A 144,179-nucleotide genomic window follows, 5' to 3' on the forward strand; every position below is an offset into this window, starting at 1 on the left:
TTTGTTTCAAGTGTTTTATTTACAACTTATTTTTTATACTCATTATATTAAGTGAATCTTGAGATTCAGTAAATTATAATTTTAAAAAAATTCTTTTCATTTGATGCTTATGTATACTTAAGTTTGTCTTCCTCTTGTATTCAATCAGGATCAGGGTTCGCTCGAGAACCAACAACGGTTCATGAATGTTGACCATGTTCAGGGTCTATGATCTGGTCTTGAAAAACATGGTATCCTAGCACAGAGCTTATGTGTCTTAGGTTGTGTATGAGTCCATGTTAAGTGAGATCTTGATTATGATTATGAGGGCCCCAATTCTATAAATAGATCATTACAAACATTTAGGAAAAGTTTCCCTTTTATCATAATCGACATCGCACACTAGAACTATGTCATAAGGAATTTCCTAAACCTTGTTTGAATTGAGACACCTATTGGGAAGTGTGTTTTAAAGCATGGGTAGTAATTTCACCTGGAATATAGTATGACTTACAATGTTATAAGTAGTTATAGTTGAAGGTCAAGAGTTAGAAGAATGAAGGAGAGGTATAATAATAAAAGAAAGGAAGATTGTTATGAGGTAAATTATGTTGTTACAATCATGCACTAGCAAAGTCTTAATGTAGAGTTTTCTCTTATAGGTAGACTGAGAAGTGATGAGTTTGTGAAGATTTCATGATAAGGGGTAAAGTAAGATTTTCTAGTTATGATGAGTTAGAGTATACATAAACTACGATAGTTTTTATCAATGTAACATTGTGTTATTAAAGGCGCAATGCAGGTGTTTAAAAAAAAAGCAGAGGATTAATGAGGTGAATGACATAAGCTAGGCTTATGATTTTTTAGATCAAAGCTAGGGTTATGATATTTTTTGGAGATCCCATGATATTGAGAGGACTATAGAACTAGTTATCCAAGGATGTGTAGTTAGTGGGTAAATATTACTTATGTTCTGCAAGGAGTGTTACGATGACTCATAAGTATGAAGACGGGAAGATAAATATTCACCACCTATCATGATGTTTTAGTGGATGAGTGTTTCTTAACTTATATATATTATTTTTAAGTTAATATCGTAAGCGATAAATTATATTGATATTCAGGTATAGTAATACACATTAAGTGTGTATTTGAGCTAAGCGTCTTCATCAAAGGAATGATAACATGAGGATGATGGTGTTAGTCTTGAGATATGATCTTGTTGCTTGGCATTTTGTCAAAGAAAAATATAGATGCTAGGTGCAATGAGTTAAGTGGCGTAAGATACCCTAAGTTATAAGATAAGGTGGTGAAATGTGTCTAAGTTATACGAGTAACAAGAGCGTTAAGAGGTGTACTATGATTGTATGTAGTCAAAAGAGATTCTAATTAAGTTAATGATTTTCCATGTGTTGTAGTATATTTGAGTTGTCAATGTAGAATAGGCTGATGTAAGTATTATTTTTTTCTTAAGAGTTAAATGAATTAGCCTTATAAGCCAACGAGAAGAGGTTAATAGAAGCATCTTTGTCACAGTCTGGTCATAGACCCTAGATGAGACCGGCTTCGTTGACCTCTCAAAGGTTGTATACAAGTATCTTCTTAGCTTTCATCACAATCATACAGGAAGTGTACTTATACTTCATATAATTATTGCATAAGAGTGATATACTAAAAGCTCAAAATAAACAACCATCTATTAACAGATTGAAAAATTGAAATGAAGAATTCATAATATCATTAATAGTTTCCAAACAGGCCTTAATACAAATACTTGAACAAATGTTTGGAAGGAAATTCTAGGGACATCATCATCTAGCTATGACTAATCTACTAAAGCTAGAGAATAAAGCGTAGGCATCCTCGAACTCAAGAGGACCAACCAAAGTTTGGAGGTACTAGCCCAAATGGCTTCAACTCATCCTCAATCTTTTTCAAGGACCTGCACCTATAAAAATAGTAATTTTATGTGGTTTATTACACACTTGTACTGAGTATGGGCTTACGCACATAAACAAATAAGGACTATGCATGATCAAGCAAAACTCTTCCTATAGCAACATGACATTTTTTGAAATTGAAGTCACTTCACTTTCTTGATTCGTTCTTTGTGAATCATATTATGAATATGACATAATTTCATGCATTTAGAACACACAACTCATTTTCTATATGAACATAATACCTTCGAATCATGAACGTAATTTTAGAACAACTCAAGCAAAATTTAATACTTTTGCTCCCCTTAGGCAGAGAGATCCTTCTCCCGGACTTAGTTTATTTTTCTGTCTTTTCTTCTATTTGTTGTGTAGTTAAATAAAATACTTTTATCCTACGTTTTACTTACGAGTGCAATGATTTCATTTTAGTCCAATTACTACAATGAATCAAGAAAGTAATCCAAAATACCAAGGAAATGATATCATTACCATACTCACAAGTGATTCTTTCCATTCTTGTTAAATTGAGAATGAACTCTTTATAAGCCAATATTTATAGGCTACGCCCATTATTTGATCATTTGCATAACAGAAAGATGTCGGGGCATATACTAATACTCCAATTGGTTAGTCATTATGTTTTGCTTCCTTTATTGGCATAAGTCAATAACTGGTAAAACTTTATTCTTATCAAACATTGATGATTTAATATACTTATGTTTTTTCTTACTTAGTTCACTATTAACTTACATTTCTTCTTCTTTGATCTCATGTTTACTTTGAACATGCTAGTTTGACTTAGGACATTCTTTTAAGATTTCCATTGGAATCTTTCTGTGCAATAACTAAGAATGACTTACATTATTACTTAGTCTAACCCTACTGTTTGGTCATCCTATCCAAGCACCCCTCATCTTCCTAGTTCTTTCTTTCCTTGTTTCTTACTTTCTTATAGAAATCTTTAGTATTTAACCGACATAGATCATGTGAGATAACATGAAATCCAGTGTCTTCTCAACACTAAAAAAGAGGTGGTTCACCAGCCAATGTCAAACTATATACTTCCTAGCTTTCTTAGGTTGATCTAGTAGCTAGTAACCTATGTTGGCGACATAGTTCAAAGACTAGGAGAATCTGGAGAACCTTATCCATCTTTGTCGTAGTCTCATCTCATAAGGCTTACATGTGCTTGCACAAGCTCATTACTACTCTATCGGTGCTTAACTCAATTTATCATACTTTACAACTTTTAGAGTTGACTCATACACTATGGAAGCTTGCTTCTAGTATGAGGTATGCTTAGCTCAATGGATGACTCTATACTTGATAAATGTGAAATTAAATCTTAGATTCTCATTACGGTGTGAATGACACTTGTCTCACGGTTTCTAACACCCTATTATGTGAGTATCATTAATATTATTGTTTAGCTGCAAATGAGACTTATGTCAATTCCTTTAAAACCCCATTCTAGATCAATTTCATAACTCATATGCTTTTAGTTATGTCATTACTCACCTTATCTTAGGCAATTTTATTTGGTAGTCTTGTACCAATGTTTATGAAAAGTTATAAGGATTTATTCGATGTGCTACTATGTTCACAAGTTCATTTGGATAGGGTATGTTGGGACTTCTAAAGTCAATCCTTAACATGTATTTGGCCATACAAGAAACATCATAATTTACATTGGACATATAAGATTAGCATGACTTAGTCATTGGCCAATTCTATTACATATTTTGGAAATAATACTGTAGCCTATTTAATGGCATAAACAAAACTTTCACTAAATATTTGTCATGATATTATCACTAGCCAAGTCAATTAACTTCGTGTATATACTATAGTAATCTCATCATTTTAATCAAGACAATTTTTAACAATTGATTAGCTTATAAGAATAATTCATTGCTTAGTTTGGCCAAGCTATAAAGTTGATTTGGCAGTGAAGATTCATTAACTAGCTTTGATTCTCATTCTTAGTTCTTCCTGGAAACATTGTATTCCAAACATTAACAAACATATCTACTGTAAACACACATAGTAATCGAAGCCTTCATTCTTTTCAACAGTAAACTGAATTTCATAAACAACTTATAACAATTTCATCTTCTCGAACACAATTAGGCATTACAATATTTGTTATCTCATGTAAATGATATACTATAATCATACGGATCTAACCTGTAGGTTTCATTCGACATTATCAAATCACTGAAAGCTACACATAATGATCAGTTAACACCACATACAAACAACATGCTCGAGATTTGCATTATACATACTACTATAATCGGATACAGGGAGAACTAGGGAGATGAACATTCAACAATTTCATTGGGAACAACCCTAGTCTCGGTTTTCTTAAATTCAAAACGTTTGAAAAGACTTATGGGGAAGGAATCCAAGAGAGAAAACCCATACCTTGCTATAGAATTAACTCTACGAAGATCACCTTATACTTAACACGAAAATCTTGAAGAATTTCCTTGAAATCGTTTAAGGAAAACCGAGAGTAATTTTCTATTTTTCTTACATTTGTTCATGGTTTTTCAGTGGTGGGTTTCTACTTGATAAACGTGAATATAATTCTTAGGAACTGAAAATTGACTAATTCAACTTAGGCCAATCAACTTCTTTAAATAAATCAATTATCTATTTACCAAAATGCCCCTCCTAAATTGACTAAAAATAGGAGACCATTTGACTTAGCCAAATTCTGAAAATTTACTAAAAAGTCTCGGGTTTGACCATGTATGTAAATTAATAAATTAAATTGCTAGTTTATTTCATTAAATGACCTAGGTTAATTACTAAAGTACTCTTAAGTCACTAGGATTATTACCAACCTCTTTGGACCATCCTAAATTAGGTACTAGGATGTTTCTTTAGTTAGCTACTCGGCTAGTGTCACCCAGTTAGGTCTTAGGATTTCGGGCACACTAGATAGTTTATTTTAGTTAGTCTTAGGTTAGTTAGATAGTTAGGTAAGTTAGTTAGCGACTTGGATTGGTTAGGAATCTAAGCCCCACATGGCTTGACCCTATGGTGTCGGCCCTCTTACCGCCCTATCCGAATCGGTTGGGCTTGGTCGCTTGGTCTCTCTACCAGTAGCACATGTGCTTGCACATGGGTTTCCATGCACTTTCTTAACCGTGCACTCTTTATTTGTACTTGGAAAGTTCACTTCTTGTCCTAAGGTTCATCACAATTTCCTTGGGATTGCTTAATCTACATGATCATTTTAAATGATAATATGCTATGGTACGTAGGATTGACACATGGATGTCTCGCACCTAATGTGTGTAAACTAAGAAATCACAAATTTTATCTTAGGGTCTTCATTGCAGGTACAATTCCTAAACAAGCTATGATTGGAGCATTTGAGCATCAAAGTGTATCTTAAGTTACTTGTTAATTCATAGAAATTGTCTAACACCCTTAAGTCAATATTCTCTTACATGCCCAATATTACTCAATATTGGGCATTGGGATGCATATGTACCCCAATGTATATTCTAATAACCTGATAGACTCTTCACTAGACAAGTACATTTTATAGAATGTTACAGTATTCCCCCTTAGGAACATTCATCCCCGAATGACAGTACACATCAACTTGAATCAAAGAGGGTATTTTCAAAAAACACATCAACATACTGGAAACTATACTCTTTGTGAATATCTGATTCGCAACTTACTCTGGATGACGAACATTACTTAAAGCTTATCTGAAACTTAATATCTGAGATTGAGGAACTTCCTTCTCAATGTCACTTTAACTTAATGCATATCACAACTCATGCAACACAAAAATCATGTCAACGCTATACAAAAACAGCTACATGAATGCATGCATGAACTCATATTAACTCATAAAGCGCAAGTATAAAACACACAGTTATGGACTTAAAACACCAAAACCAACTAATGCACTAAAATTTAGAGTTTCGTAAGAAAAATCAGACTTAGCAAAAGTATATCTAATCTAAAGAACTTAAAAAGTGAGGGTAACGGGATCACATGTCGGCCTCGGCCTCCCATGTTTGTCCTTCAACAAGGTGGTTCCTCCATAACAACTTTACGGTGGCAATCTTTTTGTTCCTCAACTGCTTCACTTGGTGATCTAAAATTTCAACTGGAACCTTTTCATAAGAAAGTTTCTCATCGATTCCTAACCCCTCAACAAGCTAAATGGATGTTGGATCACTTAGAAACTTCTTAAGCATCGAAACATGAATTACTAGATGAACATAAGCAAAGCCATTTGGTAACTTCAGTTCATAGGCCACATTCCCTACTTGCTATAAGACCTCATAAGGACCTATATACCTTGTACTCAACTTTCCTTCCTTACAAAACCTCCACACCCCTTTCATGGGTGATATCTTCAAGTACATTTGATCACCTACCTCGAATTCAAGAGCCCTCTTCCTGTTATCAGAATAGGATTTTTGACGACTGTAAGCAGTAGCCAATCTATTCCTGATCATTCTCAAATTTTCCATAGCCTCACGTATTATCTCAGGGCCAAGGATGGAAGACTCTCCTACCTCAAACCACCCAACATGGGACATACATGTCCTGCTATACAGTTCTTCAAAAGGTGTCATCCCAATACTGGAATGGAAGATATTATTATAAGAGAAATCAATAAGTGGGAAGTGATCATCTCAAATCCCCTTGAAGTCAATAACACATGCTCTGAACATGTCTACAAGGGTCTGAATGGAATGCTCTCCTTGTCCATCCGTTGCAGCATGAATGTAGTACTGAGCTTCATCTGTGTACGCAAGATCTTTTGGAAAGATCTCCAAAACTGAGACGTTAACTGGTCTCCCCTATCCGAAATGATAAATAAAGGGATCCCATGCCACCTCACTATCTCATCAATATACATCTTGGCATAATCTTCAGCCCTATAAGTAGACTTTATAGGAATTAAGTGAGCAGACTTAATTATCCTGTCAAGATGACCTAAATGGAATCATGCAGTATCCAGGTCGTGGGCAGACCAACCAAAAAGTCCATATTGAAGAATTTACTGTCAGTAAATACATACACATGTAAACCGCATAAGTAATGTCTCCAAAGTTCAAATGCAAATAACGCAGCAGCTAACTAAGGATCATGGGTAGGATAATTCTACTCATACATTTTTAACTTTCTATATGCATATGCAATCACCTTGCCATCCTGCATAAGAACACATCCCAAACCTACTCAGGAGTATCATAGAATACCACAATACCCTTCACCACTCCTCGATAATGGGAGAGCTGGGGCTGAAGTGAGTTGGTCTTTGAGATCTTGGGAGCTCTTTTCACAAGTTTCAGAGCACTCAAGCTTTTCCTTCTTCTTTTTTAAAGCTGTCAATGGAGCAACAATAGCGGAAAAACCCTCAATAAACATGTGATAGTAATTAGCCAAACCTAAGAAACTCCGGATGTCTGTATGACTGAGGGGTCTCGTCTAGTTCTTTACTGACTTAAACTTCATATCAACCTCTACACCCTGATCGGACATAACATGACCAAGGAAGGTCATTAGTCTCAACCAAAACTCACATTTGCTTAACTCTGCATAAAACTGATCTTCCCTGAGTACTTGCAATGTCATTCTCAAATGTTGTTCATGATCTTCTCTGGTCTTTGAGTATATCAGGATGTCATTTTTTATTACTATGACAAAAGAATCAAGGTATTCACGGAAGACTCTATTCATAAGGTCCATAAACGCCACTGGTGCATTTGTGAGACCAAATGACATGACAAGAAACTCATATGACCATAACAAGTATGGAAGGCAGTCTTAGGAATGTCTTCTTCTCTCACTCTAAGATGGTGATACCTTGATCGGAGATCTATTTAGAAAAGAAATTTGAACCTTGGAGCTGATCAAATAGATTATCAATTCTGGGAAGAGGGTATTTCTTATTTATAGTGACTTTGTTTAGTTGATGATAATCGATACACATTATAAGGGTTCCATCCTCTTTCTTAATGAACAACACTGGAACACCCTATAAAGATATGCTCGGCTGGATGAAGCCCTTATAGAGTAGATCTTTTAAGTGCAACATCAAAACTTTGAGTTCAGCTTGAGCCATTCTATAGGGAGGAATGGAAATTTGTTTGGTGTTGGGATTGAAGTCAACACCAAAATCAAGTTTTTGTTCGTGAGGGATTCCTGGTAAATCCTCTGAAAAGACATCTTGAAAATTATTCTCTATGGACACAGATTCGATGGAAGGAACTTTATGTTCATTGACTCAAACTAAGTGACATAAATACCCCTGAGATAACATCTTATTTGCTTTAAGATGGGAAACTTTTTAGCCTATTGGATTTTAACTACACCCTCGCATTCCATCTCTAACTCATTAGGAATCTCAAACCTTACTACCCTGTTTTGATAGTCTATGGTAGCATAGTATTTATGGAGCCAATCCATACCAAAAATTATATCAAAGCAAAGAATGGTTAATTCTAGTAGGGCATCATGGATAACTCTATCAAGAATAGTTATTGGGCAATCTCTATATACTCTTTCAGCTATAATGTTTTCTCCTATGGGAGTACTAACTAGAAAAGGTTCATGTAAGATCTCAAGAAGAAGGTCAAATTTACTAGATACTAAAGGAGTGACAAAAGAAAAAGTGGATCCTTGATATAACAATGCATACTCAGGAAAAGAAAAGACATTCAAGGTACCAGTGACCGCATGATCTGACTTCTCTTGCTCCTCTCTACTTTTGTAAGCATATTTAATGTTCCTCTTGGAAGGCTCAGTTGCAACAGTAAGATTAGATTGATGCTGAATATCTACCTTGTCCTAATTCTTCATATGTAGGCAGTCCTTGATTATATGCCCACTCTTCCCGCACCCATAGCAGGCATTAGAACCTACCATGCAATCACCTCCATGCAAATGGCTACACATATCACATGACTTTCTGTCACGCTGGGTATTTCTATCATATTCCCTTCTTGGGGATAGACTTACCCTTTTAGCATTAGTGTTCCTGGAAGGAGTAGGATTACCTGAGTGATGGTGCCCCTTCATGAACTTGGGCCTTTCCTAGACTTCAAACGAATGCCTCGCAATGCTAGAACCTGCCTAATTCGAGGGCATAGTCTTCTTTATTTCTCGGTCTCTCTTCCTCTAAAGAACCTCCTCCACCTGTTTTGCATGTACCATCAACCTTGAAAGGTCCATGTTATCATACCACATGACTGCCCGACTTTCCTCCTTCATATCCTCTGATACACCAGTCACAAACCTACTCATCTCATCCCTGCTACTGAACACCAGGGAAGAAGCATAGTTGTAAAGTTTAACAAACTTTAAGGAGTATTCGTTGACTTACATACCTCCCTGACTGAGGCTGATGAACTCCTTAACCTTATCCTCTCTCTGATATCTAGAAAAGAACCTCTCCGACAATACAGTCATCAGAATGTCCCAACTGATGGGGACTTCTCCTGGTGCTCGGGCATATACCTACATCTTGTAGCATTCTTGAGCCACATCCTTGAGCTGGTATGCAACCAACTCATCCTTTCCCTCTTCATTAACACCCATAGCATAGAGAATCCTTTAGACCTCGTCCATAAACACCTGGGGATCCTCATTTGTTCTGAACCCGAAGTAGAATGGAGGTTTCATCCTGGTGAAATATCTCAATCTCCTAGCCATGGTGCTAGCATGTGGGTTTCTCCCTGGGAGCACCCTCTCTAGTGTCCTGGGCTATGATAGCCTGTGCCTGAGCAGTGATGTCTTGGGCCATCTGAACCAGTGCTGCTCTCAATTATCCATCCGTCAACGCGGCTAGGTTGACAGTCACTTGCACTCCGACAACTAGGGCTTGAAGAAGAACATTGTTTTTCCCGCAACTGCTTCTCCAACTCTCTTGTCTGCATTTCTTCTTATTTTCATTTTTATACAAGCATACACACGAAGAAAGTTAGTTGATAGAGTGACACAAAATGTGAATACTCTACACAACACTATAAAGAGTAGAACAAGGGAAGATTCTTAGAATCACTAAGTCTCTAAGTCATAGTTGTAGTATACTTCCCATCCATAAACCAGAAACTACGCAACATGGTTTTTTTGAGACTTAGTACCTTGGTAATTTAACATCATGATATGATACCATGTTTGTCACACCCTAGTCCTAGACACTAGATCAGACCGGTGTGGTTAACCTCTCAGAGTTTGCAGACAAGCCTCTTCTTAGCTCTCATCAGAATCATACAGTTAAATTTAGCGGACAATTTATAACTTTCTAAATTTACAAAAGTGTACATAGACTTCATATAATCATTGCTAAGAGTGATATACTAAAAGCTCAAAATAAACAACCATCTATTAAACAATTGAACAATTGAAATGAAGAATTCATAATATCATTAATTGTTGCCAAAACAGCCTTAATACAAAAGCCTGAATAAATGCTTGGAAGAAAACTCTAGGGACAACATCAACTAGCTATGTATAATCTACCAAGCTAGAAAATAAAGCGTAGGTATCCTCGAACTCAAGAGGACCAACCAATGTCTGCAGGTACTAATCCAAACGGCTTCAACTAATCTTCAATCATTTTCAAGGACCTGCACCTATAAAAATAGTAATGTATATGGGTTAGTATACACTTGTACTAAGTATGGGTGTATGCACATAAACACATAAGGACTACGCATGATCAAGGAAAGTTCTTCCTATAGTAACTCGCCATTTTTTGAAAGTAAAGTCACTTCACTTTCCTAATTCGTTATTTATAAATCATGCTATGAATATGGCATATTTTCATGCATTAAAAGCACACAAATCATTTTCTATATGAACATAATATCGTGGAATCATGAACATAATTTTAGAACAACTCAAGCAACATTTAATATTTTTTCTCCCCTTAGGCCGAGAGATCCCTCTCACAGACTTAGTTTATTTTTCAGTCTTTTCTTCTATTTATTATGTAGTTCAAAGATCTATTGATCCTATGTTTTACTTATGAGTGCAATGATTAATTGTAGTCCCATTACTACAATGAATCAAGAAAGTAATCCAAAAGACTAAGGAAATTATTTGATTACCCTACTCAAAAGTTATTCTTTTCATTCTTGTCAAATTGGGCATGAAGTCTTTATAAGACGTTGATCATTTGCATAATCAAAAAATGTTGGGGCATATATTCATACTCCAATTGATGAGTCATGATGTTTTGCTCCCTATATTGGCATAAGCCAATCAGTGTTAAAACTTCATTCTTACCAAACACTGATGATTTGATATACTTATGCTTTTGCTTACTTAGTTTACTTTGAACTTACATTTCTTCTTGTTTGAACTCATGTTCACTCTGAACATGCTAGGTTGAATTGGGATATTCTTTTAAGACTTCCACTGACATATTTATGTGCAATGACTAAGAATGACTTACATCATTGCTTAGTCTAAACTCACCCTTTCGTAAACCTATCCAAATACCTCTCATATTCCTACATCTTTCTTTCTTTCTTTCTTAATTAAAGAAATCTTTAGCATTTTACTGACATAGATCATGTGAGCTAACATGAAATACAGTGTCTTCCCCATATTGAAAAGAGATGGTTCACCGCCTAAAGGGAAACTGAATACTTCCTACCTTTCTTAGGTTGTTCCACTAGCTACTAACCTAATTGGTGACATAGTTCAAAGACTAGGCGAATTTGGAGATCCTTATCCACCTTGGTTGTAGTCTCATCTCATAAGGCTTACATGTGCTTGCACAAGCTCATTACTAGTCTATCGGTTCTTAGCTTAATTTATCATACTTTACAGCTTTTAGAGTTGACTCATACAATATGGAAGCTTGAACTAGTATGAGGTATGCTTAGATCAATGGATGACTTGTCATCACTTTCTATACTTGATTAATATGGACTTTAATATTACATTATTATTATGGTGTGAATGAGACTTGTCTCACGATTTCTAACACTCTCTTATGTGAGTATCTTTAACATAAATGTTTAGGTGCAAGTGAGATTTTTCTCACATCCTTTAACGCCCCATTCTAGATCAATTTCATAACTCATAAGCTTTTAGATATTTCATTACTCAGTAGTGTTTTACCATTCCTTATGAAAGTTATAAGGACTTATTCAATGTGCTACTATGTTCACAAGTTCATTTGGATAGGGTATGTTGGGACTTGTCTCATTCATTGGCATACCCTAGGTTACGAGATCATTCAGTAACATCTTGTCAAGTCAATCTTTAACATGTATTTGGCCTCACAAGAAACATCATAATTTACATTGGGAATATAAGATTTGTATGACTTAGACATTGTCCAATTCTATTACATATTTTGGACATAATATTGCAGGCCATTTTATTGGCATAAATTAAACTTTCACTAAACACTTGTCATGAAATTATTACTAGCCAAGTCATTTAACTTTATGTATAATATAGTAATCTCAACATTTTAACCAAGCCAATATTAAAAATTTGATTAGATTATAAGAACAATTCATTGCTTAGTTTGGCCAAGCAATAAAGCTGATTTAATATTGAAGATTTATTAACTAGCTTTGATTCTTATTCTTATTTCTTCATGGAAACGTTGCATTCCAAACACTTACAAACATATCTATTGTAAACACATACAGTAATCGAAACCTTCATTTCATTCAACAGTAAACTGAATTTCATAAATGACTTATAGTAATTTCATCTTCTAGCAGACAATTAGGCAGTAGAATATTTCTTATCTCATGTAAATGATACTGTAATCATACGAATCTAGCCTATATGTCTTATTCGACATTATCAAATCACAGAAACCTACACATAATGATCAGTTAGCACCACATACCAAAAACATGCTCGAGATTTGCATTTTACATAATACTATAATCGGGAAACGGTGGTACTAGGGAGATGAACATTTGACAATTTCATTGGTAACAACCCTAGTTTTGGTTTTATTGTATTCAAAACATTTGAAAAGCCTCTTGGGGAAAGGAATCCAAGAGATAAAACCTATACCTTTCTATAGAATTGAATCTACGAAGATCACCATGTACTTTGCACGAAAATCATGAAGAATTGCCTTGAAATCGTCTAAGGATGCCGAGAGTATTTTTCTATTTTCCTTATGTTTGTTCACTGATTTTCAGTCATGGGTTTCTAAAGGATAAACATGAGTCTAAATATTAGGAACTTAATATTGACTAATTAATCTTAAGCTAATTAACTTAATTAAATAAATCAATTATCTAATTACCAAAATGCCCCTCCTAAATTGACTAAAACTAGGAGAGCATTTGACTTAGCCAAGTACTGAAAATTTGCTAAGGGTCTCAGGTTTGACCATGCATTTAAATTAATTTCTTAAGTTGCTAATTTAGTTAATTAAGTGACCTAGGGTAATTACTAAGGTAACCCTAAGTCACTATGACCATAACTAACCCCTTCGGACCATCCTAGTTCAGGTACTAGGATGTTTCTTTAGTTAGCTACTCGGCTAGTGTCACCCGGTTAGGTCTTAGGATTTTGGGAAGACTAGTTAGTTAATTTTAGTTAGTACTAGGTTAGTTAGATAGTTAGGTAAGTTTGTTAGATCCTAGTATTGGTTTGGAAGCTCGGCCCCACGTAGCTTGACTCAACGCGTGTCTGTCCCATAACTTCCCTAACTGAATCGGTTGGGCTTGGTCGCTTGGTCTCTCAAACAGTAGCACATGTGCTTGAATGTGTGCTTGAACATGGGTTGCCGTGCACTTTCCTCACCGTGCACTCTTTAGTTTCACTTGGAAAGTTCACTTCTTGTCCCAAGGATCCTTACTATGTCTTTTGGCATTGCTTTATCCACATGATCATTTTAAATGATCATGTGCTATGGTACCTAGGCTTGACACTTGGATGCCTCGAACCTAATGTGTGTAAACTAAGAAATCAAAAATTTTAGCTTAGGGTCTTTATTGCAGGTACAATTCCTAAACAACGTTGGATTGGAGCATTTGAGCATCAAAGTGTATCTTAAGTTACTTGTTAATACATAGAAATTAGCTAACACTCTTAAGACAATATTCTCTAACATGCCCAATATTACTCAATATTGCATATTAGGATGCCTATGTATGCCAATACATATTCATAAAACCTAAATTAGACTCTTCACTAGACAAGTAAATATTTTGGAATATTAGAATCTTAGAGAGATTTCTTCGAAGGAGTAACCTTCTTACGCGAGTTCAGTAACCATGCGATAAGTCTTTCTTCATTGTTAGAGTAACGAAAATGTAGACCTGTGTGGAGAGTGAAATCTTCTCAAGGATTTTCAGAGGTATATCAACCCTTTCATAATATCTAATCCTCAAGACTTATTAGAACGTCTTGTTGATATTCCTAATATCATAATTGTGTCTATAACATATGCTCATACACTTTATAGAGATTCAAATCTAAGCTCAATGTCCACAATGGTGGGAAAAATATTTATCCCATTTGTCCAAATCTTACTCCATAATGTTGTACATATCAGCTTCACGATATAAACTTATTCATATAAGAATTCATGTCTTATTGTATGTACAGTCTCACAAAAGTTAATGAGTTTCTCTAAATGGATGGAAACATAATGTTATGCCATGCACATTTGTATATTAAATATCTTGAATCAATCATTCTAATGATCTTTCTCCCTAAATATCTCTCAATAATCCTTTTAGTTGATAGTGGTGGTGTTGTCACATCCGAGGAGAACACCCTAGAAGTAACCGGTGTCGTCGTCCTCATACAAGTCTAAGACTAACCTCATAGCATTCATCATTACATTTCATAGATTAAAATGCAGAAAATTTTGAACTTTTCATATAAATCTATTATATAAGGTTTACATAGACCTGACCCTTACACATAATATATAGATAAGGAGTTTCTATAGTCTCCTCGCATAGGAAGCAATGCATAAGATTCTACTTTTATTTCACATAAATAATATACAAAGATATTCTAATAGGAAACTTCTCAAATTTAAACCATCTATATCTAGTACAACATTTGGGCATATCACATACTTCATTACAACAAAAGCCACATAATTCAAATGAAAGGGAAAGAACTAAAATTGTCCTCGAGACGAAAACAACATCAATAGTTAGATAGCGGCATCATCCTCGAAAGGTGAGACCTACCAAACATGGAGAATGAGATTTCAAGTTATCTTCAAATGACCCTTCTAGAAGCTCAACGTCCGGAACCTACATAATTGTAGAAACATAGAAATATGGGTTAGTACACAACTAGTACTAAGTATGGAAACATGAAGATAAAACATTGGAAATCATGCTAAAGGGGACATTTGTTCAAAACTATGCTAGTTTACTTTGAAAAGCCTTAAGGACAACCAAGTAAACTTATAACACAATAATCACATATTCCTTGAGACAAGATCATATACAACACAAGACAAACATCATCAAGTATAAACAAGTCAATATGTATCTTAGCGTATTAGATTACATAACCTAACAAACTTCAACATCATAATATAATAACAAAGCATTTATAAGATATTCATAACATTATAACATATACAAGAGCCTTACTCATAACCCATATAACATATACAAGAGCCTTACTCATAACCCACCATCAAGTCCAGAAATGCAATGACTAAGTAAATCCCCATAACGTTACTCAACCAAATAAATCGAACAAAGATCATAAGAAATGCCTAACTTCACAAAACATAGCATTAAGAGTATACAACATCATATTTAGCAACTTACACCAAAAGCATGCTCATACATGAAACTAACATTATATAAGATCATCAACATGTAAAGTCAACATATCCATAACATTTACTATATTACACATAAGAACAACCTTCTAAGACTTCCCTCAAGGCCAGCTAGTGCAATGTAAAGGTAAAGTTCCATATCCCTACCTAGACTAAGTCAAACCCCTTAGGTCACCTCATTTAGTATTCACTTTATTACTTCTTTTTACTTTCGGGAACACTTGCCTTAACCGACATATACCACATGAGCTAAATGTGGGATCAAGTGTCATGTAACCCTACGAAAGAAGGTGGACTACTTGCAAAGGTAGTACCAAACCATGAACGTAGCATTCTAGGTGGTTCTACTAACTAGTATTCCTTTGGGGAAAACATAGTTCAAAAACTAGGAGATATACATGGGACCCTCGTTATGAAGATAGCATTATAGTCTCCAGTCTCATGAGTACAATAGTGAACCTACTTTCCCACATTGGTAAGGGACACTCCTCACTACTAGTTCACTTGGTGCTAAGCCAGAGTCCCTTTTTGAAATGACTTTAAGTCATCTCTTGACAATCATAATTAAGTTAGGTCATAAAAGAATAATCCCTTGTTTATTACAAATCATTATCTCATTAGTAATTACATGATAATTTCTTTTCAATACAACCCTCATATGTGAGATCAACACATTATCATCATAATGTCATAATAAGGCACATATGCAATTCATAACCAACCTTATATTATTTCATATTAAGCATAATCTTACATATTCACATAATAAATTCATTTCATTTGCATAATCATACCAAAACCTACCTAATACAATCATAAGGCATAATTCAATTGAAATTAATCACCAAGTATAAGCTATCACAATTGAAGTAAAGATTCAAGATCACAAAGTCTTACCAATTCTCCTTCAACAAGCCATCATCATTGGTTTTAACCTCCTCAATTAATACAATTTAATACATCAGTGGCTGTAATAACATCATTAAATAGTAATTAACACAAATACTAAATCAATTGCATCAATGCTAATCAATTCAGCATGAGTTTATAACCTAGGGTTAGGGAATTCGGGTCAATTCATGATCTATTGCATAAACTAGGTTAAATAATTAGGAAATAGCATAATTTAAAAATAATACATCATAATCATAAAAAGAAACCATAAAAAATACAATTTAGGAGATCAATTTTGAATTAAAAAAAAAACCCTTTTGAAATCATCTTTTTGAAAACCAATTTTGGATTACTAATAAATAAAATCAATCTCATGTCATTAATTAGTTTTGAATGTGGTTTTTTTAAAAATATAGAATTCATGCCTATAAAGTAGGAATCATATCTATGTTTGTTGATATAATTGTCACAAGAACTAGTTTTATTTTATATATCATTTGGGTGTAGAATTCATACCTATAGGTTTTGATACGATTTTTCAGCATGCTCACTTAGATGTCCTGCCTAAAGGGTTTATGTAATTTCTTGTGAATTTTTGGTTGTAGTGTTTATGTGTTAAAACTCAAATTTAACTTCGGCTTGTTCATTTAAAAACCATGCTTATAGAATAGTTGGAAGTTGGTTTAGAAATCATGTTCCTAGGCATTCTAATAAATCCCAGAATGTTATAATTAATTAAAATCAACTAACGTGACTATTTTTTTCATAGTTAAGAGAAAAAAATCAGCATGTTAATACCTCCTAAACTTAATCTGAATCTTCTAAAATTTGTCCAATTAAGTTATGTCTGAATGATAATTTTTTGCATTCAGGTAATGGCATTGCCGCTGTTTTTTACGACTTAAAATAAATAAGCCTATATATTGTTAAATTTAAAATCATCCCTGTTGAAATTAATTACTTATTTAAACTAACTGATGCCTTAAATATATTTCTGCCCTTTTTGTGCCTAGTTAAACTGATCATCTTGATTAATCATTGCTAAAAAAAATAAAAAAATTATGCATTGTACATAACTTTTGCCACTTAATATCAACCTTGTTTGCTCATAACTTTCAGCCCTGCCCTAATTATTATATTTATTGGTGTGTTGCTTGTTTAAATGTTGACACACTTAAAAAATGAGACCTTTCACTAATTATTTGTGTTTGTCAGCATGTCTAATTAAAATTTAGAGGCCAGCATGAGACTTTATGTGCCAAATGTTATCCAATATTTTTTTTTTGCTTGGTGTCTAGAAGGGTCTTATATTTCATTTTAGTCTAAATCACTCTACTAGTAGTCCAATGTCTCTTGGATATTAAGTGGGGATGTTAGGCACCTTTTAGGACTAGATGCATGGCTGGTGGGGTAAGGGTAGTTGGCCCTACAGAGATGATGTCATCGACTCAGGCTTTAAAAGACAAACTTTGATTTTGTATGTCCCGTCGTGGAAGACTATCTGAAGAATAAAAAGAAAAGTAGACTGCTGATCCAAAAAGTCTCTTAGATTCTCCTTTCCCTTTTGTTCCTTTACTTGTTTTAGTTATAATTATTTGGGGTAGCTTAAATAAAATAAAAAATTGTTTGTTTATCTATTTGTCTATTTTCTATCTTCTTAACTTATCTCAAAATCAGTTATGTATAATATTATTATCACCTAGTCTCGCATGGTTAAATAATTATTTAAATAATAATGTGTTCTTTATAACATGTTACCGCTAGTCTCGCATGCTTAAATAATTAATTAAGATGATAATATGATCTTTCTTGTTTAGTACTATGTTATCATCTAGCCTTGCATACTAGTTAAAATAATAAAGTTACTCTAATTGTTTAATATTCTTATCACCTAGTCTCGCATGCTTATAATTAATTAAAATAAAAATATGAGTTAATTGTTGAATCTTAATTGTTTAATATTCTTATCACCTAGTCTCGCATGCTTATTAATTGATTAAAATAATAACATGAGCTAATTATTTAATCTTTGTTGTTATATCACATAGACTTGCATGCTTAACAAATAAGATGATTTTAATTATTTAATATTTGTATCACCTAGTAAGCATGATTAATTAACTAACTAAATAATGAAGTGACCTTATTTGCTACTGGTAACCCCACATAAATTGCATGAGATACGATCGAGACCCACATTTGTGGATCTCGTGGGATGTCTAACATCTTCCACTCAAGGTAATTTGAACCTTACCCTGATCTCTGGCTCGTTGACCTTGGTTAGACTTAGTTAGGTTAGATAGGTGTCCTAACGCGCCTTAATTTGTTAGGTGGAGACTCTTCAATTTCTAAATCTCAAAAGAGTTGTTAGGTCGTGCATCAAGACCCGTTTTTTGATTTAAAAAATGGGGCACGACAATCACTATAGCCCAATTAGAACTTAAACTTAATGTCTTACCCATATAAAGTCATCTTTGGTCATAAATCAATTGGACTTGAACCAAAATTCTTATCATCATGGTGCACCGAGACTTTAAGTCGAGGTGAAACATGATTTCACCGTCTTACCCTCAACCAATGTCTTAATAAACCAAATGTAATGCCAAAAACAAATATTGAATACCATAAATATAATATGAATTTGACTTAAAATTAAATAAAAATAAACAAAACTAATTAATTAGAATAACATGTTGGAACCATAAATCCCAAGTAAAATAAATTAAAACATTGTACCTCACAATATTGTTATGAATATTATCATAATTTACTAATCATTTTAAATAACTATAAAACAAGTTTTGTTAGTACAAATAATATATAGGATATGAAGTATACCTTGCAGTTGATAAATAACTAAGATAATTTATAAAAATTAAGAAATATCTACCATTGATTCTAAACGGAGAATGAACAACTTGTGTTGATAACGTATTGTAAAAATAAAGTAAAACAAGACAAGAAATATAAAATATGATAGCAACAGAAATAGGGAGATAAGAGATAAGAGCTTTTTTATTCAAGTATTCATCAAACCTTCAAGTGTACATTATGAACTCTGATGCCTCTATTTATAGTGTAACATAAAGACATACAAAGGTTAGTCATATACATGACATTAATATGAATAGAATTGGTAGGTTATGGAAGTGAAAGGTTACAAGAAAAATAATTATTAAAGTGGAGATTATGGTTACCTTCATAATAAAGAAAAGTAATGGAGATAATGAGTAAGAGTAATTTCTTGGTGTAATGGACATCCACACCATAGTATTTTATAACATCTAAGTCATTATTTTAACTCCAACTCAAAATTGAATCATATTAGTATAATCTATAATTTAGAATTAAATATCAACCTTTCTAGATACACTTGCTTTAATTATAGTTATTGAAAAAATTAAATATCATTTTATCTTAAGTTTCTGTGGATACGACATCTGGATCTTGAAAATGGCTACTCTATTACTTACACGACCGCGTACTCTTCCGTGTACATTTGACGCAACAACCACTTTATTTGAACTCGACTATTCAAACTTTAATCCAGTCTAAATAATTTTTCAAAAATCATTGACCTAAAGAATTATTTTCAGATCTTGTTTCTTCAATATTTTTCTTAAATTATTAAATAGTTTTTTCATTTCTAATCTTACCAGAATATCATCAATTATAAGTAACCATAGGTGTCTTGGAGTCATAAAATAAATATCCAATAAGCTTAAGGATCGATTGTTGAAAGATCAACAATTAAAGACCTAACGACAAAAGAACTGACAACTGAAAGACTGAAGGCTGGAGATTCTGATACAGGTTTATTATGACGCCATTTTAATCGGACCCCATTTTGTCTATCGTTGTCTTGTGAAGCTTCACTATTATTTTCAGTATTATTTGAACTGTATCAGCAACATCACAATCATCTTTGGAAGAATCATTTATTCATTCAAATTCTTCTTCTTCTTTAAACTACTCCTAAACCTTATCCAATTGTCTATGGCTTGATGTTGCCTCACTTTCAGCAGTGGCATGCTCAACAAGATTTATCAATTGTGTTTCATTAATGTCTTTATTTTGTTGTTCTTTAGCTTCTCTTTGTATACTAGTTAGCTTTCTTTTTGAAGTTCTAGTATGAATATCATTTCTAGTATTTTTTTAAATTTTAGTTCGAGTCATTTAATCTATACACCAAAGACAACATAGAAATACTCTCTTAATTTAATCAATCATTATAAATATAGAGGAAAATGAAGCCATTGTTGACGTTGATAAAGGCACTGCTGCAAAAAATGTTGAAATTTCTATTTAAAAAACCTCTAACAGTTGAACCATAGACTTAAGTAGTTGTTGTACATATTTAACTAATTTAGCAAATTTGTTATAGCAACTTCAGCAACTACTTCATATATCTACAACAAGTTATAAGATTTTTACAACATATACATACTTTTCAGAATTCTAACCAAACACCGACACCAACACGAGTACACCAACACCAACACCATTCAAAGAAAATAAAATCTCACAAAGAGTACAACAACAGTGAGAAACAACGTATTTAAGAACACATCACTAAATGAATAACCCAAGAAAATATGCAGATTTTTCAAGCTTAACATCAAAATATCAACCAAACACCAACACCAATCAAAAGATCATGTTTTTTTTTATATTATTACAAAGAGTACAACAATTATCAAGAACAACATATTAAGAACACATCACTAAATCAATAATCCAAGAAAATCTTCAATTGTTGTAGAAACTTTAGCATTTGATTCATTCAATTGTTTCAAAAAGTTTAGCAGTTGTTGTTAGTATTTCAAGAGTTGTTGTAAGTACTTAACAAATACTTTATTTATTTACAGTAAGATTTGATGATTTTACCATCAATATCAATGCACCATTAATTACAAGAACACATTTTTTCTCACCAAGAATAAAACATCTTCAATAACAACATTTTTTCAAGAAGAGTATAACGACAACAACCAAATAACAACATCTTTAAAAGCACATCACAACCAGAACAATCCAAAAATATATTTATTAGGACATGCAATATACACACACACACACATATATATATATATATAAATATATATATATTCTTTAACCTAAATCACCATTTATTGAAACCCTAACTATGAGAGAAAGAAAAGGAACTTTACTTTTGAAAAATGTTGAAATTATCCTAACAGTGAGAGGAGTAAGACAATAGGGAAGAAAAGTAGGAGGACGACACGAGTAGAAAAAATATGGAGAAGAAGATGAAGAAAAGCCAAAAAAATTAACTTTCTAAGAAGACCAAATAAAATAATTTTGAACCCTTGGCGAAGGAGTGAATTGTTGTGTATTTATTAAAGTTTTAAGGGTTCGTTTCTTAGAATGCATTAGAAAAAGTAATACATGCATTAAAATTTGCATATTATTAGTATCTTGTTAAGATTCTTTGTTTTTTTTATCTATGTATAATTAATGCTTAAATCATATGCGGCCCCTTAAAATTGTCCGCATAATTCATTTAAACACTTCAATTAAGGTTTGTACCTGTTGAACACCTATATCCCTTAAAATTGAAACCTATTTAGCATTTTTTTTAACAATCAGCCAAAATATGAGATTTGTGTGCTACACTTGCTCTGGCATGACAAATTGATGAATTAAATGATGACATGTGTCATTTGAGTCCAAAAATTTATTTTAAAAATGAATTTCTAATTATTCTTTTTGCTATTTTAGGGCCCGTTTGGATGGGCTTAATAAAAGCTACTTTAAAAAAGTACTTTTGAAAGTGCTGAAACTTATTTTTAAAATAAGCAGTTATGCGTTTGGATAAAAGAGCTGAAGTTGTTATGCCAAACGTGAAAAGGGAAAAATAGAAGAAAGAGATGTTAGGGTTATATGGATAATTTGGATATTGTATAAAAATATTAAGGGAAAAAATAAAAATATGGCTTAAAACAGCTTATAAGCTAAAAAAAAAAAGCACCCCTACCCCAGCTTTTAACTTTTGGCTTAAAATAAGTTTTTTTTAACTTAAAATAAGCTGTTTTGAGTATTGCCAAACAGTTAAATAAGTCAAAAACCAACTTTTAAGCTGAGCTAAACAGACTCTTAGTATATTTAATTATCTAAAAGAAATTATAAAGAATATTTTTAATAAAACGTTTCACCCACCCATGACAACCATTCATCTTTCTCTTCTGTTAGATCCAAACGGAGAAATCATAACCTCCCCGACACACAGTCCCTCCCACAATCTATTTTTTTTAATTATAATATTCTTCTCTTCATCCAGTTATGGTACAAGTAATATGAATAATGTTTCATCATATAATTATGAATTTCTATCACTATGACCAAAAAAATCGTGTCATCAGAATTTTTTTTCTGAATTTCGTAACTAATAATTTTTGGATTTGAAGAACTCTTTGTTTCTTTTAACTATCAATTTTAATTAATTGATGTGATTGTTTATTGTTGAATTACGCTGACATAAGTTTATGTCGGGAACAAACCTCGTTGGAAATAAAATTTAATCAGAAATTAAAGTTCTTAAATTTGATTCATTGATTTTGATATCTGCATAATCGATTTTAATATATGATGATGAGTTGTGGTAAAATTAAGAAAGAAGAGAAAAAGTAAAAAAAACATATATCAAAAAATTATAATAAAAAATATTGATTGTTATCGTGTTTAGATGAAATTGATGATGGTAAGGGGAAGGAAGAGATGACTAATGAAAAGAGAGAGAAGGAAAGGGTGGATGGCAATAGCCACTTCACGGGCTTCTATTTATGTGTATTGCACTCTCTTTGTCATATCAGCGAAAAGTGTTCAATAGATACTTATTTTGAATAATAAAAGTGTTCAATAGGTATAAGCTTTAGTTGAGGTGTTTAAATGAACTATGCGAACAACTTTAAGGGTCGGTAGATGACTTAAGTCTATAATTAATGTTAGTATTAGTTATACATTCTATTGTGTATTATATTGTGCATTACTAACACCATGAATTTTTAGGTATTAGTAATGCAATATTTTAATGCATGCATTAACTCAATAAAAAACTCAATTACCCCTCAAATCCTTTTATTTTTTACATCTTTTTCACCATACTTGTGGAACGTGTCTATGTAAATAATTTTTTATGCAATAAATATTATTTTTATGCATCACATTAAATAATGCATAGAAATAATTTATGTATAATTAACACAAGCATAACTAAGACATTCTATTTAATATTATTTTATACACTCTACCAAACGATCCCTAAAAAATTTTAAAGTACATTTTACCCCTACTTAATTTGTATTTAGTACTCTCTTTGTCTCAAAATATTTGCCTAATTTTCTTTTTTACTCGTCTCTTTTTACTTTTCTATTTTGACAATTCAAGATAAGACAATTTTTTTACTTGTTATACCTCCAATTAGTTACTTTGAAAAAGATAGAGCTTCTTAAAAATTTAAAATTTTTAATTTATCAAATTTATAATTAATAGAGATAAAATGATAAACTTAATATGTTATTCATTATTTTCTTAATTATGATGTCAATTCAATAGTATACATACACATAATTAGAGACGGGAGTAGAAACTTTGATTTTGACTAGTTAAAGTTATCACATTTTTAATTCATGTCTTTAAAAAATCATTTCTTTAATTTCAAAACACTTGTTAGACACCCTCTACTCATTTTTCACTACTTACTATATTTACTTTTTTTTTTTAAATTAAAAAAAGAAAGATTTCAGATTGCATCAGACTAACCCAGAACCCTCTAGTGAAAACAACAAAAACCCTCAAGCTCGACGCCAATGGCGAGGGTTCCAAGCAATCACTCTCGCGATCAATTTCAGGTATTTTGCTACCTTTTTCTTTTTCTCTTAACTTTCTTAAAATGTTTGAAGCGTACCCTGTCAGTAATTTCAACGATTCCTTTGCTTGATATTCTATGGTTTGCTTGTTTTACTGGCATTTTTTGGCTGAACAGGATATGCAGGGGCTCTTTAATAACTTGCAAGATTGGGAATTAGCATTGAAAGGTAAAGACAAAAAGATGAAATCTCAGGCTGGTGGCAAAGAGACGTTGGTAATCACTTATTTTATAACATACATCTTCATATCTACTGTGCTAAATGATGCTTTAGTTAATTAGAATTGTGAACTGGCGAAACCTGAGGAGCTATGCCGATTATTTTTTATATATGTATAGCAGATGCGTTTATATTTTTGTACTTTGTATAGCCTTAGTGAAATTTCTGGCTTGATCATTGAATTTGGAAATTCACTTTTCTTTGAGTGTCATTTTGCTTTACCCTATGTTCTGAGACAACTTTCATATGTTTGTGTGGCACTTCTAAGGAATTTTGAGTGATACCTGGAATGCCTTAGAGAAAAGACCTTTTATTTGTGATGATTCTGATATTTGCTGTTGTTAGCTTAACTTTGTTTAGGATTTTTTTTAAAATTATTTTTTTATTTTATAGATTTTATGTCAATAACTGAATAATTGCAGACATTGCGTTGATTTTAGTGTCTCTAGCTGTATAAATTATAGCTGCTACCTTTATTTTTTCTTGATTATTGAAGAGGTTACATCCCACATACTCAGCCATGTTGATTGGTGCTGGTGGTTATTTGTAAATGATTTTGTCTGTGTCGACTTGACAGTGTTAAATCGTTTATCATTTCTACTAATAACCTTGCGCAGAAAGAAGACTGGAGCCGTACTAGTGAACCTCTTACTAGTCCTCAAGCTAATGGGACACAACAAGTTGGCAAATCTACCTCGATCAGAAATGCAGCTGGTCCATATAGTTATTCTAAAAATTACAATCCAATTAGCCATCTATCAAGTGAACTGATATCGGAAGAGAGCAACATCAACGCCAATTCGGAGAAAGAGCTGGTACATTAAATCCTTCAAATTAATTGTGATTATTTTAAAAATGCAAATTTTGGTCATTATAGCTGGTAATCTGCTTTTTATGCTTTGTTTTCTAGGGTAATGAGTGCTTTAAGCAGAAAAAGTTCAATGAAGCCATTGATTGCTATTCTCGAAGCATTGCACTTTCACCAACTGCAGTCTCTTATGCCAATAGAGCGATGGCTTATCTTAAAATCAAAAGGCAAGTTTAATGCACTTCATTGTTCTTTTAGGTTAAGTATAGTATGGCTTGAAAATTGGGAGCCGTCTTACCTCTTTGTATTTCTCCGCATGTATTTAGGTTTCAAGAGGCAGAGAACGACTGCACAGAGGCCTTGAATCTGGATGATCGTTACATTAAAGCTTATTCTCGCCGTTCAACTTCTAGGAAAGAACTTGGGAAATTGAAAGAATCAATTGAAGGTATAGTTTAATCTTAAAATGTAAGCATACGGAAAACCGTTATATTCAGGTTTCCTGTCTAATGCGACTGTAGCAGCACAGATGCTGAATTTGCGTTGTGGTTGGAACCACGGAACCCAGAGATCAAGAAGCAGTATGGAGAAGTTAAGGCTCTGTATGAGAAGGTGATCACTCTAATTAGTTTAGATGCAATCTCTTTTTTGTGTTCCTTAAAAAGAGTTTGCACTATAATAATCTGCAATGATTCTTTATTGGAGATACATTGGCATGACTTCTAGGTCTGTGAGATGGTACTAGTCCTTTGAAGTGTCTTGCACAATATTTCCCGTGATGAATTAAGGAAAAGCACTGGTGATACTATTGAAATAACAACTATACCACACTTCTGCTAGCAATTCACCTATTGAAATTCCTGTTTTACAAGCCCAAATATCTTCTGCTCCATGTAGGCATATCATGATAATTGGCTAATGAGAATGGAGTTGTTGGTGCATATATGTTGTGGGAGGAAGGAACTTATGTAATTAACTGATAAAGTTCTTTTTGCATGCACTGAAGATCTATGTTAGTGTTCCTTGATTGCACCATGATACATTTCTGTATCTTCTGGAGCTTCATCTCTTGGTCCCTTTTAGGGGCTGTTCAAAATTTGTCATTTTTTATGTTTTTCTATGCATTGATCACAAATTATTTAGTTCTCAATTTAATCAACATTGTAGGAGATTCTTAAAAGAGTATCAGGAGCAACAGATGTTTCTGCACAAGGGCCTCAAAAATCTGGAAAGACAATTAAAATTGGCCCTGTAATCCAATCTGTATCAAGTAGTTCTCAAAAGGTGGCTGAAGTTCGGACGATTCCTGCCAAGGTTGTCACTTCAAACTGTTGGAAAGTATTGCAACATTTAATTATCTTAATGCTACGAATGGACCAATTTACTGAAATCTTGTCATAATTCGTTATAAATGATTGATTCTACCAGTTATTTTAATAATATTCAAGTACTCTCTTTAATAAGCGAAATTTGTATTCAAAGCACTTAGCATCTAAAAGTTAAACTGGTATGAGGGATGCAACAGATAAAGAGGATTGTAATGAATTTTTATATGATGACCAAGAGTGTGGCCTAGTGGTCAATGAAGTGGGTTCAAAATCATGAGATCTCAGGTTCATATCCCATCCTACCAGAGACAAAGCTTAGTGATTTCTTTCCATCTATTCTAACATTGGTGGATAGAGTTACCTGGTACTCGATGCTGGTAGAGGGTGATAGGTTTCTGTGAAATTAGTCGAGGTGCACATTCTATTTGACAGAGCTCTCTCAGGACTACATTTCAATGTGCTAAAATGGGTTATATACTGTGTCAACCATGTGTCTATCATAGAGGAACTTGCAAGTATTACGGGTTGTTGCATTGAGATTTTTCCTCCCACTTACTTAGGCTTACCTTTAGGTGTATACAAGAATTGTGAGGTGTTTAATGGTATCATAGAGAAATTTGAATAGACTAGCTTCCTGGTAATCGCGATATCTGTATGTGTTGAAGTCTGACTCTCATTAACAGTGTTCTTGACCTGCTCCCTATCCCCAACAAGGTTCTAAAGCAGCTAGACAAAATCAAGAGGCAATTTCTTTGAGAAAGGAACAACAACACTCACAAATTTCACTTGATTAAATGGGATAGTCACACTACCAAAATTCTAGGGAGGTTTAGAAGTTCGAGATTTAGTCTCTCACACAAACAAGAACTTCCTAATAAAATTCAAGGGAGGTTCAAATTGAACCCTCTACCTCCCACTTAGATCCGCCCTTGCTTTTGAGGTATAGTGCGGTAATACCGTCCAGCGTCCTTAAAAAATCTTCATTAGTTAGTATTTTCTCTCATATTCCACAAGTTAAGAGGGACTAGTTAGACAACAAAGATGAATCTGGAGTATTCATTGGTTACAGTACAATCTCTAAAGCTTACAGAACTTTTCAGCTTCATATTGGAAAAATTATGGTAAGCAAAGATGTACTTTGGACAATGAGCAGCGGGACTGGGAGGAAGTTTGCCAGAAGCAGATTATAAACAATTTACCGGATTATGATGAGATAATTGATGCTTAATCTGTGAGAGGAAGAAGGTTGCTCTTTGACATATAATGTTGCCATTTTAAAGCCTTCTGGATTTGAAGAAGCCATTTTAGATACCAAGTGGCAAGCTCAATGGAGGAGCTTGCAATGATCGACAAGAACAAGACCTGACAACTAGTGGAAAAGCCTCAAGATGGGAAGATCATTGGTGTGAAGTGGGTTTACTTCAAAAAATTGAATGTTGATGGTCCCGTTAACAAGCTCAAGGCAAGACTTGTTGTAAAAGGTTATTCACAAAATTTTGGAGTTGATTATTCAGAAATATTTGCTCCAGTTGCTGGACTTGATACTATAAGACTGTTGTTAGCTGTTGCTTCTCAAAAAGGTTGGAAAATCTTTCGTTAGATGTCAAGTCAGCTTTTTAAAATGGTTTTCTACATGAGAGAATTTATGTGGAGCAACCTCAAGGTTTTTTATGTGAAGGGACTAGAAGATAAAGTCTTATCTACTGAAGAAAGCCCTTTATGGTTTAAAACAGGCTCCAAGGGTTTGTTACATGCAAGGATATGTTGTAAACGGTTATTCACAAAATTATGGAGTTGATTATTAAGAAATATTTGCTCCAGTAGCTCGACTTGATACTATAAGACTGCTGTTAGTCGTTGCTTCTCAAAAAGGTTGGAAAATCTTTCATTAGATGTCAAGTTCGCTTTTTAAAAATGGTTTTCTACATGAGAAAATTTATTTGGAGCAACCTCAAGGTTTTTATGTAAAGGGAGTAGAAGAAGTCTTATCTATTGAAAAAAGCCCTTTATGGTTTAAAACAGGCTCGAAGGGCTTGTTACACGCATTTGCAACATTTAGGATTTAAGATCAACCTAAGTGAATCAACTCTGTTAATTGAAATAGAAGATTCTGGTATTGTGGTTCTGTCACTTTATGTTGATGATCTTCTTGTAACAAGGAACAACCTTCAATTGATAGAGGAATTCAAGGAAGGAATGAAAAAAACATTCGAGATGAAAGACTTGGGAGAAATGTCTTTTTTTCTTGTAATGCAGATTCATCAAACTCAAAATGAAGTCTTCGTGTCCAAAAGAAGTATGCAAGGGAGATAATTAAGAAGTTCAAATGAAAGACTGCAAATCTATGAACACCTTCAACGAATCAAAAAGAGAAGTTGGTTAAGGATGATGGCAGTTTCAAGGTTGATAAGGCAAGTTATAGAAGTGTGATTGGTCATTGGACGTCTCATTATCCCACTTCCACAAGCCCTATCATTCTGTAAGCATTAAGTGTCTTGTCCAGATGTTTGAATTGTGCAAGTGAAATGCACATGAAAGGCTCCCAAAGAGTGATAAGGTATGTCAAAGGACTTTGGACTATGGTGTTAAGTTCTGTAAAAGTCAGAATTTCAAAGGTGAGGTTATTCTGATAGTGATTGGGGAGGGTCAGTTCATGACATGAAAAACACTTCAGGTTATTGTTTTAGCCTTGGAGCAGGATATTTTTCATGGTGCTCAAAGAAGCAAGATTTTGTGTCACAGTCAACTGCAGTTGGTGAATTTATAGCTGCAACAGCAGTTGTAAATCAATCTCGTTGGCTAAGGAAGATCTTGATTTAGAACAAGAAGAAAGCATAGAAGTGTTTGTGGTAATTAGACAGCGATAGCCATTTCTCATGATCTATTTTTCATGGGAAAACCAAGCAAAAATCTGATTAACTTTACTAGGGAAGTGCAATAAGCAGGTTAAAAGATCAAATTGCTGATCTGTTTACAAAGTTGTTTCATGTTAAGAAGTTGAGTTTTTCAGAAGTAAATTGGAGTCTTCAATTCTCGAGGACACACAAATGTTACCTGATTTGTTTTGCAGATAGTTTAGACTCTATTTTTATTTTTGAAATTTTGTTAGCTATCTTTAAGTTCAGTTCCTTTATTTTAGTTAGCGATACTCTTTTAATAGATTTTTAGCAACAATCAGTCCTCTTCGTTTCCGTCGGTCTTTTTCTGAGCCATCAGAATAGGGATGGTTCCAAGAAAGGCAATTTAATCTATATCTGTATAACGAACAAATCAAAGATATTCAAATAAAGAATTTGTGAGGGAATGATTATTCATATATTGAATTTTCATCCAGTCTGGAAAAAGTCTATGGAAAGATGTTGTACATGTCGCAGCCTTTTTAAACAATGTGTACGAAGGCCCAAGGGTTTTTATCCATCAGACATGAATGAAAGGTGATGATACCACTCTAATGATTGGAGAAATCCTTAATATCACAAAGGAAAGGTCTTTTTCTTAAAAGCATCAGTAATAGTAAAAGCAGCCTATCTGGAATGGCCTACTCCTTACTCAAGCAAAGTTGTACGCAACCGCATAGAGGAAGTTAAGACAATCCCTTTATTTTCATCTTGAAAGATTCAGAAAAATAGACATGCTATACCCCTTCCTTCTATTGCTTTCATTTTGGCTCGATTAGGCTTCATCTTCTTATCGGGATAGCCCTTTAGCTTGCTTTCTGGGACTAGCCTTGGATACTAGCCATTTTCTCTTTGTATCAAAAGGGATTTAAGAGAGAGTGCTCCAACACTCTATAATGGAGTGCTGGTGGAATGACCAATCCAGTTCCCTCAGTTTAGCTTTCTCCAAGGGAAGTTTTGTCCTGTCCCTTAGGACTGAGCTATTTGTTTCACTAACGCACACCTTTCAATGCTTGTTCCCTCATTTATTTCGTTCGTTCGGGAATTTTTACTCTTATTTTGTTTAGAAGGTGATCTTTCCTAGAAGATCAAGTGTGCGATAACTATACTAGCTTGGTGGCGTCTTTCATTAAAGAAATGACTTTTTACTATGTTCAACTCCTTCAGTGTCGGTTTTAAAGATAGATAGCAAGGCATTGAAGTTTTTTGTTATGCTTATGCTATTATAGGATATAGGAGAGTGACTGTAAATACACAACCTCCACCCTCTTAGCAGTAGTTTGAGCTTGTATATGTGAGAAATTTACAAAAAAAACGAGATTCTAAAAAGTATTCAAATCAACAATTTTTCGGCACAAAACAGGGAAAGAGAATAAACTAGAAAGAAGTGGGTTTTTTCATTAATAGTTGTTACATGGGAATACATCAAATAGGAAGCTTACACACACATAGACCAGCCACACAACTAAACACAACATTACAAAGTGAACAACGGAAGCATTGAAAACTACTAGTGAAACATGCAAACATAGTAAAGACACTTAACATAGGAGTTGATCTCCACTAAATATAGAAAAAGAAGAAACACACTACTTTGCATCTGCAGACACTAATTTAAACCTTCTTAAACTCCAAAGAGTTGACTAATTCTTAGTTGTTCTCGTCGCGAATGCGGAAGGCCATCCTAACAATAAGGTCTTCCCTGTCTTGGGATAGGGTCATCCCCTCTTCTCCCGGGGTTTGAATTTGGTTAAGGAGCTATTGAATGCGTTTTTCCACTAGCTTCGGAAAAACAGTAGGCACATGCTTTAAAAAATCATGAAGCATTTGTTGAGGTTCGCACCTTTCATTTTCAACATTTATAATTCTTTGATTAATTTGAGAAAGTCTTTTTGTGGTAACTGTATCCATATCTCCCTTTGCTTCGCCAAATAGAGAGAGAAACTTCTATTTATAGGCATTGGAGACCCTTAATCCTTTCTTATTTTTAGTAAGATAGGTTGTCTTGGTTTTGTAACATGGTTCAAACCTGGTTTTTCATGAATATGGAACCCCATTCACTAGATTTAAGTACGAATAATTGTCCTTTCCTCGTACGCATTTGAATCTGAAGTGGGCTCTTGGCTTAGTTTCACACTTTTGTCTTTCCTCGAAAAGTCGTTTAAAATCTTCTGTGCGTCCCTACTTATGGTAGGTAAATGACCTTCGCTATTGCGATTATCATCCTTAATCAAAAAAAGTTTTTTCTTGTGCGGGTTTACCCAATTGAACATAGCTCTGTCCTATTCCACTATCATGCTTTTATTGAATTCTGCTTTCGGCAGCCATCCTCCCTGATGTGGCTCTTCTTGGAAGTGAGAACACTGCTGCCTGACCAATGAAATAAGAAGATTGAAAGGGTTATGAATTCCTTTGAGTTAGCCCTAGTTGATTGAATCAGCCAGCCTCTTCTGTTCCGCCTGCGACCTCTTATTCTTCTGTCAAAAGTAGGGAAAAGCAAGTGTCTGATCACATCAATCAAGCATTGGGTGCAGAGACTTTACTTCGCTAGGACAAAGTTGCTGTCGATTGAGGATAGGCAGAGGGCCCTCTTTTCTTTTATAAGGGAAGAGATTGTAGCTGGGTACAAATAGGCCGGTGAAAGACGAGTAGGCAAGCACGTGGGTTGTATAGGTCATCTTTGAGCTGTCGCAATTGGCCAAGGGGACTTCCATAATGTAGCAGGGTACAAATAAGCCTGTTAAAGACGAGTAGGTTGGGCATTAGGCTAGTGCCAGTGGGGTACATCAACGAGGACAGATCACATGGTTTTGCACTGGTTAGTTTTGAGTTGTCGAGTTACCATTGTTCCATCTCTTAAGGATGGATGCGGGCGGCCTATCTTATAATAAAAGACCTCTCTTCTATGATGTGCGCTATATTATTGTGTCGTATTCCTTAAGGAGTGATTCGGGATTAAGCCATGTGGCAATACCCGCCAAAAGAAAGGGGGCCTTGAGTACTCAAATGCGTACGAGGAAAGGACAATTATTCAACGCACTTAAATCTAGTGAATGGGGTTTCATATTCACTAAAAACCAAGTTTGAACCATGTTACAAAACCAAGACAACCTATCTTACTAATAATAAGAAAGGGTTAAGTTTTTCTAACGCATATAATAGTAGCTTCTTTCTCTATTTGGCAAAGCAAAGGGGGATATGGATCCTGCTACCACTAAAAGACTTTCTCAAATTAATTAAAGAATTCTAAATGTTAAAAATGGAAGGCACAAACGATGCAAACGCTTCATGCTTATTTAGAGCATGTGCCTTCTGTTTCTTCGAAGCTGGTGGAACAACGCATTTGACAGCTCCTTAACCAAATTTTAACCTGGGAAGAAGAGGGGAGGACCCTTTCTCGATACTAGGAAGACCTTATTGCTAGGATAGCCTTCTGCATCCGCAGTGAAAACAACTAAGAATTAGTCAACTCTTCAAAGTTTAAGAAGGTTTAAACAAGTGTCTCCAGACGCAAAATAGTGTGTTTCTTCTTTTTCTTTGTTTAGTGGAGATCTACTCCTATGCTAAGTGTTTTTGTTGTGTTTGCATGTATTACTAGTGCTCAAAGAAGCAAGATTTGGCAACAATCAGTTATTGGCTTTCTTGATTAATAAAAACGACGACTTTCCAAGTTAAATTAACTTGCTTCTGTTTCTGTAATACGTACAATCTTTATAATGTAATTTGAATTTAAAATGATGCAAACGGTAGATATCATTTATTGGTAACTAATATATTTTTTAAGGTGGTGAAAATTGTCCAATACTGGGGTTCACCAATCCATAATGCCTTGAACATTCAAATTCTGTGGCAGGAAAACAATAGAGATGTTCTTGGGACTGCTAAAGTTGAAGATACTCATATGCAGATTAGCAACAAAGATTCAGATGCTTCTCCAACCGTTCCTACCCTAAATCTTGCCTTTGGGACTGCAAAGGTTTTACTCCTGGATTTAGTTATTCCTGCTACTCCTTCTGTGTTGTTTTGAAACTTATCATATTGAATATCCCCCCCAAAAAAAAAACCCTATCCATTTCCCTTTGCAAGAAAGGCAATCGGAAGTTTCCCGTTCATACAAGTATACATAATGTTTTGTCAAAAACTTTATTAAGCAAATGTAATATTATGTGTGAAAAACTGTCTCTGGTCTCATATCCTTTTTGACAGCGGTATTCATAATCCATGTTTGATGAGGACAAACACTTAACCGATATCATTCTTGTTTGGATGAACAATTCAAGTCATTATTAATTACGATCACTAACATAGGGTTAGATCATGCACTTGTTTGCTCTTGAATATCTTCCACACGATGAACAAATTTAGAGCAAGCATACAATAGGCAAAGACTAAACCAATGTCATTTCTGGTTTTTCGATGAAAAATTAAGTCATTATCAATTATGATCACCAACATAGAGTTAATTTGTAGTCAGATGCTTGATTAGCTTGTTTTACCACACATAAAGCTATCTTTCTTTGCTCGCTTATGCACTTAATTTGCTCTAGAAACATCTATCACATGATGAACACATGCAGAGCAAGCCATCCACGTAGTAAACTTGAACTAAGTAATGCACAATAGTCACACTCGTCATAAGGACCTTGTTGGTAACATTTGGTTGGGTTAAGATCATATTAGGGATCATCTCGCATATATATTGTAAGAAATAAAAGAAAAATATGTTGCATTGAGACACTATTTACAGTCACCATTTACAATTCTTTTTCAAGTAGAATTCTATATACTATTCTCGTTCTTATTCTTGTTCTAACACTCGCTCTCAAATATGTACTGAGCTTGTGACAGAAGTAATTCATACGAGGATTGGTACTTGGTGAAGATATTTTCAAGTTAATCAATCGACTTCACAAATTTTGTAACAATATCTCCCAATAGTATCTTTTTATTGACAAAATAACAGTCAATTTCGATGTGCTTAGTCCTCGCATGAAAATACTAGATTTTACGTGGTAAGAAGGATTGCTTGATTATCACAGTCAAGTTTCATCAGGATTGCTTGATTATCACAGTCAAGTTTCATCAGGATTGCTTGATTATCACAGTCAAGTTTCATCAAGCCAATTTCTCTAAATTTTAGTTCTCTCAACAACTGTTTGATCCAAACTAGCTAATAATTTGCTACAACCATTTCTTGATATTTTGCTTCTACACTAGATCGAGCAACCACACTCTATTTCTTAGTCTTCTAAGACACCAAATTACCTCCTAGTAAAACACAATATTCAGATGTAGAACGTGTATCAGAGAATAACCCTGCACAATTAGTGTTTGTATGTCAATGCTATGCTCATGGCCTTGATTCTTAAAGATTAGTCCTTTACCTAGAGTTGACTTAATATATCACCAAATATGAACAATTGCATTCCAAGAATTATCACATGGGAGTCATAAACTGAATTACAACACTCACAACAAGATTAAAAAGACAACTAGGGACATGAAGAATGAAGTTTGGAGTGACCGGGATTGGGATTTGTCTTTTCAAACTCCTTTTGGTTTTTGTTTGGCCATTGACTAAAATAATTGTAGGAAGAGATTGTGAATAAACAATTTCAAACAAAGTGATTGTTTACCAAAAATATGATCAAAAGCGTTTGAGTCAACGACCCATTATCCAAGAAACCTAGAAACACAAGCAAAGGAATCACCAGCAACTGAGGTTACTTGTGGAGACGTCTGTTTACTTGCTCGATATTGAAGGAACTATCATATTCTATCTAAGTAATATGATATTATTGGATGGTTATTCAGGTTGCCAACAGAGGCTTGGTGTTGAGATATCTGTTTACTTGGTCGACAATGAAAGGACTCATTATATTCCTTTTGAGTTGTATGAACATTATTGGGTGGTCAACCATGCAGAGTAACATATGTCACGAGTGTGTCCAAGCATATCTCATTAACTATACTCGTTGAGATATTTCAAAATTACCTCATCTTCCTCCTTGATTCTCCGTAGATTGATTTTTGATTATCTATGATTTGAGATGCGAGAAAAGAGGAGTCAACGGTGAGTAATGAAACTACTTTGTGACTGGGAGGGGCGGCAAGGCAAAGTAAATGAGAGAATAATTCATCAATTGTAGAAATTGTAGTACTAGCTAAAATTTGATCACACACATTGAATCATGGTTAGTAGGAACTAGGAAGTCCTACAAGTATAAGAATTCGAAACAACATTTTTTTTTATGAAAAGGGAAACCCGCAGTCGTTACCCTTTTGGGTGCGCACAGGGTAAAATCCCCGCTCCTACGCAATAGCTCGCAAATCATATGATAAGGTAACCCACAAACCTAGTGTGACGAGCTCGACCAGAGCTAGAAACAACATTCGTCTTGTGCTCTTGTTGGTTTTCCACATTTATAGTGATTGACATCAACATTTCAATTCTTTCGTGACTGCATGTAATGTCCCAAGTAAGTAAACATTAGTTTCTTGATTCATTAGGTTGGTCATTTGAGATATCACTTATCACATAATACAAACGAGATGTCTGTGTATAAAGGAAGACTTTTCCCTAACTTCATAACATGTCTGGAACTGACGAAATTATCCAACTTAGAATCAATAGATTGCCTTGGGAGACTACATAATTGAAAGTCAACCTTCTCCTATTGTGCATTGGCTTTTGCATCTCCCTCATTAGCTTTTACCTTTTCATTTACCACACTAGCATTGTTTGTTAAGTGGTCTTGGACAGCTTGATCTTGCACCACAACTCATTTGAGGAAGCTCAAGCTAAATATATCAACTCCGAAAGACATCTTGTGAAACCAGAATTATAGCCTAAAATCTAAAAAAAAATTTAAACCGTTGCTGGAATCTAAAAATGAATTGTTTCAATGCCGGAAAATCAGTACGACACTTGGAAGTGAATGGGTAGTCTTGGAAACAAGAGACAAGTAGATCTTGAACAAGAACGTTGCTGTAAAATTGGCCAAAACAGGATCAAGCCCTGACACATGATCAGTTCTGGTCGGAAGTGATGAAGCTTCTGGTATGCGAGGTCGGCTACAGGAGTGGTTGACTGAGGTTTGGTCGGCGGAAGGTAGGGGACCCTGTGGTGGTGTTGGTTTTCACGTAACATCAACAGAAGAAGGAAATGATGAAAAATAGTCGCCAAAAAATTGAGGCAAGAGTGTGTGTGATTTTTTCTTTCCCCAATATCTCTCACCAAAGCTCTAATACCTTGTAAGAAATAAAGGAGAAAAATATTATTGAATTGTGTATGTACATTATTGCACTTTACTCTATTTATAGACACTATTACAATTCCCTCAAAGTAGGGTTCTATAGATTATTTCTGTTCGCATTTCTATCCTAAACATATATTCTAAAAGCTGCTTTAGTGTTTAATGTTAATGCATATCCATTACTGAAGTTTCATATTTGGTGAAACCTTGAATGTTAGTACCTCCAAGTGGATGAATTTATTTATGATGACTATTTTAGTGAACAATTGTATTTATATTTCATTTACATGCGATACCATACTGGTATTTTGTCATTTCTGTCATGCTAATATAATTCTACACACACATGATGCCCTACTTAATATTTTTGCAGAAAACTCACAAAATAAGCAAGCAAGAACTCGAGGAATCTGTCCAAGAGCTTGCTGCTCGAGCAGCTGGTCTTGCAAAGACTGAAGCTGCAAAAAATATTGCAGCACCAAATTCAGCCTATCAGTTTGAGGTTTCTTGGCGGGGACTTTCTGGTGATCGTAATCTGCAAACTCAATTATTGAAGGTCTTAAGCTTTTCTTGTCATCTTGTTTTTTTTTCTTTTTATTTAGAGATAAGTGTCAAAAACACACCTAAACTATTTTTTTGAGTTTCATACCTAAATATTAAAAGTATGAGTTTCATACCTAAACTATCACTTTTTAGTTTGAGAAACACACCCTAGTGGTGTGTGTAGTGCACTCTTTTTTTTTATATGAAAAAACTTTGACACATGGCATTCCACATAGATAAAATATTTTATCTAGATAAAAATTGTATAATAAAAAATAAATATTAATTAAAAATTAAAGATTACTATCCATATAAAAATTAAATTATTTTTCTTATCTCACTCCACCTCCTCCACGTAACCCCGCGACCCAATCCTTTTTAAAAAAAAAAAATCATTTATAAAATATTTTTAGAAGTTTCATATTTCATCCTCCCCCCCCCCCCCCCCCCCTCCTCCCGATAGAAATTGATATTATTTTATTTAAAAAAATTTACCCCATTCTATTTAATTTTTCGCTCCTAATTTTTATTTTTTTTACGTTTTTCTTATTTTGTGTTAGATATGCACGTACATATATTTTTAGAAAAAAATTCTACTAGTGTGCTGAATATAACATAAACAACTAAAAAATATAAAGTCTTGTGGCTGCAAGTAAAAAATATTTTCGATATGTATATCTAAACATTGGGGAAAAAAATTGAAAGCGGAGCGTTAAATGGGATGTGTAAAATTATATTTTTAAGAAAATAAAATAATATTAAATTAGTATTTGATGAGGGGGAGGAGATGAAGTACAAAATAAAAGAACTTTAAAAAATGGTGTGAGGTAAGTAAAATATTTTACATTTTATTTTATAAAGAAAATATTATTTTTTTAAATAGTTTTTTAATTTTTAATTTTAACTAATACAAATAATTTATTTATTTTTTGTCAAGGTTGAATATTTTGTCTATATGGAGTGTGGTGTGGAAATTCTTTAAAATAAAAAAGAAAGAGTGTATTACACATACCATGATGAGAGTGGTATAAAAGAGAGAAGTGTGTTTCTCATACTAAAAAGTGATATTTAAGTATGAAACATAAAAAAAAAGATATAGTTTCGGTGTGTTTTTGACACTTATCTCTTTTATTTATTGGTCAAACCTATGTTAAAACAGTTAAGTCGTCAAAAAAAAAAAATCTATGTTAAAACAGTTAAGAGACTACTTTTTTTTCATTTCTGCACCTGTTTCAGTAATCTAGACCTGCTTTGTTCAGGTCACTTCACCTGCAATGTTACCCCGAATATTTAAAAATGCATTATCTGCTCCGATGCTCATGGACATTGTAAGATGTATTGCCACATTTTTCATGTAAGTATGGGGTACATTTAGGAGGGATCTTCAAGTAGAGTTTGCAGATAGTTAATCTTGACATGATTTTTTACTGCTATTCACCAGTGAAGATATGAATTTGGCAATTAGATACCTGGAAGATCTGACGAAGGTACCAAGGTTCGACATGATCATCATGTGCCTTTCATCCGCTGATAAATCTGGTATATTTTATTTGTATCTGTGTTTCATGTAATTACATGTTTTTACTATGTACTAATGTAAGCAATAAAGCTTTGCATAATAATGATCCACATCATTCCACTACATAAGTGAAGAGATTTAAGAGTAGCAGTGTGACACACATGCTATGAGAACATCATTTTCATGTACTAATCTTCAAGATGACCTCTTTAAATATTATTTGCTTAGATAAGGGTACCCTATGCATTAAATTTAAGTTGCATATCACAGTTCAGTTTTTACTGATTTGAGTATGTGAAACAGAACTTCTCAAGATATGGGAAGAGATCTTCTGTAAGGTAGCTGAGGAGCACTCTGCTACACTTGGTGCACTTCGCGTCTCATATGGCCTAAAACAATGATGTAGCTTTTCTGGTCCAGTTAACGCGGGAAGCTGACATTCTTGTATTATTATCAGATTTTTGTTATTCTACAAAGCAAACATGCATGTGGATATAGTTTGATATTGAAATGGGAATTTTCTTGTTGAAATTCTGTACCGATATCTTCAAGATGTTTGACGACTCCTGATAGGAAAATTTTGATATTTCCATGAGTGTTACGTTGCCATTTTTCTTTGGTACTGACATCATTTTTCTGGAGCTAAGATGGTTACTCTTTGTCTTCCATTAAGATGGAAAGGTTGCACAAACTTGTCACGGTGTTTACTGAGATGTTGCTTTTAATTCTCTAGCAAGTTTGTTGATTCATGGTGTAAGTTGTGATTTCTGGTTGGTCATAGCTACAAGCATGATTTTACGGAATTTCACCAAGTGTTTGGAGCTTCCAAAACCCTTTTGAACCAGACTTTCAACAGCATTATTGAAGATACTATTTTGTGTTAAGTAGTTCTTTAATACATGTATTAAAATCAAATGGCAATGAAAATCCTAACCATCTCTTCAAAGAATAGTATAGGCGGAATGTAATGACCTACCTTCTTGTTATGCCTGTTTAGGGCTATAGAACACTAGTATAGGTCCTCGTGGGCTGAGGATTGACAAAAATCTGAAAAATAGAACTAAGTGAAAATTTCTACGAGTCTAAAGGAAACTAAAGACTGTAAATGATAGACGGAGACCAAAGGCGATACAAAAAATAGGATTTTGCCGCAACACCAAAAGAGAAGAAAGTGCTAGATTCAATCAACCACTACTAGTATCACCCTAATTAGTATCTGCATCGAAAGGGTAGCAAACCAGTTGGATATAAGTAACTAATCAAACTTAAATAATAAATTATGAAACACTTTCACTTGCATGCAGAAAAGTCTCACTCTGACATTGGTGTCACCAAATAATGTAAAAAAGGTGTGAATAAAGTAAACACATACAAATAAGTCATATAACACAATAAAGTCGACCAATGCAATGTAATGAATAATAATACGATGAGGTGGAACCAAGGTTGTCGAACATCCTATCATATACACCTTGCCGAGCTTTAGCGGCCAGACGACCATGGGAGACTTATAATTCGTACATCAATTTCATAATCTCAATATCTCATCAACTTGTCACGTAATATATAGTCAAGGATATAAGTAAGGTGTTACATAAGATAGTAGCTCTGACTTTCTCATATTTTAATAAACAATGATATATGTTGCATGAGGATGAATGTAACACAATACATAGAACAGAAAAGCATAATTAGTTCATCAAGAATTTTGAATAGTATCAAGTTCCAAAACTCAACCAGGCATGAACATACCTCAAGTGTTAGGGGTAGTGGAGGAATCCATTTAAAATCACTCTTTACCACTTAGAAAAACATTATTTTCATTTCAAGATAATTTTAAAAAAATCAACTCAAGCCCCTAACTCGGGTATCTCAATATCAAATGTAAAGATAGGTCACACAATCCTCACTTGAGAAATTACTCAAATATCGCAGGTTTTCAACAACATTTCAGGATATCATACGAGTCTCAGACTCAACAACAATTTTTCAGCACCGTGAAGGACAGTCAAGAAGGCTTGCACAGCTCTTCTAACTTCAGTCCAACCAAACGTCCAAAGAATCTAAAGCAAGAGTCCACAAGCAAAGCCACAAAACAGAAAATAAAGGCAAGAATGCAAACAAGAAAGGCAACCAAGTTTTGGAGGCAGCAAGGTCAATTTTCCAATATTTTCCAAGAGAGAGCTTCCAAGAGCTTTTACAAAGTAAGAGGGAGAATTTTTTCTAACTATCTGCTGAAAATGCAACTCCTACACTATATCAAAGGCTCCAAAAATGAGCCAAAAACGTTTTGGACAAACATTCAAAATAAGAGCTACAAGTGGCAGATTCTGTGTGGCTGGAACAGAGGCAGCTTTGTCTTCACAGCTTTTCTGCCACATGGCAGATTGCTTGCACAGAATTTTGTCCTTCACCCTTTGGCTGGCCTGGTGAGCATGACCTGTTTTCCCCATGTTGGCAAGCAACCTCCAGCATTTGGGGAGGCAGTTTGACAAGGCATTTTGGACCCTCCAAGCTTTGAGGAATAGCTGCTGCGTTTTTGGAATTGACGGAATTTAATGTTCCGCCTTGCGGGGCGGGACACGCTCCCCCGCCTGAACTGGCGACGACCCCGACGCCACATAGCTGCATGTACCGATGGACCTTGTCGCGGAACTGCCACAAGTCTTCGTACTTCTCCCAAGTTGCCTCTTCCGGTGCCGTTCCCTTCGAGTGACAAGGAATTGTGAACTTGAATTGTTCCAGCCTTTCCCACGAACCAGCTAGTGATCAATGATCGCCTCAATCTGTTTGTCTACAGTAGGCAGCGTTATGAAAATTCTGGCCCTCTCAGACTGCCCCCGATCCTTATCCTCTTTGTCTTCAAAGTAGGGCTTTAATTGGTTTGCGTGGAAGACCGGATGAATCTTCAGATGGTGCGGCATGTCTACCCGATAGGAGATTTTGCCAGCCTTGGCAACAATCTCAAATGGCCCCTCGTACTTGCGAATCAAATTCTGATTCACGCCTCGCAGTGACTTGAATTATCGGGGATTCAGTTTCACCATCACTTTATCTCCAATCTGATAATTCACCGGACGTCGCCTACGATCAAAATTTTTTTTCATTTTTCGGGCAGCCTTGTCGAGGTACGACCGTGCAAGGTCGACCTGTTCTTCCCAGGCCTTGGCCATTTGATAGGCACCTGGACTTTTGAAACCAACATCAACAAGCAAGGACTGGGGTGTTGTTGGCTGCTGCCCCGTCGCTAACTCGAACGGACTCTTCCCCGTTGCCTCACTGCGCTGTAGATTATATGAGAACTGGGCAGTGTCTAGCAGCCTTGCCCAGTCCCTTTGATTAGCACTAACATAGTGCCTCAGATAGCACTCCAATAGTGCATTGATTCTCTCCGTCTGCCCGTCCGTCTGAGGGTGGAAACTGGTCGAGAAATGCAACTCTGACCCTAGAAAGCTAAACAGCTCCCTCCAAAATGAACCTGTAAACCGGGGATCACGATCGTTGATGATGTGTTTAGGAATGCCCCAGTATTTGACAACATCACGTAGGAAGACCCTGGCTGCTTCCTTGGCTTTGCAGTTAGCCGTGGTGGCGGTGAACGTCGCATACTTAGAGAAACGATCCACCACGACCATAATTGTTCCGAAGCCCTCCGAGTTTGGCAAACATGTTATGAAATCCATAGTGACGCTGTCCCAAGGCTTTTCAGCAATGGGCAGCGGCTCCAGCAGTCCGCCCGGTACCTTTGTCTCAACTTTGTCATGTTGGCAGACAAGGCACGTTCGCACATACGCCTCGACGTCATCCCGCATCCGAGGCCAGTAGTATGAAGCTTCCAGTAGTTCCAAGGTCCTCTTCTGCCCTGGGTGATCAGCCCAAGCAGAATCGTGGCCTTCTCTCATCAAAGTACGCCGAAGACTTGCCCACTTCGGGACGTACACACGCCTGCCCGTGGTATATAGCAGGCCGTCTTCCGCCCAAAACTTCTTCGTCTTGCCTTGCTGGGACAAGGCGAAGAGCTGTTTGGCAATGGGATCATGTTGCAACCCCTTCTTAATGTCGTCAACAATTGAGCTGCTGGTTGAGCTCACAATAGTTGCCAATGAAGTCCTGCGGCTAAGGGCATCAGCCACCACGTTCGCTTTCCCCGGCTTGTACTCCAGAGTAAAGTTGAACTCTGCTAGGTAGTCTTGCCATCGAGCCTGCTTGGCGGACAACTTCTTTTGGGACTGAAAATATATCGTCGCGACGTTGTCCATCTTGACGACAAAGTGAGCCCCCAGCAGGTAGTGGCGCCACGTTCTCAGGCAGTGCACCACGGCAGTCTTTTCCTTCTCATGTGCTGAGTACCGCTGCTCCGCTTCATTCAGTTTCCGGCTCTCATAGGCTATCGGGTGGCCCTCTTGCATTAGGACGCCACCGATAGCGAAGTCCGATGCATGCGTGTTGACTTCGAATGGCTTGGAGAAATCTGGCAAGGCCAACACAGGCTCTTGCGTCACAGCCAACTTCAGCCTCACAAAGGCAGCTTGGCAAGTTGCCGACCAATTCCAGGCACGGTCCTTTTTCAGCAAGTCTGTGAGAGGCGCTGCAATTGCGGAATAATTGAAGATGAAGCACCGATAGTAATTAGCCAGGACAAGGAAGGACCTCAATTCTGGTACCTTCGTTGGTGCTTCCCAATTGTTGATAGCAGCTATCTTGTCGCTATCCATTTGAATCTTGCCATGGCTGATAGTGTGCCCAAAGAAACGGACAATTGGTTGTGCGAAACTGCACTTCTCACGCTTCACATACAGCTCGTTGTTGCGCAGAATCTCAAACACTTTGCACAAGTGTTTTACATGGTCTTCCATGTTGTCGCTGTAGACGACGATATCATCCAGGTAAACCACAACAAACTGATCCAAGTAGGAGTGGAACAGTCTGTTCATTAGTGTGCAGAACGTCGCCGGTGCGTTTGTCAACCCGAATGGCATCACCAGCCAATCGAACGCCCCATAACGCGTTACACAAGCAGTCTTCGGCTCGTCACCATCGGCAATCCTGACTTGGTGATAGCCTCTTCTCAAATCCATTTTGGTAAACACCTTCGCCTGTCCCAACCGGTCGAACAAATCTGCAATCAAAGGCACGGGGTATTTGTTCTTTACCGTGACCTTGTTGAGGGCCCGATAGTCGATGCACAATCGCAGTGTCCCGTCCTTCTTCTTCAGGAACAGTACAGGCGCACCAAACGGCGCCTTGGACGGCCTGATGTGCCCAGCATCCAGCAACTCCTTGAGCTGCTTCCTTAGCTCCTCCAGCTCCGGGGGCGCCATGCGATAAGGCGTCATGGCAGGCGGCTTTGCCCCTGGAACTAGCTCAATTTGATGATCAACTTCCCTCCGAGGTGGCAGCCGTTGGGGAAGTTCTGCTGGCATAACGTCCTTGTTGCTGTTAAGGACGTGTTCGATGCAGGGCAGCAATGGAACTGCCTCATTGCAGCTCCCAGCGTCTTCAATCAGAGTGGCTATAAATGTCGGCTCGCCTCTTTTGAACCCCTTTATGATCTGCATTGCTGACAAATGCATTCCAGTTTGTGGTACCCGAATAAGGGGTACCACGCAAGACCCTCCAACGTCGCTAATATGTAGCTGGTTATGACGCGGTGAGATGAAGGCATTGACTTCATACCAAAAGTCAAGTCCTAAAATGATGTCAAAAACATCCATTGGCGCAATTGTAAAATCAGTCTGCCCGGCCCATTCTCCTAACTCAATTGGAACTGCAGCCGCAAAACCATTCACAGTAGTAGGAGTGGCGTTGACGGTCTTCAACTTGGTATTACTGGCAACATTATTTAGGCCCAACTCCTTGGCCTTTTGCTCAGTCACAAAGTTGTGGGTTGCCCCTGTGTCTACCATGATTCGCACGTCGTTGCCGTTCAGCTTGGCGTCGACGAACAATGACTCACGAGGCCTGACTCCAGCTGGTTTGGCAGCCAAGGCAGCAATGGAGATGTGGCTGATCAGCGCCATATGGTTGAACATCCCTACGGCCAACACTTAACAACCTCTAAATTACATACTACAACTCATTTCATAATTGATTCCCTAGGAAAGATCACTTACTCATCTATGTGTAAAAGAGGAATAGCAAAACCTACCTCGAAGGCTAAAATTTCACTCGAACAACTCCTACAAAGAACTTCATCAACCACACGATTCCCAACAATCAAGAATGGATAGAGTTTATCAAAAGGAGCCCGATGATCTCAATATTGATAGGATTAGAAACCGGGGTAAAATAGTTCAAAAATCGATTCGAAAATCAAAAAGCTAAAAATCAAATTCTTTTTAATTAAAAACATGTTTTACAAGTCAAGAGGGATTCGTGGTTGAAAAATCCATTAAAAGTGATCAAGAAACAAGCTCCATATTAAGAAAATACCAATTTTTCAACTTAAGGAAAACCCCCTAAAATCCACATTAAAATTAAAATTTAAAGAATTTTCGGAAGATAAAACTTGAAGGAATTGATAAAGTATGATTAAAGGCTCTTACCCAAACGAATTTCACTAAGACAAACTTTCATGAATAGCCTCTCCTAAGCTCAAATCAAGTGAAAATAGTGGAAATGAGAAAAATTTCGAATTTAGGCCCTGTCAAGGTGAAAAGATGACCATCACGATTGCGAAGGACACAACGTTTATATCACGATACCGAGACTTCCTATCCGCGATTGCGATCTCTAAGGAAACATATTCATCAAGATAATGACCTATGGATCGCAATCGCGAAGGTTGACTTTCACTAGAAAGTGAAAAACTAGCAACTCGTCACTCGGTAAAGGGAATTCAAATGAACCCTAAGAAATTGTTCGGAGTCCGATTAAAATAAAAATGACATGCTATCCTATTAAATTCGATATTTGCGACTCCATAGAAACATCAGATTTTTAAAAAGTGATTAAATGAAAGAATTACCGTTTCGGATATCTGTTAAGGCTTAAAACTCAAGTTCTTGCCGAAACTCCCAAAACTCAAACCAAGGCCTTGAAAACATGACCAACCATCTACTATATCAAACTCGACGTTTCAGACGCGATGAAACTGACAAAATTTCCACTTATCGCTCAAAACTCAATATATTGACCAAAGTCAACCCTATCAAGAATTTTCAACTCAAAAGGGTCAAATTACCAAAAACACCAGTCACATCGACGACCACACCAACTATTCTCGCAATAGGGGTGGGCATAAATACAACAAAACTTAACCAAACCGTTTGGTTCATCGATTTGAGCTCTTCAGTTTTTCAATTTGGTGCTATTTTTTTGAAAGTTTGATTCTTCAATTCGGTGTAAGGGTCTGAGAACTTAGTGTACCGAATTTATATATATATATATATATATATATATATATATATATATTGTTCCATGGCGAGACACATCATTTGTTAATGTACTTTTAACTTTTTCTTATACTTTTATTTATCCTCATTTATTTTTGAGTTAATATCTCAGATGGTCACTCAACTTTGATTACTTTACTTAGAAAATCACTCAATTTTGTTTTATCACTAAAAAGTCACTCAACTATTGATATTCTTCTTAGAAAGTCACTCAACTAATTATATTTTACTTAAAAAGTCATTCAATTAATTTAATAATTTTTTTTTAAATTTTGCTGAAATGTAATTTCATTTTTAAGTAATTTAAAAAAAATGTGCAATTTAACTATTAATTATTATAAATACATTGAACTAATGGATTATCCATTGGATATTCATAAATTACTTGTATTCGTGTATGTATATTTCCAAGGTGATATGAACCTTGGTGGATAACTATGTATCTACTAATTGCGCATTTATCATGGTGGCCTTTGGGGTAATATCTCTAATCTATAAATAGGGATATCATTCACCTTTTGTAGAACACACTTGAATAAGAAGAAAGTCTTATCTTCCATCTTCTCTTATGTTCATCTCTTTATATTTATATTGTCATAAGCTTGATTTTATAACACGTTATTAGTACGAATATGCTCTAAAAATTGTAGCACTTCCCAAAAGTGTTGTAGTTGAAACACTTGTGAGCAGGAACAAGTTCTATTTTGTTTTTTCTTGTTATACATTTATATTTTTAAAAGTTCCTCTTATACTAATAACTTATTTTAGCATATATGTATTATATGAAAACGTAGAACATATTGATTTGTTTTACTTTAACAATTTTATACATTGGTTTATGATTATACTAACAGTTCTTCGTTTCAGAAAAGAATTGAAGGATAAAGAAGTAAATTTCCATGTTGATTTTCTTGGTGTTAATTATGAGGAGCTTATTAATATTTATAATTGCTAGAGGTGAGAAAACCCTCAATATTATTTTGACTAAATTTTCTTCTATAATTCTTGATTTCATTTAAAGGCTCATGGTTGAGTTCTATTGGTATTGACTTATATGACACTGATTGAAGGGTAAGACGATGGTTTCGAGTCCCATCGCACCAAAAGGAAGACATGATTAAAATTCGGATGACATAATGAAAAATATTTGAGGGTAGATTCATGTTCTACCACACCAAGAGGGTAAGACATCAATTCGAGTTTTGATGCACCATAATGATAATGTATTGGGTTCAAGTCCCATAGAATTATGGCCTAATGTGTCTTGTATGGATAAGACATTGAGTTTTAGTCTCAATGCACCATACTGATGATAAAATGATGACTGGGGCAAAATAATATATTTTTGTTGAAAAGTCCTGAAATTCATCATATTGAATTTGCTCCATTCCTTGAAAAGAATATGGAAGCAACATGTGATAACTTTGAAATCCGCCTGTTGACTTGCTCCATTCAATCATATGAATGTGGTAGCAGCAAATAATTCGTCTGAAAGATGAAAAATAATTAATGATATGAATAAGGGCGTGAAGGGACGAAATTATAATAGTAATCATTGTGGTAATTATAAAAGGAAGAGTACTACGGGTTCTCCAAATAGTCCTTCAATATGTGAAGGCAATTTTTATTATAAAATGGTATGAAAGGTCATTGAACTTGTGAATGTTGTCGACCCAATTTGACAACATTATAAATCCTCCATCAAAAGACAAGAAGATAAAGTGATGATACACTTGATCTTTCAAAGTGATGTTGAGGTGTGTCATGGAAATATGATGAATTTTAAAAATCATGACAATGTTCTTATAATACAAATTTATGAAGTACATATAAATGATTAGTCAATTCCTTGAAGAGAACGTGACTTGTGATGAGTATTTTGAATGCTCGACCATTCTATAAGAAAATGGGTCAAGATGTGATAAAATCATTATGGGTTGAATATATGCCACAACTCACCTCTGTGGGAGGTTTGAGAAAAAAATGAGATATGCCAAAACTCACCTCTTCGGGAGGTTTGAGAGAAAATAAATTTTATTTGGAAGAAACGACTAATTGTATTGTACGTTTAAACGTCACTATGATATGTTTATTGTGAACTATCGAAAGGTCAAAAGAAAGAAATAGTTCTTGCCTATAAAGGTTATGGTCATTATTGTGTGACAATACAAATTTGTCATTGGTTGTGTACCTATTGTACAACAAAGTGAAGCAAGAAACATGTCTTGCTCATAATGATTTTGACCATGACAATAATAATATAATTTCCTCCTTGAAGGAGATGTTCATCATAAGGATGGTATCATGCAATATGTAATAGTACACAAAATTAGTTGCAATCTCTAACGAGTTATGCTATTATCAGAGGAATAATATTGGGGTTGTAGTAAGTCTCAAAAGAAACTTTTTAAGTTTCGGATGAATCGAAAATAAATATTGAGACTATAAATCACTATAATCGAAGAGGGTTATAAATATTTATGTAAAAGATTACCCCACTTTTTCTCGTGTTTGTTGTAGACAAACATGAACATGTTGATGAAGTCACATGCAAAAGTAAATTATACGTGTACTGAAATAAATATCAGTTGGCATGACCTGTTGACCATCATGGTTTCGATGTAATGCAAATATAATTGAGAATTTATGTGGCTTATATGATGAATAAATAATATATTCTTTAAGAATTCTCTTGTGTTGCTTGTTTTCATTGTACCAACTAAGCTTGGGATTGTAATCCCCTTAAGTTTTTGGAACATATAAAAAGGTGAATATGGGCTCATTCATCTGTCATGTGGATCATTTGCAACTATATGATAGATGCATCTATGCGATGATCACATATGCTTTATTGTCAACTTACAAAGTAGTGTTTGTAAGGTTGTTTGCTCGAATTGTTAAATTAAGAGCACAATTTCAAATTATGAAATTATATTGATAATGCTGGTTGATTTAGAAAAAATTGTATGCCTCCAATAATAGCTAAATCATGGTTATGAGAACAGAACTCCCAAATTAAATTTGGTATGAGATAAATTTATTTAACATGTAGCAACACATGTATGCATCAAGCCAACAAGGTTTTTCCATTAAAATTTGTTCAGGGTCAGGATCCATATAATTTTCATCTAAAATTTTAAATGTGCGGTTATAATTTTAACTGCTCCACCACGCACAAAGATGAATTCTCAAATAAGGTTGGGATAAATGTTAGATTTTCTAACATTAGGGGGAGAGATGATTGACAACTGAAAATTATGTATGAGGTTAATTCTGAATTATGTAGATCCTCGTCAAATATGTGAACTTATAGTTCAAGAGGTAATTCATTTGCATAATGTTGCAAATTAATTGCCAAATGAATGTACTGACTCTATGAAATAATTCAACTGCAAATGCTCCAATGTGAAGTCCTTGAAGGACAGAGTCTATTATACGCCGGAAGCGTAATAGACCAATCGGTTCCAAATATAAAATTTCTTAAAGAAGGAGAGGAGTAAATGATCAATATGGTCATAATAATGAGAAACGTTCTATAAGAGAGCACAACGACATAACACTTCTTAGAACCTTGGAAAAGGTTCAGGTACCTGAAAAAATGAAGAGATCTCGATAAGTCATGTCTTATTGGAATCGATATCAAATAACCGTCGATGGTATCTTTGATATGAGGTAGCGTTCAATGATATAAATTGTGACGAGGATCTTGAATTCAAATTTGTCATAGAATGTGGACAGATAAATGGTTGGCCAAGTAAAATGCATAATTCAAGTATATTATTTCACTTAGAAAAGTGACATTTTGGACTGCTTGTCCATAAATCAAGGTACAATGTCGGTGGAATACAAATAACTTATTATGCGATAGTATAACCGTAAGATATCAAATACAACTTGTGCCTTGGGGCATAAAGGTTTGTCACAAGAATCCTGACATTATTGGAGATGTTTTCTCCTATGGTGGATGCAATGAAGTTTGTTTTGATCTGGCAACATATGAAAAACTTGAATGCATATAATGAATAATTGTCATGTCTAGCTAGACAATGAATATTATATGAAAATTCTTGAAACAATCGAGGTGTGTGTAACGACCTGTTTAGTCGTTTTGAGCAGCAGATTTTATTTCTGAAAAAAAACAGGCTGGGACGACGGAACCCACGACGGACCGTCATGAGCACGACGGACCGTCGAGGGGTCTCGTTTCAAAACACTTAGAAATTCTGAAATTGGGTACTGAAAATCGACTCTCTGAACTTTGTAACGGAATGGCAGGACGGACCGTCACGGGCGTGACGGACCGTCACAGACTCTTTGGTGGAAATTGAGTCTCTGAACCTTGCGACGACCTGTAGGACGGACCGTCGCAGACACGACGGGCCGTCACAGACTGCGTAATTTCAGTCTGGATCGGATTTCCTTATACGTTTTAAGGGGCGTTTTTGACTATTCCTGCTTTAATTATAAAGTTAGTGGGTTAATGTTAATAAGTCTAATTACTTGGGGGTTAAAAGAGGTAACCTTAAGTTAATTAGTGGGTTATTATTGCCATCTTTTATTCTTAATTATATAAACTAATTAGGGTAAAAGAAAGAGGGTTTGAATAAAGAAAACAGAAAGAACAAGAGAAAGAGAGAGAAAATCGAACGAGAGGAAAAAACACAAAGCTTGGGAAATCACTTGCTTGATCACGAAATCTTCGGTGGAGGTAGGTTATGGTTTCTCTTACGATATTCGTAGTAAACTCTTAATAGCGAAAGATATGTATTGATAATATTGTAAACCCTGCTATGTGCTTAATTGTATGCTTGCATGAACGTAATTATATAATTGTGATTATATAAGAATGATGAAGTTATTGAATCCCAAATCTTGAAAAATCCTAATCTCTTTGTTAATAATGAGGCCTTGGTATAAAAGAAGGCGTGATGAACTAAAATAATGGGATTGATGATGCCTTGGTAAGAAAGAAGGCTTGATGAATTGATAAAAGGAGAATTAGTGGATCGGGTGTCACGAACCGACACGTAGAATTAGGGGATCGGGTGTCACGAACCGACACGTAGAATTAGGGGATCGGGTGTCACGAACCGACACGTAGAATTAGGGGATCGGGTGTCACGAACCGACACGTAGATTTAGGGGATCGGGTGTCACGAACCGACACATAGATTTAGGGGATCGGGTGTCACGAACCGACACGTAGATTTAGGGGATCGGGTGTCACGAATCGACACGTAGATTTAGGAGATCGGAGTGTCACGTACCGACACAAGAGTATTAATGAATATTGAGGGAGCGGAGTGTCACGTACCGACACAAGAGAAATAAAGATAATGAATCTTGAAAGAAAAATAAAGATAATGGGTGGGGTGTGCGCGTATGTGTAAGAAAAATGATAGAAAATGGTGGAATAATAAATGCAGGGATGGGGAAGAAGATGACTGCTCTTTTATTTTATGATTTTGTAACGACCTGTTTAGTCGTTTTGAGCAGCAGATTTTATTTCTGGAAAAACAGGCTGAGACGACGGAACCCACGACGGATCGTCACGGGCACGACGGACCGTCGAGGGGTCTCGTTTCAAAACACTTAGAAATTCTGAAATTTGGGTATTGAAATCGACTCTCTGAAGTTCGTGACGAAAGTGCAGGACGGACCATCACAGGCGTGACGGACCGTCACAGGCGTGACGGACCGTCACAGGCGTGACGGACCGTCACAGACTCTTCAGAGAATTTCAGTCTCTGAACTCTGTGACGGAGCAGCAGGACGGACCGTCGCAGGCACGACGGCCCGTCACAGGTTGCGTAATCCCAGTCGGAGTCGGATTTCTGATTAAGTTTTAAAGAGGCGTTTTGGACTATTTCTTGATATAATTATATATTTCGTGGGTTTATATTAATAACTCAATTAATTGGGGGTTAAAAGAGGTAACCTTAAGTTAATTAGTGGGTTATTATTGTCATCCTTTATTCTTAATTATATACTAATTAGGGTAAAAGAAAGAGGGTTTGAATAAAGAAAATAGAAAGAACAAGAGAAAGAGAGAGAAAGTTGAACGAGGAAGAGAGTAAACGAAGAACAAAGCTTGGGGAAATTGCTTGCTTGATCACTAATCTTCGGTGGAGGTAGGTTATGGTTTCTCTTACGATATTCGTAGTAAACTCTTAATAGTGAATGATATGTATTGATAATATCGTAAACCCTCCTGTGTGCTTAATTGTATGTTTGCATGAATGTAATTATATAATTGTGATTATATAAACATGATGAAGTTATTGAATCCCAAATCTTGCAAAATCCTAATCTCTTTGTTAATAATGAGGCCTTGGTATAAAAGAAGGCGTGATGAACTAAAATAATGGGATTGATGATGCCTTGGTAAGAAAGAAGGCTTGATGAATTGATAGAAGGAGAATTAGTGGATCGGGTGTCACGAACCGACACGCAGAATTAGGGGATCGGGTGTCACGAATCGACATGTAGTATTAGGGGATCGGGTGTCACGAACTGACACGTAGAATTAGGGGATCCCGTGTCACGAACGGACACATAGAATTAGGGGATCGGGTGTCACGAACCGACACGTAGAATTAGGGGATCGGGTGTCACGAATCGACACATAGAATTAGGGGATCGGGTGTCACGAACCGACACGTAGAATTAGGGGATCGGGTGTCACGAACCGACACATAGAATTAGGGGATCGGGTGTCACGAACCGACACATAGTATTACGGGATCGGGTGTCACGAATCAACACGTAGATTTAGGGGATCGGAGTGTCACGTACCAACACAAGAGGATTAATGAATATGAGGGAGCGGAGTGTCACGTACCGATACAAGAGAAATAAAGATAATGAATCTTGAAAGATGTTAATATACTCAATCTAATGAACATAATTCCCAAATGAGTAGGGCATTGAGGCTTGAGTCCTCATGTGTGAACTTGACGGTAATTGTTAATGATATAGTACTTGCTGTTGCTACATGTTGAGTATCATAGTTGATTTATGATATTACTTGATATATATTGATTTCTATTTTGAGTTGGCCGATGATATCTACTCAGTACCCGTGTTTTGTACTGACCCCTACTTTTATGTTTTCTTCTTGTTTAATTGTGGAGTGCAGCAAACGTGCCGTCATCTTCGACTCAACAGTAACTCTAGCCAGTCTTCACTACATCGGATCTTCAGGGTGAGCTAATGCTTCTAGCTTGGACTGGATCTTCCTCTTCATGTCTTGATGCCTTGAAGTTCCGGCACGGACTAGCTTTTATGTATTTTTAGCTTCTTAGAAACTCTTAGATTTAGTAATTTGAAGTAGATGTTCTTGTGATGATGACTTCCAGATTTTGGGAAATAATAGTTATTGAATTGGTTTTTATTAATGAGTTTAAGTCTTCAGCATTACTTATTTTGATAGTGCATTGAAATGTTAAGGTTTAGATTTGGTTGGTTCGCTCACACAGGAGGGTAAGTGTGGGTGCCAGTCGCGGCCCGATTTGGGTCGTGACAGTGTGTGAAGTATATAAGAGTTTGAAAGAAACTTTTTCAATAAAACTTCAAGAATCCTTATATAAATTGAAATAGTCAAGGAAGGAAAGAGTACAAAAGAATGACCTTAATTGTCTTTGTATTTTATGAAAAGGTCATGGTAAGACAGAATTTTGTCTTGACCTACAGATTTATAATTTGACAAACAAAATATTTGTCTATCAGTGCGCATACACAAATATGTTTTGATGCATTTTTATATGGATAAATCGCATTCATTGAGAGTTTCTTGGTGATGAAACTCCATATCTTGGTGCAATCAGGGCACTAGTGCATCCTACTAACAATATTTGACGAAATATTTGTTTTTCAGTAAATTTACTGGTAAGATTCAGTTTCTTCCCGATAAAAGGACATTGAAATGGTGTTATGTATACACTTGAATATCTTTGAAGGACCATAAGTATGAGTTCAGTCTATTCTGAAGAATTCAAGTCAGAGCTGATTGGTTAAGCAGATGCAGAATATTTATCTGATCCGCATAAAGCACGATCTCAAACACACTATTTGTTTGTATATGGAGGCACAATAATATCCTGACAATCAATGAAACAAATGTTGCTATGCAGAAATTAAAGTCCGCCATGAAGCATGTCGCGAGTGCGTTTGGTTGAGATAAATGACACACCATATTCAGAAAACATGTGGATTTTCTTTGAAAAAGAATATATCAACCACAATGTACGAAGATTGGAGACATCATCGCAAGAAATTAAGTGATGTTTTAATCAGGAGGAGTATAATACGCGTTGTACTCTTTTTTCCTTGACCGAGGCTTTGTCCCACTGGGTTTTCCTGGCAAGGTTTTTAATGAGGCAACAAATAATGTGTATCAAAAGATATGTGTACTCTTTTTTTTTCACGAGGTTTTTTCTAGTAAGGTTTTAACGAAGCATACTATCTATGGACATCCAAGGGGGAGTGTTATAAATCCATTGAACTAATTAAGTGGATTGTCCATTGAATATTCATAAATTACTTGTATTCATGTATGTATATTTCCAAGGTGATATGAACCTTGGTGGATAACTATGTCTCTATTAATTGAGCATTTATCATGGTGGCCTTAGGGGTGATATCTCTAATATATAAATAGAGATATCATTCCCCTTTTGTAGAACACAGTTGAATAAGAAGAAAGTCTTATCTTCCATCTTACTTCTCTTGTCTTCATCTCTTTATATTTTTATCATCATGACTTGATTTTGCAACATTTATTGAATTTTAATTATTGAAATATATATATTTTTTAAAAATAATAAAAGATTGCTACTGTGCACAGTGCAATTGAAAAATTAAAATTAAAATTAAAATTTACAGAAGCATTGCTTATAATTTAATAAGAAATAATAAATGATTGTTACTTTTAAATGTACAATATCAATTAAGAGTAAAATTGGTTTTCTATTATCGCAATTGTTTTACTAGGTTTTCTAGAATTAAAAACATGCTAAAAAAATATTGTTGTTCGTTTAAAAAAAATTGTAATTCAATAATCGAAGAAGGTCAATAAATAAGAAAACAAAAATAAGTATCTTATAAATTCTTAGAAAATAATTTTAAATAAACGTTAGATTTTACATGCCATGCGTTTTTTTCTAATTGTTGGGTGACTTTCTAAGTGAAATATCAACAGTTCAGTGACTTTCTAAGTAAAACACTAATCGTTGAGTGACTTTTGAGTTATAAAATAAAATTGAGTGACTTTCTAAGTAAACAACTCAAAATTGAGTGACTTTATAAGTGAAGTATGTAAAGTTAAGTGACCATCTGAGATATTATTTTATTTTTCATTTGCAACGCAAAATCGATTCAGAAAAATACTGAACTAAATCAGATCAAAGTAGAAAAAATTGACCGAAACCAAATAATTTGGTTTGATATACAGTGCAGACTTTTCTAAAATCCAAAACTAAAAAAATGAATTGGAATTTGATAAAATCGAACTGAGGAACCAAACACCCACCCTTATCCCGCAACACAAACTAAACATGAAAACTCTGGGGGGGGGGGATGATCATTTCATTTAAATCAAATTCACAAGAAAGGAGACATTACACTATCCACCATTAAAACACACATATGTTTTCGAATGAAAAGCAAAATAAAATACCTGCTAAACTTCCTCAATGATAGGAATAATTCATGAATAGAAGTCTATTAAGTTAATAAAGCACTAACTTATCAAGAAGATAAGTCACTTTCGTAAATTTCTTACTTTATTGCTCTAGTTTTTCACTTATAATAATTGAAATAGGATAAAGTAAATAAGAAATAACTTGAAACTTTATGTAAGAACACTTTCATTCACTGGTTTCGAGAAAACAATTTGGATGAGTGCAATATCTATTAGGATTCTTGGAAATTACTATATTGAGCACCCTTTCATGCTTATAAGAAGGGTAATATAGAGATTAATACATCAAATATTGAATTTCTTAATAAGTCGAATTAATAATCTCAAAATTCTATAAATTCTTGAAATATTAATTATAAAGAGATTAATGCATCAAATATTGTCTTTGTCAAATCAGTAACCGACGTTCCTAGTGAGAAAATTTATCAAGGAGGTTTAACTCATTCAACATTCGAGAAGTACTCTACTAGCGGTTCTCAAATTACCGAGTGAATTAAAAAAGAATTAAGGTAAAAAATAGTTGTAGTCATAAATATTTATCAACAAATCATTGTTTGATCATATTATTTATGATTATAGTTTATTTTTCATTACTGTAAAATTTATTCTAAATAAAGAAAAGACATAAAGTTACCATTGAAGTTGTATCGAATTTTTTAAAAGATACCTTAACTTTGTGTGTATCCTATTACCCCACGAAACTATCTAAATCCACAATAAACATACCCTTTTGACTAATTTTAACACCACTCGTGTTGTCACGAAATTTGGGCGCATGAAGGACTGTTCATACAACTTCAGACCAACGTAAAATTGTCATGTGGCATTCCCAATTTGACTTATTTTGAAAAAAAATATAAAAACCCATGTATTGATTTTTTAAAGATTTATTATGGATAGTTTTTACTTTGAGAAAAGATATAAAGTCACTACTGAAGTTGTTTCGAATTTTCAAAAAGACGCCTTAACTTTGCGGGTGTCCTATTACCCCACGCAACTATTTAAATTCACAATAAATATACCTTTTTGACTAATTTTAACACCACTCGTGTTGTCACAAAATTTAGGCGCGTGATGTACTGTTCATACTACTTCAGACCAACGTAAAATTGTCCTGTGGCACTTGCAATTTGACTTATTTTTAAAAAAAAAATACAAACACCCATGTATTAATTTTTTAAAAGCTTTATTAGGAATAATTTTTAATTTTCAATCTTTTTTCTCATCTTCCCTATCATCATTAGCTTACTCATGTTTCTTGGGCATCTATGTCTTCCTTCATTTTTTTCTAAACTATATTATTGTGTTCATTCTTATTCTTTTTTATTTTGAAAAAAAAATTAGTAGTGATTTTTTTCCTCCTACAAATCAAGTTTGAAATTAAGGAAAAGTGAAACTATGGAAAACTCGATTTGGGAGTAAGAAGTTGGAGAAGGAGATGATCTAAATGTCAGATTTTGACTTGGTTATATTTTTTGAATATTTAAATTTTGATTATTTGACGATATTTATTTTCATAAATAAATTAATAGGTGATAGTTTGACAAATAATTGATAGTGTTGCCAAAAATTTTCGTTCTCAACAATGGATATGGCGACTGTTCTTCTGGAAGAAGGAATGACAAAAGCTACAGGAGTGAGGCAAAGAAGAAGAAAGAGAACCAGAAAAAAGAAGAAAAAAAGGAAAAAGAAAAAGAAAAGCAAAGAAATTAAATAAGATAATTTAAAATTACTTTTAATACGTGTTAAGTGATTATTAGTGCGTGACTTACAAATATTTTTGTACAAGTGGTATTGTGAAATTGATTAATGGGGTAATAGGACACTCGCAAAGTTAAGGTGTCTTTTTAAAAATTCAGAATAACTTCAGTGGTGATTTTATGTCTTTTCTCTTTTACTTTTCAAATCTTTTTTCTCATCTTCCCTACCATGATTAGTTTACCCACATTTCTTGGACATTTATGTCTTCCTCCATTTGTTTTAAAAACAAATGTTATTGTGTTCATTCTTATTCTTTTTTTAAAAAAAAAACAAATTAACTTAGTGATTTTATTCCTCCTACAAATAAGATTTTAGATTTAGGAATAGCGAAACTATAAAAAAACTCGATTTGGGAGTATGAAGTTGAAGAAGGAAGTTATTTAATTGTCATATTTTGACTTGATGATATTTTGAGTATTTAGATTTTGATTATTTACCAATATTTATTTTCATAAATAAACTAATTGGTGGTAGTTTGACAAATAATTAATAATGTTATGAAAAATTTTGTCCCGCCACAACAGGTTTAGCGGCTGTTCTACACAACGAAAGGAACGACAAAATTTAAGAACAGAGAATGAGGGTGAAGAAGAAAGAGAAACAGGAAAAAAGAAAAAAACAGAAAAAGAAAGTTAAAAAAAAACAAAGAAATCAAATAAAAATAATGTAAAATTACTTTTAACACGTGTCAAGTGACTATTCGTGCGTGACTTGCAAATATTTTTGTATAAGTGGTATTAGGCGAAAAATGAGTTATAAATACTATTGTGAAGTTGTTTAATAGGGTAATAGGATACCCGCAAAGTTAAGGTGTCTTTTTGAATATTCGAGACAACTTCAATAGTGATTTTATGTCTTTTCTCTTGCAAATAATTACATATCTTTAATTTAATATCTTAAAATTTGAAAGTACAACAACAACAACAACATTTATTTTAAATTTTAAGATATTAAATGAAACAAATGTAATATTTGCTCCAACACCACCGTCACCATCAACAACAATAAAAAAAAATATTTTTTAAGTATATAAATTTTAAAAACTATTGTGATTCTTTAACTTATTGTAAAATGAATGTCTACATACATATATCTTATGATAACATATATGTACACACTGTACACTATGTGTAAGAGGAATATATACACCCAACAATCAAAGTGTTGTAACTAACCATCCATATGATATACTTGGTGCTGAAAGTGTATACATGACAAGAAGATATTCATGTATCACACTTGGTGCCCATGTATATATAACAATATATACCCCTCTTGTTGTAACAAAGTAAAAAACATAAGGAAAGAGTAAGTGAAACAAAAACATTCCATACTATTACTACATGTGAAGTCATCAAAATATGATAAGATGAAAAAAATGGAAACAACATTTTATTGGCCTGTTTGGCCATGCGATATGGTATGAATATATGAAATCATGATATGGAATCATGAGATGCAATTGAAGTTTTGTTTGGACATGCGAATAGGAATTTTTGTGTTGTATTTTTTCTCATAAACATAAAAAATCTCATAAGTTGTAGAACTATTTAAATAACACTGAATTGCTTATTCCATCTTACCAAATAAATAAAAAGTTATAAAATTGTATAATAAACTATTACAAAGTTATTTGTTCTCCACTTAAGTAACTGTTTCATCTAATTTTAATTTAACAAAAAAAAATCAAACAAAAATTATAGTATACTAGTCTTTAATATTATTCTTTTTACATAGTACATACTATTTCCTCATGTTGAACTTGCATTTCTCGATCATGTGACCGAGATGACGAGATAATATTGTTAATTTGAGCCTTTTGTTGGTCAATATCACCCACAACTATATTTTCATGCTCAAAGACCATAAATATTTCATCTCTTCAATAATCAGTTGGTGTGAATTAAAGTGACTATATGTTGGTGAGAATAATAAATTTTATGTCGGTGAGATTAATAAATTTTAAAAAGTAATGATATGATTATAAATTTTATTTAGATTTGAAATAAATGATTAGTAAATATAAATATGAGGTTATTTTTAACAAAATATGAACTTGTAGATCAATTTTTATATTAAAATATCTCAAATCATGATATGAAATTTCCATATAATCCCATATCATGGATTTTGGAGAATATGAAATCACATCTCATGATATGAAATTTTGAAATGAAATCAATGTAAAATTGCATGTCTAAACGCTGAATCCATCTCACGATACCATATCGCATGGCCAAACGCCTATTTAAAGTCTGTTTGGATTAACTTATAAAAAATTAAGTAGCTTTTAAGTAAAAATAAAAATTAAAAAAGTCACACTTGAATATTTTTTAACCAAAAAAAATAAATAGAGGAGATATATTTTTTACTTTTAATTTATTTTTAACTTTATCAAATAGTTTGATAACTTATTTTAAATCACATTTATATTTATCTTTGAATCCAAACGAACACCGTGTTAAAAACTGTGCGCCCGTAAACTCTTTTTATTGTTGTATGAAAATGTGTAAACCCACATGACTATTGAGTGAGTGCCGTAACTGTGACGTTTGTTCCGCAAAGCAAAAAGCAAAATAGAAATTAGCACAAGTTTGAAAAACAGAGGTCCAGAGAAGTCCAACACAAGTCCAAGCGTATATTATATTTGTGATTGAGCTAACAGATCCCACCATACCATTGTTGATTGCTTGCGAGTAGAGTAATTGTTTGTTGAAGGAGAAATGGCAAGGAGAGCAGACGAAGAGTACGATTACTTGTTCAAAATTGTGTTAATCGGAGATTCTGGAGTTGGAAAATCCAATTTACTCTCCAGATTCACTAGAAATGAGTTCTGTTTGGAGTCTAAATCTACTATCGGCGTTGAATTTGCTACTCGTACTCTCAAGGTTCTCTTCTCTTCTCTTCACCCTTTTCTATTTCCGATCATCATCAACTTATTATTAACAATGATGCATCAGTGAGCTTCAGAAACATGTCATCGCTATTTATACCACTTACAATTACCTGCATGCCTACTTAAGATCTGGATTTTTACACCCATTTGATGTGATTATTTACATAATCTGGACAATGTGCGACGGCAAGAGCTATAGCAGCTTAAGTTGCAGTTGATTCGAAAACATACCCTAGGGTGGTTGGATGGGGAGTCAGATCAGGCCAATGATGATATTACTGAGAAACATCTTTATCAGAATATTTTTGCTTCTCACTTCGGCGATTATAAGAAAGATCCTTTTCAAGTTTGAATTTGTTCATTTGAAATTAGGTTCTTCTGCTTCATATTTATTTGATACGATTATTTTCCCTCTTTTTTATATCATTCCTTTAGTCCCATAGGTTTGATAATTTGACCAATTTTCTCACGGGGTTTTGTGAACCAACGGGTTGCTCTTCTAGTTGAATGAGTTGCACCACGTCTCACCACCCCGAAGCATATAGATCTACCCGATCGATGAACACTCAAAATTTGGAATAGACTCATCTCTAGGCTTCGCATCTTTTGAGGACAATGTGTAACGGCAAGAGCTGTTGTGCTGGGGCTCAAAAGATTAGAAATAGGTTTTAGGATTTTGATTTAATAAGCTTGAATCATATTTCTAATCGTTTGAGCTCCAGCACAACAGCCTTCTTTCTAGATCTATGAAACCCAGCAGAGCTACAGTCCTTACTTTTCGTCTATGTAAGTTGTTAAATAGGAGTTTTAACAATAATACAATTAAGTTGAAGTTGAAAAAACAAAAGAAAGAAGAAGCAAGGAATTCAGAAGTTGAAATTTTGATGGGAGCTATACTTGGACAAAAGAACTCTTACTCTTGAACATTTGTGAGTTATTCACCTTAGATACTGAAGCTGATCAGTTTTTTCCAAATGTCAAACTAATATTTGCAAGTACTAGTGTTTATGCCGAAACAGGCTCTAACAAGCTACTCGGACTCTGCCACTAATTGGTTCAAATCATTTTAGGCAATATTAGATCTTCGATTTGAAGAAATAGAAACAAGGAAAAGTAAGAGTGTAGGATTAAGAAAATAGTTAGTTATGCAGAAAAGGAAAGAACATTGGCCACTCTACTGGTGCATGGTTTAATAACTAGCTTCCAAAATTGGCACATCTATTTTACAGTTGTTAACTATTAGTAATAAAGTCCAAACACCCTTGATCAATTATGTTGGTCTTTCTACCTGTGATATTACAAATTTACTCCTTTTGCTTGAATTTAAGGAATCTATATTCAAAGTGAACATTAACAACTTTTTTGTGAAGATACTTTCCGTCTATAAATAAGTGTAGCAACAACTTAGACTATATATTGGAACTTGGAAGTGAAGAAATTACTAAGCTAAAAACATAAACATGCATTAAGAATGACATAGCTTCCATAACAAGGTTGATACCACTAATATGATTTGTATTTTTGTTCGTCTTAAGTAGGTTCATTTGACATTATATATTTTTGGTTAATTCAAATGTACTAAATTCAGGTTATATTGACCTTTTTAGTATCGTCTTAGAAGTCCATTATGGGTGTCTTAGGTTGAAGAAAAGCGAAAAGGGAGTGATACTTTCCTTTAGTCAAAATAACTTTTAGGGCAAGACAGGAGAGATGGAGAGATAGAAAGAGACAGAGAGAGGGGAGTGGGTTGGGGTAAAATCATCATTAATAATTTATGTTCCATACTTTATTTTTGTCCAAGCTGAGTAATGGAAGGAAAATAAATCTCTTTCGATGAATGTCCTTATATTGCCTAAAATATCTTTGCTTATAGAATAAATAATAGGCCTAATACTTGCTTTACCCCCTCAACTTGAACACAAATCTATATGACACACTTCAATTCATACTCAACCTTTTACACACTAAATCATTTGCTAAATATGTCTAAGACTTCCCGCTCTTAAGTGCCACTCGGGTGTTCTACGCACAAAAGCAGCGAGTGAGTATCAAAATTTTACATGTCTAAAGCCCTATAGGGGTGCCATATGTCCAACACTCCAACTTTGTCATATTCTTATTTTTTCAATCATCTTTCTTTTTCCAACCTATCTATCTCTTCTAACAAAAACCTATCAATTTTCCCCACCCAAACCCATTCCTTCAATAGCTTCAACTGGCATCACCCATGACAATTACCTAAAAACTTCAACTTCAACAATAATCTGGCCACCTGCTTTGACCGACAGCAGAGAGTAGAGACTAACACCTTGATTCCCCATCACTCTAAACTTTCCGGAAGTCGAAAATACATTTCCTGATGGACATAGTTGATTATCCCCAATCAATGTCTCGCGTGTTGTAGTATTACATAGATGGTATAAATTGAAATAATCGCCTAAACTTGATGTTTCTGTAGATCAACTTTTCTACTTCTTTAGATGTAGTATTGCAAACCAGATTCTCTTGCAGGCTCTGGCATACGGCATACCTTTCCAAATTATTTAATTGTTTCTTTTTGAAGCATGTGCATACAAATGTTTGTTTTTGAGAATTTTGGGTAGTATTAAATGGAGCATCAATTGACATGGTAGTACAGTCATGGGGGTGGTAGCATGGTAGGGGAAGATGAAGAAGATGGAAGTGTACATTTAATTTTAGTGTTTTTTGAAAAAGCTAATGACACATGTCACATACACTTGTTCAGAAAAAGTGGTCAAACACAGAAGTGGTGTGTCTTAGATACGTGTGAGAAATGTTTTTTTTGTATAAGGTTGCGTGTGAGATTGGAGTGTGTTAAGAGATTTGCGTATAAGCTTGGAGAAAAGTATGTATTAAGCCAAATAAATACTTCATTTAGAGTGTCAATGTCATTGATGGCATGACACAGTGCTTTTTTTTATCCTGGTCAACTCATAAATACAGGTTTGCTCCGCTCTACATCACTTGTTCTCACATACACATACATCGAGACAAATACAGAATGCGCACTCAGGAAGAAACAACACAACTATTCCACCAATGATCATCTACTTATCATCAAACACCACCACCTTCATCATCTCGCCACCTCTTGCTTATTCCTAACCACCATAAGCTCCACAAGTTCACTCCTTAAAAGGACAAAGATCAATTAGATCTAAAAAAAATCAGATTTACTGAAGTCTACATCAAGCACCTCACTATTTTCCATCACAACTGTACCTGGTAATGTGTTAGCACACTTTTAGTCTACCAATAGTTTTATGCACGGAAAGTTTAATCCGAAAGTTGATTAAATCAACAACTATTATATATGTTTTTTAGTTCTCTGTAGGTTTCTGTAAAAGGTGTTTTCCCTGCAGCAGTTGTTTTTCTCTGTAGTAGTTATTAGCAGTAAGGAGGTTATTCCTCCACTTTCTCATTTCAGTTGTAGTAGGAAGTTATTTCCTTGTTATTAGGTGGGTGGTTTAACCACCAATGTTGTATTTAAGTTATTTTATTTCAATGGAAAGGAAAGCAGTCGTGTTTTTGAGTACTTCAAACTCAAGAGATCGCAGGTTCTCTCTTAACAAACCAGGATCATAGGTAGAAAAAAGAAAACTTAACAAACCAGCATCATAGGTAGAAAAAAGAAAACTTTAGATTTTATCTTGCAGGGTCCATAACTAGATCCATAACAGGGGACATAACATAATGTTTGGTTCAAAGCCTTTGGAAGTCTGTAAGAACTACAATTAAATAATTTGGAATTTGAAGAAGAGGGATTAGTTGATGCTGGATCCTTCAATTGGCCGAGTGGTGGCAGTGTCGCCACTGGTTATTGCTTTGATTTCTTTTTTTGTTGAACGTTCTTCCGTTGAAGGTGGAATGGTGGATGGGGATTGACTTGGGGTGTTGGGGGGGGGGATGTGATTTGAAAGATCCAGGAAGAGGATGTTGTGGTGGTGGGACGACAGTTTTGGGATATGTAAGGTTATGGTTATACTGAACACTGGTTGATTATTGGGATTCACATGTGGCTTTAATGGTTGTTTGTTGGTGGGTCTAAGGTGGTGAAAGGATGAAAAGGAAGAATGGAAAAAGGTTTGCTTATTTTGAGTTGAATGCCAGATTATATAGTGACGTTGAGAAGCATAGTGGCATTAATGGTTTTTCTGGGGCAAGATGCTATTTTTTTTTGGTGGGAGAGGAAGGTGGTGTAAGGTTGTAATGTAGGTGAAAAGAGGGGGGGTGGGGTGGGGGGGGTTGACTAGAGTCATGTCATTTAATTGGACAAAACGGGCTAATTAGAGACATAGGTGACCCCAAGCTAGTTCAATTAGTGTATAACGACATTATTGAGCCAATTTGGTTGATAGCATAGGTGACCCCAACTATTAATGGTGGGAGAAATTGTGGCATTTTGTATAGTTAAAGGGGTAAATTTGACACTTTGCGCCTTAATAAATTATCACTTGCTTGAGTTTGGTTCCAAATATGTTTTCTGATAAATTATCACTTGCTTGAGTTTGGTTCCAAATATGTTTTCAACTTTTGCTCTTAAGAATCCTAGATTCATGATACAGAGGGCTCTTATTAAAAGAAAATTGCTCAGTGAAAAAAAGTTCCTCTCTTGTCCAAACACCTACCTTCTATTATTAGCATGCAAATTTAAGTAAAAAACTTTATGTTAATACTTTCTATATAACTATAGTCTTGTCCTATGTTCTTACTTTTTGGTGGAGTTTGCACTTAAGTAGCAAAAATATAAAGGGGCATTTCTAATGAAAAAATTTTTGCAAATTGAATGTGTGATGCATAGAACAGTCATCTTCACTGGAAAACTAGAAAAATAACCAGGATTACCTGAGCTAAGAGTGAGGTTAAGTGTATTGTTCCACGTTCTAGGAGGTCAAACATGATTGCCACAAAATTATTCAAATGAACTCTACCTTTGTGTGGATGCCATGATATTTTGCATAGATTTTAATATTCAACAGTGCTTCTTACATGCTGTAAGCAAGTTTCACATCACTTTTCTTTTTGTTTGTTGAATGAGCAAATGTAAATTGTAATTCTTTACGTGTTTCTACTTGTCTTTACTTAACTGTATTTTGAAAAACAAATATAGTTTCTGCTGAACTGATGATATATCATATATGCATAGGTAGAGGGAAGGACCATTAAGTCTCAGATCTGGGACACGGCTGGACAGGAGAGATATAGAGCCATTACGAGTGCATACTATAGGGGTGCTCTTGGTGCTCTTCTGGTATATGATGTTACAAAACCTATTTCCTTTGAAAATGTGAGCCGGTGGTTAAAGGAACTGAGGGATCATGCAGACTCCAATATTGTAATTATGCTGATTGGAAACAAGACAGATCTGAAGCATCTGCGAGCAGTTGCTACAGAGGATGCTCAAAGCTATGCTGAAAGAGAAGGGCTTTCTTTCATAGAAACATCAGCGTTGGAGGCAACAAATGTTGAGAAGGCTTTCCAGATGAATCTTTCAGAAATTTATCGGATAATCAGTAAGAAATCACTCTCTTCAGGAAATCCTGCACCTGCTAACATTAAAGAAGGGAAGACTCTTGTTGTTGGTGCAGAGGAGATAAACACCAAGAAAGCTTGTTGCTCTGCATCTTAATGATTCCTCGCTTGCTGTTTGATTCCTTATTTTCAATCGATTGCTTTTATTATTCTATTAATTTTGAACTTATTTGTTTTATATTTCTATCAATTGTCTTGATCCTTCTGTTATAATTATTGTAATTAAATTTAGACTTGTTCTTGATTTATTCTATGTGTTTCAGGTTATCCTTCCCGTATAATTTTGCACACTTATTCTATACTCCCTATAGTCTATTTGAATTCTTGAGCATTCTTTCAATGTCCAAAATAAGTTAATTGTTCAAGTAGGTTGTTGAATAACTCATTACATTTTCAAGGTGATAAAGTTCAAAATACACTACAACAAAAATAAATTTATCGACATTAAATATTGACATAAATAAAGAGTGCTAAAATTTTTACCAGTATTAGTTAAGTGACATTAGAACCAATGTCACCAAAAGTTTTAGGGACATATACAAAGAGGTCAATTACAGTTAAAAATACATATTTAACGGCAATTAAAAATTAATTTTCGCTAATAATTATTTTTATCGTAGTTAGATTTAATTTATTTTGAATTATTTATTTTGCTCTTTATTTTTACTGTTGTACTGTGGAGTCTTTTTTTTTTTTTTTTGGGGGGGGGGGTCCTTGTTTGCTAAGAAAAAAAATTCAGATTTGTGTATCAATTTTTGCTAAGCTTGGATCTCACCTTTGGCTATCAATTTTTGGTTGAAATTGACTATTTCTATTTGGGTATATCTTCTATTTCTTAATTCATGTAGCTAAATTTGTAGCTAGAGATGTGTGTTGGATGTAAGTTTAAAACTCAATGGATATTTGATTATTAGTTCTAAAATTGGTTGTTAAGCATAGATCTATTGCTATCTTGAAGTTTTAATTTTAAAATCAGTAATTGCAAATATTGATTGAATTTTAATTTTAAAATCAGTAATTGCAAATATTGATTGAATTTTAATTTTAAAATCAGTAATTGCAAACATTGATTGAACTCTTAACAAATGTTTTGACTTGAAAAAGCAAAATAGAGTTGGGTAAGGCTTCATTAGTGAGGATTTGACGAAATGAGTCATTAAAACTAGAGATAGAATTATTGACTAATTTCTAATTTAAGGATATGAGATTGGAAATATCTACCCTTTCAAGCAATTTGTTTTCTTGTTAAGAGTCTTGGAGTTTATGAGAATCCAAGGATATACTTTTTATTTACCAAAAAATTGAACATGACAGAACATTTGACTCTGTTTTCTATTCTATTTACTTTATGCTTTGTCTTTCCCTTATTTCAGACAATATTTCATTGTAGACAATTTATGTATTCTTTGATTCTCCTCTATACTTGACATCGAGTCTTAGTAATTGTATTTTATTACTTTTTTATCTTCGTAAGTATGTTCGTTAGAGGTTTATCTATCCTATTGAAAAAAGTGTAAGACTTAATTTGTTTTCATTAAGATTAAGTCGTTTGAATCTAAATGTACATTGAATATTAATCTATGCATTAAGATCTACATGTTTAAATCTGAATACACATATGAATATTAAGATGTACTAAATAGTTAAGAATGTTTGTTTTCTCAATATCTAAATGTATAAAATTTATGTCTGTTTAAAGAATAACAATTATAAAGTTCAAATAAAATACTAAATTGATCTAATATTATATCAATAAAATATTTTAATTTTTTAATATGATAATTGGTAATGGTGTTGGCTGATAGTAATGGTTGTAGGTAGTATCTAATTGTATATTGGTTGACAATGATAATAATTAACCGTGGTTGTTGTTTGTGTCGACTGATAATTACTAGTGGAATGATAGTAATAACTAATAATAATGGTGAATGATGATGACAATTAATGATACATAATATTGACTAATGAGGGTAATTATCGATAGTGATTAGTGAATGTATTAAAAATTGAAGGTGATGATTGCAAATAATGGCTCATAGTAATGACAATTGATTTTGGTGATTAATGGTAGTAGTGATTAGATTGAGGATGCTATTAATGGATGAGAGGTGGTGATGATTAACGGTGGTTGGAGGTGATAGTTTTGGTTGAAACGGTGGTTGTGGGTGGTTGCTGAATGTACATTTAGGTAATTGTAATAATGACAATTATAACTAAGTGTCTAATGTTGAAAATAAAACAGAAAAACAATTAAAACCTTATATTATATGTACAAGTAAAATAATTAAATATAAAAAATAATGGTAGATAAATTTTAGGAAAAACTACATAAAATGGCAAACTATATTTTATATTAAAATAATATAGCTATACTTCCTTAAATTTTTATTTTATGACTACATTTAATTAATAAATAGCAAATAAATATTAAATTATCCTAAAAAATATTGTATATGCCCCTAATTTCACGTTTATATTCCTTCCATAATAATTGTGCATGCACGCGTCACGTTTCTCTCTCTATAATCTACTCCTATATTAATTATGTTTCTATTTTAACGTTTCTCTTCCTTCCATAATAATTGTGCACAGATATTATGGATGTTTCTTTCTCTATTATCTACAGCACGCCTATTGGAATTAAAGAAGCCTATTTTCACGTTAATTCCAAGAAATCCATTTTTCAGCTTCAAACTTATCTTCCAAAATCCTTCCAAAATCTGATTTGACGTTCAGTCATTTTCCAAGAAATCCATTTTACAGCTTCAAACTTGTCTCCCAAATCCTCCCAAAATCAGATTTACCATAAAATTCTTAATCAATTAAATCTCTATCAAGCTCCCACGAAATTAGGTTTGTATTTTTTCAAATCAAATACGCAACATTGCTTGATTTTCGGAGATATTTATGTTGTTTAGATCATGCAGGTTTCTTCAATTTTTATTAGGTTAAATTCTTTAATATTTATTTGTTCATAAATTTTAGGATCTGGATTGTTGAATATAATGTCTAAACGAAATACCATAAGGATAATCACAAGAGATACAAAATATACCAAAAATTTCATGGTTGAAATACCATCTTTTGATCTAGGTATAACTCAGATTAAAACATAAAATTCAGGATATACTGCTACGATGGAATTACATAAGAAGCCGAAAGATGAAATAGCAAGGTCTCCTTCAAAAAGAAAAGTAGGGTCAACGGTGAAAGCGATTGAAAAAAATTGTTACAAGAGGAGGAAAGTAAAAAATGTAGTTTCTGGCATGATTGGAGAAAATGCAGTTAATGAAGAACAAGACGAAGTCAATGAAGAATTAAAGGTATGTATGTACATTTTTAATTTTTTGAATTTTTTCAAATAATTTTTGCGTATGTACATGCAGTGTACTTTAATTCTATTAAGAAAGATCATGTGGAGTATATATCTTTTGATTTGTATAATTTACTTAAATGAATATAGATTTTGATTATGATATAGTATTAATGTTGTTGAATGGTGGTAACTGTAGTTTAGATATATATGCATTTAGTTTTGCAAAAAGTACATAAGTGAATACATTTTGTATGAGAGATTTTTGTGTGAATGTAGGCAGTAATGTAATGTATGCATGTTGCATGTAAAAATTAGTGTATATTGTAAGAAATATCAAGATAACGTATAATAAGTCAAAAAAAGAACATTAAAGCTTTTTGTACATGTGTTATAATGTAATGTAAGTCGAACAACAAAGGTTACGTTGAGTATATACCAAGAAAGTTTATTAGTAGTTTTTCCTTTTTTGAATGTGTTATCTTTTATAATTACAGGGTATCAGATTTCATGTATTGGCTCGCCCAATTAAACCCCCACGCATGCAGGTTTATGTGAACCGTAACATAGTCACAGATTTGAAGGGGAAGCTTACATCGATCCAATTCAATCGATTTAAAGATACATGTTTTGGAGCATATAAAAAAATGCACGTGTGTGGAGCGCAATCACAAATGTTTAGGTGTTTCATGGTATGTGAATGATGAATCGTTGTTTCATATAAATCATACCACGCTCTGTTTTGGTATCAAAGAATTTGCTATCATTACTGGGTTGAATTGCTTTGGTAATAAAGATGACTTTTTGTTTGATACAAGTAAGCCAAACAAATTAATTAATCAGTATTTTGAGGGTAAAAGTATTGTTACAAAAGTGGATTTGATCAGCAAGTATAAAAAAAAGGTTTGGGGTGGTGGCAATGATGATGATGTTGTTAAATTCGCTATTTTGTATTTTATTTGTACGTTCATATATTCCGGCGAGAAGAAGAGCTCATCAATTTCAAGGATACATTTTGATCTAGTTGAGAGCGGCCGGTACCATGAATACCCCTGGGGAAATATGTTTTCTACAAATTGCTCAAAAGCGTAACAAAAAAAATGGATGAGAAGAAAGAGTATTATAGAATTGATGGTATGCCTCTAGTCATGGAAATTTGGATATATGAACGTTGTTCTGCGGTTGATTCGAATATTGCTGTAAAGAAAAGCAATCGTATTTCCAGAATCGTCAATTGGATGACCAGAAACAACAAAATACATTATGAATTCCTCATGGAAGGAATGTTCAGTGATAACCGCAATCCGGTAATTTAACATATTTTAATCATTCAATTAGTATAGATTTTGTTGTATTTCAATATATTTTTTTAATTATAATTATTTTGTGCGCAGTTAAAATTCAAAAACATCGAACCTTCACTTAAGGAGATTGCATTTTATCAGCTTGAATCAAAAAGTGATGCAATCACAGAGATTACCTTTCAAGATGTTGGTGACAAAGATGACGACGAAGATGATTATTTCACTTCAAAGCCTCCAAATCATAAGCCACACAGTAAAAAAAAAGGGAAATTGAAGGCATATGTTTTAAGATCCACATTGATCAAAACGTCCAATTTGTATGCAGGTTCAAGGTTGAAAGATAAACGCCCACCAGTATTGAATGATAGTCGTAAGGCAAAGAGTACAACTTTAAATTCTGATTCAAATCTATTGGAGGATAATGTATCAGTACAGGAGTTGCATAACTGTCCTGATGATTTTGCTAACCGTACACCACCGAGGAGTTCGAAAGAACCTCAAGATAACCACATCGCATACAACGTGACGTATGTGGAGGATATACCTCAACAAGGATCAGATTTTTTTGTAAGTATAAAACAAGTATCTTCATTCAATTTTCCTAAAAAGTATCAGATTTTAAAAATTCATGTATATTTTTAGGGATTGCGGGATATACTTGCTAGCATTTGCCGAGTACCTAAGTGAGGGTGAAGGTATTCCAGTTCAATACCTTGATTCTAAATTACACCGCATCAGATACGGTGCACTCTTGTGGAAATATGCAATGAAAAAGATGAAAGACGGGGATGATAGAGATAATGAGGCACCGCCAAGAAGAATGAGGATACCCGCAAGGATCGATAATAGTCAACTTGTTCTATTGATTAGTATTTTGTACTAGTTCTATTTTTTGAACTTATGGTTAAAACTAAATTTGTTTTTTTGTCAAACATTATCAACTTTTCTTTATATTCATATATGATCACATTAGTTGTTTTAAATTTATTTCTGTGTTATTTTATAATTAATGAGATAATCATGACTTGCCATGATTTGGCTTTGGCATCGGAAAATTATTCAATGGCTTATCAACTGCAACACGAGGGGATAAACAATATTTTTGACCATGTAAAACAATTTCCTGCAAAAGAAGTATAACATATTTTCGTATCACAACTTCTTTTCAAATTAAAAGTAAAAAATTAAGTGACCCCATTTTTACATGTATAAACATGGCATTCATGCACATAATGATGCGAGCCCACAAACAGTTTTAACAGTTTACATATTGAGACTTAATGTCAAAATACATATACACTTATACCAAAGAATTTGATTGCAAAATTTGTATCATGTTTACGATTTACATAATATTCAATTATATCTTATTTAACAAATATTTCAAAATATTCAAAAGGCAAATAAGTCATCATTCCTTTATTCAAAATAACAAAACTTAACTACAAGAACAATTTAATAGTGTCATGTAACAATTTGTATGCATTTCTTGTTGCAGTTCGACATGAACGCCTATTATGACCTTGTTGTCCACATGTACTACAAGAATTAGTACCCTTCCTTTTGCTCAGCTCGCTAAATGACTTTTCGCATTGCTTTTTTGGCCTTCCTGGCCTTCCTGGAGGTCGCTTGAATTTTGGTGGCAATACAACTTCGGTAGCAATGTGTCAGGTATGTTCCATTCACTTTTGTCAGGGAGAGGATATACAGGGACTTCATATGTTTTCAATATTGTTCCTCGCTTATAAAAATCTAAAAAATATTCTTCCGGAAGCATGCGATTTTTATTCAACACACTCCATGCATGTGAGCACAGTATACCGTCAACTTGAAACATGTTGCAACTGCAAGTCTTTTTTTTCAAGCATACAATATAACTCTCCCCTTCATCACTTACGGAATAAACGTAATTAGTTGACGGGGCAACTATAATCAATACAGAAATTCAATTATACACCTTAGTATTAAAGCAAATATCTTTGATTACTAAAATAAATGAATACATAATCCATTGAACAAATTTTTTTTTTCAATATACATACCATCATACGCCCAGATTTTGATTCATTAAGCAAAAACATCTCTTGAAACTTTCCAAGCAGTGTGAATGTGAATGATGCATTTTTTCGATTTGTGTAATTCCATCTAGCTAACATCAATCGCACTTGTTCAAGAAAATCAAATATTGGTAATTCTCTTGCTGCTACTATGGTCGAATTGATACACTCTGCAATATTCGATGTCATAACCCAACCACGAGGAACTGGTGCATACAACCTTGCCCACTTCTCATATCCAACCATCTCCAAGTAATTCTTAACCCTCACATCAAACTGCTCAACCCTTTTCATTAGCTTATCAAAATCACTTTGAGTATATGCCTTTTCCATAGTGTAGAATACTTCACTCAATCGATCATTTGCTTTTCAAAAATTCTTATATACATTAGCCCACAAGTGCCATATGCAGGTGTAATGTTGGACATTGTTGTATACAATATATACAACCTTAATTATGCTATTATGTCGGTAAGATACTACACACATATTCTCTCTTTCTCCATATGCTTCTTTGAATTGTTCAAAGAACCATGTCCAAGAAGCATCATTTTTCGAATCTATAACTCCGTATGCCAAAGGTAATATATTCCCTATTATAATATACAAAAATAGAGGAATAACAAAAAAAAAAAAAATTAAAATGTATGTATGTATCCAAATGCCTGCTCCATCCATAGTGCGAGCTGATACGAATGCATCAGTGTATGATGGCGTCTACAACAACAATTGACCTGCAATGATCAAATCCCTTTATAAAAGCATCCAGCGCTATAAAAACATACAAAATTCGTCATTAGGTGTTTTCTTCATTCGTATATGTGAACCAGAATACGTCTTATCCAACGTATACAAGTATCCTGGTAGCTTCCGTAAGACGCAGCTGGTTGCCCCATGATAGATTCTAATGCCTTCTCCTTTGATCGCCATGCCAACATGTAATTAATATCAATACCCAAGTCCAACTTAATGTCATCCTTAATATCATTTGGACTGTACTTCCTCTTATGATTCCTCAATTTAGGTGCTATTATTCCTCCAATCAACGAACTTGTTGCACGACAATCTGAATGCACCCCATCCTTTAAAGGACATGTATGTTCAGAGTTAAAAACTGTAATTCTGAACATTTTTGACTTGTTAATACTTGACACTTTCATTGACCACGTGCATTCTTTAGATTGGCATACAATAGTATAGTTGCGAATACCATTTATAGTTTGATTTTAGTTTTGAGTTACCTCTTCAAACATATATAAATAAACGTAATATGGATAAATTTAAACACAATTTACCTAATAGAGTTTGACCTTTCCACCAAGAATTTAAACCTTTTTTCGGTTGAATATTTTTTCATCACATCTTTCAATGTCGACTTATCCATGTATATCTGATCCACCATTTTCTCCTTTTGCGATCTGTTCGTGATTATTAAATCATTTTCAACATCAAATGCATCTACCATTTGATCGCCAAATGCTGGTACGATTGCTAATGGATCATCCTCACTATTTAATTCTTTATTGTATTCAAGTTGCAACACATCACTTTCAATGGAAGTTTCTCCAGAATCAGAATATACAATATCAATATCGTAAATACTAACAGACAGGGGATATACTCCAATTTGAGTATTCATTTTTTTCAACTGAACATATAGGCGCACACCCATGTCGTTACGTATTTCCATAGACATGTCGTCACCTTCGATAGTGTATTTAATCTTCATACACTTCTTTGTAAGATCAATGTTTAATTGTACGGAAATCACATTAACTAAATCAGAATATGAAGCATATTCCTTCAAAACAATCTCGTCAATGTTGTATTCCATATAACAATTCTCATCGCTCCATTTTCCGGAATGACGAATCAAAACGCAGATTGTTGCCATTTTTTTCCGATAGTACAATGTATAAGAACAGATTGCATATTTTCAATTTTTTATATGTTGATAAGAATCCTATTAAGGAAAGGTCAGTTACAATTTGAAAGTGCCAGATTAGTGAGCTAGAAAATAGGATTTTCAGTTACATTTAAATTTCAATGTATTTATTTTTTAAAATTTAGCCATTTTTTAAAACAAACTGTAGCTATTTTTTTTAAATATGATAAATATAACCATCTCAATCTAATAACCCTCAAACTATAACTATTTATGTAAGTTATACTAAATTTTATGATAAAATTATAAATGAACTTTGTTATTAAGTCTCCAAAGAAATTTCACTTCAAAATTAAGAATAAATATGATACAAATTTCAATTAAAGATAAAAATTATGGTGAAAAATGAATTAAAATATCATAATAAAAAAATGGATGTACAAAGAAGGGTACAACTGTAAAATAGACGTTGCTTGGTAAAGAGAAAAAAAAAACGATAATTCTACAAGACCACATTATTTTTTAAGTTATTTATTTTACTATATCTTTATAATAGTGATATTTGAGCTTGTTTGCAATTAAGAATTTTTAAAGTGGACCTAGTCAATAATCTTGCGAAAATAATGGTAACTGAACCATTTAATTACGCGCAATAAATAACTACTTGATCCGAAAATGCAGATATTTTCTCTTTTATCTGTTTCTCTCAAGTTTGCATCATTTCTATTCTCTTTTGATTAGTATTTCTAGAGTAAGGTATTTTTTTTCCATTTCCATATTCTTTACGCACTTCAAGTCTATGGCATGCAATATCTTTTTATTTGTTACTTATAAGCATGCATATATATGCTAGATTCACATGCGTTGATATTTTCTTATATTAAATTTGGATTGCTTATTTTTGGGTGATTTTCTTCTTTTTCTGAGACCTCTGATTAAGGGTGGAGGAATGAATATATTATTTATATAGGGGATAATATTAGGGATTGAGAGGTTTGAAGTTTATGCATTTCTATATAATGATGTAAAAAGTAATATATAATAATAATAATTGAATATTTAATAAATTATATGATACATGTACAAGGCATAGAAAAAAAGTTAGCTTAACCCCTTCATTGTTTCCATGATGGATCTGAGTAGTAAAACGTCGTTTTTTTTTTCTCTCCGTTTTTAGAGTTTTTATGGGGTCTCATTCGTTGGTGAAATAATTTTCAAGTAGTTGGCATTAGGGCTTGATGACATTTTGGGTATTTTAGAGAATTCGTGTTTGATACTGAGAAGAATATTTTTCATGAAAAATATTTTCTTGAATTTTTTTTAAATATTTGGTATGTAAGCAAGAAATTGTTATATCAAAAGCATTTATATGTAATCAAGCAAAACACTATAGGAGGGGACCTCGGGCATGGCAAGGGATGGAATGGTCATGGTACAGGGTTGGGGGCATTAGATGGATAGAGACAGAGGTAGAGGTAGAGGTGAACCCATATTTTGAAGGTTTTTGATGCATCAATATTACGTTAACTCAAATATGACTCTAAGAATAGTGAAATAGACACTCTGGCTAGATTAGAATCCAGGCTTCGCAGGTTGATCCTTTAGCTTGTACAAGTAGCACAATGACACTCCTTTGCTTTTCATAGGTGCAATGTTAATTATATTCTACTTTCCGTCAAATTCTCAAGATAGATATGAGAACCTGTTTTCGTTATTTTGATTGAACTTGTGTGTTATGTTTTAATGGTATAGAATTGGAAAATGGGAAGAATTCAACACATCCAGCTGGGAGGTCCAATGCTTATCAAAGAAATAGTAGTTGCATCTGTGTTGGCATTTGCAGCAGGTGGTGCTTTTAAGATGTGGCATTGGGATATGCAGAAAAGAACTAAGAATTTCTATTATCAACTTGATAGAGGTGAAACCACTGTTGTTGCACAAGACTATTAGCCCATCACACTAACCTTATCAATAATCATCACCTATATCCTTACTTTCTTCTTCTTTTTTTTCTTTATTAGTATTTGTATTCGATCATGCGTATTCTGTTCTTAATTCAAATAAGTTTTCATGCAAAGGGAGATCAATTTCTACTAGATATTTTATTATTTACCACACTCAAGTTGGATACCTCGAATTAAGAATGGACCGATTTTATCTATATATTCCATCATCTCTTGATTTGTTAGATATTAATGCATCTTGTTTTCAACGATTTCACATATATATAGTTATCCTTGTTTAGTCACTAATCCTACACGGCTACACCTATTAAGATAGATGAGTATAACGAAAATGACGTTGCATAATCCTTCAGTTGATTTTTCTTTTTTCTTTTTTTTCTTCAAAAAATTAAAATAAGCCATCACCATCACAATTTAGAGCTATTAGGTGTGGAGGGTTTGGCTTGATCCCTCCTATGTTTATAATTTTTTCTCATAGAAGTTACACAGAATAGGAGGGTGGGGGATGGGGCATGTATCTAACTGCTGACAATCAATAGATATTATTAGGAATAAAAAATGGAAAATGCTATAAATTTATAATCTTTCATTCTGTAAAAAGAATATAAGATTCAACTAACGAAAACAATGACATTTGTCATTTCTTTTTCTGCTAGGTAGTTGTCACTGTCTATCTAGTTGAAAGAGTCCTTTCACTCCTTTCTTTCGGCAGTTGTTGATAAGAGAAGTAGAATAGATACCATAGAAGTCAGCCACTTAGTTGGCTTCTTTATATCAATATGAGTGTCACTATCCAAATATAAGTCACGATGACATCTACTATTAATCTACTAATAGGTAAGTTAATCTTTTTACGTATGAAACTAACTAAAACAGGCCTAGGGAGTAGAAGAAATAGACGAGCATTGTAAAAAAAAGAAAACTTTCATAAATAGCCACTATAATTAAATTTACCTAAAGTTTCATAATAACAAACAGTAGTCAGTAGCTACAGCTGTAATAGCTTATAAAAAAGGAATTCAATTTTTAAATGAAATGACGATAATCTCGAAAGGCATAAATAACTTAATTCACGCTCGTTATAAATCATACCTGTTATATCTTCCTCTTGCAACAGAATTGAGTATCTCCGATCGAAAATCGCCGCTGGCAACTCACTTTTCTTGCCAGATCATCAAATCGGCGTCAATTTCATCGTTGATTATACAACATGTACATATACAATGAAGAGATTTAGTTTAGGTATATAGTTTCATCTCTTTTCTGTTTGATGCTCTGAAAATTCCGTCGAATCAATTGATATTTTGGTCGAAACAAGTGCATCTATTGTATAAACTGTTTAATCGAAATTCAAATCGTAATCGATAATCGAAGCTTTCATTGAATGTATGTTTCAATTGTTTCCTGTGGAGTTATTTTTTTTGAAGTGATTTAGATTTGTAAAATTATATAAATTAGTTTTAGTTGAATTGCGATTTGAATATGTATAATTCATTGATAGTTGTAGTTTATGCATAGTTAGTGACTGTATAAGTTAGTGTTCGTATAAATGTAAAATTTTATATATGTAGATGTATAACTGAGTTGTTTTAATGATTAATTGTATAAAGTTAATTTTTGTAAAATTTAGTTTGTATAAAGTGATTTAGAATTGTAAAATTGTATAAATTAGTTTTAGTTGAATTGCTATATGAATATGTACAATTCATTGATAGTTGTAGTTTATGTGTAGTTAGTGTCTGTTTAAGTTAGTGTTCGTATAAGTGTAGACTTTTATATATGTAGATGTATAACTAAGCTGTTTCAGTGATTAATTGTATAAATTCAATTTTTTGTATAATTTAGTTTGTATAAAAGTGATTTAGATTTGTAAAATTGTATAAATTAGTTTTAGTTGAATTGCGATCTGGATATGTATAATTCATTGATAGTTGTAGTTTATGTGTAGTTAGTGTCTGTATAAGTTAGTTTTCGTATAAATATAGACTTTTATATATATGTAGATGTATAACTGGGTTATTTCAGTGATTAATTGTATAACTTTAATTTTGTATAATATAGTTTGGATAAAGCGATTTAGATTTGTGAAATTGTATAAATTAGTTTTAGTTGAATTGCGATTTGAATATGTATAATTCATAAATAGTTGTAGTTTATGTGGAGTTAGTGTTTGTATGAGGTAGTGTTCGTATAAATGCAAACTTTTATATCTGCAGTTGTATACACTACAAAAAAACTGTATTTAGCAACAAACAAAATCAGTTGCTAAATAGCTTATTCCGTTGCTGTTTTCGTTTAGCGACGGAATAACGACGAAATATTGTTCATCGCTATATTGCACATATCTAACCATTTAGGGACGAAACAATTGAATCTGTCATAAACTTAGCGACGAATTTGCGACGAAAGTTACCCATCGACAAGATTAGCAACGGAAACATCTATCACTATTTTTATAATTTATGTTGTTGTTCTTGTAACTTATTTCGTCGTCTCAATAAAATGGCAACTAAATTATTGTAGCTAATTTTGTCACCAATCTCTTTAGCGACAAAAAAAATTATTTCTCGTTTTATATATTATTTTGTTGTTTTATCATCTAGGGCGACCAAAAATTTTATAGCTTTCTCCATTTATTTAGCGACGAAAATAATTTATCACAAATCTATCAATATTTATTTATTTGTGGAATTAAATACATATTTTTAAACACATATTATATAATCATAAATCAATTTTATACACATAAATTAATAATCAACAAGATCCAAAGTACATATCTTAGTGAAAATTATATTACCAAGTTCAAAATATCCCCAATGATAAATTTCAAGCAAAATATATAGTTGAAAACATTTTCAATAGAATCTAGCCAAAACTAATTAACTAAAGAGACTAGAGACCCATAATCATTCCTCAAAACTGACGCATGGTACTCATTGATATTTGTTGCAGTTCGAGCAGGAGTTACAAGTGCAACAGGTTATGGATAGTTGGTAGGAGTGTTTGGATGAGATGAGACTAGAGAAATCAAACCACGTACCTGCTCTATAAGTATAGGAAGCAAGTGATTAGTTAGTTAAGGAATCATTCGGACCACTAACTCATCCATATTTTCTATTGGTATTGTTTGAGCATGTGGACGTTGTACTGAACCAGAAGCATCAGACATAGAAGCGACATAAAAATTTGGTCCATAAAATAATATTGCTTGAGCTCCAAGACCATATATCCTTCTTTTCTTTTCTCCTCCCGTTGCTTGATAATATGTTGTCATTGATCAACATCAGATTGAGTTTGTGTTTGGTTAATATTTCATGATTTTATCCTGCAAAAGAGTGGAAATTAGTGAAATTCTTTATTGATATCAACAACAGACATATCCAGACTACACTACCAGCAATGAGTTCTCATGTATTTTTAAAAAATCTACATTTAAAAAAGGTCTAAGAATAAAAATAGACATACTGCGCAAAACAACAGATAATGTCTTTGACCTAGTAAACTTCAATAGTTTTGCTATTGTTTAATCATAAGTCCCCACCTTTGAAAACAACAGTATATTGACAGTTAACAACATTGATTTTCCTTCATTCACATTAATAGTCGTCAGTTGAATGAGTTAGCGAATTAAATATGCATATACTGTAAAGCAATTGTAAATACTGTTTGTTTTGATGATAGACATTTTCAGAGGATCTGTTTTCTATTTTTTGTTCTCAATTCACATCCTAAGATGACTAAGTGTTGACGTGGGAATTAATTTTCATATGTTGAGCAATGGTCTCCATTGCTGAAGAAGTTCTCTATGTTGCAGGAAGACTTACATGGATTTTCTGTTATGGACCTAGCAGCAATGACACTAGACATAGGCCACGATTGGTGGCGTTGGCAGATTTTGTTACTGGCTGAGTCCACGATTGGATTGGAAGGTGGAAAGCGAGATTTCTATGAAAGGAGAAGCTTTGATTGCAAAATATGCTTCTAGTTTAAATGATGAGACAGAGGCTTATCTTCAACAATGAACCTAGTATATTATCTTTTTCCATGAAATACAAAAATATGAACTAAAAATAAATACAATAGAAAGGGATTTGAGCAATCAAACAACATGAATTGCCATTAATGAATAGTTGGAAAGCATAAAAAACATAAATGAGCTTAGGAAAAAAGTCAAAGAAGCTAAGGTTCAAATGGTGAACTGAAAATAAAACAAACAATTATTTCTCTCAACCTATCTTGTGTTGTTCTTCATTCATGTATAGACACATCTATGTGAATTTTGTCAATAGAAGGAAGATTTAGCGGTGATTGCTGACACACTTTTAGAATTTCAGAAAATAATCGCATCCCTTGAGAAATAACTACAACGTCTAGGTACTCCGAAATTGTGTTCCAATCAAAATCAAAATCAAAATAAAAAATAACAGAAGCTAGAAAGGAAATAAAGGGGAAGCACTTGCAATTTATTCCAATAAAAATCAATAGCGACAATAAAAATGAAGCTTGAAAATGGGAAATATTTTCTAGATCGAGATAAAGCATTTTATCTAGATTTGTATAAAATAAACACAACAACAATATAAAATTAAAAAATTGAGCCCTTTTATCAATGTTAAATATGGACTGATAATATATTTATCCGTTTGTATTTAGCCCATTTTATACTCCAACACCCAACCAAACATCTCCCACAAAAAATGCCTTCTGATCTTTTTATACAATTTGTGTCATTAGTTATTCTTCCTTACATATTTTTGTGTTTGGTTGGTTGCATAATTGATGATTTAACAAAGCAAGGAGATGATATAATAATACATCATGTAAAAAGGTTAGTTAACTCATCTACTCTATTGAAAAAAATGAAAAAAAATATTTTCTCATCTTTGGTAGTAAGTTCAATCTAGTTCTTGAGTTGAATTTTGTTTATGACAAATGAAGATCTTTAGGAGTTGAATAAATAATAATACCTTGTGAAATTCAGATATATATGTATTGCTTCCCAATCAGTAAGCTAAATCTTGTTTATTGCTACAACTTTATAAGAGTATTTCCCTTCTTAGATCGACATAGATACTTGCTAAGTGCCTATACACTATAGGATATGTCTGGTTTGGTTATGATTACATATTCATATTTATCTGTGGTTAATATGATTTTTTATTCAATGGTGTGGCTATTGACTTTGCAACACTCAGAAATTAACTCTTAAGACATTGTTAGTTTTTTTTGGCAAATTGAATAACTAAGAATTTGTTCTCCTAAGTCCTTCATTTTGAAGGCTTGCTGTCCCAATTTCTTCAAACAGTTGGAAACTTCTACTCGTGATGAGCATGTCATACATACATATATAAATAAAAATAAATTTACCTTACTTTAAAGACTTTACCGAAACATATCTTCAAGGCTTTATCTATTTTTTTTTGAGATTCAACCAAATCTACAAATAAAATACCAAATTTGTAATGAAAATTGAAAATGTAGTAAAAGAAAGCCTTCTGATTTACAAATAAATATGAGGTTTCAGAATTAAAATTACCTTTTGGTAAACCAACAAGGAATAAGCAACACCCAAGCAGTAGCGACAAATTTTCAGCAACAATTAAGTAGCCTCAAAGAAGCAGCGAAAAGTTTCCAACAATGATGCAACAACACTTGATTTCAAGCAATCATGAAATAACTTCCAAGCAACAACACTTGATTTTTCAGCAACGATGAATTAATCATTTTGTTGATACAAGAAAAAAATGTTGATATTCACTTTTAATGACTAAATTGGAGAAAACACCAAAATCATTGTTACAATCAGAATATAGAGCATATGAGAGAGTGAATCATAATGTTACAAACAGAAAAAAAATCGAGCTTATTGAAAAATTGTTGTTCTACAAGCTAAAGAGAAACAAAATATAACTGAAATAGAGAGAACACTTACCTATATTTCTGAAATTTCGTTCTTACACATCACCAAACTCAACTTCTCCCAAAATCTACTAACTTTCACTTCACATAGAGTTTTCTCACTGAGTGGGTGGATAAGGGTGGGTGGGTCGGCGAGTGAGTAAGGAGCGTTGAGAGGTTCCTCCGTGTGAGAGACGTTTCTCACTCTCAGATTTTTGCTTTTCACGGCGAGTGGGTGGGGACAGATGAGAGGTCTTGTCTATGAAAAATTGGTGAAAGAGTTAAGTTGGGAGGGTAATATTGGAACCCTAGAATTTTTGGCTAAAAATTACCAACGATTTTAGCGATAGATTTGCGTTCTGTCGCTATGTATTTTTACATATTTTAATAGAAATTAGCCAACGATGAAACTTTTTGTAGCGAAAAATAAAATAACACTAGTGACAGAAATTTCTGTCATTATTTTTGTCGCTAACAAATTATATAATTTTTTATTTATACGTCTCTATTTTCGTAGGAAAATTAAGGCGTCAAATTTTAGCGCCCAATTTTACATACACATTTCAATTTTCGCCGCTAATCCGTCACTGTTTAAGATTTCAATATTTCCTTTGATATTTTAGCAACAAAATTAGTTTTTTGTAGCTAATCCATTGTTATTTGTGACAAAATATTATTTGTCGCTGAAATTCATCGTTAAATATTATTTTTTTGTAGAGATAATTGAGTTGTTTTAGTGATTAATTGTATAAAGAATTCGGAAGAACTGATTTGTGTTAATTATTGTATAAATTAGTTGTTATAAAGTGAATTTGATTGTAAAATTTTATTAATTAGTGTATGTATAAATGGATTAATAACAATTGATTTATATTGATATTGGATGGGAAAAGGGTCAAAATTACCCTCCAACTTTAGTTTATTAGTTGATTATACTCCTGCCGCTAAAACAAAGTTATTTATACCCTCACCGTTACTAATTTCACCATCTATACCCCTCAATTTACGAAAACCCCTAAAGCGACTCTAATTAACCTGAATTTAAAAAAAGACCCATTTTCCATTTAACTCAATGCCTCGACTTTCTTTACCTTTTAATCGATATTACCCATTTTCCTTTTACTCACCAACTGTAGGTCTTATTCATCCATATAATTCCTCCATTAATGGAAAAAAAGCTCCATTCCCTTCTGTTTTGTTCTAATTTTCAAAGTTGCAAACTTTTTCTTCCTTGTACCTAAAAGAAAACTCACTTTTTTATTTATACATAATAATCAACTGCGTTAATCTCTCTATGTCGCTCTGTTAATCTCACGTCCATTTTCGTATTAAAATATTCATTTGTTTATGACTACATTTTGTACTGACCTTTCTTTTTTTCCCTGTTCCAATGGAAAAGTTGAGGTCTTTCAAATCTCGGTTTCCATTTCATCATGTTCATCGTGCTAACCCTCCTTCACACCCAATATAAGAACGTCAAAATTAATTGAAATAAACCCCAATACCAGTGTTTCTAATATGGGTTCTCAAGCTATGAATGCAACTGATTGTACAGAAGTTGTCATCAAAACGAATATCATAGAAAGCCCCAAAAATCTATAAAGAAATTGAGCTCTCTTCTTCGAAAACCTAGTTGAGTAGCACTACTAATGCAGATGAGAGTATACATAATAAGGCGTATATAGATTCCAGTTGTCATATCTCACGATTCAGCAATGAAACGCATGAGGAAAACAACAAAGATTTCAATTTCGTAACGAAATCACCATTTTCACAGTCGTCTCCATTATCTTGGGTGGAAGAAAGCCCCAACCATGGCGTCCTTACGCTGAGAGAAGTTTGAGTTTATTTTGATGAGAACCTCGTCGGTAACTGATGGTGAAGGGGAATGGATAATACAAGTTAAAAGATAGAGGGTTCGGGGCATCGGATAAAATAGGAAATGTTTCTTCTAATTCGGGTCAATTTGAGTTGATTTGGGGCTTTCCATCAGTTGAGGGGTATAAATGGTGAAATAGTAACGACCATGGTATAAATAACTTTATTTTTCGGCAGAGGTATAATCAACTAATAAACTAAAGTTGGAGGGAAATTTTGACCCTTTTCCCAAGAATGTCTTCCATAGCTATCTTGGTAATGCATTATGGAAAATGGGATGATTGATACGTTCAAATTTACTTCTTGAAACAAAGTAAAAGCGGTTTTATCAAGTAAAAAACCCCACTAGTGAAGTTGGGATCGTTCCCACGAGGAAAATGGTTCAAACTTAACTTTATTCTATTATTACTTTTAATTAGTCAATTATTTCTCGAAAACAAATAACAAAAAGGGGGATTTTGTTTTATGAAATCAATTAGCTAAATTAAAGTAAACAACTAACAGGTTCAAGTATTGGAGTTTAATCAAGTAATGAGAGTAACTAGGGCATAAGTGTTCCCCACAGGCTCCTAACTCGATAATTCTAGCTATAACAATCCTTTCCTAGTATCTTGCATGTAAAGTGATAAGTTAGGTATCTCTAAATCCTTGGTCCGGCATCTAGAGAATTTCACTCCGCACCTTGGTCTGGCTACCTGTGTTGCTTTACTATACCTTATCGTTACCTTATATTAAGCATCATATTCGATTTTTGACTAAGTTGTTACTTCGTACCAACCGACACTAGCCGATTAGATAGTATACACTAAATCTATTTTGATAAGCCTTTTCCTATTATCTACCTCATTGGTCTAACAAGTAGAAATAAGGCGAGTTCTAACGTTGGCCTCAGTTAAAAAGACTTCTAAGCAAAGGAATTATCAATACATGCAAGGCACTATTCTAGAATTGTTATTTTAGCTAGGTTTTACCTTGTTATTTACCTATGGTTTCCACAAGCCTAGTTATGGAGTTTAGTTACCCATGCTAATAATCACACAATTCATAATAATAATAATGTAAGAATTCATGAACTTACTTTGATGAGAATGAAAAAATCTAGAAATTTACTTGAATAAATCAGAAAACACCAATAATCGATTCTGGAAAAGTAATATCAAATCCCAAAATCGAAAGTTCAATACTAGGACAATAAAATTGAAAATTATTTAAGAGTCTAACACCAAAAATGAGTTTTTTTGAACTATTTATAATAAACAAAACCTAATAAAAAAGGAAATCTATTTAAGGAAAAATTATCCCAAAACGCGTCAAAGTCGACGACCCTTGTGACGGACCGCCGTGGACACAATGGACCGTTGTGGCTTTCGTCGTTCCATACTTAGCATAAATCTCTACTGCTTTCTTCATCAACTATTGTTACCCTGGTATGATAGACCGTTGCGAGCATGACGATCCGTTGAGGGGTTCCATTCCACGATACTTAGAATCTTCTGAAGTTGGGTATTGGGACTACTCTCTGTTAGCATTGAAGAATGTGCAGGACGGACCATCGTGTCTATGATGGTCCGTTGTGAGCTTCCATAGTCCCACACGTTGTCAGAATTCCCCAACTTTCTTTATAAGCCATTATCTTATCACGATGGTTGACCCCTACGGACCGTCACGGTCACGACGGACCGTCGTGGGGTCTGTAGGTGGTCACTTCTGCAATTTCAGCTCAAAATCTCCGCGTTCTCCTTTGGACAGATTTCCTGGAAATAAATAGAAAACTACATCAAAAATCAATACAAAAAGGCTTTTAGACACACACTAAACTTAAGGAAAAGGCATTGAAAGTACCGTGAAACCACGATACCTCAACACCCTCAACTTTAATTCATTTTTTATTCTCAAGCGACACACTATGACTCACTACAAAATCTTTGTACAAGAGTATCCGTATTTTAGCTTTGACAATCTTTCAACTTTTATTTTGTTCTTTCTCTCTCTTTGTTCTTTCAACCCAACTTTCTGGAGCATTCCTCATAATAGCCACCCTCAACTCATGGCTTTGCCATGAGTCAAAGTACACAATACCCAAAGTTGGGTCAGGGCCACGACAAGGTTATTTTCTGTATTAGCCACCCTCAACTTATGCTTTTGGCATAATCTGAGATGCACATGTCCAAGAAGGGACCAGGGCCAACACATTGTTCCCAGAAAAGATCAGTTGGGGTGAAAAAGAAAGGTCTATTTTAAGCTCCAATCATTTGGATCAAGAAGGGATTAATTTAATTCGGTTATCTGTTATTTAGGCTAAAGATTGACTATATTGAATAAGAGCCTATGATCCTTTTCTAATTGTCTATTACAACTTACTTTTAGGAGGAATAACCAGGCAAGTTCTAGATCAGTACCAATGGTGGAATATTCAAATTTTCCTAACTCTTATTTGACATCTCATTACTCTACCAAATTATCATACACCTAGTTCGAATCTTAGATTTAGGGTCATGCCGTGATGTATCTCTATGTCTTGCTTAGAGCAACACATTTATCAGCTACTACGCCTAGTCATGCATCATTTTCATTACATCGAGATATCATTTCTGTTATAGCCATCATGCTTCAGAGTTATACTATGTACACAAGATATAGACATGCCGATTCAACAATAAAAATAATCAGTCTCTTGGGGAAAAAGAACATAGGCAAGAAAATCCCAAAAGAGGATTGTGAGTTGGGATACTCAGACTTCATCTTAGAACTCACTTTTCATTTAACCAACCCCCAACAAAAAGATATGCCATTGTCCCCAATGCATAGAAGAATCTAAAATAATACAGTGGTAGGTGAAGCAAACCTGAGGCGCAACCAGCGATCAACAAGCTGGTTATTTCGGTTTTTTGAACCCACTCCCTTTGTAGTCTAGACACCCTCAGTAGTGTTCCCAGCATTAACAATACCCTCAGTAGTGCCTCTCTCAACAATCACAACACCATCAGTAGTGCTCCTCTCCGCCTCAACGAATCCGGAGATAACGCCCCAGCAGCCAACTTAATATCCCTCAATTGGCAGGCCTCCTCATCAACAATTGAGGCTCTCCTTGTAGCCTCCAACTCTTGGTGCTCCCCCTTCTGCGCCCTAGCCTCAACCTCATCTCGACCTCTACGCCTCTTGGCATGCTCTTGTGGTGGAGGTGGTGGCACTGCAGCAGTGGAGAATAAGGCCGCCAAACAGTATCCTCAGCGGGCTCTGCACAAGGGGTCTCAGACTTGGGCACCCTACCCTCTAGAATCGTGTCCAGGTCTGGTCTCACACTTTCTACAGCAGCCTGAAGGGTCAACACGTCCACTGAGGGGCTGGTCGGTCTAGCACACGCAACTCAAAAGCGTCCAGGCGCTGATGAACCTCCATGATCTTCCTCTCTGTGTGCTGGGCATCTTTCGCTTCATGCACTCCTCCGCCTAAACAATAGACCTCTGCATCCAAGGCTGGATACGATGCAAAAGATTGGCCATTTGGGCCTCAAGTTTCTAGACCCTAGAAAGTGGGACCAGATTGGTGGAGTCGAGCGAGAGGAGCTTGGAGTGGTGATACCACTCGGGATAGACTCAACCTGGGTGGTGTCTGTAGGCTCAGATTTAGCCTTGGTTGCCGCTTGGTCTTGATCTATAGTATCCGCCAGGTTCTCACCAAGCAGAGGTACCTCCGGGCGGGCCCTCTGTGTGGAGACAACTCATTGGCCTCATCCCTAATGAGGCCTATATCAACATTGCCTTGTGGGGTCTTGATCTGATCTATGTGCCAAACGGGCACACCTGTGGACCTGCACAAGCAAACATTATGTACTAAAATGGGTAAGTAGTAGTGACCTTGAAGGCCATCTCGTGCATGACCACCTGAAGAAGCCAAGCGAAGTCCACCTCAAACTTTTCTATCATCGCTGCCATCAGAACTGCGCGATCCCATGTAACAATATTGTCTGCAGCAGTGGGGAAAGGCAATGGCGGACTATCAACCACAAAAACTTAGCCATGAAGATCAGGTTAGACTTGTTGATGGCTCCCTTCGCCTCACGTACCCAGTTAGCAGCCTCTCTATCAATGGAAAAGTACTAGGCAATCCATCTCTTGGTGGTCTCTCTCAACTCTAGATCAAGCAGAAACTATCCATCTTTAACCAGTTTTCACCATTGGTCTAACTCGGCGGTGAGAGGAGTCCGGGTGGCATCAACATTCTTGCCGTATAGATACCGGTGAATGGCTTGCAAGGAGATGTCTACCCACTTGCTGCAAACTTGGATGTGATCTAGCAGAGCATGTTTCGCGGGGGCAGCCCGCCTATCAATCTGGGATCAGAGAGTTGCCACATAGGAGGCGTATACTCTTTGACCAACTCCTCACTGTATCAGCCCAAATCACGAGCCATCCATTCTAGTCGATGCCTGGTGAAGAGCGCATGAATTACCGGCATGGTGGGGAGAATCCCCTAACGAACCGCCTCTCCATTGTAAGGGTTCGGGTCATAACCCCCTTATCATTCTGTAGCTTTGCATTTCAGTTGACCTGAAGCTGCCCCTCAACACACCACCGGTTGGGTTGGTTGGCAACCGGGGCGGGGACTCCAGTCAATGGTGCTGGAGTGGAATCAACACTATCGACCTTATTAGACGAGGTGGACTGTGATGTAGTGGCTGGAGCAGAAGCCTCCTTAAACCCGGAGACTTCTTCAGAACCCGATACTTTCTCAGAACCAGAAGCATCCTTGGATTGTGTAGTAGACCCAGAAGGCGTGCCGATCAGTATGCGCTCCTCCTTAGACTAGGAGGAAGTGATTACACCCGGCAGCACATCGTGGGGGTGGCTCTGGTGGTGCGTGCAGCCCGTGCATGAGTGACAGTGCCTGGGGGCATGTATTTTGGTGTCACTCTCATCGTCAGAGCCAATGACCAATCGGGCAGATGGGGCGATGGACTTTGAACGCCCACGTGAGTATACTCGATCGTGATTTGGTGCCATGAGTGTCAGTACCTGAACATAACAAATATTGGTACCGTTATAATAAAAAAATACATGCATTGAAGAAAACCACAACGTAAAACCAAAATTGGATTGGCAGTACTGCAGTTGCAGTACTCCATGACAAAGTATTGACAGTTCGTTGGAAGCATGATGGACCGTCATGGGGGTCCGTCATGAAACACTTAGGAAAAAAAATTTGAGACTTTCAGGAAAAAAGTCTCTGACAACCGTGACGGTTGTGCAAGACAGACCGTCGTAGGCATGACGGTCCATCGCAGAGGTCCATCGAGGGACATTTAAGAAAAATATGGAGACTCTTAGAAAGAAAGTCTTTGACAACCGTGACGGTTGTGCAGTACGCACCGTCGAGGGTATGACGACCTGTCATAAGTGTCCATAGGGGGACACTTAAGAAATTATTTTGAGACCTTAATAAACAGGGTCTTTGACAACCTTGACGGTTGTGCAAGACGGAACGTCTAGGGTATGACGGTCCGTCATAAGTGTCCGTAAACTTGGGGGAAATGAAAACTTGGGCTTGGTGTGACGAACCCCACGATGGTCCGTCGTGGTCACGATGGTCCATCGTCGGGGTCTCGTTCTGTCTTACAATGACACAAAGTAGAATGCATAATTGTCCCCTAAATTTGCTAATATGAACTAAACTTATCGACCACAATTCCTAACCAATTTACCCATCTATCTAGCATTCCTATGGAAATAATTTCTCGAGTTTTAGCATGCAATTTCGGAGAACTATCAACCTAGATTAGAAATAAATATCAGAAACAGACACCCCCAATTTGATTTTGTTAACACAACAACCCTATTCTTTTTACAATAATAATGGTCTAAAGGCACTTAGGATTGTTGGAGTGAGGTCTTAGCATGCACTAGGGTCAAATTTCATGCACCTAAACATACAAAAACATGTATTTTAGCATGGAACAACAAGAATGAAATGTCGATAAGTGATAGAGCTAAAGCACATACCTGATAATGAAGTGAATGGAGGAGAAATGCAACACCACAAAGCGATGAGTAGCGCACTAAACCAAGACTCCGACCGACAAATAACGGGAAAGTACTTTAGGAGTTGGGAGAAGAAGGATTTTGGGGAATGTGGGTAAAGAAAGAAAACCAGAAGATAAAGAAAAGAAGAGTGTTTGGGGAGAAGAAGAGGGAGAAAATGAGGGAAAGAAACGGTTAGAATGAAGTGGTAGGAAGTCAAAACGTTTTAATCGGTCGGGTCAGATCGGGTTTATGGGTTTTGACGGATGAGTCCCTGTAGACGGTCCGTCGCAAGATCGACGGTCTGTCGTAGGGGTCTGTAATGCGTGCCCTAACTTAGAAAATTTTTAAAAACATACCTGGGCACGACGGATGCTTGCGATGGTCCGTCCAAGCGTGACGGTCCGTGGAAGGGTCCGTCAAAGGGTGTTGCAGACCAAATTTCTACAGATTTTATGGTGGTGTGATACCTGTAAATTTAACACCCATTAAGCTATTCTTTTTGTATTTTCTGGACATTTTTTTGACACGGACCCTAAGCACGTACCATTTAAGGAAATAAAAGCAAAGAAACATGCAACTATAACTAGAAAATCACGAAAGCCCTATAGTTGGCTAGAGGATATATATTGAGTTTCTTCCAAACCAACGCTTGATTTAACGTCGCAACACGACGAATGACACTTCATTACTCAGACTTTATCATAATGGTATGCCTTGATCACTTCATTCATCGTTTCAGCGTGCCCCAGATAGATTTTGATTCGCTATCCGTTCACCTTAAACCGCACACCCTCCTTGTTCTCCAACTCAACCGATCTGTGAGGGAATAGTTGGGTGATCAAGTAAGGACCAGTCCATTTGGACTTGAGTTTGCTCGGAAACAAACGCAACCTAGAATTGAATAAAAGCACAAAATCCCCAACCATGAAATTGCATTTTTCAATCTTTTGGTTATGGTACTTTGATATACCGTGGTTTCACGGTATTATTAATACTTTTTCCTTAAGTTTAGTGTGTCCAAAAACCTTTTTGTGCTAATTTTCATATAATTTTCTCTTTGTTTTGCAGGAAATCTGTACAAAGATGAATGCAGAGATTTTGAGCGAAGAAATGCAGAAGAGACCACCTACGGATCTTATGACGGTCTGTCGTGCTTGTGACGGTCTGTAGGTGGCAGCGTAGTGCAGCTGCTGAAGGAAGATGGGGAAGTCTGACCAAGTGTGGGGTTACGAAGCTTGTGACGGTCCGTCGTGTCTGTGACGGTCCGTCGTGTCTATGACGGTCCGTCCTGCAGGTTCATCATGAAGTTCAGAGAAGTAATCCCAGTACCCATATTCCAAGAGTTGAAGTGTTTTGCAACGAAGACCCTCGATGGACCGTTGTGCCTATGACGGTCTGTCATACCTGCCGTCGAGGGTAATGAAGAGAGCAGCAGAAGAAATTTCATAAGTATGGGATGACGGAGTCCATGACGGTCCATCGTGACCATGACGATCCTTCGCGAGGTCCGTCAACCCAGCCGCGTTTTGGCAGATTTCCAGCAAATAGAGTCCTTGTTTAATTAGGTTTTTATTTTCTATAAATAGTTTGAAAAACCTCGTTTTTGAGGTTAGACTCTTAGATTGTTAGACACCATATTAGTAAACATTGTATTGTTAGACTTTTGATTATCATTAGACTTTTTGTGAGATTATTGATTACTTTGAGATTCTTGCAAGTTATTTTTGGTGATTAATCAAGCAAACTTTCAGATTTTACTCTTTCTCATTGAAGTAAGTACATGAATTCTTATTTAATATATTTGAATATTGTGTATATGACTATGAGTAACTAAACTCCATAACTAGGGTTGTGGGAACCATAGGCAAATAATGAGATAAAACCTAACTAAAATAACAATTCTAGAATGGTGTCTTGCATGTATTAATAATTCTTTCGCTTAGAAGTCTTTTTAACGGATGACCAACGTTAGAACTCGCCTTAATGCTACTTGCCGGACCAAGGAGGTAGATAATAGAAAAAGAATTATCAACATAGATTTAGTGTATACTATTTAATAGGCTAGTATTGATTGGTACGAGGTAATAACTTAGTCAAATATCGAATACGATGCTTAATATGAGGTAAAGATAAGGGTTAGGATAGCAACACATGTAGACGGACCAAGGTGCAGAGTGAGAATTTCTAGATGCCGGACCAAGGATTTAGAAATACATAACTTATCACTTTGCATGAAAGATACTAGGAAAAAATTGTTATAGTTAGAATTATCAAGTTATGAACCTGTGGGGAACGATCCCAACCTCACTAGTTGGATTATTTACTTGACACGACCACTTTACTTCTTATTTGAGAAGTAAGTTTGAGCGTATCATACTTCTTCATCTTTTCTTTGTAGAGGGCTGAACTTTCGTGAGCTTTTAGTCTAAATTCATCAAGCTCATTAAACCCATTTAACCTCTATTCAATAGCTTTATTCCAATCCATTTTCAACTTTTTCATTGCCCCAAAGGCTTTATGCTCTAATTCAACTAGTAAGTGACAAGCTTTCCATATACAAGTTGGTATAGGGACAGACCTATGGGAGTCTTGTATGCTGTCTGGTAGGCCCAAAGAGCATCATCAAGCCTCCTTGACAATCCTTCTACTAGCATTCACCGTTTTTGACAAAATATTCTTAATCTCCCTATTTGACACCTCAACTTTCCCACTAGTTTAAGGATGGTAAGGAGTGGACACATTATGGCGAACCCCATATTTCTCCAATAACCCCTTAAACAATTTGCTGCAAAAGTGGGATCCTCTATAACTAATAATAGACCTTGGGGTGCCAAATCAGGAAAATATATTCTTTTTCAAGAATACTGTGACACTCTTCCGTTCATTATTTGAGAGTGCAATAGCTTCAACCCATTTAGACACATAATCGACCGCTACTAGAATGTACTTCATCCCATGAGAACTCACAAAAGGTCCCATAAAGTCAATACCCCACAAATCAAATAGCTCAATAACAAGAATGGGATTTAAAGGGAGCTCTTGCTTTCTTGATATGCCACCTTCTCTTTGGTATCTATTATATGCCTTAGCGAACTCATGAGCATCTTGTTGGATAGTTGGCCAATAGTAGCCATATTGCAAGATCTTGTGAGCGGTCTGGATACCACTATGATGTCCACATACGGGTGAAGAATGGCATGCCTCCAAAAACTCAACATCTCAACTTCTGGCACACAACGTCGAATAAGCCCATCGGCACAACTCCTATACAAGTATGGATCATCCCAAAAGAACTTTTTCACATCATACATGAACTTTTTCCTTTGATGAAAGGACAAGTCCGGTGGGTCGATATCGCTAGCCAGATTATTGGTAAAATCTGTGAACCATAGAATCAAGTCTTGAGAGGCGGCCAATACATGCTCATCGGGGAAAGTATCATCAATTTCAGTCCTATCCCCAAACTCTCTCATTTCTATATCTTCTAAATGGGACAAGTGATTAGCGACTTGATTTTCGGTCTCTTTTCTATCAATCACCTCAAAGTCAAATTCTTGCAATAGTAATACCCAACGAATCAACCTCGATTTCACATCCTTCTTTGCCATCAAATATCTCAAAGAAAAATGATCAGTGTGCACTATAACCCTAGCTCCAAGCAAATAGGAGAGAAATTTCTCAAAAGCAAAGAGTACTGCAAGGAGCTGTAAATGATCAGTATGCACTATAACCCTAGCTTCATTTAGGGCTTTACTAGCATTGTAAATGGGGTGAAGGATTTTGTTCCTTCCTTGCCCCAATACTACACCCAGAGCAACCCCACTAGCATCATACATTACCTCAAATGACTTGCTCGAATAATGATAGGTGCAGACACAAACTTTTCTTTCAACTCACCAAATGCCTTAAGACATGATTCATCAAAGTAAAATTTACACTCTTTCTCAAGCAACTTGCATAGAGGATGCACAATTTTTGAAAAATCTTTGATGAACCTCTGGTAAAAACCTGCATGCCCAAGAGATCTTCTCACACCTTTTACAAAAATAGGTAGGGAAAGTCACTCTATTACCTCAACTTTAGCTCGATCAACCTCTATACCCTTCTCTGAAATGCGATGACCCAATACAATACTCTCTTTCACTATGAAGTGACATTTTTCCCAATTTAGTACTAGATTGCAGTCTCCACGCCTCTTAAAAATCTCAAACAAATGACTTAAACATCACTCAAAGAAGACACCAACCACAGAAAAATCATCCATAAACACCTCAATAGTGTCCTCCATCATATCGGAGAATATCGACATCATATATCTCTGAAATATGGCGGGTCCATTGCACAACCCAAACGACATTCTCTTGAACGCAAAGGTCCCATATGGACAAGTAAAGGTGATTTTCTCTTGATCTTCCGGTGCAATAGAAATCTGATTATATCATGAATAACCATTAAGAAAACAGTACCACCCTTTCCGACAAGTCTATCCAACATCTGATCCATGAAGGGCATAGGAAAATGATCTTTTTCGATCCATGCATTTAATTTCTGGTAATCCATACACACCCTCCAACCAGTAACCGGTCTCATTGGAACAAGCTCATTTTTATCATTGGGGACCACAATCATTCCCCCTTTCTTAGGTATACACTGAACATGGGATACCCAACTATTAACAGCGATTGGATATATCACTTCGGCATCCAACCACTTAACAAATTTCCTTCTTCACTACCTCTTGCATAGGTGGATTTAGACGTCTCTAATGCTCAATACCTGACTTATGATCGGGCATGAGTTGGATTTTATGAGAACAAATACTAGGAGGGATTACAATAATATCTACAATAGTCCACTCAATATCTCTTTTGAGCCTTTTTAACACATTCACCAAACTCTCAACTTGATGCTCATTTAAATCTGATGCAAAAATAACCGGCAAAGTGTGATATTTTCCCAAGAATACATACCTCAGATGAGGTGGTAGAGGCTTAAGTTCTAATTTTGGAGCCTCATCAATAGACTGTTTCACGGGTGGAGACTCGTGATGTTGCACATCTAACTCAAATTTCTTTGGTTTAAAACAAACATTAACTTGATCAAGTGCCGCGACCAATGACCCATACTCGTCAATGTCATTACTATCAAAATTCATGATCACTGCCTCTAATGCTTTTACACCCAGACACTCTGCAATTTGTACCTCAGATGATTCTTCAACTCTGTAGGATATAACAGATATCGATTGAATCCCACTACTCTGCCTTATGGACCTACAAATGTTGAAGGTCACTTCTTCATTGTTCAACCAGAATTTTATCTGCCCCTTTTCCATATCAACCCAAGCTTTACCCATAGCAAGGAATGACCTCCCGAGAATAATAGGTACCTTAAAATCGACCTCACAATCAAGAATCACAAAATTGGCTGAAAATATGAACAATTCCACTTTTACTAGCACATCATGAAATATACCAATGGGCCTTTTTACCATTCGATCGGTCATCATTAGCCGCATTGAAGTGGGCTCTGGGTCACCCAAACCTAACTTCTTATAAATCGAGAGGGGCATGAGATTTATGCTTGCCCTAAGATCACATAATGCTTTCACTAAATGTAATAACCCGATTGTACAAGGACTAGTGAATGTACCCTGATCTTCTATCTTTTGCACTAGAGATCTTGTAGCAATAGCACTATAGTGCTGCATTCTATCATCATCCTAGAAAGTAACTTATCTTTTCTTCGTAACCAAATCTTTCATGAACTTGGCATAACTGAGAATTTGTTCAAGAGTTTCTACCAAAGGGACATTGATAGAAAGTTGTTTCAACATCGTTATAAAATGCTGGTATTTACCATCCTCGGTCGTTTTTACTAACCTTTGTGGGAAAGGAGGTGGTGTTCTAGGCATGGGGGTCACCTTTTGGGGAACCTCAACATCTTTTACCGTCTTATCTTCTAACTCACCACTAACTTCCACCACTGTATCATTATCTCTTATCACCTTTTCTACACCAGACGGCATAGGTGGGTCGATGGTTCTCTTACCACCCTGAGTGGTGATTGCCATACAATGCCCATCATTTGGGGTTGGTGGTTTAGACAAGTAGTTCACCGCATTAACCTTTTCCGCACCCCCAACCACATGTTTCACTATCAACCCAAGCTCAGTTCTCATTTGAGCAATCTTCTCACGAAGATCATCTGCCACTGAGTTGTGTTCAGATTGGACTGGAAAAATATTTCTCCCAGTATCTCACTTTCTAGTACTCCAAGCTTTATTATTTCAGTAGATTATCTCTAACTTTTCAGCAATCTCAGCATAAGGACACTCCCCATAAGAACCACACACTATCGTATCCAACACCGCTTTATTATTATCATCTTGTCCCCGATAGAAATACTCTTTCAGAGACTCATCATCTATGCGGTGATTTGGGACACTTCGCAAGAATGAAGTGAACTTATCCCTAGAACTGCTAAATGACTCTCCTGGTAGTACCACAAAGTTGTTCACTCTGTCTTTGTGGTTTAGTTTCTTAGACACCGGGTAGTAGTGTGATAAGAAAGCATCCCTGCGTTGATTCCAAGTAAAGATTGAGTTATAGGGGAGCTCAGTAAACCAGATAGCACCCTCTCCCCTCAGTGAGAGAGGAAAAACTCTTAGCTTGATTACATCGATATTCAAATCGGGCCTCCCTACACAACTTTTGCACACTGCCCTTACCTTAACGATGTGGGCATGTGAATCCTTAGACGGTAGCCCGGAAAACAAACCTCTGGCAGTAAGCATTTGCATCAGAATAGTAGTTATCACAAAAGTGTGGCCGTGTCGTAGAGGGGTCAAGACAAGTGGCCCATCAGAGTCTGCGATATTTTATAGCACCTATAGTACTCTTGAGGGCGTGGAGCGGGAGGTTGCCTTCCGTATTTCACCTTCCTCACGAATATCAGGTAATACAAGGTTATGAGCATCGACCAATGGTGGCATGTGCGGGTCGATCTCATCACCTTGGATGCCCAAATTCTTATTCGTTCTTCTTAAAGTGCGCTCCAGTTCGGGGTCAGGTTTAATTACGGGTATTCCTTTACTCCGTGTATTTGGCATATAAGGAAGTTATACCTACAGGAAACACAACAAAAAGAAAAAGTAAAATTAGGAAAATATTGACTTAATTTCGATAATAAGCTTAAAGTTAATCTAAAAGCCACTTTCTCCGGCAGTGGCACCAAAATTTGATACGCTCAAATTTACTTCTCGAGATGAAGTAAAAGCGATCACATCAAGTAAAGAACCAAACTAGTTAGTTTGGGATTGTTACCACGAGGAAAATGATTCAAACTTAACTTTATTCTATTATTATTATTATTATTTAGTCAAATATTTCCCGAAAACAAATAACAAAAAAGGGTTTTTGGATTAATGAAAGCAATTAGCTAAATTAAAGTAAACAAGTGACAGGCTCAAGTATTGGAGTTTAATCAAGTAATGAGAGTAACTAGGGCGTAAGTGTTCCCCACAGAATCCTAACTTGGTAATTCTAGCTATAACAATCCTTTCTTAGTATCTTGCATGTAAAGTGATAAGTTAGGTATCTCTAAATCCTTGGTCCGGCATCTAGAGAATTTCACTCCGCACCTTGGTTCGGCTATGTGTGTTGCTTTACTAAACCTTATCTTTACCTCATATTAAGCATCATATTTGATATTTGACTAAGTTTTTACTTCGTACCAACCGACACTAGCCTATTAGGTAGTATATAGTAAATCTATGTTGATAATTCTTTTCCTATTATCTACCTCCTTGGTACGACAGATAGCAATAAGGCGAGTTCTAACGTTGGACACTGTTAAAAAGAATTCTAAGCGAAAGAATTAGCAATACATGCAAGACACTATTCTAGAATTGTTATTTTAACTAGGTTTTACCTTGTTATTTACCCATGGTTCCCACAACCCTAGTTATGGAGTTTAGTTACCCATGTTAATAATCACACAATTCATAATAATAATGTATGAATTCATGAACTTACTTCGATGAGACTGAACAAAATCCAGAAATTTATTTGAATAAATCACAAAATACCAATAATCAATTCCGGAAAAGTAATATCAAATCCCAATATTGAAAGTTCAATATTAGGACAATAATATTGAAAATTATCTAAGAGTCTAACCCCCAAAACGAGGTTTTTTGAAAAAACTTTAATAAGCAAAACCTACTAAAAGAAGTAAATCTATATAAGGAAAAAACTGTCCAAAACGCGTTAGAGTCGATGACCCTTGTGACGGACTATCGTGGACACGACGGACCGTCATGGCTTTCGTTGCTCCATACATAGCATAAATATCTGCTGCTTTCTTCATCAACTCTCTGTTACCCTCGACGGATAGGTATGAAGGGTTCTGTTCCACGACACTTAAAATCTTCTAAAGTTGAATAGTAGGACTACTCTGTGTTAGCATTGAAGAATGTGAAGGACGGACCGTCGTGAGCTTCTGTAGTCCCACACTTGGTCATAATTCCCCAACTTCCTTCAACAGTCATTATCTTCTCACGACGGTTGACCCCTACGGATTGTCACAGTCCTGACGGAGCGTCGTGTGATCCGTAAGTGGTCACTTCCGCAATTTCAGCTTAAAATCTATGCGTTCTCCTTTGAAAAAATTTCTTTGAAATAAATAGAAAACTACATCAAAAACCAATACAAAAAGGATTTTAAACACACACTAAACTTAAGGAAAAGACATTGAAAGTACCGTGAAACCACGGTACATCAATGATGCAAACTATTATGTTGACTGTTATTTAGATTTTAGAGAAAATACCTATTTTATAGAGTTGTATAATACAATTGCAACTCAACTATATGTTGATGTGACGGTGAAGTTACTAAAAATTGAATATAAGGTTGATCAGAGCATAACTAGGATGGTGATACACAACAAGATGGGGGTGCGGGTATATGTAATGCTACAAAAATCTACAAATAAATTTAATAAATACACCCTTTATATGACTAGCTCTAATAGGTGTTATGACATTGTGAAAGTTCAACTAACGCAACATCTATTATATTTTGGAATCACTTTGTATAACTGGTTTTGAGAAATTTGAAACACAGAAACTGGAAGTTGCAGAGATAGTAAATCCCCTCAATACCTTTCAAATGGAGAATTGTATTATGGTGATTACTTATAGATCATATAAGCAAGTAAAGGTTGATCAAGTGTACAATAATAAAGCTACATTGAAGTGCGTGATGGAGCAATATGCAATTGTGGAACAATTTCAGTTTAAGACAAAAAGATCAAATTTAATCAGGTAACATCATTTGTATAAATCTGATCAACTGTTATTAGGTGTATAATTTTAACTTATCTGTATATCTTAATTATTTTACGTGTAATTATACACTAGTGTGTTTCTTTGGTAAATGCAACTGATTAATGAATGCCTCAGATATTAATAAATAAGGAATATTTAGAATACGAGTGTTCAACGCTGAACATACATCTTCACTGAAAGATTGGGTTATTCACAACGACAAGTAACAAGCAATTTATTTGGTGGAGTTGTTAAGCCTAAGTTGGTAGATCATAAAATGAAATACACACCTTCTGACATAAAAAATATATGAAGTTGGATCTTGGTGTTGATATATCTTACATGTTGGCTTGGAGAGATAAAAAAAAGGGCTTTGATTTCTTTGAGAGAATACCAGGAGGATCGTACAATAAATTACCTGCATATTTGTATACACTGGGTATTTCATATCCAAGATCTCGTATAAATTTGCAGAAAACATATGAAGATAGGCTTCTGTACCTTTTTGTTGCATTGGATCCTTTTATCAAAGGATTTGACATTGCCGACCTTTAGTTATAGTTGATGGGAGTCATCTCCGAGGACCTTATAATGGAAATTTTGTAGCAGCAATCACGGCCGACGGTACAGGTATGTAAACATATATTTTATATTGTATATACATATATGAATTTTGAATGACTGTTATACATAATTCTTTGTATATATACTTATGATCTACAATTCTGTAACTATATAAATATGTATGTGTAGGCCATATCTTTCCACTACATACATTATATTTGATTCAGAGAATGATGCCTCTTGGGCATGGTTCTTTGAAAAACTAAGATAATCGTACGGGGAAAAGAACAATATGTGTATTGTGTGTGATAGAATTTGAAATCATCATAAAGGTTGTTACGTATGTGTATAATGATGTGCAACACTATGCTTGTATGTGGAACCTTTGGAAGAATGTACAAACAAAGAACAGAAAATCCAATGAAAATTTAAGTTCAGTATTCTATACAATGACTAAGACATGTAATCAGTCACATTTTTATAGGCTAATGAAAATAATAGAGAAAATAGATATACGAGTAAAGGATACTTGAAGTTAGATGATATGATAAGTGGTCTAGGATACATGCACCCGTTCATCGTGGTTTATCAATGACATCGAATATCACAGAAAGTATAAATGTGACACTAGTTTCAGTAAAAGAATTGCCAATTTATGATTTTCTAGAGGAAATTAGTTTAATGTTAGACAGATGGAATTATGTTAACCAATAAGAGGCATCATTCGCGTTTACTCCCTTGATTAAAATTTTTTAGGAGATACTCAAAATCAATGAAGCAATGAGTACACGAATGATGGTGATGTTTCTTTACATTTGTATAAATTGTACATAATAATCTATTTTGATTTTTTTTATATATTTCAAACTTTTCCATCAACAAAATATGCTCACAATGTCAATAATAAAGGTAGAAATTATATAGTTTGTCTTCAGAAGAAAAAGTATACTTATGGAAGCTTTCAGTATGAAGAAATACCATGTGAACATGCTTAGGATTTTCCAATATATTCATTGTCAGATAAAACAGAGTGGGTGGTCCCTGTATACATAATGACTCATTTAGTTCTGCCTCAAGAATTCAAAAGGCCTCGTGGAAGACCAAGAAAAAAGTCTCGCGACAAATTAGCAAGCGAATGTTTGAATCTAAGGGGACAAATACATGCAATACGTGTGGAATTGAAGGTCACAACAGGCGTTCTTGTAGAAATCAGCCTCGGAAAACTTAGAAAAGATTCAATTTGAAATGTATATGATGATTTATACATTTAATATTGTCTAACTTTTGTCATTTGAATATTATTTTTGTTGTATTGACACATGATCACAGATGATATTTCAATTTACGTTTGAAATGATATTTCAATATATTTTAATGGTATTATAATGTTTAACATTTACCTCCAATGTATCACAATTTACATATGAATTCAACAGGTACCCACTATGTATAACTATTTTTGATAGGTATTATTAGTGAATTTTGTGAAATTTGAACTAAGTATAAATAGTTTTCTTTTTAAATGTAGACTTTATTGCTACAGTTGTTCAATTGAGCTATTTCATTGGTTAATTGTATAAAATAGTAGGAAGAATTAAACTGCGTTAATTATTGTATAAATTAGTTGGGGGAAAATACCCAAGTACCCCCTCAACCTATGCCCGAAATCCCAGAGACATACTTATACTATATTAAGGTCCTATTACCCCTGAACTTATTTTATATGTAATTTTCTACCCCTTTTTAGCCTACGTGGCACTAGTTAAAAAAAGACATCCATTGTTCGGCCCACAAGATAGTGCCACGTAATCTAAAAAGGGGTAAAAAATTATTAATAAAATAAGTTCAGGGGGCAATAGGACCTTAGTATAGTAGAAGTGTGTCTCTGAGATTTCGGGCATAGGTTGAGGGGGTGCTTGGGCATTATCCCATTTAGTTGGTATAAAGTGATTTTAATTTGTAAAATTGTATAAAGTAGTTTAAGTTGAATTGCTACTTGAATATGTATAATTCATTGATAACTATAGTTTATGTGGAGTTAGTGTCTATATGAATTAATGTTCATATATATGTAAACTTGATATCTGCATTTGTACTTTGGTATACAACCTGCAGATAGTATTTGGTATTTTTGAAATTACATTGTATACATATTTTTGACGAATTCAAAAATCAATAGGTGACATTTGCAGAATTAGTGAGTCCAGTAAATACTTCAATTGGATTGTATAATTGCATATGTTATACAAACTAACAAACAAACTAAAAGACAACTGATACAATTTTTTTTTCTATAGTAATAATTACATTTGTATAGTGATTTCTCAGTTAAGTTTGAATAATTATTCAAAAATTATTGTATAACATTTCAAACTATTCATTTGTATAAATTAGTATATATCAGTTATATTCATGAAAAAAATGTATATATATATATATATATGAAACATCCACAAATAAAATCGCAAAACTGAGTTCATTAAATAAAATAATAGAGCCAACAAAATGTTGTTCCCATCAAACTGGAATATTCAAAAAGTATTACTGCTAATACAAAATTCCAAACAAACATAAAAGATACAATAAAACTAAGTTATTGTGATATATTCAATACTATGCACATCAATGTTTGATCTGATTGGTTTTTCTGGTGCCTCACTGTCACTAATCGTCTCAACCAATATTGGTATAACATTGCATGTGTAGGGTGTAAAGTGGATCTTCCTTGAGAAGAAATTTTACTCCTCAATAAATAATGTAAATGTATTATACAATTTCAAATGTATAATTATACAAGACAGATAGCAAAAACAGTATAAAAAATACAGAACTATACAAAGTGAATATCTATATACAAGCACGAACTTATACAAAGTGAATATATATATGCAAATACAGACTTATACAAAATGAATATATATATATACAAATATGGACGTATACAAAATGAATATCTTTATACCAATACAAAGTTATACAAAGTAAATAGTTATATACAAACACAAAGTTATACAAAGTGAATATCTATATACAAATACAAAGTTATACAAAATGAGTATCTATATATAAATACAAAGTTATACAAATATATATACAACTGTGAAACAAAAAGAATTATACAATTTGAAAATAAATATAGCACAAATATCAAAATAATGACGACAACAACTGAAATATAGAATTTCATTTTCGTACATAAAGATACAAATATATTCAAACAGTTAAAAATATGCATACAATTTTAGATCTTAACTTCAAACATATATACAGTTTACCTCAATTCTTTCAAAAGTAGTTATTCAATTGAATCACATTGGATATCTTCTTTATCACATGTAGATCCAATATCTTTTACTTTACGCTTCTTCTTTGAAATCAAAACTTTAACTGGTTTAACTTATTTATTGCTTGTAGATGCAATCTCTTTTATTTTATGCTTCTTCTTTGAAGTCAAAACATCAATTTATTTGTCTTCTTTATGTTTATCCACTTTTTTTGGTCTTCCCTTTTCATCTTACTACATACATGACTTCTTGCATCTTCAATGGGGTATTACCAGACTTCGACATGCCCTTTTGTAGATTAATTCGAGATTTAGCGATGGTTCCTGAAATTTTTTTGAAATTCTGAGCTAAACCCAAAGAATAAGAAGGAACATTATACAAAATTTTTTGATTCGGTTGTATACCTCTAGCAATTCTCTGAGAAGTTGTTTCTTCTTCATCCATGATTTTGAATGTACAAAACCAAAACACTAAAAAGAAACAAAGAAGTTCGTAGTAATATACAATACAAAATAATGAAATAAGTATGAAATCGAGAAAATAATTACCTGAAAAATCTAAGAGAACAAAAGGCAAAGGTAGAAATTTTGAATTTATGGTGAAAAGGTCAAAAGAAAAATTTGGAGAGACTCTCACAAGTAGTGTGTAAATGGGGGTTAAAGGGGGGAGGGGGGGGAGACACGCATATACAAAACTGATAACTTGACAACTGTAATAATGACAGAAAGTAAATGACGAATGATAAATAAAGCAAAGAATTGTTATTTTAAGTTATTTATTGATATAAGTTTTTTTCCCATGATTTTCCAATAAAATAACTTTAACGTAGAAACAATGAATATAAAAGAATATGTATATGTGTGTGTATGTGTGTGTGTGTGTATATATATATATATATATATATATATAAACATGACAACTTAAATACCTTAATTACTACTCACTCTGTCTGGTTTGTCATGGTTTCTATTTTTAGTGTCAAACTATAAAAACTTTGACTAATATTGTAAGATGTATTTTTTAATCATATTAATATGCAAAGAATGGTAATTTATAGTACTTTCATATAGTTTTAGAATATTTAATTTTTTTATTTAAAACATCGAATTAATGTGATTCAGTTTACCTTTGAAAATTAATCAAATTGGCTTTTGATAAACGCAACATGACAAACATTTCCGGACGGAGCGAGTACTATATAAAAATATTTTTTTTCCGCCTAGATAGATATTTTTTTTCAAAATTAGGATTTAGTATTAAAAAACAAAAGATAACGTAGAATAGTCAACCACGATTTTCTCATATTTTTCTGTAATTATTTTACCTTCCATGATTTACTTAGATTTGTTATATATTCCTCCCATAAACAAAGATTTTTTATAATAAAAATTAAACTCTCTTTCTACTCATTATAATCGACTGTTGAAACATGTATACCAATAATTTTTCAATTCTAAACCAAGATTGAATTGTTATTTTAACGTGATTATTTCAATTATTTTATTTAATATAACAAATTCGCATAATTCATTTGGGTTTTTGTTCGTTGGTTTAATTTTTTGATTTTGTGGTTTAGCATAAAATTCATATTGCATGATTCTTTAAACGATAGTCTTTTTTAATTTATGTATAAATTTTTATTAACTTTTTTGATAGATTATTAGAATTAATTGATTGTATTTTGTATTACGTTTTTATAATCATAAGAAGTTGTAATTTATTTTTGATGTGGGTGATTATTAGGTCGTATATAAAGATCAACTTTGTTTTTTTATTGGTAAATGATTTGATGAAAATGATGGTATATTTAAAGGGATAATTGTATATAATAATAGCAAACTTATAATCTAAAATAAATGGAGTAGCTACTGTTTGATTTAATTGTGCCCCATAGCAAACGTTTGTCTATATAACTAACCTGCAAGTAATAGGACGACAACCTTCACTAAGTTGAACAAAAGAGCGACACTTAGGACACATCTGTCATTTTTCACCCTCAACAAGCTTAACAAAAGAGATGTCGTCTTCATTTATCAGTGCCCCACTCTCCTCGCATTGAAATCCAGCATGCCATGGAATCTTGCACTGGAAGCAAAATTATCTCTTGCAATTTGGGCACTTTGATCTCGTCGTAATTCCACCGCATTCATAAAAAATTAAAGCATAGTAGTTCAGATTAGAGCAGTAACACTGAGTCTACCCTAAAATAGAGTACTTACACAACTTTTCAGACCATTTATCAAACAGATCGAAATCCACAATGTTTCGGCAACCGATTGATCCAAAAATTGGTTACAATTCGGAAATGGACAAAGAATTTTGATGACACTGTCAACAAGCTTGACGGAAATGTATGTTGTTATACAGTCGATGCAGAACAGATGAACACAGAGATTTTGGTTCTTAAATTTTGTACTGGGTAACAACATAGTCTCCATACAAATTTTGAAGCATAATGGTTGAGATTCACTTAATTATACAATTTACAAACATTTTACTTTGATTCAATTGTATCCAAATGTAAATTTTATACAAATATTGCAGCGAAAAAGGCCAGCGAATTATACAATTGCAGTGAAATACAATTTTCTCTCATTTATACACCAGAAGTGTAAGAATTGTGTTTCTGTTTTTGTATAAAGCGAGAGAAAATACATATTCTTTATTTACACTATAATTATACAAGATACAAACATTTTACTTTGATTCAATTGTATAAAAAATAAATTTTATACAAATATTGCAGTGAAATAGGCCAGCTAATTATACAATTGCGAATTATACAATTGAAGTGAAATAGACCAGCGAATTATACAAATGCAATGAATTATACAATTGAAGTGAAATAGACCAGCGAATTATACAATTGCAATGAATTATACAATTTATGCCAGCGAATCATACAATTGTATATGTATAGTGATGACAGCTAATTATACAATTTAGGCCAGTCATACAATTGTATATGTATAGCGAATTATACAGTTATATGTGTGCTATGGAGTGCAGTTATGCAAACTTTGCTATAACATACAAATATGAATTTTTTATTAGCTATATGTGAAAGTTGCCCTTATTTTAATTTCTTTATTAAACATAGTCTGATTTGATTGTTTGTAGATAACAATAACAAAATTGAAGAATATTATCGGTTATGATTCTTATTGATTGGTGATGATATATTTTAATTTGTGTATAAACAATAAATTTCATTAATTTTTTATGGTAGATGTTTGAGTATAATTGATAGATTACATGGTTATAAAGAATTTGGTGTAATTGATATTGTGTATTATGTTTACATATCACTGCTATATTTTTTGGTAAATGATATAGTGAAAGTGATGGTGTAGAAAACTAATTTAGGTTGTCAATAGTTTTTTATTTAGAGTGGGAACACAATATAATTATGTTGAAAATCAACATACATACATACATACACACACATATATATATATATATTATATGAGGATCTTCATTCCGCCTATGTGGCATGCCTCAATGATCAGAAAGTATTTTTCTATTTAAAAAAAATTAAGGCTTTTTAAATTATTTCTTACACAATAATATAATGTGTATATATTTACTATTAATTAGTATTTAATGAGAATTACACCTTCTTTAAATCAAGGAATTCCAAAAGGCTACCGTATTGCCTCAAACGTAAAAAATTATTTTAGTAGTATTTTTATCCTAATACCCGTTTTCTACATAATATTTTTAAGTCTACATTATTATAAATTTTTTAGTTTTTATTATTATTATAATTTATACTTCTACCTTTATTATTTTTTAGAAATAAAAAAAATTATATAAATAATAAAGCTAAATAAAAAATCAGGTTATGTCGCAAATCTCAATATTAATGGCCACCATTTATATTTATCATTTTTAAAATTTTTTTAAAATTTATTCTTTATTGATATGCTAGGTAAAAAATGACTTTAAAATTATATTTTTTAATTACACTGTCCTCATTAACTCTTCTTTATTTCCTATAAAACAAAACAGTTTATGAAACTCAAAAGACTATCAGTAATCCTCTGATAATTCCCCCTAAAGGACTACTCTACAAAATAAAATGATTTTTTATCTTTCTTGTATTTAATTCTCATGACTTCATCTATCACTATATAAGTATCTGAAATACATGTTACATATGACAAAAATTGCTATCATCTCAATGATTTAGGATATTATGATTAAATATTTTTTCTGAATGTTTTTTTTCAAATTTTCATTTTAAGTTTTTATATGTATTGTATGGTTCCAACATATGGAGTCGAACTTCTTATTTTTGCAGGTATATGTTCAAAGGAACATGTTAGAAGAGCGTAAAATAATCAAGATTTGAGACTAAAAAAATTCTTTTATCCTCTACATGATGAGTAACAAGTTTAATGTTGCTTCCCTATTTTTATATATATTAGTTGAAGTGTTTAAGATTTTTTTGTAAGTAGTTTGTTATTATATATGACAAAAATTGCTACCATCTCAATGATTTAGGATATTATGGTTAAATATTTTTGTTTGAATGGGTTTTTTTTTCAAATTTTCATTTTCTGTTTTTACATGTACTAATTGATTCCGACATATGGAGTCGAATTTCTTATTTTGCAGGTATATGTTTAAAGGAGCATGTTAGAGGAGCGCAAAATAATCAAGATTCGAGACTAAAGAAATGTTTTTATCCTCCATATGATGAGTAACAAGTTTAATGTTGCTTCCCTAATTTATATATATTAGTTGAAGTGCTTAAGATTTTTTGTAAGTGGTCTGTTATTTAAAGTTCATCACGAACATTAAATATAAAGCTTTTTTTTTCTATTAAATTATATGTACAAAAAAGTAAACTACACATGTGTTATTCGATTTTCTGTTTTTAGCTTTCTTCTTATAATGTTATCGTAGAAGAGATGATGTGGCATGCTTCTAAAGTCAAGAACGACATTTATTTTTTTCTCAATTTTTGACATTTTATTAATCTTTTACATTCATATAATTTATTTAAAAACCTATAAATTATATATGGCACGACCCAAAACGAGCCGCGAGTGGCACCCACACTTATCCTACTATGTGAGCGAACCAATCAATGTAAACCCAAACATTCCAATCATAATAAATAGAAAATAATGCGGAAGACTTAAAACTCATTAACGAAATCAATAATTAACTTCTAAAACTCGAAACTTATCATTATCCCCAAAACCTGGAAGTTATCATCACAAGAACATCTATCCTCAAATTACTAACGCTAAGAGTATCTAAGAAACTAAACATAAATAATAGCTAGTCTATGCAAGAACATCAAGGCATCAAGACATGAAGAAGAAGATCCAGTCCAAGCTAGAAGCTTTAGCTCACCCTGAAATCTGGTGCGATGAAGACTGGCTAGAGTTGCGGTTAGGTTGAAGACGACGGTACGTTTGCTGCACTCCACAATGAACAAAAAGAAAACATACAAGTAGGGGTCAGTACAAAACACGAGTACTGAGTAGATATCATCGGCCAACTCAAAATAGAAAACTGTATATATCAGATAATATCATAAAATCAACTACAATACTCAACATGCGGCATTTACAATTACCATAACCCTTGGTCACAACACCAAGCACATCAATGAGGACTCACGCCTCCCCATCATACTCATTTGGGAAAATAGGTTCATTAAACCTGAGTATATTACCATAATTAAAGATTCACTCTCTTTATTCCTCTTTTGTCGGAACGTGACACTCCGATTCCCTAATACTACGTGTCGGTTCGTGACACCCGATCCCCCTAATACTACGTGTCGGTTTGTGACACCCGATCCCCCAAAATAGAAAACTGTATATATCAGATAATATCATAAAATCAACTACAATACTCAACATGCGGCATTTACAATTACCATAACACTTGGTCACAACACCAAGCACATCAATGAGGACTCACGCCTCCCCATCATACTCATTTGGGAAAATAGGTTCATTAAACCTGAGTATATTACCATAATTCAAGATTCACTCTCTTTATTCCTCTTGTGTCGGAACGTGACACTCCGATCCCCTAATACTATGTGTCGGTTCGTGACACCCGATCCCCCTAATACTACGTGTCGGTTTGTGACACCCGATCCCCCTAATACTACGTGTCGGTTCGTGACACCCGATCCCCCTAATACTACGTGTCGGTTCGTGACACCCGATCCCCCTAATACTACGTGTTGGTTCGTGACACCCGATCCCCCTATTACTATGTGTCGATTCGTGACACCCGATCCCTAACCTCAATCTTTTAGTTCATCAAGCCTTCTCTTATACCAAGGCATCATCATTAACAAGAGGTTTTTAAGATTTAGGATTCAATAGCTTCATCATGCTTATTTCATCACAATTATATCATCACATCATGCAAACACACAATTAAGCATATAGAAGGGTTTTACAATACTACCCAATACATATCATCCGCTATTAAGAGTTTACTATGTAATAGCACAAAAACCATAACCTACCTCCACCGAAGAATTGTGATCAAGCAAGCTAATCCTCAAAATCTTTGCTTTCTTCTTCGTTCCTCTCTCTCTCGATTGTTTCTCCCTCTTCTCTCTCTTCTTTCTATCTTTCTTATTCAAACCCTTTTTCTTTTACCCTAATTAGCATATAATTAAGTATAAAAGATGACAAAAGTAACCCACTAATTAATTTAAGGTTATCTTCTTTAACCCTCAAGAAATTGCATTATTAAAATTCAACCACTAACTTTATAATTAAAAGCAGGAATAGTCCAAAACGCCCCTTAAAATATTAAACAGAAATCCGACCCAGTCAGGGTTACGTAGACTTTGACGGTCCGTCGTGCCTGCGACGGTCCGTCCTGCTGCTTCCGTCACAAAGTTAAGAGACTCGATTTATTAAAGAGTATGTGACGGTCCGTCCTGCTACTTCGTCATGAAGTTCAGAAAGTCGATTTCAGTATCCAAATTTCAGAATTCTAAGTGTTTTTGAACGAGACCCCCCTCGACGGTCCGTCGTGGGATCCGTCGTCTCAGCCAGTTTTTCTAGAAATAAAATCTGCTGCTCAAAACGACTAAACAGGTCGTTACAATAAATACCAATTTACCCATCGTTCGTCCTCGAACGATCACAAGAAGAAACAAGGGAGAAAAGCAGTACCTGAATCTGTAAACAGATGTGGGTATCTTTCTTGCATATCAGCCTCCTTCTCCCAAGTGGACTCTTCAACCGGCCGATTCTTCCATTGAACCTTAATGGATGCAATCTCCCTCGACCTCAACATGCGGACTTCTCTATCTAAAATAGCAATAGGCTCCTCCTCATAAGACAAATTCTCATCAAGCAGAACTGAATCCCAACGAATGATGTAGTTTCCATCCCCATGGTACCTTTTCAACATAGACACATGAAATACCGGATGCACTCCTGACAGTCCTGGGGGTAAGGCCAATTCATAAGCTACCTCCCCCACACGCTTCAGAACTTCAAATGGACCAATATACCTTGGGCTTAGCTTACCTCGCTTACCAAACCGCATCACCCCTTTCATGGGCGAAACCTTCAGCAAGACTTGCTCACCCTCCATAAACTCCAAGTCCCTAAACTTTCGATCTGCATATTCTTTTTGTCTACTTTGAGCCGCTAAAATCTTTTCTTGAATGCATTTCACTTTATCTAATGATTCTCTCAGAAGATCAGTACCCCACGGTCTAACTTCAAATGCATCAAACCACCCAATGGGAGACCTATATCTTCTCCCATACAGTGCCTCAAATGGGGCCATATCAATACTTGAGTGATAGCTATTGTTGTATGAGAACTCTGCTAAGGGTAAGAAGTTATCCCAATGACCACCAAACTCTATCACACATGCACGAAGCATATCCTCCAAAACCTGAATGGTTCGCTCAGACCGACCATCGGTCTGAGGGTGGAATGCAGTACTAAGGTCCAACCTAGTACCTAATTCAACATGCAATGTTCTCCAAAACTTAGAAGTAAACTGCGTACCTCTATCTGATATGATGGAAAGTGGAACTCCATGCAATCGAACAATTTCTGAGATGTAGAGCCTGGCTAATTTTTCTGCACTGTAGGTCACCTTGACCGGGATGAAGTGAGCAGACTTAGTTAATCTGTCCATAATTACCCAAATAGAGTCAAATTTCCCCAATGTCTTTGGAAGACCAACCACGAAGTCCATTGCAATTCTCTCCCACTTCCATTCAGGAATGGGCATTCTCTGAAGTGTTCCTCCGGACCTCTGGTGTTCATACTTTACTTGCTGACAATTTGGACATTTGGCAACAAAATCAACAATGTCGCGCTTCATTCTACTCCACCAAAAGTGTTGCTTTAGGTCACGGTACATCTTGGTTGCACCAGGATGTATAGAATATCCGGAGCTATGAGCCTATGTAAGAATAGTGTGGATCAAATCATCAACACGGGGCACACATACCCTTCCCTTAATTCTCAAAACACCTTCCTCATCCATTATTGCTTCTTTAGCCTCTCCTCGCAACACTATATCCCAAATTCGGCTCAGTTTCTCATCATCAAACTGTTTCCCTTGATCTTGTCAAGAAAAGAAGATCTCGCCTCCACACTGGCCAAAAATCCTCCCTTCTCATTTACTTCTAACCTCATAAAGTCGTTAGCCAGAGTTTGAATCTCTCTAGCCAATGGGCGTCTAGAAACTTGTAAGTGGGCTAAACTATCCATGCTCTCTGCTTTTTTACTTAAGGCGTCTGCTACAACATTAGCTTTTCCCGGATGCTACAAGATAGTGATGTCATAATCCTTCAGTAGTTCCATCTACCTTCTCTGTCTTAAATTCAAATCTTTCTGAGTAAAGACATACTGTAGGCTACGATGATCCGTGTAGACTTCACACTTAACTCCATATAGATAGTGTCTCCATTGCTTTAATGCAAACACTACCGCAGCCAACTCCAAATCATGGGTCGGATAATTACGTTCGTGCACCTTTAATTGCCTCGAAGCATAAGCAATTACATTCTTCTCTTGCATTAGTACAGCACCCAAGCCCGAATAGGATGCATCACAATAGACAATGAAATTCTTACCTTCCACTGGCAGGGTAAGGATTGGTGCGGCAGTCAACAAAGTCTTGAGCTTCTGAAAGCTTTCTTCACACTCGTCCGACCATACAAATGGAACATTCTGTTTAGTCAAGCTTCTCAATTGGGAAGCAATAGAAGAGAACCCCTTGACAAATCGGCAGTAGTAGCTAGCTAAACCAACAAAGCTCCTTACTTCTGACACATTAGTAGGTCTTACCCAATTCCTCACTTTTAAATCTTAGATGGATCCACCATCACTCCATCCTTAGAAACTACGTGCCCTAAGAAGGACACTGAATCTAGCCAAAACTCACACTTAGAGAATTTGGCATAAAGCTTTCTCTCCCTCAATATTTTCAACACAATTCTCAAGTGATCCTTGATATACCGTGGTTTTACGGTATAATTAATACTTTTTCCTTAAGTTTAGTGTGTCCGGAAGCCCTTTTTGTGCTAATTTTGATATAAGTTTCTCTTTGTTTTGCAGGAAATCTGTCCAAAGCTGAATGCGGAGATTTTGAGCGAAAAATGCAGAAGAGACCACCTACGGAGCTTATGACGGCCCGTCGTGCCTCTGACGGTCCGTAGGTGGCAGCATAGAGAAGCTGCTGAAGGAAGATGGGGAAGTCTGACCAAGTGTGGGATTACGAAGTTTATGACGTTCCATCATGGCTATGACGGTCCGTCCTGCAGGTTCGTCGTGAAGATCAGAGAAGTGATCCCAGTACCCAGATTCCAAGAGTTGAAGTATTTTGAAACTAGACCCTCGACGGACCGTTGTGCCTATGACGGTCCGTCACACTTGCCGTCGAGGGGAATGAAGAAAGCAGCAGAAGAATTGCACCAAGTATGGGACGACGGAGTCCACGACGGTCCGTCATGACCACGACGGTCCGTCATGACCACGACGGTCCGTCATGACCACGACGGTCCGTCATGACCACGACGGTCCGTCATGACCACGACGGTCCGTCGCGTGGTTTGTCGACCCAGCCGCGTTTTGGAAGATTTCCAATAATTAGAATCCTTGTTTAATTAGGTTTTTATTTTTTTATAAATAGTTCGAAAAACCTCATTTTGGGGTTAGACTCTGTGAGATTAAACATCATATTGTGAGACTTGTGTCTTGAGTGTTTGATTGTGAGAGATTCTTACAAGTGATTTTTTGGTGATTAATCAAGCAAATTTTTGGACTTTATTCTTTCTCATTGAAGTAAGTACATGAATTCTTGTTTAACATATTTGAATATTGTGTTTATGGCTATGAGGAACTAAACTCCATAACTAGGGTTGTGGGAACCATAGGCAAATAATGAGATAAACCCTAGCTAAAATAACAATTCTAGAATCGTGTCTTGCATGTATTAATAGTTCTTTCACTTAAAAGTCTTTTTAATGGATGATCAACGTTAGAACTCGCCTTAATGCTACTTGCCGGACCAAGGAGGTAGATAATAGGAAAAGAATTATTAACGTAGATTTAGTGTATACTATCTAATAGGCTAGTATTGATTGGTACGAGGTAATAACTTAGTTAAATATCGAATACGATGCTTAATATGAGGTAAGGATAAGGGTTAGGAAAGCAACACACGTAGCCGGACCAAGGTGCGGAGTGAGATTTTTTAGATGCCGGACCAAGGATTTAGAAATACATAACTTATCACTTTGCATGCAAGATACTAGGAAAGAATTGTTATAGTTAGAATTATCAAGTTATGAACCTGTGGGGAACACATAAACCCTAGTTACTTTGATTACTTGATTAAAACCCAACATTAAAAGCTGTTAAGTGCCTCTTTCAAGTTCGTTAGTTGTTTTTTCTCGTTAGGAAATACAAACCCCCCTTTTATGCTTTTACTTTCTAAGGAAGTCATCAACCGAACAATAGTAATAACAAGTTGAAGTTAAGTCTAGACTATTTTCCTCGTGGGAACGATCCCAACCTCACTAGTTGGGTTATTCACTTGACGCGACCACTTTACTTCTCATTTGAGAAGTAAGTTTGAGCGTATCAAATTTTGGCGCCGTTGCCGGGGAAATTAGCTTTTAGATTAACTTGAACTTCTTACTATAGTTTAGTTGATATTTTCTTGATTTTACTTTGTTTTATTGTTTTTGATTTCATTTTAGAACTATCCTCCTTGTATGCCAAATACACAGAGAGGAAGAGAACCGTTGTTTCCCTACGATCACGAGCTAGAGCGTAGACTGCGAAACATGAATCGTAATTTGGGAATAAATGATGAGGATCCGAACCAGAACATCCCAGCTCCGGTTGATGTTCATGGTCTGATGTTACCCGATGCTCCGGGTGAACATCAACAGCGGGGACAGAATCCCGCTCCACGGCCCCAAGCATACTACAGAGGCTATGATAACATAGCAGATTCGGATGGGCCACTGGTTTTGCCTCCTCTACCCACAGGCCACACTTTTGTGGTAACTAGTAGTCTGATGCAAATGCTCACTGCCAGAGGTTTGTTTTCAGGGCTACTTTCTGAGGATCCACATGCCCATATAGCTAAGGTAAGGGCAGTGTGTAAAGTTGTGTGGGGAGGCCTGATTTGGATCTAGATGTAATAGGTCTCAGAGTGTTTCCTCTCTCACTGATAGGAGAGGCTGCTATGTGGTTTACTGATCTCCCATACAACTCCATCTTCACTTGGAACCAACTACGGGATGTCTTCTTAGCACGCTACTATCCGGTCTCCAAGAAATTAAACCACAAAGACAGGGTGAATAACTTTGTGGCACTACCAGGAGAGTCAGTTAGTAGTTCTTAGGATAGATTCACCTCATTCTTGAGAAGTGTCCCAAATCACCGTATTGATGATATTCATGAAGAAATGGCTCAGATGAGAACTGAGCTTGGGTTGGTACTAAAACATGTCACTAGGGGTGCAGAAAAGATTAATGCAGTTAACTACTTGGCTAAACCACCACCCCCTAAAGGTGAATGTTACTATGAGGAGGATTCCTATGGAGTCAATGAACATATGGGGGGGGGGGGGGTTCCGACCAAGCGCCCAAGGCTCAAATCAGGATAATTGGCGCCAAGGTCAAGGGAACCAAGGTCAGAACTATGGTAACTACAACCGTGAGGGTCATTATATCCGAGATGGTAACTACAACCACGACAACAACTTCAACAGGAGTAACTATGGTAATAGAAACGACAGTACTGGACCCTATGTTCCTCCTCAAAATCGTGAAGTCACTCCTAGGGATGGTGGAGATAGTATGGCACGAGTTGAGGATATTTTGCATAAAATGATGAGAAGGTTCGATGCTAGTGATGAGCACATTAAAGAATTAAGGGGTGATTTAGCTAGTATTGGGCAAAAAGTTGATACACACGCAATTTAGATTAAACAAATCGAATTGCAAGTGGCCCAATTATCTGCGACAGTGAACACACGGCAACCGGGCACTCTTCCTAGCAACCCTGTCCAAAACCCAAAGAATGATGCGCACTGTATGGCAATCAATACTCGGGGTGGTAGGCAAGCCATTGACCCACCTATGCCATTTGCCGAGAAAAATGTGAGAAAGGATAATGATAAGGCGGTAAAGGGTAGTGGTGAAGCAGAGGAAAGTAATGGAAAAGATGCAGAAGTACCCATCAAGGTAATTCCCATGCCTAGGCCACCACCACCTGTCCCTCAGAGATTAGTGAAAAAGACCGAGGATGGTAAATACCGGCGTTTCATAACTATGTTGAAGAAACTTTCTATCAATGTCCCTTTGGTAGAAGCTTTAGAACAAATGCCCGGTTACGTAAAATTTATGAAAGATCTGGTCACAAAGAAAAGATCGGTCACTTTCGAGGATGATGATAGACTGCAACATTGTAGTGCTATCGCTACTAGATCCCTCGTACAAAAGAAAGAAGATCCTGGTGCGTTCACTATCCCTTGTACAGTTGGGTCATTACATTTTACGAAAGCATTATGTGATCTGGGGGCAAGCATAAATCTCATGCCCCTCTCAATTTACAAGAAATTGGGATTGGGGGATCCAAAACCCACTACGATGCGGCTACTGATGGCTGATCGGACAGTGAAACGGCCTATAGGGATACTCCATGATGTGCTAGTAAAAGTGGAATCATTCATCTTTCCGACTGATTTTGTTATTCTTGATTGTGAGGTCGATTTTGAAGTGCCTATTATTCTTGGGAGGCCATTCCTTGCTACAGGTAGAGCCTTAGTTGATATGGAGAAGGGACAGATGACTTTCCAGCTGAATAATGAAGAAGCGACCTTCAACATTTGTAAGACCATGAGGCGGAGTGGTGAACTCCAATCGGTATCTGCCATAGACCACAAAGAAAAGATGAAGAAGGAGACTGAACAGAAAAATGCAAAACAAGAGTTTGTGGTGGGGGATTTGGTGCTTATAGACAGTTCTGGAGTGCCTCGTCTTCCGGGTAAGCTCAAGTCCAAATGGACAGGCCCTTATTTGATTACCCAAGTATTCCCTCATGGAGCAGTTGAGTTAAACTCCAAGGAGGGAGTGCGGTTTAAGAGGAATAGAGAGAGAATAAAACTCTATTTTGAGCATAAAACATCGGGGAATAAAGTGATCGAGGCATACCATCTTGATAAGTCTGAGTAATCAAGTGGCCCCAGTCGTGCCGCGACATTAAATCAGGCGCTTGTTGGGAGGCAACCCAATACTTATCGTCTTTTTAATAATGGTAGCATTTTTTTTCTTTCTTTCTATAAATGGGTTTTAAATTTGCAGGCACATCACCAGGAAATTCTACAGAAAACTACTCCGCAGTAGCCACTGACGGATACAACAACGGACCGTTGCAAATGCAACGGACCGTCGTATGCATCCGTCACACCAGGTATGTATTTCTATCATTTTTGAAATTAGGGCACACACGACGGAACCTACGACAGGGCGTCGCAAGTGCGACGGACCGTCGTCGGGGAACCGTCGCGCGATTAATGAAATCTACCCGACCTGACCCGGCTGGACCCTTTTCAAAATCTGACCGTTTATACTTACCCCCTCCATATTCCACCCCATTTCTTCCTTATTCCCCTCATCTCCCCTCTCATTTCAACTTCCACACTTCCCCTCACTGATCATTGCTACCCAAAAAAAAAACCACCTAAGCCTTATCATTATCATCTACTTGTCGGTGCTGGTACTGTCGGTGTCTACCTTACCAGAATCATTCTTCGTTTGTCTTCTTCTCCATTTCCAAGGTATGTGTCTCTACATTTTTACTTATTTATCTTGCATTTTGGTTTTGTAGTTAGTATTAGCTTAGTTCTTAGTCGTATACTGTTTCCTTTATATGCTTATGTCTAAACCTAGGTTCAAAATGTTCGTATGTGCCATGTTGATAACCCTAGGCATAGGTGCTTTTGCTTTGGTAGTTTCTTAGGTCGTTGGGATAGACACATATAGGTTCACAACACTACACAACCATGTGGGTTCATCAGGGATGCGTAGGGTACCCCCAGTTCTAACACTGCTACGCAGAACGAGACCCCGATGACGGCCCGTCGCACACACGACGGACCGTCGTAGGGTCCGTCGCACAAGCCCTAAAACCCTCCCCAACGAAGCCTGTAATGGATTGTTGTCTTCACGACGGTCCGTCCTGCACGACCATCATGGTTGTCAGAGACCCTGTTTATCAGGGTCTCTCAAAATTTTCTAAGTGTCCTACAACGGACTCTTACGACGGACCGACGTCCCTGCGACGGTCCGTCCTGCTTGACCGTCATGATGGTCAGAGACCCCTCTGATAAGGGTCTCAAAATTTTCTAGGTGTCCTACGACGGACCGTCGTCCCTGCGACGATCCGTCCTTCTTGACCGTCATGATGGTCAAAGACCCCTCTGATAAGGGTCTCTCCAACATTTTCCAAGTGTCCTACGACAGACTCTTACGACGGACCGTCATCCCAGCGGCGGTCCATCTTGCTTGACCGTCATGATGGTCAGAGACCCCTCTTTCACGTTTCTTTCTATATACATTGACCAAGTACAAAATGACAGACCTCATGACGGTCCGTCGTGTCCACGACAAGCCGTCATCCAGCCCGTCGTGTGATACAGTTTCACTATCACTAACACACTATTTTAAATGTTTTATGTTGTATGGGCTTGTTTGTCTTGTTTGACATTACTCGTACTAATAATGATCCTTTTCAGGTACTATCTATTATGGAACCCAAGCAAGACCGAGCCTACGCACGTGAGCGATCCAAGTCTGTTGCCCTGTCTGCACGCTTGATCATCGGGTCTGATGATGAGCGGGACCCTGAATATGTGCCCCCAGGCACTTCTGCACCTTCCCGTGCTGCATGCGCCCCCAGAGCCACACCCAAGACGGTGGCGTCCGGCGTAGTCACTGCCTCCCAGTCTGATGAGGAGCGCACACTGACCAGCACACCCTCTGGGTCAGCCACAAACGAGGAAGGAGCGTCTGGCTCCTTAGGAGTATCCTGGTCCGAGGAAGCTTTAGGATTTGCTGAGGTTCCCGCACCCGCCACTGCTGCAGCATCGGCCTCGTCTGATGAGGCTGACAATTCAGACTCCACATCCGGCGCACCAGCCCAGGTCCCCACCCCAGCCTCTGACCAGCCAAACTGGTGGTGCATTGAAGGCCAATTTCAAGTTTACTCCGACGCAAAATTCCTTACTGATAAAGGGGTAATGACTCGGACACTCACTTTGGAGCGGCGGGTACTTACAGGGAGTTTCCCATCGATGCGGGAGATCCACAACATATTCACCAGGCATCGGTTAGAGTGGACAGCCCATCCGTTGGGATGATACAGCGAGGAGGTGGTCCGAGAGTTCTACGCATCCTACGTAGCGACTCTCCGATCTCAGATTGATAGGCAGGCTGCTCCCGCTAAACAGGCCCCACTGGAGCAGGTTCGAGTCCGGGGCGTGCAGGTTGACATTTCCCTGCCAGCCATCCGCCGGTTCCTATACGGCGAGAGTGTAGATGCTATGCGGACCCCCCACACTGCCGCGTTTGACTACCGCTGGCAGATCGTGAAGGATGGCCAGTTCCTGCGCGAGCAGGCACTGAGAGAGACCACCAAGAGGTGGATGGCCCTGCATCTATCAGTCGACGGAGAGGGTGCAGATTGGGTCACTGAGCCGAAGGGGGCCATCAAGAAGGCCAACCTCACGTTCGTCGCGAAGTTCTTGTGGCTGCTCGTCCGCCACTGCCTTTCCCCCACAGCTGCTGATAACATCGTCACTTGGGATCGAGCAGTGCTGATAGCGGCAATAATAGCCGGATTCGAGGTCGACTTCGCATGGCTTCTCCAGGCAGTCATGCACGAGAGGGATTTCAAGGTCACTACTACCTACCCCTTCCCGTGTATGATTTTTGCTCTTTGCAGGACCGCAGGTGTGCCCATATGGCACATAGATCAGTTGAAGACCCCACAGGGCACCGTTGACGTCGGCCTCATCAGAGACGAGGCCAATGAGTTGGCCCCACGTCGAGGGCCTCGTCCAGAGCTGCCACCACTTGCTGATGATCTTGCGGGCACGGTGGCCCAGGCCCGCACCGCTACACAGGCGTCCACTGACACTACCCCGGTCGAGTCTATCCCGGGTAGTAGCCCAGCCCCGAGCTCATCTCGTACAGCTCCTCTACCGTTACCGGCCCCGCTGGCTAGGGTCCAAAAATTGGAGGCACAAATGGCCACCCTTTTGCATCATATCCAGCCGTGGATGCAGAAGGCTATTACTGAGTCTGAAGCGCGTATGGAGAGGAAGATGCAGCGCAAGATTACTGAGGTTCACCAGTGCCTCGATGCATTTGAGTTGAGAGTCTTAGCCCGTCCAGCCCCTCCGGTAGATGTGTCGACTCTCCAGGCTGCACTCGACAGTCTTCGTGCAGACATCGACATGATCCTAGAGGCGAGAGTGCTGAAGCCTGTCGAGCCTATTGAGGACACTGTATTGGCGGCCCTGTTTGCTACGTCAGAACTTCCCCCACCTTCCTCGAGATAGAGTGCCAAGAGGCGGAGGGGTCGATCAGAGGATGAGGCGCGAGTAAGGAAGAAGGAGCGTTGAGAGATGGAGGCCGCGAGGAGAGCCTTCCTTGCTGAGGCGGAGGCACACCACATCAGAGCATCGCAGATAGCGGCAGGGGCGTCTAGCTCCTGCACTGTAGAGACAACAGGAGGCACTACTGAAGGTGCGGTTGTTGCTGAGGACATCATTGAGGGTGTCCAGATTGCTGAGGACACCACTGAGGGTGTTCAAATTGCAGAGGATGTGGGTTCTGGGAAACCAGACCCACCAGATTGTTGATCGACGGTGCTATGCGCCACAGGTTTGCTTCACCGACCCCTCTAATCTTTAGATTTTTTTTATGCATTGGGGACAATTGCATGCTTTTCTTTTGGGGGATGGGTAAATGGAAAGTGAGTGTTAGGGTGAAGTCTGAGTAGCCCAACTCACTATCCTCTTTTGGGGTTTTCTTGCCTGTGTTCTTTTTCCCCCAAAAGACTGATTATTTTTTTTGTTGAACCGGCACGTTATATCTTTTGTACATACTTTAACTCTGAAGCATGATGGCTAAAATGATATTCTGATAAAACTGGAAAATGTTGCATGACTAGGCGTAGTAACTGATAATTGTGTGGCTCTAAACATGAAATAGAGTTACACCATTGCATTACCCTAAATCTTCAAGTCAAACTAGGTGTCTGATAATCTGGTATAGTGATGAGATGTCAAGTGAGTGTGAGGAAAGTTGAATAGTCCACTATTGGTACTGAGCTAGAACTTGCCTGGTTAGTCCTGCTAAAAGTAAGCTGTAACAGACAATTAGGAAAGGATCATAGGACCTTATTCAATATAGCCCATTTCTAGCCTAAATAAAAGAAACCAAATGAAAGTTATCCTTCTTTGATACAAATAATTTGAGCTTAAAATTATACTTTTCTTTTTCACCCCAACTGATCTTTTCTGGGAACAATATGTTGGCCCTGGTCCCTCCTTGGACATGTGCACCTCAGCTTATGCCAAAAGCATAAGTTGAGGGTGGCTAATGTATAAACAACCTTCGTTATGGCCCTGACCCGACTTTGGGTATTGTGTACCTTGACTCATGGCAAAGCCTTGAGTTGAGGGTGGCTGTTTTGAGAAATGCTCTGGAAAGTGGGGTTGAAAGAACAAAGAGAGAGAAAGAACAAAATTAAAGTGACTCAAGAACTCTTTGAAAAAAAAAGAGAAATATTCAAGAATTACAAACGAGAAAAGAAAAGAGTTACTTACACAAATGAAGAAAGAAGGGAAACAGCAAGGTGAATGAATAGGAGAAACTGGGCGAGATAAAGTGATAGAAAGTGGAAGGTTTAGCCGATATGTCAAGGAGGGCAAAAAGTCACTAAAGTATACCTAAATATACCCTACCTGACTCTGAGCCTACGTTACAAGCTAAAAAAAGTCCTATCGTGATCCTAAGGGTTGTATAGCGAACTTAAGGCAGTGAAAATAAGGGCAAGCTTATGGCAATAGGTATGAATGAGTATAACTTTGTTCTGAGAGCGAGTGTTGAAATGTAATCCTTATACTCAAACTGAAATCATTGTGTGAAAAATGAGGATTTTGTTCTAAAGTGAGGACACTAGTTGTTATACCAGAATTGTTAGCCTCTCGGTGGGAAATTGAAGAGGATAGGTGTTAGTGCGTGGTGAGTCTGTGTGATGTTCGAATCTCCCAAAATTCAAGCCTAATAGTGATAGCATGCATAGATTTGATGAGATTAATCGGGATTGATAGCCAAATGATTGCAAAGGATAAAAACATGAATACTATTGTACAAAGATTGTGTAGTGAGTCATAGTGCGTCGCTTGAGGACAAACAACGAATTTAAGTTGAGGGTGTTGATATACCGTGGTTTCACGGTATAATTAATACTTTTTCCTTAAGTTTAGTGTGTCCGAAAGCCCTTTTTGTGCTAATTTTGATATAAGATTCTCTTTGTTTTGCAGGAAATCTGTTCAAAGCTGAATGCGGAGATTTTGAGCGAAAAATGCAGAAGAGACCACCTACGGAGCTTATGACGGTCTGTCGTGCCTGTGACGATCCATAGGTGGCAGCGTAGAGAAGCTGCTGAAGGAAGATAGGGAAGTCTGACCAAGTGTGGGATTACGAAGCTTGTGACGTTCCGTCATGGCTATGACGGTCCATCCTGCAGGTTCGTCGTGAAGATCAGAGAAGTGATCCCAGTACCCAGATTCCAAGAGTTGAAGTATTTTGAAACGAGACCCTCGACGGACCGTTGTGCCTATGACGGTCCGTCACACTTGCCGTCGAGGGGAATGAAGAAAGCAGCAGAAGAATTGCACCAAGTATGGGACGACGGAGTCCACGACGGTCCGTCGCGTGGTCCGTCGACCCAGCCGCGTTTTGGCAGATTTTCAGTAATTAGAATCCTTGTTTAATTAGGTTTTTATTTTTTTATAAATAGTTCGAAAAACCTCGTTTTTGGGGTTAGACTCTGTGAGATTAAACATCATATTGTGAGACTTTGTGTCTTGAGTGTTTGATTGTGAGAGATTCTTACAAGTGATTTTTTCGTGATTAATCAAGCAAATTTTCGGACTTTATTCTTTCTCATTGAAGTAAGTACATGAATTCTTGTTTAACATATTTGAATATTGTGTTTATGGCTATGAGGAACTAAACTCCATAACTAGGGTTGTGGGAACCATAGGTAAATAATGATATAAACCCTAGCTAAAATAACAATTTTAGAATCGTGTCTTGCATGTATTAATAATTCTTTCGCTTAAAAGTCTTTTTAACGGATGATCAACGTTATAACTCGCCTTAATGCCACTTGCCGGACCAAGGAGGTAGATAATAGGAAAAGAATTATTAACGTAGATTTAGTGTATACTATCTAATAGGCTAGTATTGATTGGTACGAGGTAATAACTTAGTTAAATATTGAATACGATACTTAATATGAGGTAAGGATAAGGGTTAGGAAAGCAACATATGTAGCCGGACCAAGGTGCGGAGTGAGATTTTCTAGATGCCGGACCAAGGATTAAGAAATACATAACTTATCACTTTGCATGCAAGATACTAGGAAAGAATTGTTATAGTTAGAATTATCAAGTTATGAACCTGTGGGGAACACATAAACCCTAGTTACTTTGATTACTTGATTAAAACCCAACATTAAAAGCTGTTAAGTGTCTCTTTCAAGTTCGTTAGTTATTTTTGCTCGTTAGGAAATACAAACCCCCCTTTTATGCTTTTACTTTCTAAGGAAGTCATCAACCGAACAATAGTAATAACAAGTTGAAGTTAAGTCTAGACTATTTTCCTCGTGGGAACGATCCCAACCTCACTAGTTGGGTTATTTACTTGACGCGACCGCTTTACTTCTCATTTGAGAAGTAAATTTGAGCGTATCACTCCTCATGTTCTTTCTTTCTCTTTGAGTATACCAGTATATCATCAATGAATACAATGACAAAGAGATCCAAATATGGCTTAAAAATCCCATTCATCAAGCTCATGAAAGCAGCAGGGGCATTCGTAAGCCCAAAAGACATTACTAAGAAATCATAATGCCCATACCTGGTCCGTAAAGCAGTCTTGGGCACATCTGCTGCCCGTTTTTTCAATTGATGATAACAAGATCTCAAGTTGATTTTTGAGAAGGTACAAGCGCCTTGTAATTGATCGAACAAATCATCAATGCGAGGAAGAGGATACTCGTTCTTAACCGTTACCTTATTCAGTTGTCTGTAGTCTATGCACATCCGAAAGCTTCCATCCTTCTTCTTCACAAACAAAACAGGAGCACCCCAAGGGGATGCACTTGGTCTAATGAAGTCTTTGCTCAACAACTCTTGAAGTTGGGCCTTTAACTCCCTTAACTCAGCGGGAGCCATTCTATAAGGGGGTATAGAAATGGGGCGAGTACCCGATTCAATATCGATGCAAAAGTCAATATCTCTATCCGGTGGCATACCAGGAAGGTCTGCAGGAAACACATCTAAAAACTCGCGGACTATCGAAACCGACTCAATTGAAGGTACTTGGGTGGTATCATCCCTGAGGTGTGCCAAGAAAGCTAAACAACCCTTACTAACCATTCTCTTTGCACAAAGAAAGGAGACGATACGAACCGGATTGGAAGTGTAGTCACCCCCCCACACTAACGGATCTGTCCCAGGCTTGGCTAACGTCACAGTTTTAACATTACAATGCAAGATTGCAAAATTTGGAGAAAGCCAAGTCATACCCAGAATCACATTGAAGTAAACCATTTCTAAGATAACCAAGTCTACATGAGTATTGCTCCCCATAAAAGTTGCAAGACAAGATCTATACACCTTTTCGACTATCACAGACTCACCCACCGGAGTAGAAACACGAATAGGCATGTGAAGCAATTCACAATGTAAATTAAGATCATTAGAAAATGAGGAAGATACATAAGAAAATGTGGATCAAGGATCAAACAATACAGAAGCCATGCAATCACAAACCAAGAGATTACCTGTGATGACAGCATCAGATGTCTCCGCTTTGGATTTCCCAGGGAAAGCATAACAATGGGCCCTATCACCTGTCTACCCGATGCCCCTACCATGTTGCGCTGCAGTAGTTCCAGTTTGCCCGTTACCCCGACCGTTTTGGTGACCACCATCACCTCGGCCACCATGTCCTCCCGAATAACGGCCTCTTCCATGACCACCTCTACCTCTGATTATTGGGGGTCTGTAACTCGGTTTTGGACAATTCCTCCTAATATGTCCAGTCTCTCCACATCGATAACATTATCTGGATTCAAGCATAGGTCCCTGCGAGAATGACGAAGTCTGGGGATAACCACCAAACTCAGAGAAATGTTGGCCGGTCTGCGGTGGACCCCCAACTACAGTCTGTAGTGAAGATTGGATAGGTCGGGCTGGGTAACCTCCTAAACCCTGCCCTCTGGAGTAAGAACCATTAAACTCACCTCCCTTACGAAACCTTTTAGATGTCGATGCCAAGGTGAAGTCATCTAGCTTCACTCCCTCCACCTCTATCACGAAGTTTACCACTTCCTGAAAGGATTTCGTTGTAGCCGCTACCTGTAAGGCTAAAATCCGCAAATCTGACCTCAACCCCTTCACAAAACGGCGAATCCGCTCTTGTGGACTGAAACAAAGCTGGGTGGCATATCAAGAGAGTGCACGAAACTTAGCCTCATAGGCAGAAACCGACATCCTGCCATGCTCTAGGCTTAGAAACTCATCTCTCCTCCTATCCCTCAAAGTACGGGGTATATACTTCTCCATAAACAAGCTAGAGAATTATGCCCAAGCCATAGGTGGTGCCTCTGTTGGTTGACACTCAACATGTGACCGCCACCATATTTTGGCGTTCCCTTGAAACTGATAAGTCACAAACTCAACGCCAAATCGTTCTACTATACCCATCTTGTGTAGTAGCTCATGACAATCAACTAGAAAATCATAGGCATCCTCAGATTCAGCACCCTTGAAGACTGGGGTTTCAATTTCAAGAACTTACTGAAAAGTTCATGCTGATCACTTGTCATTATAGGCCCTGTAGTCAACCGAGGAAACGTGCCTATTTCTAATTAGGCATCCATGCGGGGAGCCACAGCAGCTGCATGTTGTACTCCCGGAACCTGAGGCGCTGGTGCAGAAAACACTGGAGGTGACTGGCCTTGATTAGTTAACCCGCTAAGATAAGCAAGAACCTGGTTAATCATCTCTGGGGTAGGTTGGGGTGGTAATTCCTCATTTTGCACTTGCTCACTTTCCCCTTCCTCACCCTCTCTTACTACTTCCTCAGTCGGTGGAGGAGTCACCGCCCTAGTACTAGATGGGCCAGGTGTTTGTCCTCTTCCTCTAGAGGATGTCCTCCTACGACCTCTACCACGGCCTCTTGCCACTGTTCCTCTTCGATCTACAGTCTCAGTAGCTGGCTCAGACGCCTCTTGTCTTGCCGGTGCTGGTGTTGGCGCGGTTGTTGCTCTAGTTCTAACCATCTGCGAAATAGAGTGAAGATGGTCAGATACCAATTTGTATCACCTAGATACCAATTGGATCCAAGTAATAGCACGAAAGAAAGAAAGAATGGAATTTTCCTAAAGTCTTATAGCCTCTCAAAGAAAAGTAAAGGTGCCCCCCTACCGTTCCTCAAGACTCTACTAGACTTGTTCTTGTGTGATGACACCAACGAACCTAATGCTCTAATACCAAGTTTGTCACGACCCAAAACGAGCCGCGAGTGGCAGCCACACTTATCCTACTATGTGAGCGAACCAACCAATCTAAACCCCAACATTCCAATCATAATAAACAGAAAATAATGCGGAAGACTTAAAACACATTAACGAAATCAATAATTAACTTCTAAAACTCAAAACTTATCATTATCCCCAAAACCTGGAAGTCATTATCACAAGAACATCTATCCTCAAATTACTAACGCTAAGAGTATCTAAGAAACTAAACATAAATAATAGCTAGTCTATGCCAGAACTTCAAGGCATCAAGACATGAAGAAGAAGATCCAGTCCAAGCTAGAAGCTTTAGCTCACCCTGAAATCTGGTGCGATGAAGACTGGCTAGAGTTGCGGTTGGGTTGAAGACGACGGTATGTTTGCTGCACTCCACAATGAACAAAAAGAAAACATACAAGTAGGGGTCAGTACAAAACACGAGTACTGAGTAGATATCATCGGCCAACTCAAAATAGAAAACAGTATATATCAGATAATATCATAAAATTAACTATAATACTCAACATGCGGCATTTACAATTACCATAACCCTTGGTAACAACATCAAGCACATCAATGAGGACTCACGCCTCCCCATCATACTCATTTGGGAAAATAGGTTCATTAAACCTGAGTATATTACCATAATTCAAGATTCACTCTCTTTATTCCTCTTGTGTCGGAACGTGACACTCTGATCCCCTAATACTACGTGTCGGTTCATGACGCCCGATCCCCCTAATACTATATGTCGGTTCGTGACACCTGATCCCCCTAATACTACGTGTCGGTTCGTGACACCCGATCCCCCTAATACTACGTATCGGTTCGTGACATCCGATCCCCGTAATACTACGTGTCGGTTTGTGACACCCGATCCCCCTATTACTACGTGTCGGTTCGTGAAACCCGATACCCTAACCTCATTCTTTTAGTTCATCAAGCCTTCTCTTATACCAAGGCATCATCATTAACAAGAGGTTAGTAATAGCTTCATCATGCTTATTTCATCACAATTATATCATCACATCATGCAAACACACAATTAAGCATATAGAAGGGTTTTACAATTCTACCCAATACATATCATCCGCTATTAAGAGTTTACTATGAAATAGCACAAAAACCATAACCTACCTCCACCGAAGAATTGTGATCAAGCAAGCTAATCCTCAAAATCTCTGCTTTCTTCTTCGTTCCTCTCTCTCTCTCTCGATCGTTTCTCCCTATTCTCTCTATTCTTTCTATCTTTCTTATTCAAACCCTTTTTCTTTTACCCTAATTAGCATATAATTAAGTATAAAAGATGACAAAAGTAACCCACTAATTAATTTAAGGTTATCTCCTTTAACCCTCAAGAAATTGGATTATTAATATTCAACCACTAACTTTATAATTATAAGCAGGAATAGTCCAAAACGCCCCTTAAAATATTAAACAGAAATCCGACCCAGTCAGGGTTACGCAGACTGTGACGGTCCATCAAGCCTGCGACGGTCGGTCCTGCTGCTTCCGTCACAAAGTTCATAGACTCGATTTATTAAAGAGTCTGTGACGGCCCGTCATGCCTGTGACGGTCCGTCCTGCCACCTCGTCACGAAGTTCAGAGAGTCGATTTCAGTACCCAAATTTCAGAATTCTAAGTGTTTTGGAACGAGACCCCCCTCGACGGTCCGTCGTGCCTATGACGGTCCGTCGTGGGATCCGTCGTCTCAGCCAGTTTTTCTAGAAATAAAATCTGCTGCTCAAAACGACTAAACAGGTCGTTACAATATATCACTTACATTAATTTAGAAAGATCAAAAGTCATATTATTTAAACTAAATAATTAATACATTTTACATTTTAGATTCGTTTTGCTCATTTTTTGATGGGTGAATATTGAACCATAATTATAATCCAATTAAAGTGAACAATTAATATATTCAATGTCTAAGTATGTGTTTCTTTATGTTCTTTTATATTCCTTATTTATTTTTTATGATTGTGAAGCTTCACATTTGCAAGTCGTTGGGCTTATGCCTAAAGGTTAAAATGTCTAATTTTACACACATACAAAAAAGTCAAAAAAAAAATTGTGTGATATGTATATTAAGTTTGTTTAAATATATCCTTTATATATTTTTAATATTATTTTATACTAAATTGGGGTAGAATTATGTGTTATTACTAAAAGGAATAATATCATTTTTTTACTTTGCAGATTTATAGTATTTTATTTTTAATTTGCATCTTTCATATTTTATCTTGAGAAAACTTAATGTATTCATTCTTACGACCAAATTAAGGTATGTATTGTTTTGATTGAGAACTGCTTTATAATTTCTTTTATTAATTATTACTCAACAGTCAAATCTTGATATTTTGATAAATCAAGGAGTCTCAAACTATATTTCAATTACTAAATAATTGATGTATTCTTTTGGTTGAGAACTACTTTGAAATCTCCTTATTAAAATATTTCTTACTCAATATTTAATAAATTTTGATATCATGTATTATAATTTACATCAATGAGTCACATATATTCGACCTATAACATCTACCTCAATGTTGAATTCTAAAGTAAATACTTCTTCCATTCATTTTACTTATCATATTTTACCTTTTTATGGTTAATTTAACTATTCTCAACGCTCAATTGAATTAGATTAATTCACTATTTTAGAATTAAAATTTAAATATTTTGAAATATGTACAAAAAATACTATAAGATTGACTGTTTCTCACATTAATATGATAAAAAAAATACATATTAAATATAATACGGGTGAAAGTTCATATAAGTTAACTTTCAAACAAAATATAAGAAACAAAGTTAAATGGGATCGAAATGTATATACTCTACAAAATCATAAATATTTTTTTACTTCTTAATTGACACTGTAATTTTGAAAGCTATTTTTATGTATCATTGATTTAACAATAGAGGCAAAACTTAACTTTTTTATTACAAATGTATCATTGCAGTGAAGTTGAAATAATTCATGCATATTTTACAAATTTTTTTATTACACTGAACAATGATCAATCAAACATAAGTAACAATATATACTACATTAAATGGAATACAAACATATAATAATTCAATTATAAGAGAGAGGATGAAGAGACTAACACCCTAAAGAACACAAGCTCCAAATACATATAGAGATGTCAAATTAAATACTTTTAAGAATTTTGTAAGATAATTTATAATATTTGTTGGTTTATTTAAAAAAATAGTATAATGATGTTTTTCTCCAAATTTTTATGATTCATTTAGTGTCAATGTTCGGAAAATTGATATAGACAATATACTTTGTGGTTCTTATTTTTTTCTTCTTTTATTGATAAGTATATTTGTATATGTATTTGTGGTTCTTTTTTTTTTTTAAAAAAAATATAGGTTCAAAAACAATTTTATATATATGCTCAAAATATATACAAAATTTCTTGAAATTCTTTTCTTTCTCTACTTCCTATAAGAAAAATAATTATTTTTTTCTTTCACTTATAAGTTTACTACACGAGTTACCTATAGAAAATTAAAAACTTTTAAGTGATTATAAATAATAAATAATATATAAATTAAAGATATTTTAAAGAAATATTTGAAATGGAAGTATGATTTGTGCGTAAATTTTATTAGAAATATATAAATACAATTTCTATAAAAAAAATTTAAAATCGCGCATAGCGCGACCAAATTCATTAGTGTGTGTATATATATATATATATATATATATATATATATATATAAAGGAGGACCATAGAGGAGGTGATGTGGCACCTCACTATGACTTCCATTTGCATTGCTTTTTTGTTCTTTTTCTTTTTTTTAAAAAAAATTAATTATTATATCATAAAAAAATTACTTAAATTTATTACAAATAAATATTTTATTAACGAAGGATCATTTATAACAAAAACTCTTCATATTTATTTATTTATTATTAACTTATAATAAAAGGAGAAACATAATTTATTATTTTTTTGACTTTTTTTAATTTAAATTAATTATTTTATTGTAAAAGTATATTACTTTATTTATAAATTTTTTTTATTAATGTAGCAACATTAAAAAGATCTCTTTATATTTTTTTTCTATTTGTTTATCTCACTTCTAATCATGAAATCATATTAATTTCTTTTTTTTATATTTTAAGTATTTTTATTTTTATTTTTAATTTATTTACTAGGAGTTACTACCCATGACTTGTCCCTATTTAATTTTTACTTTTAATAATATTCATAACTCTCATAACTTTTATATCCATAATCTCCGAATTAAATTTTTAAGTTCATGATGTCTTATGGTATTCCTTAATTTTGCCTATAATTTTTATTAGTTTCATGAAGATTCACATTCACAATCATCCTTTCTCTTTTCATCATATAGGGTTTGTAACAAAGAAGTACATGAAGGTAAGAAATATTTCATTGCAAATTTTTTAATTTTTATTTCCTCTATTTTTGTCTATATAAATTCATATTTTGTTTGTGAATGAAACTAACATGTAACAAAAAAAAAGTACATGAAGTTAATAAATATATCATTCTTAAGTCCTTATTTTTTTTATTTTCTTTATTTTGTCTGTATAGATTCATATTTATTTTCATGAAGATTCACGTACAAAGTTATAATTTCTCTTGTTCATCATACTTGTTTGTGAATTAACTAACATGTAACCAAAAAAAATTATATGAAGATTAAGATGCAAAGTTATAATTTCTCTTCTTCATCATACTTGTTTGTGAATTAACTAACATGTAAACAAAAAAATTATATGAAGGTTAAGATATATTTCATTCGAAAGTCTTTCTTTTAATTTTTATGTTCTTAGACATACTTTCTTAGTATTTTTTTTATGTTTGTATTATAATTTATCAAGTAAGTATGATTAAAAAAATCTCTGTAATTCTTAACAATGTGTTGTCCGTATGCAATTGCTCTTTCTAATTATTAGTTTTGCAGATATAATATAGTTTTATTATAATATTTGTTAGATTTCAAGAAATTATTATTATTTTGTACAATTGAAAAGATGATATACAAATATATTACATATAGTTTATATTTCGTTCATTCTTTTGACATAATTATTTTTAATTGGTATATGATTTTTTATTCAGTTTATTGCGTATAATGAAGAGTTCGACTTATGGATCAAAACATGATGGCGGATCTCTTTAGAAAGGAAGATGGTAGAAGGGAAAAAAAGTGAAGCATAATTAGAGATTATTTTTTCAGTTTGAATTGTATTAGCAACTTAGTTACTTTTGCTAGACATTTTTAAATTTTTATTTATATAAATAATTTAGCTAAATGTATTATATTGTCAATACTAATCATCTGATCCTTTAGTATTTTAATTTCTCTTTGTTATGAATAAGAATTAACATAATTATTAACAACAACAAAATTTATGATGATTAGTTTAATTTTTATTATAATTATAAAAAGTATTTGAAAAATGAAATATTATTTTCATAATGACATTTTTTGCGTAGTAACAACCTGTCACTGTTCTTTTTGCTTTGAAATATATTCATAAGTTTTCTGTAGTCACTAATTATTATATTTTCTCTGTCCATTTTTTATATTTTCACCCCTTATTTTTATTTTTTTTACAAATAAAATCAATGCATAATCAGTAATACATTTAATGTCTAACAAAATCATACATTTTGAATTACTTATAACTCATGTCTCTTCATCTTACTTGTAACGTTTGATATTAATTATTATTCATAACTTTTATATGTTTCATTTTTCGTAAGTCTAATAAATCTTTAATTAATGTTTTAAAAAATATAATAATCAAAAGTAATAATAAAATTAAAAAATCAATTTTGTTTTGACGAAATCAGAGTTTGAATAGAAAATTAGTACTCCTACAAAAAATAAAGAAAAGTAAAACATATAAAATATTTTCAACCTAAATACAATATATTTTTATTTCAACATATTATCTCTTATTCCATTTGCTTCACCACGATGATTATTTTGTTTTAATATATGCATATATAAAATAAATAACTATATTTTATATGTTCAAAAAAGTCTATGATATCGAAGACGAGGAGATATATAAATATTATCTATATATTCGATACTAACCTAAATATTACATATTTCATATTATTATCTTATAAATATTTTATATAGTCGCGCGAAGCGCGAATAGTTTCACTAGTTATTAATAAATTGTAATTTAACACATGTAATTACGTGGATTACAATATTGAAGTAGTGATGTATGATGCAACAACCAAATTAAATATGAAGGCTTAATTACTACTTATCTTCCCAATTAGTTGCGGATACAACCATTTTTTATTTAACACTCAAATATATCATGAGTGGTCCATATTTACCAATGAAAATTCATAACGATATAGGTTTCCAATTTTATTTAGATTAAAAAAATGCAATTCTTATTTCTTTTCAAAGTATCACTTATGTGTAACATGTGTGGGTAGAGCTATGGAAGTCATTAGGTACCAGAAATGATGTCCTATCAACAAAACAAGAAATTTTGAGATCCGACACACTATGTTTGACTGATACGGATCTTATTTTGAATGATTTAATTGAAGAATATAAACAAATTGAAATAATCACAAATCCTCAACATGATTTGGTGACCGAAAATCAAGTTTATATAAACATCAAAAGTTACCAAGGTTGTTGAAAGGCTATTACCAAGATTCTAGTGATTAGTTATCAAGTTTCATACTTAACACCAAACTTTAATACTATACGAATGAGGTACCAAATCAAAAGATCACATTCCGCCATAAAAAATATGAAACACAACTCACCATGATTTTATAAAAAAACAAAGCTTTTGTAATAGAAACTAGAGAAAATACATAATTATTCCATCAGAATTGTACCTTTTTTTAGGCTTAACTCATCTCCGATCGCCTAAAGTTGTCTGCATAATTTACTTAGTCACTCCAATTTATTTCTATGTTAATTGAACATCTTATTTATTCAAAAGTCATTCCTATTAGACACAAAATGCTGACATAATAAAAAACGTGTGGTTCACTTTTTTTTATCGCGTTAAATTATTAAAAAAAGAATATTTTCAAACTTTTATACCTTTAACTTATGGAGCTAAATTAATAAAAAGAAAAACAAATTTGTCACGACCCAAATCGGGCCGCGACTGGCACCCATACTTACCCTCCTGTGTGAGCGAACCAACCAAATCTAAACCTTAACATTTCAATGCACTATCAAAATAAGTAATGCTGAAGACTTAAACTCATTAATAAAAACCAATTCAATAACTATTATTTCCCAAAATCTGGAAGTCATCATCACAAGAACATCTACTTCAAATTACTAAATCTAAGAGTTTCTAAGAAGCTAAAAATACATAAAAGCTAGTCCGTGCCGGAACTTCAAGGCATCAAGACATGAAGAGGAAGATCCAGTCCAAGCTAGAAGCATTAGCTCACCCTGAAGATCCGATGTAGTGAAGACTGGCTAGAGTTACTGTTGAGTCGAAGATGACGGCACGTTTGCTGCACTCCACAATTAAACAAGAAGAAAACATAAAAGTAGGGGTCAGTACAAAACACGGGTACTGAGTAGATATCATCGGCCAACTCAAAATAGAAATCAATATATATCAAGTAATATCATAAATCAACTATGATACTCAACATGTAGCAACAGCAAGTACTATATCATTAACAATTACCGTCAAGTTCACACATGAGGACTCAAGCCTCAATGCCCTACTCATTTGGGAATTATGTTCATTAGATTGAGTATATTAACATCTTTCAAGATTCATTATCTTTATTTCTCTTGTATCGGTACGTGACACTCCGCTCCCTCATATTCATTAATCCTCTTGTGTTGGTACGTGACACTCCGATCCCCTAAATCTACGTGTTGATTCGTGACACCCGATCCCGTAATACTACGTGTCGGTTCGTGACACCCGATCCCCTAATTCTATGTGTCGGTTCGTGACACCCGATCCCCTAATTCTACGTGTCGGTTCGTGACACCCGATCCCCTAATTCTATGTGTCCGTTCGTGACACCCGATCCCCTAATTCTACGTGTCAGTTCGTAACACCCGATCCCCTAATACTACATGTCGATTCGTGACACCCGATCCCCTAATTCTGCGTGTCGGTTCGTGACACCCGATCCACTAATTCTCCTTCTATCAATTCATCAAGCCTTCTTTCTTACCAAGGCATCATCAATCCCATTATTTTAGTTCATCACGCCTTCTTTTATACCAAGACCTCATTATTAACAAAGAGATTAGGATTTTGCAAGATTTGGGATTCAATAACTTCATCATGTTTATATAATCACAATTATATAATTACATTCATGCAAACATACAATTAAGCACACAGGAGGGTTTACGATATTATCAATACATATCATTCACTATTAAGAGTTTACTACGAATATCGTAAGAGAAACCATAACCTACCTCCACCGAAGATTAGTGATCAAGCAAGCAATTTCCCCAAGCTTTGTTCTTCGTTTACTCTCTTCCTCGTTCAACTTTCTCTCTCTTTCTCTTGTTCTTTCTATTTTCTTTATTCAAACCCTCTTTCTTTTACCCTAATTAGTATATAATTAAGAATAAAGGATGACAATAATAACCCACTAATTAACTTAAGGTTACCTCTTTTAACCCCCAATTAATTGAGTTATTAATATAAACCCACGAAATATATAATTATATCAAGAAATAGTCCAAAACGCCTCTTTAAAACTTAATCAGAAATCCGACTCCGACTGGGATTACGCAACCTATGACGGGCCGTCGTGCCTGCGACGGTCCGTCCTGCTGCTCCGTCACAGAGTTCAGAGACTGAAATTCTCTGAAGAGTCTGTGACGGTCCGTCACGCCTGTGACGGTCCGTCACGCCTGTGATGGTCCGTCCTGCACTTTCGTCACGAACTTCAGAGAGTCGATTTCAATACCCAAATTTCAGAATTTCTAAGTGTTTTGAAACGAGACCCCTCGACGGTCCGTCGTGCCCGTGACGATCCGTCGTGGGTTCCGTCGTCTCAGCCTGTTTTTCCAGAAATAAAATCTGCTGCTCAAAACGACTAAACAGGTCGTTACAAAATCATAAAATAAAAGAGCAGTCATCTTCTTCCCCATCCCTGCATTTATTATTCCACCATTTTCTATCATTTTTCTTACACATACGCGCACACCCCACCCACCTCCTCCCCTCCACCTCCCTCTTTATCATTCTTCTTCTTATTTTCCTTTTTTTAAATGTTAATTTACGTCTCAAATATCTCAATGAAGCTCAATTCATTACATGAAAAATATATGAATTTATTTTTTTTGCCAAAAATTTGATATTATATGTTTCAATTCTAATAAATAGTTACTAATGAAAAAACATAAAGATAATGAGCAAAATATTTTCATGCTATCAAAATTAAAGAGAATGAATATTTAGTTTGAGTGAATAACAATGACGTATTTTGTACTGTCAATGCCAATAAAAGAGAAGAAAGAGGTAGACCAATGTTTGTTGGATGTCGTCGGTGCCGACACTAACTTTGGTGGAAGGGAAATTCAAAATATATATTTGTCATTGTTGATTTACAAGATTAGAAAAATAAAATGAGAATAGTGTTCTATATGTAGTTGGGTTGAACTTGGGTGGTTGGTAACAATGGTTACTATTATTTTTTTCTTTTTATTTATTTTTGAATCTAAACGATTTGCCATTGTTAATATATGGTAAAGAAGAACTTTTAATAAAAGAGAGAGAGAGTCGTGGGGGCTGATCATGGGTAGCAGGGGTGTATACAGGTAATTTTGATCGAATTTAAGTTTTATACTTTTATAGAGGTTAAATATTTTTTTATAAATATTTTGACTTTTATCTTATTTTTTTTAAATTTATTTTTAAAAGATTGAAAAGAACAATAAATGATAATGCACAAATACTCCCTTAATCTATGCCCAAAATCTCAGAACGTGCTATTGCTCCCTGAACTTATTTTATTAATAATATCTACCCCTTTTAGACCTACGTGGTACTATCTTGTGGACCTAACGTTGGTTGACTTTTTTTTTCAAGATATTGCCACGTAGGGGTAGAAAATTACTTATAAAATAAGTTCAAGGGGTAATGGAACCTTAGTATAGTATAAATGTGTCTCTAAAATTTTTGGCATAGGTTGAGGGGATACTTGTGCATTTTCCCAACAAAAACAAAATCACTTTTTAAGGTAATTTTTTTTATTGATTAAAAAAAAGTAAAGAAAATTATAAAAAATATATGTTTTCTTTAATCAATAATAGGCTAATATTTCTTAATTATAATTATCTATCCAATTATTATTCTATTTTTATAATTAGTTAATGTTTTTATTATTATAATTATTATATTAATATCAGAAAATTTTCAGCAAACAAACAAAAACACAACCCACACAAATACACACAAACCAGCAGAAACAAAAACCAAACAATAAAAAAAATGAAGAAGAAAACACTTTTCATTTCCTTTCAAGAACCCAAAACAACCTACAAAAATTGATGGTTCTTCTAATCGAGGTTTATTTAAGATTTTGTGGTATTCTACTTATCTTATCTCTTTAATTTAATAATGAAATTTGATGTAATTTTATGATAATTTTTTCTGTATTTGTTTTATTCATAATTCGATTAAAATAAATAATTTGTTAACTATTATATCTTTGTTAAATGAATGAAGTTAGCTTTAATGGATGCTATTTTCTATTTAGTTTTTTATTGGTGGGTTGTGATCTCTTAAAAATGAATGAGTCATATCATTGTTTTTTTCTTGATTAATAGGATTATTAGGTAGGCTAAATGAATAAATTATTATTATTTTATTTTTATAAAACAAAAAAAAGAGATTTATCTTTAACAATTCATGTTGTTTTGTTTGATTAGAATGTGCATGCCTAATTCTACCATTAACTTTAAGATTAAAATCAAAATATAATACGTGTGTGTCTAATTCTAACATTAACATAAAGAGTAAATAAAAATATAAAAGATTTTTATTTTATTTTATTTGATTTGATATTTGTCTTATAACATTATATGTGTTTATGCATGTTAAAATTTTTGGTTTCAATTAAGAATGCGGTTACACATTTTTTTTGAGACATTAAAAAATTTAAAGGATGCGGTGACGCACCTTGTTTATAAAAATATTAATTTTTCAGTAATTTAAATAAAACTTATAGATAAAGTTCATAAGTGTGATGCAAAGAAGACAGTTATGTCTCCACACGTCAAGATAAAGAATGTTGTTACACATCTAGGTTGACACCAAATAAAAATTCATTAATAAAAATATGAGGGAAAATGTAGCATAGATACATATGTCCATAAATATGCATAATTAAAGTATAAGTCAATAAAAGCGACCGTACTAGAACCACGGGATTTGAGGGATGCCTCATACCTTCCCCTCGGTCAATAGAATTCCTTACCTGAATTTTTGATTCGCAGGCCATAATAAAGAGTCATTTCCTATTGGTTAGGGATTAAACAAAAAGGTGACTTGGAACACCATAACTCAATTCCAAATGGAGACTCTGAAAAATTAAAATAATCCTTAATCAATATCGTCACTTAATTTGAAAAAATCCTTTCCGCTGCCGCATGCGCGAAAAAGGAGTTTGACATCTCTTGCGACTCCACTTGGGACGAACAAGAATTCAAGCTTTGTTATCAGTCTATCTCCTTAAAGTTTGAACCTACTACAGTAGAATATGGACATGGTTATCCCTCGAAGATTCCAATATTTGTATTATTTTCATGTAACTTAGCTAGCCTCTGAACAAGAGATACGTAGTGATCCTCTGAATAGTCTAGATACCTCAATTACTTGATTACTTAGATCATTTTATGTGCTACATGAAAATGCATTTATTTAGAATGTCTCTATAAGGTAACTCTTTTTGGTGTGATTATTGTAATAAAAAATGTTATTTTACAATTTTTACAAAAAAAAGCACAAAAATATTTAATTTTTAGGAGTAAATTATTCTTTTTTTAAAAATGAAATGAAAGATTTATCAATGAACACTTTTTTAAAAAAATATTAAGTTATTCTTGTATAATTGATTAAAAAATTAAAAAACTTCATAATATTTTGAAAAATATTGCATTTGGCAAGTCAAGTCAAGTATTAATATCTATATAAAAAATGAATTAAACCGTTTAATTTGAACGAACGACGTACACCTGATTCTCAACTCAATGAGATACGTAGGCAACCCTCCTCGGGTTCAGTGATTTTTAAAAAAAAATTAAATTAAAAAAAAGAAGTATTTCTTATAAAAAATAATATTTTGTTTACAATATTCCTAAACTACGTATACCTGGTTCTCAACTCGATGATATACGTAGGCAATCCTCCTCGGGTTTGGTTATCTTTAAAAAAATAAAAAAGTGAAGTGTAGACCTGATTCCTTGCTTTGACTAGATACTGTAACAACCCTAAAAATCTCTATGCTAAATAATGCTTAATGTGTCTAAAATGCCAACGATTAGATCGGGTTCACACGGATTGATGCGCGTAGAACCAGACCTCTAAACCCTTACGAAAGCCAAGCCAACTAACTTGGGGATTTAGTTGGGATAGGAAAGGTTGGTCCAACCATGTAGGGCTCCCGAATATGAAGATTTACTCAAATGAGTCTTTACCGGACTTAAAAAGGGGAAATCTTAAGTTTGGATGGTCTAGGGGTAAAATGGTATTTTTTCCAGGCTAAGGCTAGTATCTTAATAACCCTAGATATATAATTAATTATTTAATTAATAAGGTTGAGGGGCGATTTGGGGAGAAAGGGCTGAAAATTGACTCTTAGAGTGAAGTATTGCTCCACCCGGGTTCAAACCTAGGTGGAAGCGATGATTTACATTATCTTTTTAAATCTAAGTTGGTAAATTAATGTAATTTATTAAAATTTATTATTTATTGGCTGATTTAAAATAAAAGGGAAATCAGATTTTTTTTAATATTTAACTAAACCCTATTTTTGACTAAGTCGTAAACTAGACTCCTAAGCCTAAGATAACTCTCTCCTCTCACGTCTATCTCTCACTTTCACGATCAAACAAACTCTCATTCACATTCTCTATGCTAAATAATGCACAAGAACAGAAGATAAACCAATGTTCTTCACACTTATACAACTCACAACAAAAGTTTTAAACAAACAACTAATCAAAAACTTTAGGCAAAGGAAGGAGATTTTTCGTCAAAAGTTTGGTGTTGAAAATTGGATTTGGACGTAAGTGTTGGAGCAGGTTTGGGCAGCAACTTCAAGGTTTGAACTTCATTAAAGGTATGAGTTCTCTTCTCTCTTGGTCCCTTATTCAAGAGACCCCTAAGGTTCAGATGAATCTATTCAAAAACTAGGGTTGTTTCCCGTTGCATGTCCTTGTCACTAGCTCCCATCGAATAATAGGTTTGGTATGTTTGCTTGTAGAAATTAGGGATATAATGTATTTTCGTGATGATTATGTTTATGTGTGTATGTTCGGAATTATGTGAATATTGAGCATGTTGTCCGAAATTAAGTGAAAAATGATGTGTGTGCAATGTGTAGCCGTGATATACACTCTTGGATTCAAGTTTGAAAAATGACATATTTATGGTCATATTTCATGTACACAAACTTGCTTAAATTGTGATGTTCATAAGTGATGTAAAAATGCCGATTTGAGGGCAAACTAATAGTCAAATGAATCCATGAAAATGCACCTAAAGAACTCACTAAAAACTACTTAAAACTCTAAACATTTAATGTGAAAGAGGTGAGAAACTATGCTGTAAATATTTCCAGCATCTTGTTGATGCGTTTCGGCCAAGCTAAGGGGATTATCATGCTATGTAAAAATGAATTAAAATATGTGAGGCCACTGAGAATCGAAGCCATGACCTCACCATGTTAACAGTCATTGAAATAATGTGAGAAAAAGAGAATGTGGCATGTGAGATTTGAACCGATGTGCCTTGATCCAAAAATGAAATTAAAAAAATAAGAAATGAGAGGAGTGAGATTCGAACCCACCACCTCTCAATCAGATTTGAGAAGGAATAAAAATAAAAATAAAAGGTTGAGGCGTGTGGGAATCAAACCCACGACCTCTAGGAAGAACTAAGAAAAATTAAGGAAAAAAATATTAAAGTGGGGCAGTGGGATTCGAACTCACACCCCCTTGGCCAAAAGGTGAGAAATCAAAGAGAAGAAAATAAAAATAAAATGAGGTTGTGGGGGTTCGATCCCATATCCTCTCAGTCCTAATGAGCGGAAAATAAAGAGAGAAATTAAAGAAAAATAAAATAAAGGCGTTGGGGCTCGACCTTGGGTACCAAATCCATGTGGATTAAACAAATATAAATAAAAATGTAAATGTTGTCCAAGGGATTCAAAATTGGGCTACCTTGCCCAAATTCCATATCGAGACATAAGTCATACGTGAATTAAATGTTCAAAAATAATGCTACCTACTTATATCGAAACCGAGATCTTGACATCTACACAAGAATCATAAGTCTTGTACCACATGATTTTAGGAAGATATGAATCACTTAAACTAACTATTCTTGTACCACATGATTTTAGGAAGATATGAATCACTTAAACTAACTATGAATGAAGCCTCATGATTTGTATGTATAGACCCATAAGTCTGGCATACGTTTAAAAGCAAGTGAACCTAAGATGTATGTAATGAAATAATGTAATGAAGTATGAAATTATGAAACCCTAGAAGGTTTAAGTAAGAGTGTTAAACACATTAAATTGCCAAGTGCATTGTCATATGATGAAATCAACAATGAAATGATGAAACCTAGAAGGGTTAAGTAAGAGTGTGAAACACAGTAAATGAACAAGTGATTGGCATACGATGAAATGAACATTCACGTAATTAGGGGTGGTAACTATGAAGAACAAATGTTCTAAAGTTAATGAATGTTGTGACAATACGATTAGAGGCTAATGTAAAAGATGAGAGCAATCTCAAATGAGCCTAAGTGAATGTTACCAAAACATACCCACCTATGAGAGTGTAAAGTTAATGAAGAGACTAGTCTCTATGAACTCTCTAATAAAAGTATTGAGAATAATACACTTAATACTAATGATGATATGAGAAATAATATATTGAGCTATGATGTCCTCATACTAGAAGCCAACTTCCGTGGCGTATGAGTTGAATGTAATGGAACTTTATACTGAGCACCGATAGACTAGCTATGAGCGGTGATGCCTTTTTTCGTGAACGGCGGAGGTTCACGTAAGTCTCATAAGATGAGACTGTCCGGTATGCCGGGTATGGGTCTTTTTATATATCCTAGTCTTCAAACCTATACTGCCAATATAGGGATTTGGCAGGGTTCAATTCCCATGTAGGCTAGCATGTTTTGGATCAATCTGGCCGGTGATTCCACATTTTTTTGGTGTGGGGGAGACACTGGTTTTCATGATGTTCACATGATCTATGTCGGTTAAAGTTAAAGTTCCCCATAAATGAATGAGGCCAGCCTCAAATGATGTACACAATGAAATGAGTGATACCAAAGGTGTTAGGATAGGATAATCAAGAGGTGAGCTAGACCTAAGTAATGACACTAGGTCATTCTTGATCATTGCACAGCGAACCCGATGAAAGTTTTAAACTACATCCTAGGTGTAGATGGTGTTCACACTAGCATATTAACGAAATGGGGTGAAGTACGTACAAAGGAATTAAGTAGACTCTGTGTTTGCTAATGAAGGCTCCCTAGTTGAGGTCCCATATGTTAAGCCCTCATTTTGGGAAGTCTTAATGACAAGTCCATGATTCCAAGGTCTCATGAAATATGAATAAATGATATGAAAGATGTTATGTGCTATATGCAAAATGATATGTGCTATGTGTACGAGGTTATCTGCTATATGCAAAACGATATGTGCTATACGTAAGATGTTATGTGTTCTGTACAATATAATAAGTATGATTATGAATGTTTCTCTCATGGAGTGAATTTCCCAATCCAAATTTGGAAAGATCACTCACTTTCCTAATCCAAATTTGGAAAGCTCACTAACTTTTCTAATCCCAATTTGGCAAGTCCACTGACTTGACTTTTCATAATCATATTGTTAGGAAAGAGTTGTTCTTACTCATGCATGTCCTTGGTGTATGCTTTGACATACCCATACTTAGTACAAGTGTGTACTAATCCCAAACAATTCTACAATTTTAGGTGTAGACACAGGTGGACCCTAGATCTTACAGATATACGTTGCAACTATCCGAACATGGAGCTTTTATCCAGACTTGGTATACCCTCATGATTTAGAGGATGTCTACCGTTATTATATAGATTATATGTAGGTATAGCTAGTGGAGCATGTTCCTCTGTGTTTCATTCCACTTTTTTCAGACTTTGTATTAGTGCCGTTTTGACAAACATACGTTTAATAAAATTATGATATGATTCTTTCATTTGATTATCTTTTTATTAGATGGTTGATTTGTGAACCCCTATGATGTTAAGTATTATGTATAAATGTATGTTAAGAAACAAAAAGTTTCAAATTTTCCGCTAAAAGTAACCTAGAGGAAGTAAGTATGACATAAGTAGGCTTGTCTGCGACCTTTGAGAGATCCATGATGCCGGTCTCGTATACGGTCTAGATTTAGGTCGTGAAAAAGTTGATATAAAGAACTAGGTTAATTTCCGAGTATAATAAGTTCACATCAACCACATCGAGTAATTTCTAAATCATGGTAGTGAAGTGCACCACTATCCAGAATTTCGAGACTGCATAATGCGTAGGAAAATTCCCCTCTTCTGATCTTATCGTGCCTTCTCTAATTTTAATTTATTGGTGTTAAGAGAGTATCTAACATCAACTCTTGAGATTTAGAAAGATGAATACGAAGAGAAA

General features: G+C 35.1%; 4 protein-coding genes across 10 annotated transcripts; 3 read left to right on the forward strand and 1 right to left on the reverse strand.

Annotated features, from left to right (window-relative positions):
- The first annotated feature begins 24,227 nt into the window (after positions 1-24,227).
- LOC101250936 (uncharacterized) lies at positions 24,228-39,668 on the forward strand. 6 transcript variants are annotated; one of them, XM_004248771.5, is made up of 12 exons: positions 24,228-24,485; positions 24,620-24,718; positions 25,340-25,537; positions 25,633-25,757; positions 25,857-25,978; positions 26,060-26,142; positions 26,698-26,844; positions 33,609-33,731; positions 37,385-37,567; positions 38,814-38,908; positions 38,996-39,093; positions 39,377-39,668. In XM_004248771.5, exons 1-12 carry the CDS (start codon positions 24,444-24,446, stop codon positions 39,472-39,474), a joined length of 1,413 nt encoding a protein of 470 aa, XP_004248819.1. In that variant the 5' UTR covers positions 24,228-24,443; the 3' UTR covers positions 39,475-39,668. The 6 variants fall into 6 exon arrangements, with proteins under 6 accessions (XP_004248819.1, XP_025883469.1, XP_010327508.1 ...); XM_026027684.2 differs by having other exon boundaries at positions 26,701-26,844; XM_010329206.4 differs by lacking the exon at positions 33,609-33,731.
- Positions 39,669-60,375: 20,707 nt separating this feature from the next.
- LOC101250639 (ras-related protein RABA2a) lies at positions 60,376-66,658 on the forward strand. Its single transcript, XM_004248770.5, has 2 exons — positions 60,376-60,816; positions 65,992-66,658. Exons 1-2 carry the CDS (start codon positions 60,652-60,654, stop codon positions 66,472-66,474), a joined length of 648 nt encoding a protein of 215 aa, XP_004248818.1. The 5' UTR covers positions 60,376-60,651; the 3' UTR covers positions 66,475-66,658.
- A 2,314-nt stretch (positions 66,659-68,972) lies between these two features.
- Positions 68,973-71,977, forward strand: LOC109121320 (uncharacterized). Of its 2 annotated transcripts, XM_019216027.3 has the most exons (5): positions 68,973-69,230; positions 69,501-69,700; positions 70,188-70,997; positions 71,085-71,561; positions 71,637-71,977. In XM_019216027.3, the coding sequence occupies exons 3-5, from the start codon at positions 70,791-70,793 to the stop codon at positions 71,679-71,681; spliced, it is 729 nt and encodes a 242-aa protein (XP_019071572.1). In that variant the 5' UTR covers positions 68,973-69,230; positions 69,501-69,700; positions 70,188-70,790; the 3' UTR covers positions 71,682-71,977. The 2 variants fall into 2 exon arrangements, with proteins under 2 accessions (XP_019071572.1, XP_019071573.1); XM_019216028.3 differs by having other exon boundaries at positions 68,973-69,700.
- A 35-nt stretch (positions 71,978-72,012) lies between these two features.
- On the reverse strand, positions 72,013-73,384 carry LOC138338799 (uncharacterized). The gene is made up of 2 exons (XM_069289885.1): positions 73,037-73,384; positions 72,013-72,117 (listed from the first exon to the last, which is right to left on the reverse strand). Exons 1-2 carry the CDS (start codon positions 73,382-73,384, stop codon positions 72,013-72,015), a joined length of 453 nt encoding a protein of 150 aa, XP_069145986.1.
- Between the last annotated feature and the right edge of the window lie 70,795 nt (positions 73,385-144,179).

This window comes from Solanum lycopersicum, chromosome 10, assembly GCF_036512215.1.
Source record: "Solanum lycopersicum chromosome 10, SLM_r2.1".
In the NCBI taxonomy this organism is placed as follows: Eukaryota; Viridiplantae; Streptophyta; class Magnoliopsida; order Solanales; family Solanaceae; genus Solanum; species Solanum lycopersicum.

Coding starts and splice junctions, on each gene's coding strand:
- LOC101250936 (XM_004248771.5), top strand. CDS start 24,444: ATGGCGAGGGTTCCAAGCAATCACTCTCGCGATCAATTTCAG. Junction 26,845..33,608: donor TTCGGACGATTCCTGCCAAG/GTTGTCACTTCA, acceptor ATTCTGTGGCAG/GAAAACAATAGAGATGTTCT. Junction 33,732..37,384: donor TTGCCTTTGGGACTGCAAAG/GTTTTACTCCTG, acceptor ATATTTTTGCAG/AAAACTCACAAAATAAGCAA.
- LOC101250639 (XM_004248770.5), top strand. CDS start 60,652: ATGGCAAGGAGAGCAGACGAAGAGTACGATTACTTGTTCAAAATTGTG. Junction 60,817..65,991: donor TTGCTACTCGTACTCTCAAG/GTTCTCTTCTCT, acceptor ATATATGCATAG/GTAGAGGGAAGGACCATTAA.
- LOC109121320 (XM_019216028.3), top strand. CDS start 70,791: ATGGATGAGAAGAAAGAGTATTATAGAATTGATGGTATGCCTCTAGTC. Junction 70,998..71,084: donor TCAGTGATAACCGCAATCCG/GTAATTTAACAT, acceptor TTTTGTGCGCAG/TTAAAATTCAAAAACATCGA. Junction 71,562..71,636: donor AACAAGGATCAGATTTTTTT/GTAAGTATAAAA, acceptor GTATATTTTTAG/GGATTGCGGGATATACTTGC.
- LOC138338799 (XM_069289885.1), bottom strand. CDS start 73,384: ATGGAAAAGGCATATACTCAAAGTGATTTTGATAAGCTAATGAAAAGG. Junction 72,118..73,036: donor CAAAATCTGGGCGTATGATG/GTATGTATATTG, acceptor CTTCTTTTGCAG/GAAATTGTTTTACATGGTCA.